The 144,179-nt window shown below is 38.3% G+C and overlaps 1 protein-coding gene across 1 annotated transcript; it reads right to left on the bottom strand.

Moving 5' to 3' along the window:
• Positions 1-34,807: 34,807 nt before the first annotated feature.
• On the bottom strand, positions 34,808-116,787 carry LOC149288909 (guanylate cyclase soluble subunit alpha-2-like). Its single transcript, XM_089491259.1, has 8 exons — positions 116,545-116,787; positions 97,647-97,708; positions 85,952-86,067; positions 83,080-83,804; positions 68,716-69,201; positions 47,625-47,768; positions 37,716-37,870; positions 34,808-35,015 (listed from the first exon to the last, which is right to left on the bottom strand). Exons 1-8 carry the CDS (start codon positions 116,785-116,787, stop codon positions 34,808-34,810), a joined length of 2,139 nt encoding a protein of 712 aa, XP_089347385.1.
• Positions 116,788-144,179: the final 27,392 nt, after the last annotated feature.

Raw genomic sequence — 144,179 nt, forward strand, 5'->3', positions numbered from 1 at the left:
CCCTCATGACTCCTACAAAATCTAAACCACAGGTTTCTGTCTTATTCTTCCTCTATCTCCTCTTGTTTCTGTAACCGTATGTCTTAATGTTTGTTAATGCTGATTCATTTTATAGCATCAGTTTTAACAATGTTAACAATTTAGCATTTTCCTCTTTTGGAATTGTACTTCAGCATATGCTGGCGCGCTATAAGTAAGATGGAATGTAATACGATTACTCCATATAAAAGAGAACATTCCATTGGTTTCTATGCTGATTGCGCCATATTAAGAACTTTATCCCATATTTTTTTATATGCCCCTTCTAGGTGAATTAAACAATTTTCTTCAGCAAATAATACATTTACAACCTTAGTAATCATCTGACATCCTGAACATTATAATAAATATTGCAGCCCCACCAAATTCATTTAAATAAAAATAAAACAGTTTAAATGGTAAATTAAAAGAATAATTCATGTGTTTCAGTATTACTTTAAAGTAGTAATATTTTTAATAGTTGGTTGGGATGCTTTGTTATTGCTGTCAGTTTGTTTTATTATTTCCAGAGATGATTATAGTTTCTAAATACTGATTTATTAATGTTGGCAAGTTAATATTCTGCATCCAGTCAACAAGATCAATGTTCTACAAAATATTAGACAACAAAGTGAATGCACCTGGGATTCTCGAATGCAAATGTATAACTCCATTTTTACATTTTAGACTTTGCAATGTGCTTTGAAACAAAAAGATTAACCACCAGCGACACATTGTTAATGGGGTAATCACTGCAACAGTTGTGCAAGTCACCAGAAACCGCAAAGCAATATAATTGGAAAAATTGAACTTTTAATGATATCTCATCAGTGGTAGGACTTCTCTGATTACTATAATATTCCCTGCAAGATGTGAAATATATTTTACATATTCAAATACGTTCTTATTTTTAACATTGAAACTATATGATTTTGTTATCTTTCAGAAAAAGAAAATGAGCCCAGCAAAGGTATGGTGTATTATATTTTTTTTATCAGAGGCAGAAATATATATATATATATATATAATTTTTTTTTACTGTTACATTCATATCATTGACATGTGATAAAATATCATTGACATGTGATGACATGTACTAGTCTGTGTACTTAATTGTTTACGTTGTTGAGTTTTTGGAACTTTATTTTTTTTAAAATAAAATTTCATATTAACCAGTTTATGACCATAGGACACATGTTTACGTCCTATAAAACATAGTCTATATGACCAAGGATGTAATAGTACATTCTATGACTTTGCAGTGGCATGGTGGTTTCTCTGCGTGTCGATGGGAAATCATTTGTTAGCCTCTGTGCTGACTTATCAGACATAAGATGTTGAGCACTAGTTATACCAAAATAACAGAGAATGCGCAAATGAAAGTACCTGAAACAAAGAAAAGAGTAAAAGGATCTATCCAATTATCACTCCACTCAGCTTACCACTGGTACTGTGATCAGCAATGTAAGGTTTCTGGCCTTTCAGATTACTCTGTGATCATCTGCAGTGGGCATCAGTGTGAAAAACGAATAAATATTCAAAAATATTTTTCAAATAATTAAAAATATTCTGAAAAAATAAATTAAAAATAATAATTAAACAGACTACAGTGATCACTGATGTCTTTAGAAATGTAAAAAAAAATGTTCCTTGCCTCCCAACCCAAAAGTTCATAAATAACAAACAACATTTATAAAATGTTAAATGAAGGGATGTTGCAGACTCCAAATTGTATTTGTTTTTTTTTTCCAGTGGCACATAACTTGTGGAAGAAATCCAAAGTATAATTAGTGATAATTATATATAATTATTAATTTTATAAATAGTACCGTATTTGCTCGATTATAAGACAAGGTTTTTTTCAGAGCAAATGCTCTGAAAAATACCCCTCGTCTTATTATCGAGGTCATCTTCTAATCAGACCACAAAAAAATGTCCGCTGGGGCCAGGCTGCTTACCGGGGTTTGGTCGCAAGCAGCGTCTCTTCTAGCAGCAGGAGAACAGGAAGCTAGCAGAGTGTCACATAATTCTGCCTCCCCCTCCTTCCTCTGGGGGCGGGGCCAGAGAAGTTGCTCGCACAGCCGGGCCCCTGCAGAAGTCTTCGAGTGAGAGATCTGCAGTTCAGGTAAGGGGGTGGGGGAGGGTTTTTGGGTAAGTATGTGTGATTAATGGAATGAATGAGTATTTAAATGTTTGTGAATGAGTGTGTGTGTGATAGCATGGATGTGTAAGGGGGGTGGTGGTGGTAGCATGGCATAGGGAGGCTGTAATCACACTACTATCATCCCCAGGTTCCAGCATGTACTGGCTGCCTTGGCTTGATAGGAGTGTGATTGCTGTTAGCAGTTATATATATATATATATATATATACCTCCAGAAATGCCTTTTAACCCCCTATATGCCACTCTGCCCCATGATATGCCTTTTAACCCCTATATGCTACTCTGGCATATAGGGGGTTAAAAGGCATATCATGGGGCAGAGTGGCATATAGGAGGGTATAAGACATTTCTGGAGGCAGAGTGGCATATAGAGGGTTAAAAGGCACATCATGGGGCAGAGTGGCAAATAGGGGGTATAAGGCATTTCTGGGGGCAGAGTGGCAACCCTGGGGGAAGATGTGCATAACTGGGGGGGCAGGTTGGCAAATAAAAGGAAATAAAAAAATATATATTTTTCTCAATCATAGCTTTTATTAAATATAAAAAAATTGTTTACATGAATTACCGTATTTGCTCGATTATAAGACGACCCTGATTATAAGACGACCCCCCAAAATCTGAATATTAACTTAGGAAAAAAAGAAAAAGCCTGAATATAAGACGACCCTAAAGGAAAAAAGTTTTACCAGTAAATGTTTATTCATGTAAACTATTTTTTTTAAATAAAAGCTATGATTGAGAAAAATATTTTTTTTGTTTTTATTTCCTTGTATTTTCCAACCTGTCCCCCAGTTATGCACATCTGCCCCCAGGCTTGCCACACCAATATGGCACTGTGGCCCATGATATGCCTTTTAACCCTCTATATGCCACTGTGCCCCATGGTATGCCTTTTGACCCCCTATGTGCCACTCTGCCTCCAGAAATGCCTTATACCCCTATATCCCATTCTGGCATTTAGGGGGTTAAAATGCATATTATGGGGCAGAGTGGCATATAGGGAGGTATAAGGCATTCCAGGAGGCAGAGTGGCATTAAGGGAGTTAAAAGGCATTGTATAGAGCACTCTGCCTCCAGAAATGCCTTATACCCCTATATGCCACTCTGGCATTTAGGGGGTTAAAAGGCATATTATGGGGCAGAGTGGCATTTAGGGAGGTATAATGCATTTCAGGAGGCAGAGTGCTCTATTAAATGCCCCTTTAACGCCACTCTGCCTCCTGAAATGCCTTATACCTCCCTATATGCCACTCTGCCCCATAATATGCCTTTTAACCCCCTAAGTGCCAGAGTGGCATATAGGGGTATAAGGCATTCCAGAAATGCCCTATGCCCCCATTTAACACACACACACACACACTTACCGGTGCTTCCAATTTCCTGCTGTATTGCCGGGGCAGCGGGTTGACATCTCCTTCCACTGCAGCCGGAAGGAGGTGGAGTTGGCAGCGGGGGTTTGTCTGCGTCCGTCGCGGATACCTTCCCCGGCTGTCAGAGATCAGAGTTCTCTGATCTCTGACAGTCGGGGAAGGTATCCGCGACGGACGCAGACAACCCCCGCTGCTAGCCACACCTCCTTCCGGCTGCAGCGGACGTTGTCTACGCGGATCGCGTAGAGGTCAACCCGCTGCCCCGGCAGTACAGCAGGAAGCACCGGTAAGTGTGTGTGTGTGGGGGGGGGAGACAGGAGGATCCAGGTCCGCAGCGGTGCGGGGGATCTGAATCATAGTCTCATAATCAGACCTCTATTTGAGGTCTGATTAGAAGACGACCCCGATTAGAAGACGAGGGGTATTTTTCAGAGCATTTGCTCTGAAAAAAACCTTGTCTTATAATCGAGCAAATACGGTAATATTTACTAGTAAAACTTTTTTTCCTACAGGGTAGTCTTATATTCGGGCTTTTTGTTTTTTTCCTAAATTAATATTTAGATTTTGGGGGGTCGTCTTATAATCAGGGTCGTCTTATAATCGAGCAAATACGGTAATATTTATAATGGAGGCTCGATTTGCCCTTGTAGATATATATATAGATATATATTTATATATATGAATAATACCCAACAATTGAAGTAACTACAAAACTCACAGTGTAGGATTGGTGGTAAATATATCACGTGCATGGGGATGGTTGGTCACATTTCTTCAGGAAAAATGTAACCGAGTATGAATCTGTAGTGCTGAATTACAGAAGGCGTAAAAAACACTTGTGCTGGAGAGGCTTGCGAACACATTAATATCTGAGGGTTCTTCAGTCCCCTGACTGTCCTTTGGCTTCTCAATTAACGGCTTCAGTGTCTGTGCAAAGTGGTATTGTATTTTTTTCCCATTCCTAAGTGTTACATTTGGTAAATAAAATGGAAAGCGCGGTCAATGTGAGGGGTAAAATAGAATCTGTCCTCCATTTGACATCTCATTGGAAGTTAAGGGTAAAGGAAATTATCTAGAATTGGAGAAGATCACTTCTGTGGACTAAAAAAAGTGTGTTTTAATTGTATCCATACAGGTCTAAGTGTATTTTTATTTTACTTTCTGTCCTTTTTCAATGTTTCTTGCTAAATACAAACCCAAGACATTTCTTCTTAGGTGCACTATTCCTTCTATCTAATGCTGTTCCTATGCATAACAACAAAACAATAAAGCCATCTATTCTTGTTCCTTAAGTAAAACTAGTTTACTGGAATACACAGATATAAGGAACAATATACCAAAAATATTTTTTGTGACAAAATAAATATGCAAATTGAGTTCTACTAAATATTGTCTACATTAAAGAACATTTTTATCCTAACCAACTGAATTTCAATTTGCACTAGGCAATTATAAATTAACAATTTGCCTGGCACTAGTGGTTTGAGCACAGAATTTGAAACAAAAAAAACTTATAATTAAATGCAGTACAGCTTGAATTTCTGTCTCTAAGGTATACATTGCTTAATATTGTATGCAGAACACTGAATAACAGCAGCAAATGACCAGAGGAATCAATACTACACACACTGTGTTTAGATGTTGCCTCCCTTGAGACTGAAGCCACTCTGAATGATGAGTAGCAGATGAAAAACTGTATAGAAAAACACTGGTAAAAGCAAACTTCAAACTCTGCCAGATCTTAGGATGCCTGTGCTTTGTAACATAAAATGTAACTAGAAATATATTTCACAGCCACGTTTAAAATTTAAACCAGTGAAAATTCCCCAAAAATGTTAGGCATGAAACACTGTATTGGTGTAATCTCAGGTTTAAAAAATCCAGGTTTCACCCTCCTAAATACCTACAAGCAGAACCTTCTTATTGTGACGCCTATTGCCATCCCTTCACATTTCTGTTTCTAAGAAGGGTAACCATGCCCATTTTAAAGTGCACATTTTGAGTCACCAATTAATCTCAACTGGGGCTTCAGGAGATCCACCATCAGAGCCAACCAAACAACTATTGCCTGTAGAGTATCTGTATTTGCTCCTGACCATCTTTTATTTCCTCTATCCTTCTACAGCATAGAAGAAGAAGAACTGTGGCTTGAGAGGCCACCCAGCCAAGATTCTTGTTTAGTAAACCGTATCAGGATCATCTACTTGCTGGCATTTCCAGAAGATGACTAACTCAGCTCTGGTCACATAAATATCCAAATACTCAACTAGTCTGATCATTAATATGTCCTAGAGGATATAGCCCACATGGCAAAACAGCCAGAGCAAAAACTGACTTATCTGCCCCAAGGAACAAATAGAAGATTCAAGAGGAAGTCTTGTGGAAGTCTTACAAATGGACTACTGCAGTAATGCATCCCATGCCTGTTACTTGAGTGAGCACTTAGAGAGTATTGGACTCCTAGTACCTAGTACAACCAACTTTTGAAAAAAAAAACCATGGCTGTAGCACAAAACACCCAAAAAAACATACCCACATGTCCTCGAAGTTCTTACAAGGTGGTACTTACACTACTTCCACAGTTCACATATTTAGCATTAAATTTAATATCAGATATATTTGAAATCAAAATTTTCCTGGCCTCGCTCGACGCGGAGAAAGCCTTCGACAGGGTGGCCTGGCCTTACCTCTTTCGTGTCCTGGAGCGACTGAGGCTTGGCCGTCACTTTCTAAATTTGGTTAGGGCCCTATATCATAACCCTACGGTGTTGATATAAGTTAACGGGCTCGTGTCTCGCCAGGTCACTCTGTCGAATGGCACTAGGCAGGGCTGCCCACTCTCACCTCTGCATTTCGTGCTGGGGATGGAGCCCTTGGCAAACGCTATCCGGGTGAACACTTTTATCTCTGGCGTTTCTGTAGCTGGTGTTCAACATAAACTGGCAGTATACGCAGATGATATGCTGTGTATTAATACTGACCCTATGGATTCCCTCTCCCACATGCTACAGGAGTTGCGAACCTTTGGGTCGCTCTCCAATTATAAAATCAATCTCGCTAAATCTGAGATGCTCTGTTGTAATGTTTCAGCGGAGATGCTGGCGGATTTGACGCACCATTTCCCGTTCAAGATTTGTGCTCGTGCCCTTACTTACCTGGGTTTGCGGATTCCCGGGGACCCTTCCCTTCTTTTTTCACTGAATTTTACCCCACTACTTACCACTGTCTCTTCCGATCTGCAGAGGTGGGATTACACCCACGTCTCTTGGTTCGGTAGGGTGGCCGTTGTTAAAATTAATATTCTCCCCAGATTCCTGTACCTCTTCCAGACCTTGCCCATTTTTCTCCCTTGTTCGTTTTTTAAGAACTGCCACCGGGTTTTTCGCTCCTATGTTTGGTGCTCTAGGTCCCCTAGGCTCTCCCATGCCCACTTAATTAGACCTAAACTCAAGGGGGGTCTGGGATTTTAGGGCCATTCTGGGTCAGTACCTTCCAGCTACTCCTCCCCCCGCTCTCCTCCCTAGTGACTGTTCCATTAAGTTCCCCTGTTGACAGGTAGGGATGGTTGACATTTTCTGTTTTGGGGTCCCGGGTTTATTTTCTGGTTTATTTATTTCTCTACGGAATATTTTCTTTAGGTCATTATATGTCCTAGGCAATGGCAGGTCACTTCCACATTGTTTTTGCCATCCCTATGTGTTATTGATTTGACGCCTCATCTCTATGGGCGCGTATACTTACCCGGAGCAACTGGTTGCGGAGCTGTTTGGTTTTGTTTGAATTTGTTTTTCTGTTTATTTTTCTTGGCTCCGTTTATTCGATGTAGCCATCTCTTATTGCCACCATTTCTTATGCCATATCTTACACATCTCTCTACCTATGGTTGCTGAGCTGGAAGTGCCGGGTGGAACCCCTGTTTTTCTTTCTTAAGAAACAGAGAATTAATGTCACGGTCTCGAACGTATCATGTACACCATTTCGTTGTCTTTACTGTGATCCTTTGTACCAGTGCTTGATGCGTTATTTATTGTCATTTATTTCATATACCTGTGTATCGTACATGTTCTCTGTATTTTACACTGTTCAATAAACGGAGAATGATTAAAAAAAAAAAAAAAAAAAGATAATTTTTGCTTCTACATCGAGAGCTTTGAACATGAGAGAATTTATTAAAGCTTTTTCTTACACAAGTATCTTCTCATCTGTTATCTCTCACTGATGGGCTGCCTCCTAGACGGAAGAATATGGTACCTGCTTCATAGGTGGACAAATGCATTATTTAGACTAGCATATAAAGAGTTAAGTATGCAGTATAAAATATATAATGTACCTAAGACACACAAAAACACCACATACGATTTGGGTCTGCTGTTGTACAGAAATCATGGAACATTTCATTATCCAGGATTGAAAACAATTGTGTGAAGGGCACCTACTGAACAAATAATCATTTGAAAGGTTGTAGTCGAGCTGTATGCTGCACTCATCTATTCTGTTTTCTTTGGAAGAGGAAAGACTAAAGAACACCACTAAACAAACAATTCCGTAATAGAAGCATTAACTCTTTCATGCATCCTTGTAACTGCCTCATAAAGTATTAGAGGAGTAGAAATTATTTTAGATATTGACTGAATTTTAGCTTATCTGACCTACTAAAGGTTTAAGGCCTGATACCTCTAGCAACAGTTCATAAATGTTCCTCGATAGACTTTGCCAAAAGATGTCCTGTACCATTTAATTGGCTGTTCATGGGGTAACACATCTCTGTTTTTAAGATTGATTGACTTAATATGTGTATCTTATTAATATTATTATTATTACTGTTATCTTTTATTTTTATAGCTTCAACAAGTTACAAAGCGCTTAATACAATACATATATTTAAGGGGTATGACAAGACTAAAATTGACAGACTAAGACAAACCAGTACATTAGCCCTGCACGTGAGTTTACAATCTTGAAGGAATGGGGTGAGGACAATCATAAGTCACAGAAAAAGAGTGAGAGGTAGTGTGGTGGTTGTATCAGTGACAAGGAGGTTCTAGCAGCTAAGATGGCACGGCTTCTCTGAAGAAGTGAGTTTTGAGATGTTTCTTGAATGTTGGGAGGGAGGGTGAATGCTGAAGGTTCCTTGGGGGTAGACTCCAGAGATATGGGGCAGCCGAGTGAAATCTTGTAGATGGGAAAAGGAAGAGGTGATAAGCCAGGAGGAGAACCTTAGCCCATGGGAAGAAAGTAAGGATCAAGTAGGGGAGTATTTGCTTATGAGGGCAGAAATGTATGGATAAACAGTGTTATGGAGGGCCTTATATGTTAGTACCAGGATTTTAAATTTAATTCTAAAGGTAATAGGGAGCCAGTGGAGGATTTCACAGAGTGGGGAAGCAGAAGAGGAGAGGCGTGCCAGGAAGATAAGCCTAGCAGCAGCATTTAGGACAGACTGTAGAGGAGAGACAGTGGAATGCCAACCAGAAGAGTATTTCAGTGGTCAAGATGGGAAATAAGTGAATGAACCATAGTTTTTGTGGATTCTAGGGTGAGGAATGGGCAGGTGTGAGAGATATTTTTAGGTGCAAGCAGCGCAATCTCTGAATCACTAAAGGTGGTTTGCACTAGGAAAATAAAATGTAAATTTAAGAATGGCAGCTATAACATGCCTTAAATTCCACATAACAGAATCAAAATCAAAAATGCCTGTTTTTTTCCACGCTTGTTGATTTATATTCAAATTTATGAATTTGTATTTCTAAGTAACTGAAGCAATAGCACTAATAATCAGCCTAAAGGAAAAAATGGTAGCTAAATATAAATAAAATTTGAACATTTTATAATCAGTTAAAACATCTGGTCTCTTTTACTATGAATATTTTACTATAGTATTACTGTTGTTTCCTTTCTATTTATATAATATGGTAAAGGCAAATATTGTTATGTGCATATATTTGTATAGAAAGCAGCTAATGAAGAAATACTTAAATATATTTCTATGTCATATATTATGTTATGAATTGTTGTGACCATAGCTCCCAAACAGGGCCAAGCTGGGAATATCAAGATAGCCCTGGCACTACTGATGTAACTGTGGCCGACGGTTGGATAGCCTGCCGAAGGCTGCACAATGCAACACACAATGTGCTGCTGGAGTGGCAGATCAGGTGTTCCTTTTGTGCCAGATTCTAAATGTCTCTGTTCAGAAGAGACAGTACCTTTTTGAAACCCTAATTCTCCTGTCCCTCCTTCCTGCCCTGATGTTCATTTTTTCTAGAAGCTCAGAATATTTGGTGGGTATGAGTGTTTCACAGGATTCTACAGCCCTATAATATTTTTTTTATAAAGACATGGGAATGCATTGACAATTACATGTAAATAAATTACTAAGTATCTTACCGATGTTAATAGTCACCAACAGGTGACAATGTAGGCTTCTAACCATACCCCTAAAACAAAAGTACCATGATGGATATAGCTGTGCTTGTAACGTGATGAACCACCAACCTCTCCAATATGTAATAATCACTTTGAATTACACACCAAATGCACAAGATACACATTTTGTAAATTAGATTGATCTCAATTAAAAATGATGTTAGAACCGTAATTGGTTTACGATCTTTGCCACTGACAGTAGACGTGCAGAGATTTCTGATTCAAATGTATTCACGTTTATTAGTCAGTTGCTGGTAGAAACGCACATTGAGAAACATTTATAATTTCGGTTAATAATATACAACAAACAGTATGACTGCAGGTACAAAATATTGCCACAAAACTTGTTACTGTAATAGTTTACAAAATGCCTTAAATAAACTGAAATCCTGTTTTAAAAAGAGATAAGGCCTAAAACATGAAGCATAAAGTGGAGGTTTTTATCAGGAACTTTTGCCAAGTACAGTCACGTGTTTCTAGCCGGTGTTTCCTCAATAAACGATCGCATGAGTGGCCTTAATGTTGAGTGGCTATTAGGCATTTCCCCACTGGGCTATTGCCAAGTGTGCCCAGCAGCCAGTTGTCTTGTAGTATAACAACTATTAACACCAATTCAGTATTTTGTTTATTGTTGTATTTTTTATCGGACTTAAGAGATCTTTATATGACAAAATCAAATATAAATGAATAAATGTAAAAATGCCAATTCCAAGTCGCACATCCACCACCAAAGAAGAAGGTACAGGCAAGGACTGGCCATCTGCCCAATAGGGCCCATTAATAACCTGATCTGTTGTGTGCATCTGCTGAATACATACATGTAGCTGTGCGATGCATGATAAAAACTCAGCCATGCGTATCTAGCCAGCAGCCACTGGCCTAAGAGTGTCATGGCTGCTTGGTCATCCCCACTAATCAGTTAACTCTAAAACCATTTTTAAGTTTTTTTCCAGCCCTGATAATGAGTTCTATTTACAGCAAGGGACTGGCAGCCTTTAGTCCAGTGGCAATGTCTAGTTCAATGGCCCATTAGCATTTTGGGGTATTTCAGGGACAACACAGGTCTGTCATTCAGAACACGCGTTCTCCAAATTAGTGTAGAAACCCCTCAAAAATAAGCGCAGAAAAGATACAGTTGGAGTATAAATACTACCTAAAGCCCTGGTAATACTAGAGAGCTCAGCAGCTACATGTGGGTTTACAAATGAAATACATAAAAAAAAATAAAAAAATCTTTAAATCAGAGCATGTGTGGAGAAACAGATAGTGGGAGAAGACTCCATCTGGTTTTTTTTCTTCAAATATAAGATATCAGATAATATAAACAAAAAACCTACACAACATATAAAAATATGTAATTTAAAAAGACTTTGCTTCTGTTGTTGTACAAAGCACTGTTCAGATTAAATTCCATGCACATAAACCATATAAAAACTCCTAGAAAATGGTAGGTTTCAAAGAAATTACTTTATAGACTTGATCGAACAGCAGCAAACATCAGCTCTTCATAAGTGACAGGTGACCCTTCTGTCGTGTATAAAAAAAGATAAATAGCATTATTAAAACTGCCCTCATAAACAGTTGGAAAATGTCAAATCTTAAGATTAGGAGTGCCAAATTGCAACTGACGTATAATTTAGGTGACCCACATAGACTGTTAATCATCTCTGACTTGTTTTTTTTTCTTTTTTCAAGTACTTGTTGATCCATTGTTTTTCAGAAAATTGTTTCCAAAATTATTATTTTTACATCAAAATTGTGAGACTTGTTCTTGTTCCATCAGAGCGTCAAAAAAAAAAGACTTTTGTAATATGATTCCAACATAACTGCTGTGGAGTTTATTATAGGTTTATTATAGGTATAAAAATAAAGTATAAAAACAGCTAAGACACCAAACTTTCCTGAACCGTATGTAAAAAAACCCAAAAACAAATAGAACAAAGAGAAGCCTGGAGCATTTTTGTAAAATGGTAAATAAAAAAAATCACCTATACCATAAAACCCAGTGCTATATACAGTAATGTAGGTTGGCATTGACAAAAAAAACTGCTTTTTTAACATTTTGCTCCAATAAAGTCCCCTTTATCTGCAGACCCGGAGGCTGCCATTGTTGTCAGTCATGTGATATTTTGGGTGTCCTTCCATGCTCAAACCACACTGAGCTGATGCTTTATGCCAGTGGTATTGGATTCAGTTCCTCTATAGACTTCTACTTGGCTGAGTGATCAAGACTGAGCAGTTTGATAAGGAGTCAGGGTGTTGGTCTAGTAGAACACATACAAATGACTACAGTCTGAAAAAACATTGTTCTATGGTTGTATTTATTTTATTAAACAAATGGCATTTTTTTCATAATACATTTTTTTCTTATTCCTGTTTTAATTGCATTTTTATATCTTTATTGATGACCTTTTTTTGCACTGTCTTCAGTGACTGGTAATGAATTGAGCTTAAACCGGATTGTTTAGATGTGCTATAAACATTGATTGTAACTGGGTTTTTTTTGTTAGATGCATAAATAAAAAATGAAGATGAGACTTGCAACGTAATGCTTTTGTCAGGTACTTCTTATCCACCCCATGCCTCACATATGCAACATTGCAGAATGTGCTTAATAGATAAATGAATTAGTAATAATAATTATTATGCAAATATTCAAAAAAATAATGAAACATTTAAAAAATACTAACACCAACTTTCTGATCGGATTTAAATACACGGTACATGAATCCAAAGGAAAGGATGATTTTAAGACAACCAAATATGAGAACCCCCTCCACTGTCCCATGGTTTATCAAGTTCCTATTTCATGACAATAAGGGCACAATAGGGAGTCACTTTTATGTTTCTTCTGAGAGACAGGACTAGTTTATTTGCTTATGTCTTTCCACTACCTGGATCATCGATCAACCACTCACAAATCAGTTATTTGTTCATTTAATGTCAATATTCATGGCCAACGGGTTAGTCTGCTAAAACAAACCACAAAAAGAACAAAGTGTATCACATTTTAGTTGGCAGTAATATTCCAATGCAGTCTTCATTGAGGGATTATGAGGAATGCAGTACGATTTGCACAGAATGCCTTTGATGGCATTGGATAGGATGCAAGCTGGGAAAATAAAAAATAAAATATACATACTAGAATTTTAAATGCTGGCTTCACTTATGGTTTTGTATTAGTTGTGACAGCTCCACTTTAATGTTCCATGAAATATTTTATCATAGCTCCCACTGAAGATTATTAAGTATTCCCTTTTGACTGTAATAGTAGAGGTTCCATATACTCCTAAATAAACACTTGAGCATGCATCCCATGTTTGCCTCATTGAGTAAATTATCTGCTTAGCTTGAAACTTGATGTTAAATTTTAAATGGTCCAATGAAGCACATAATTGTGCGGATGTCACTTTGCACAGGAAACTGACATATATTTAATTGTTGCCTTTAGAAAATGTCCTAGGACACTGGAAACCTTTTAAAAAAAATAATAATATTTCTGAAACCATCTAAACAATAATTGAAATCATGTAGGTTTACGTTATGCTCTGAGAAGTTCAAACCTTTTTCTTACTCCACCCTTGGTATGCCAGTCCCTTTGTACATTGAGAAAAAGAACTTCATCTTTTTGACTCAAAGTAAAATATAAATAAAACTGATATGTGATAATAATATAAGCATTTTAGGGCATTATGATTCCCAAAAGGAACAGAATTTGCCATCATGTATGGAATTCAGGATTTGCATACCATTTTCCACAAAGAGTGTTTGTTTCATCAAAGTTGAATAAACTTCCATTGAAACCTGCCACACTTTCTTCTACGTGAATTCTGTTGTGACTTGATAATTCTTAATGGTGGACTTGGTTCCCATGAAATGTATTTCCTTGGATTGCTGAGAACCTAACTTTTGTTGCATGTGCCCTCTAACATGTCGGTTTCTCCATTGTATGGCTTTGTCTTGGATCTGCCTACTTTTCATTTCAGTTTGATCTACACTTAATGGGAGATATAGATTCAAAGTTCAATGGCCATGCATACCTTGGGGCACTTCATCTGCTTAGTGTTGGTGAAGTGCTTCAATTTGGCATAATTAGGGATATTGAGCGTTGCTCATGAGTGCAGGGGGGAAAAGTAAAGTTGGTGAACAATCAGTTTTTACTAAAAAAAACAATATTTTTAGTTAGCATTTATGTAAATAATAGCTTGAAGGAATAGGTTTGTAACAACAAAAGACAGTTAGTCACTTGTGCTCAGTTTGTCAATGCTTATTCATTTACTGTTTATACCTCCAGTGGTGCTTGGTCCCAGTGCTTCACACGAAAATAAATTGTACATAAAAGGAGGGAACAGCACTCTGCCTTCACATCATCATTAACATGTTTTAACAATAATAATAATTAGCGTCCAAGAAAACACACCAAAGGTATAATATCTCCAGGTGTGTTTCAATCACCCAAGTGTTTAATCTGTAATGCCATGCACCCATCCTGAATTTGGCACATCGTTTCGCAGGTTTGCACTCCAGTATTAAATAGGTCAAATGCAGGGCCGGCCTTAGGGGTGTGCGACCTGTGCGGCCGCACAGGGCGCCATGGCAACAGGGGCGCCTGCCCGAGACTTAAATTAAAACATCGGGGTTTTTTTTGTTTGTTTGTTTTTTTACTTTATTTAACATCTTCCATGTTAAATAAAGTTTTTTTTTAACTTTAACATGGAGGATGTTAAATAAAGTTAAAACAAAAAAACGGTGTTTTAATTTATGTCCCGGGCAGGGGCGCCGAGCGGTCGCTCGTGAAGTTTTCAGCAACCACTCTGCGCCCCTCACTCTCTGTGACTCCGTTGCGGTGCCGGCGTTTCATGCTGAGCGCTGGAATTATTCTGGTGCTCAGCTGTGAAGCGCGCACCACAGCAGAGCGGGAAGACGGACGCCTCCCGCTCTCACCGCAGGACTCCGGCAACAAGGTAAGTAAGGATAGGGAGAGGGGGTAGATAGTGAGAAGGGGCAGGGGGGGGGGAGATTTTTTTTTCTTTCTTTTTTTAGGAATGGGGGCGCCTGCGGAATAGTCCGCACAGGGCGCCAGAACACTTAAGGCCAGCTCTGGTCAAATGCATATACATATGTTTTGCATTTAAACCTTTTGCACTCCAGTGCTGAAGAGACTGAATACACACCTATGAACGCTGTACTTCAGAACTAAACAAGGCTAACGACAAAAAAATGTAATTCTTCCAATCTAAATAAACTACATCAATTATACAAACAGGGAATGAAATACTCAGTCTAGTTTTTCATTCCGGCTGGTTTAAAAAGCCTTGGGTATTTAGAAGCACAGAATGCTTGCTGCATTTCCACCTTAAGCAGTATTTGAACAACACCACCATCAATATAAGCACCAGTAAAGATGACATCTTAAGAGGACAGCACAAAGAGCTATTGAGCATATAGAAAACATTAAATGTTGTTAAGTGAGTATGATAGGGGTTGAGGGATTATGTAATTGTACCCTGGTGAGATGTTATCCTTCTATTTTGTGGCACAGAATGGATAATTGGGTACTGCAACCACAAAGAATTCTAATTAGTACATTGTTTTCCCTATTAAATTGACCACTCTGGATAACCACACAGGTAATGTTGGCGTAAAAATTAATCCATGGATAAGTACGCTGCAATCAGTGCAATAGGTTTACATATTCTTATCCTACAAAACTTGAACTTCTTTGTTATTTCATTATTTTGTTATTTTATCGCGGAACCAGAACATATAGTTAAAACATTATTATTATTATCTTTTTTTTTATATTCCACCAACGGCACGTCTTACAGTACATGAACATTTATAGTTTTTTATCTGCAGCTATGGAAACAAAGTATATTGACCTATGGAATTCTCTTGTGTCTTATGACAAGCCAGGATGAATCAGTTCCTGGGAAAATTTGACTGATGCACGATCAACTCATTATTTGTACATTTAAATCTAGAAATATATATGATATACAATAATGCAAATATAATATTTCTAAAGCTCTTTTTTAAGGTGTCTGCTTGGTATATTAAATTGAGCAGTAAAGTGTCAAAGCTCTGAAAGCAATAGATATGTTTTAAACTGCGGGATCTAATTATATTATATTATAATATGCCAATAGTTGAGGCAAATTGGCAGGGCCAAAAGAAACCACTTGTTTGTTTTTACTAGTTTATTAAAGTTAACCGCCAACTCGATTACAGTTAACGTCAATTTTCAGCATATTTGTATGGAAAGCATGGCTGCTCTCTTCACAGAAAATTAAATTGGGGGAACTTGGCAGTTTAGTTCTCGATTTAACTGAAAAAGGCTTTAACGTGACCAAAACAACTTAAGCCATGAAGGTGAACCAGAAAAACTTTAATAAATGAGCTAGGGCCGCCCAACTTGACTACGAACCCTACAGCCAATATGACAGCTTCGTCTCACATAAACAAACCCATAGATCAACTTGACAGCTTTCCAGCACAACACATTAGAACTAAATCCTAATTAACAGCCAGTAATCTGAGTCAATAAATCTAGTGTCCAATAGGTTGGTAAATTCATCACAGTATATTAGTTATATTGACCAAATATTAATTATAAAATACCTAAAAAAAAAAACAACCCAGCTCTTACAGGTGCTATTTTGCAGTGCATTTGAAGGTACAAAATGTCGGCTCATTGCTTATGAGACTCCACTTAAACCTATTCTTTCATATTATTCCATAATTAACCACCTTATTTATCTTGTATATAAAACAATAAATAATAATAATCATTCAAGTTAAGTCAGGGACTAAACACTTCTCATTCTAAACATATACATAAATCCAAAACATTACTTTCCTATATTCCCGTTCAGCTTTCAGATCTTGGTTAAGGCTTTGGAATGATTTCACAAACACCGAAAATTAACTTTCAATCATTCATTACTGTACATTAGGGTCTTCTTGCATAAGCTTGTTATGTCATTCGCATGGGCAATGACATTTACCATCTGACATTTACTGGTGTATTTTTTTTTACTTAGTTGATGAAGTGTGGGGTTCACTTTAAGGCTTTTTACTGAGAAACAATATATTAGCACTTTTGTGCGTCTGTAGCATGTCAAACTTCCACTACAACTTAAAAACAATCACAAACTTTTTGCAGTTGGCATCCATAAATAATATTGTCTACTCGTAGTTGTGGTAAGAACACTAGCAGGTGGCCTTCCTGTCACTTCTTGCTGAAGCCATTAAGATTCGAGCTCCTCTAGGGTGCCAGATTTCTTTTGAAAGTAGGCAGTGGGTGTCCCCAATTATGCAGCAGCTGTTTTACATAGCTCAAAGATAACACTGTCAGAACTCGTCACATTTTTTGTCGGCTAGTGGCCTTAAAGCTGATCTGTCACTTTTCTCAACGCCTGCATTTTACAATTCAGTACACCGAATAAAACTATTTAATATTGTTGTCAGATTTCAATGACAAACATACGATGATAACTGAAAAAAAGTAATTTGCCTAAATATGCTAGTTTTGGCACCTTTTGTCACAGATCCCAACAGGTAAGAACTGGTACATTCTGGCCTGGGGGTATTTAAAGCCAAGTGGCCCTCCGCTCTAATTAACACACACAAACACTAGCACACATGCATACTTACCGGCGAACACTCATTCTAACGCACACTCATTCAAACGTTTTTACCATGGGGAGGAGTGGTCTTATTCATGGTGCATAAGCCATTGGGTAATATCCAGTTATGTTTAGCAATCTACCATGGAGTGATGCGGGTGGACCCAATAGCTATTCGGGTCAACATCTGAAGAGGTCGCTCTATTCTCCACTTCCAGTTTCAGGATCTTCCATTCAGACTTTCTTCTGCTCCAACAGTCTTCACAAGAGTCATTGTGGTTTTGGCAGTTTTGCTTCATTACCTATGCATTTATATTGTTCCATACCTAGATGATTGGCTTGTGAAAGCTTCTTCCACAACAGTTTTCAATCACCATAAATCCAGTCATTTCGACATTAACACTATTGAGAAGTACCCAATTGTTGGGTATGTGGATAGACTCCAAGGGAATTATATTTTTTCCTTTAAGGGACAAAAGGCATATAGTCGGCATAGAAGTCAAAAGCCTCATTCATTGTTCCAGATGCTCCAATCAGGAAAGCCATGAGGCTTATAGGTTTGGTGGTTGCTACTTTTTGAGGGATCCCTTGGGCAAAACCACGTATGAGAGCACTATAAAAGTGGATCCTAAAATCTGGATCCTAAAACCTGAACTGGTGGATGGTATGGGATCATTTGAGAAAAGGTATACAGTTCTGCTTGACCTTAGGTGCCCTATTACAACAGATGCTTTAAAAACAGGTTGGGGTACCCACATTTCAGGTCACGGTACAAGAGGGATATTGGGTCTAGAAGGAAAATCAAATGCCTGCAGCTGACAGCATGGGTGCTGAACTGGACATACTAAAAACCAGATGGAAACATCCACCAAAATGATGGCGTTTGTGGTGACGTCCTCTCACAAATCCTCCAATCTGGAGTCACAGAAAGCGCTGTCATTTTGCCCTCACTTTTGGCCTATTTGAACATGTCTAGTAATTAGTACAAGGTTCTTAACAAACTACTATTTGTAGATGGGGCAGTTTTCAGTTAGAAACATTTAATTTGTTATGATATAACATAAATATGTATTATAATTTATTATAAAGTACCATGCCTTACATTCAGATTTTGATTTCTTCATTCAGATTTCTGCCACAGTCATAGAAAGTAAAATATGCACTGTTTTATGGGTATAATATTTTTGTAATTTTTGTATTTCACAGGTAGTTAAAATATAATCAATTGATCTTATGGAAAAAAAAAAAAAATATTAATGAAAAAAGTTTATTAAGATCATTACAAGCAACATCCTGTGAAAAAACACTGCTTTGATTTCAACAATTTGCAATTCTATTTTGGGCATTTTTGGTTTCATGAATTTATTTATTATTTAATTGTCAGGATTCGGCCCCAGCCCTGCAAACTGCCAGGCGTGGCCGCCCCTTTAACCCCTTAAGGACCGGGCTCATTTTTCGTTTTGTACCCTGTGGGACCGAGGCTGTTTTAATACTTTTGTGGTGCTTGTGTTCAGCTGTAATTTTCTCCTCACCCATTTAGTGTACCCACATAAGTTATATATTGTTTTTTTCAGGACAAGATGGGCTTTCTTCAGATACCATTATTTTGATCGTATCATCTTATTTACTATAAAAAAAATAAAAAAAACATGGTGAAAAATTGAAAAAAAACACATTTTATGACTTTTATTTGAAAATTCTTTTACTCACCTAAAAAGCAAGTAAAAAAAACTAGCTAAATAGATTCTACTACTTGTCCTGAGTTTAGAAATACCCAATGTTTTTATGTTTTTTTGCTGTTTTTTGTAAGTTATAGGGCAATAATTACAAGCAGCGTTTTATGATTTCCAAATCTTTTTTAACAAATCTGGTCATTCTGCCTCCATCTCCTCTTTGGAATATCTTTGAAGCCGGTTAACTCAATTTAACCCATTCAAACCATATATTTTTGAAAACTAGACACCCCAGGGTATTCCAAATGCTGTTATTTTAACCCTTTCCATGCACCAATTATACAACTACACTTTGTCAAACTTTGTAATAGTAATTTTTTTTCACACAAATTGTACTTTAGTTATAGATATACAGGTCCTGGTATATGCCACTGTCAAACAACACCCCAATGTGTGTTCAGGAACATCTCCTGATTGCAGTGATACCCGACATGCATGGATTTGTCGTGTTCTTTGAGATTTAAAATGCCGCATTTGGGAAGTGCGCTTTTTTTGTCCATTTTGCAAAGTCTGTACCTATGCCCTATCTTTGAGCTCAGCCACTCCAATTTACCCCATCAGCCATTTTTTTTTATATTAGACACCCCTTGGGTATTTGAAGTGCTTTTATTTTAACTCTTTGTTGAGATTTTTGAGAAATTTTAGCACTTGCTCAAAATAATAAACTTTTTTTTTAAAATTAATTTTTTTAATACTTTTTTTTTTTTTATATTTTTTTTACACATTTTGCTGGATGGTTCATCTAGTGACATCACTGCATAATTATTTTTAAATGTTAGCACTTTTAATTTTTTCCATATTTTTTTTTTCCATATTTTTTTTTTTTTGAATATTTTACTAAAAGCTTGGGTTCCATTGACTTGCATGGTTGAATGCAGTACCTGTATTCAACCTGCAAGTGGAGCCAGAGTTCTCTAGACCATCTAGCAAACTTTAAAAACTTGTTTGTTTCTTTTACAGGGCGGCCGCCATCTTGTTGATGGCGAAGAACACCGGCAGCTGCGGCTGTGACCGCTCTCCGGAGCGGTCACAGCCCACCCAGAGGTAAGTGTTTGGTGTCGCTGGATGCCTCCTGATTGAGGCATTCCAGCGACACCATTTAAGTTTAGGAGGCGATCGTTGATCGCCTCCTAAACGCTTTTAAAACGGGCGTCCGCCGCCATACAATGTATGGCGGCTGTTGACGCCTCGGGGAGGGGCCAGGCATGGCCCCCGATGCCGATCTCGGCGTTACTGAATGCCTCGACATCGAGGCATTACAGTAATGCCGTTTAAGCGAAGAAAGTGATCGTTGATCACTTTCTAAGCTTATTTTACTTTTTGACGGTTCAGGACCGTCAAAGGTCATTTAGTGACCTTCATGTCATGACGGTCCTGAACCGGCAAAGGTCGCGAAGGGGTTAAGAGGTCTGCCTGGAGTTGAACTCCTCTCCACAGCTTGCTGTTTTGTTTACGTGTGTATCTGTATTTTATAAACCTTTGCCCTCTTTCCCTTATACATCTGAGGATCTCGGTTCCTCTCTCCTCTCCCCATGTCCCAGTTGAGATATCCTATCCTTGCTTAAAGGAGAAGCGTCTGGGGATCTCGGCTCCGCACTCCATCCCCTGTGTTCCTTGCCTTGTTCCCTGTCCTTTGTGGCGTCCTGAACCATGTATGTCTTGTCTGGTTATGTTTGGAATCCATGTTCAGCTGTGTTGGTTATGATATATCCATGCCTCCCTCACCTGAAGCCTGTGTCATTCCCACACCTGACCTTATCTACAGGCTTTATATCCCTGCCTCTCGGTAAGAGAGGTGAGTTCATTAAGATACTTTGTAGCTATAGTTCATGCCAGACTCTGGATTTGTCTCTTGGATTTACCATGTTGCCTGTCTGTTACCATTTTGACCTGGACTACCTGTTGGATTTACCCATCCCAGACCCTTTTGGATTCTTACCTGGACCAGTCTAACTTTGTACTCCCCAGAAGTCTGTATACTTGATATGCCTCCTACTCTGCTACTTATGGTGAGATGTATCTGCTTTGTTTAATATACATATATTCAAACATTCAGCTTTTGTGTCATTTGTGAAGTGTGTGTCTATCACCATGTACGTTCTTACACTCCTGCGCCCTGGACTCCAACATCCGGTAAGGGCTGAGATATGATGAGTCTGACATTAATTATCTATGGCATCCCTATTAATAAGGAAAACAGCATACAATATTTTGGGTAGCAACCGGTACCAGTCTTCAATTGTGTTGTTATATTCCACTTGTACATGCATTCTTACTTTTCTGAATAAGCGTTACTTACAAATGAGACACCTGTAATTTCTCCCTCGGATCTGAAATAATCACAACTCTCTGGAATTTTCACAGCACACTCGGTAATTATTGAAATTTGCTATGCATCTTCATATAAAATTAGTTGTCTCTGAACTAGAAATCTTAAGGTTCTCTTTGAATCTCATATCTGAATTTGCATAAATCAGATTATACATACAGCTGAACATGTTTTGAATTTGAATCATTTCTAGTCTATGTTAAATAGGGTCTCAACCACAGTATTATCTTGATGTGTGGGAAGAACTGACCTCTCTAGCAATACATAAAACAGATTTATGTTAAAGATGATATAATTACTGGAAAGTGCAAAATTTTTACTTTACTTTTTTATATTATTGTGTAGCTATAAAATAACTTCTTGCCTCAAATACATTAAACTAACCCAGGGAAGACATGTAATGATATGGTTTTGTTTTTCTTCTTGGAGTATGTGTAGGCTTTAAAAGAATTACTAAATATGCTGTTCCATTCAGTCAAAACAATAATCACACTCTGAAGTATGAAACTTTAACATTAGCCCAGCAGCACTAAGGCATCTTCTGGAGCTTTATCAATAAATGTAATGTAGGTAGAAATTTAGTTAATGCTAATAACTAGACTTGGGTGCCAGCCAACTCGTCTTAAAGAACGACTTTATTGGTCGCCGGCGGGGGCATCCTCTAGCATCAACCAATTGGTTGATGCCAGAGGAGGCCCCTGCAGGCGACCAATAGAGTCGCTCGCACGGCCCTGACGGCGAACCTACGAATTTCCGCTCCAGTTCACCCCTGTGGTGCTGCGTAGATAAGGTAGGCTAGATGGGGAAGGGACCAGGCAGATTAGTAGATGAAGACTAACACAAAGATTCTTTGTGTTGTGTGTCTTCGTATACATTTTGCCACCGTCATGTTCGTATGTTCGATATTCGGGCTGAACAACGTTTCGTTCATGTTTGCCCGAATATGAGTGCACAAGTCTACTAATAAACCATACCCATAAACCTGGCATATTTCATTTGGAGTCTCAAGGTGAAGCTCTGCTTTCCTAGGGCTCAGGATTAGTATTGAAAGAGAAAATCAGGGGACCTGTGTTTCCACCCACTCCCTGCCTATTCTCCATCTTCTGCCCTCCCTCTTTAAGCCTAACTGAGGCTAGCCCTAAGTTGAACTTGGCCCAGGGGAGCACTGTGCCTCCACTGCTGATTGGAGATAACTGGCCCATTGAGCAGCAGAACACCGGAGCGTCTGATCATTAAAGAGCCCAGAATGCATTGTTGCCTATCACTATGTATGGCTTTCTGCTTTCTGATATCCGTCACATCTCCAGGAGGTGGGAGATCTAGGTATCTAACCTTGAGAAATCTCCTACGTATGCTAATGGAAAATACATGCTACCAGCATTAGCCAGGTGTCTCTATTAAGAATCCAAATACATTGATACTGCAAGGGTTTTTGGAGATGAAACGGTAATAGTAATAATGCTTGGTTGTTCTTTTTCAGTTATTAGATAACAAATGCTTTGGATTTTCAGCTGAAGAGGCTGTCATATATAAATCTCTGTAAAAGTGGACAGCTTGCTTACGAAACCACATTATATATTATACATAGAATGTTTCATCTTTGCATAGTCTCCTCGTTGACACCTTGACGGTATCTTGTCAAGCACTGTATGTTTTTTTTCTTTTGGATTTCTTTATAGTTATTTTTTTATTCCCTGCAATGTCAGAGGTATATGACAATACTGAAAAAGCAATACAAAGAGAGGAGCACAAATGGAAAGTTCATAAAGATTCACAAAATATGTTTGCTCCAGAATGCTCAATGGTCACGGATTGAAGAGTATGGTCACTCTCGCTGAACACAAAAAATGTAAAATGATAATCCTTCAACTAGATGAAAAGACAATTCAATTATGATGTTTTTCTTGTTGCTCATTAGCAAAGAAGCGTAGCTCAGCTAATTAAACAAGTCAAGCATCACCAGTAAGAAAATCGAAAAACTATTACAGATATCACGCAGTCAAGGAAAAGAAAGCCTCACATGATAAAAATCACAGTGTAACTGACAATTTGACCTCTCAAGCACTGGATACGCATGATCAATGTATCTTTTAACGCCGAGCCCCGGGGTTCTAGAAACATCTTTCCCCTTGGGAGTCCTGGCTATATTTAATGGATTCTCTATGGTAATATTTAGGTGACAACCTTATAAACCTGCTTATACTTTATCAGGGAAAGCTGTTTTCTTTCTTCAGGACAAGTAAAGCTGTTTATAGTTACCTAGTTTAAGGCAAACCGCATCCTATTAAATCAATTAAACTTCATGCTTTCACAACTATTAAGTGACAAAAACTAAATATTTTTCTTAAAAGCCTCCACCCAAAGAGTTTTGAATATATGTGGTTGTGCAGAAATGTATAGTGCACAAAAAGCCTTCGTGGGTGACGCTACACAATATATCTCAAGGTATGCACAAATCATGTTTCATAAGACCCTCATTTGAGGGCTATCACTCCATCATTCTGCCTGAGATTAATAAAAACTGTAGTCTAGAAATACTCCTAATACAAGAGAGCTAAGGGAAGCTTACCTACTCTAAAAAAAAAAAGTTATTTTAATGATCATGATAGAGCTCCCTCATTGTTCATTGTATGTTCATTGTATGTATTTAGCATTCCAAGCCCATTTTAACAACTACATATGATAAACAATTATACATAGCTTGATCTCTTAGGGTTAATCCTGGTTGCAAGCCCAGATTAGTGGAGCAGTCATTAAAGTATGTACTACTCAATGGTCCACAATGCTCACTTAACTCAGAGATTGTACAGATTTACCTATAACAAAAATGAAATGGTTATGTGATGGACAAAGGCTGGTGGGGTGGGACCAACGTGACGGGATAGGGTCTAGGGGTTAAGAAAAAAAGGGTAGTGACCTTTTCTTTATTTGTAGGAGAGAAACCATGAAAGCGTGAGGTGGTGTGAAATGGAAAAGGTAGTCGAGAAGAGCCTTAGACAGTCAACAGTAGTTGTAACAGCAAAACTACACAAGAAAATCTACAGATACAACAGTAGAGTGGGTGACAGCTGCAGAGATCATACAGATACGTGGAAAGTGATCCTTCAAATGACTGTATGCGCGTAGGAGAAAAAGAAGACGGAAGATCATCGTTAAATTATACATTGGTGTTTGTCCTGTTCCTGTTCTCGAGATTTGTTGTCTGTTACATAATAGCATCAAGCACAAACCAAATAAACGTTCCATTTGCCCTTATTCTGAGAATTTAGATTTATGATTCAGTGGACTGAAATGAATTATATTTGTGTTGTTGTTCAGTGGAGAATTGGAGAGATAATGTTTGTAAAAGCCAGTAAAAAAATGCATGATTGTTTCTTCGGTACAGATGATATTCGCTGGGCTATTTTGAATTTTCCTATCTTGTTTGGGCAGTTTCTGTACAACTTACGCATTATGAACTGTCAGCAGTGATACGTATTCTGATGAGTTATACTCAACACCTTAATGTTTTTGTGATTGTCACGATATAGTTTATGAAACAGTCAATGTGACATACCGTTAAAGGTTGGTGCTATTTTAAAGAAAATAATTATTTTTAGAGAAAAAATACACATGAGTGGAATGGTAAAGCAGTATTTTATCTAATGAAAATGTATTATCATTTTTGGTATCTATTATGCAGTTAGTCAGTATAGGTTATATACAAAGAGTAATTTGGAAAGCCAATAGCCATTTTACGGTCATCCCGCTTATTTCATAATGCACCTTACTTATAGATACACCACTCTGCGCCCCAGATATGCTTTATAACCCCTGATTTGCCACTCTGCCCCCTAATATGCTTTATAACCCCTGATATGCCACTCTCCCCCCTCCCCCAGACTTATCAATGCATCCCCAGACTCCCCAATGCATCCCCGGACTCCATGGTGTGAAGCGGGGGCAGCCGGTGGACGTCTGCGCGACGCAGTCACTTGATGGGAGGCAGGCAGGCAGTGCAGGTGTCAGAAACAAGGATGGAGCGTAGCGCAGGTTTGATAAGCAAGGTGTTTTAATGAGAAACCAATAATAAACATACAGTCCCAACGAAAGAAACCCGGCAGTGTAGTTAATTAAACAGTGCCAAGGACAAAGGCAGTCAGTGTAGATTCATAAGCGAATTCACAGTTCCAGTACAAAGGGCAAAGGCAAGTAGCGTAGTCAAAAACAGTTCCAAGGTCAAAGGCAGGCAGCGTAGGTTCATAAACGAGGTCACAGTTCCAGTATAAAGGGCAAAGGCAAATAACGTAGTCAAAAACAGTTGCAAGGTCACAGGAAGGCAGCGTAGGTTCATAAATGAGGTATCAAAGCAGAGGTCAAAGTCCAGGAAATCAGGCATATAATCACAGCGTATCCAGAAGCAAAAACAAGAACCAGATGCTGGGCTGGAGGTGAAGTTGATTTTTTAAGGACCGGGCTCATTTTTTCTTTTTGTACCCTGTGGGACCGAGGCTGTTTTAATACTTTTGTGATGCTTGTGTTCAGCTGTAATTTTCTCCTCACCCATTTAGTATACCCACATAAGTTATATATTGCTTTTTTCAGGACAAGATGGGCTTTCTTCAGATACCATATGTTTTGATCATATCACCTTATTTACTATAAAAAAAACCCAAAAAACATGGTGAAAAATTGAAAAACAACACAACACAAAAAAAATCACCGGCAGTGGCGGCTGTGACCGCCTGTCTTGAGGTAAGTGTTTGGCATTGCTGGATGTGTCGTTGATCGCCTCCTAAACACTTTTAATACGGGCGTCCGCCGCCATACAATGTATGGCGGCTGTTGACGTCCCGGGGAGGGGCCAGGCATGGCCCCCGATGCCGATCTCGGCGTTACTGAATGCCTTGACATCGAGGCATTACAGCAACGCCGTTTAAGCTTAGAAAGTGATCGTTAATCACTTTCTAGGCTTATTTAATTTTTTGACGGTTCAGGACCGTCAAAGGTCGTTAAGTGACCGTTTTTCCGTGACGGTCCTGAACCGGAAAAGGTCGTTAAGGGGTTGACCCTGATGAGGCCAGGTGAAAGAGGCGGGGTTCAGTCCATAACAGAACTAGGTGATGACATAGTGAGTTTAAGTCCAGCCAGGCCTCTTAAAGGGGCGGCCACGCCTTGCGGTCTGTGGGACTCTAGGTGATGCCTGACAGCAGGCTGCAGCCGCGAGCTGCCGGCTGCAGCTCGATGTCACTATGGGGACGAGTGGGGTATACGTGGGTGTGGCAAAGGGGAGGGGTTTGTGGGGGTGGAGCCAGGGGGCAGCAAAATTATGTTTTGCCTAGGGTGGCAAAAATCTTTGCACCAGACCTGTGTGGGCTGCAGTATTAATTATTCAACTCTTGTCATATGTGATCATTGTTATCGGATATTAGCACAGCCTTCCAGGGGTGACACTACCTCCAGCTTTCCTGGTGGTGGGGCAAAATACTTTATCTCCTAATTGTTGTGACATGAACTGTCAAAAAAACATAGGACACGTGGTTATTATTGTTTGGAAGTTGAAACAATACTCATGATTTCTTCTTTAAGTTTGGAGAGAGGGAGAAAGGCACATACTGGCAGGAGAGGGCAGGGGGAGAGATTGATGAGACGCTAGTAGCAGCTGAATGGGGGAATTTATCAACATTCATCAACATCTCCCTACTTAAAAAGTTAAGTGATAAAACAATGGATTTATTTGATAGCTCTGATAGAATAAAGGACAACCAAATAACAATAGAGAATACACTTTATTGTTCACTGCAAAATTAGATACATGTGGTCTCTTTGCCTCGCTGATTTATTCATAAAAGACGTCACTGTTTCTATGGCAACATTAACTGTTATCTTTTGTCTTAGATTATAAATTACTTCAAACATGCCTAAAGGCTTAAACTAATGTTGTGCAGGTAATGGATCCATGAATTGCTCAGATTAACCTCTGTGGGTATGTTTTGTAGTGTCCTGCATCAGATGGAGTGGTGGAATGTTCAATTTTTTTTACACAAATATCAGTTTTGCTAATTTAATATTCTGCTGGAATCATTAACCTCATATTTCTGAAAAGCCGCACACTCGCTGCTGGTTCTATATATAGCAGCAGAAAATTGTTACTTAATTGACCACCGTCTGAAAAGAGGTATGCACAAATACTTAATCAGCCCTTACCAATTATCTGCTAATTATTGAACAGAATGTCATGGGCTGTCAGTAGGTTCTGCTGGGAAATCACTTTAACTCTATTAATTCCAGAGAGGTGCACAAAGTATTGGCATCTTGCCATAAGAATCCCTTCTACGCTTTTGGGGTCCTTGCCCCCCCCAAAAACTATTACATTGTAGGAGATATGTTTGGCTGAATTATGTGCACAGTAGTGCACATTCTCACCACCACCAAGCTGTAGCACTGGCACGCAAGACGAGAAGTGCCCTGAGTGCATTTAATGTCACTGCTGTCTTGACATTGATTGTCTCATGGAGAGGGGACATTATGAAACGAATTTAAAGCTGCAGCATTTTCATTCGGTCTTTTCTTTTGAACAGAAAATGGATCCGTCTTTGCGTAATTGCAAAGTACACCCAGCAAGATTTGTCAATCAAATGCTCAGTATTATTATGCCATCCACTGTATCCAGGATGCTGCGGACTTTATTATCTAGTGGCAAATATATGGAACATTACTAGATCGCTGTAGTTGGTTTGTTCCGTCCCAAGACATTAGTAACATGGTAGTAAGAGGCGCAAGCTCATCAATTCCTTGTGTCTACTATAAATGGCATAAACAGACTTTTTAAAATTTGACCTTCTTCCTTTTATTGCTTATTGGTTTTGTAATGAAAGCAGGACCCTCAATAAAGTGATGACCAAGCATGGTGACTTTTACTTACAATGATTAAGGCCCATTAATGGTGAGCTCTAAGTCTTTTCAGGGATTTTACTGGTATGCAAGGCACCATAGAGTAGTGAAGTTTGTGGTCGGTAGTAGTAGACATCTGTACTCCTGAAGTCAGGAAACATCATGGTTATCAAAGAACATTGTTGTCATACAGTCTGAGCTGAAGCGCACAGTGTTGCAAACTTGCAGGACAAATCACAGCATGGTGTCAACATTGAATTCTGCTCGTATTAGAACGCTATAAAAAACTAAGTACACCCTACCTGCTTCCATAGGTTTTAAGATGCTAAGTAACAGACAGGTGCTGCTAATCAAAAGCCCTTGATTAATTGAACATCAGCAAGTGTGACTACCTCTACACAAGTTTTAGCATTGGGTCATGCAACAGGACAATGATCCCAGCAAATTTACAACTGCAATGGCCCAATCAAATTCCAGACCTTAGGAGATCTGTGCAAATACCTGCATACCGCAATGAACTGAAGCAACTTTTTAAAAAAGACCAGGCCAAAATTATACCACAACGATGTAAAACACTCAAAGTCATACAGAAAATTATTGCTATAAGTTATTTCTGCAAAAGGTGGTCCCACAAGTTATTGAATCATAAGGTGTACTTAGTTTTTCCCACATGGCTTCTCCATTTTGGCTTTATTTTTGTTGAATAAATCATGACATGGTACAAAATGTCATGTGTTGTTGTTCATCTGAGGTTACCTAATGTTTAGAGCTGCTAAGGAACAGATGATTTGTGCCATATTTGCAAATATATCTGTGCTATCTTTGTCCTCAGTTTGTCTAGGCCATCTTCACCCCCAAACAGCCTACATCTCCCTTCTTTGCACCCAAAACAGCCTGCTTATGCCACATTTTCCACCAAACAGCCTGTCTGCTATCTTTGGCCCCAAACATGCTGCCTGTGCGCCTGCCCACCCAACTTACCTGCGGGAGTGGTGAGTCTCTCTTCCTCCGTGCAGTGTGCAGACTGATCCAGCATGCAAGAAGTGGATGTGATGCCACTTGCTGAGCACTGGATCACTTAGACACAGGGTGCAAGGAGCAAGTTTGAGATATCCCCCAACTATTGTCCACGCCTCCAGTAAGCTCCAGTGCTGGCTTGACGAACACTGCAGGCAGCGGTCTATTCAGACTCTTGTGCACATATGCAGAAAATGCTCAAATTTATTTTGTAAGGAGTACTCTCCTGCCGCTAATTAGCTGCTTTAAGTAGGGCTGCAGCTACTACCTCAGATATGTTTTGGTTTTTTTAAATTTTTAACATTTTTTTTAGTACTGAGTTTCTTTATTATTTGTGGTGGTTGCCCTGGTTTCTGTGGGCTTTGTGATGGATCTTACACTAAATGCCTCAGTTTACTATGGCTATGACCTCTTAAGACCGAAATGTTTAATAACTGTTTAATTGAACCAACACAAAACTCAAACAAATGTAAAATGAAGTAATGAACCAAAAATCTTAAATTTTATTTATATTCACAAATGATTACATTCATTCTGTATACCCCACACCTATGTATTTTACATATTGTTTAGTGCATTTTAGGACGTGTGGTCTTTACATTATAGACCAGAATAATAGTAATAAGAACTGACAGCTGTTGAATGGAAACAAATTTATAGAGCTACGTGTGCTATTGGGTTCATCAGTTAATTTATACCATTATATATTCACCAGATCATGGGGGTTATTTACTGAATTGTAAGTTGCTTTCAGTTGGAACATTTTATCTTGTTGATTTTCTTATACAGTAATAAGGAACAAATGCTAGTGAAGGTCTATTACACTTTCAATTCACAGATTAAAATGATTCAACAAAGTACAGGACGGAGGTTCATTTCAAAGAAGGAGAAATGTCAGGACAAGAGCTCGTCATCTAAAACTAGAGGGTCAGAGGTTTAGCTGTAATGTAAATGAGTTTTACTTTACCGAGAGGTTAGTAGGTAAATGGAAGTTTCCAAGTGGTAGATGCTAATACGGTTAGTGAATTTAATCATCCATGTGACAGATATATAACTACCCTGAACGTAACACAAGACCAAGGACTGAATAAGGTTGTTGTGGTTACAAAAAAAAAATTCAGAGGACTCAAATGGTTCTTATCTGCCATCAAATGCTACGATTCATTAATGTAAATGTACATTATGCTAAAGGTCTTAAATGTAAGATGTGTCTTTTGGCAGTTACCATTGTGCAAATGATACAATGGTCTCCAACAAGGAGATTCTTGGTAGAAAAAAAAACAAAGCAAGAATTTAACGCTTACAGAGCTAATACAATAACCCCCCCACACACACCTGTCTAAGGTATACATTTTAGGGATTTTGTCACACTATATGGCCATATATTGCTTAGCCTGCCACTAATATTAATAATAAATATTAAAAAGAAAAGTGTGTACTACTTCAAAATATATTTAATTCCCCAACAAAATGGCAATTACAACTGTCCATGTCCACTGTTGGATCCTCACTGTCCACATTGAGGATCCAATAGCGCATTATGGACTCCACCAGCACTCATACTCAAACGCTTATGATAACTATTGTGCAAACATTACTTTTTTGTAATGGCTCTTTGACTAAAGAAGGAATAAAGGTGATTCTTGTTATACAAGTTTATCATTTTGATAACATTTGTACATGCAATTGTTGGCATTTTTTTCCCATTTGCATAAATACATATATAGAATATTATTAAACTTTAAGACAATGAAATGACCAATATAGTGCACATACAAGTTAATCTAAAAAAAAAGAACCTCATTGTTTATTACAGAAATCATAGACCATTTTATACAGGGAAACAACTTGATACTCAAAATTAAAAATAAAATATTTATCAACATTTTAAAACAGCAAAGACATCCAGATTTACTTTAAAAGAAAAAAAGACTACATTATAATAACATATAAGAGGTTGCTTGGCTTATATCATGATCCTGGTCACCTAGATAATAATGATAATAGTTAATGTGCAAAGATTGTACTGATTTTGAGAAGAGTTTGTACTGATTTTGCAGTTTTGGTGAATCTTGTGACACAAAATGGCTGACCAGCTTCTGAAGAAAATTGGTTACGAGGAAGATGTTGGTATACTAAAAAAAAATATCTGTTTGGAGTGTTTCAATATTATCTTATACATGTATATATATATGCAAGCTTGAATATACAGTCAGGCGATGTAGAAATTCCTTGAACCATAATTTAGGATCACATGGTTACCAGTAGTCCCATGTAAAACTGAACATTTTTGCTGTGGAAATTATTTGAGAATTTCCATAGACCTACAGCACTGAAATATGTATATATTATTTTTTATTGGTTTACAGTTTACATTATAACAAAAAGAAGTACTATATTTGCAGTCATATAATAAGTACAGAAGACTACAGACATTTTGATCAAGACACAATAGGTATGAATACATTATTATTATTTATTGTTTTATATAGCGCCATCAAATTCCGTAGCGCTGTACAGTGGGTGAACAGGACATAACAAGTAGTATGTAACAGAACAATTTGACTTACAGAAACAACAGGTGAGGAGGGCCCTGCTCAAACGAGTTTACAATCTTGGGGGATTAAGGGTGTATTACACAATAGGTAAAAGTGCCATTGTTAGGGATGGACCAGCCACACTAGTAAAAGTATTGCAGGAGAGGGACTAGGAAAGCTGAGCTAAAGGAATATGGGAGTATGGGAGGGCGTTAATGTGCTATGTTGTAAGCGTCCTTAAAGAAGTTGGTCTTGAGGGGGAAAGGCGTATAGATCGGGGGAGGGCATTCCAGAGGATAGGGGCAGCCCTGGAGAAATCTTGTAAGTGGGCATGAGAGTGAGAAATCAGAGGAGAGGATAGAAGGAGATCATTGGATGAGCGGAGAGACCGGTGTGGAGTGTATTTAGAGATGAGTGAGAAGATGTAGGGAGGGGAACCGCTGTGAAGAGCTTTAAAGGTAAGAGTAAGGATTTTGAAATTAATCCTGAAGCGCACAGGCAGCCGGTGAAGAGACCGACAGAGGGGAGAGACGATAGTAAAGCGATGGGAGAGGAAGATGAGTCTGGCAGCAGCATTCATGGTGGATTGTAGAGGGGTGAGACAGTTGAGAGGGAGACCGGCTAAGACAGAATTACAATAATCAAGGCTGGAGATAATCAGGGCATGGACAAGAGCCTTAGTGGCATGCTGTATTAGGAAGTGACGGATGCGGGCAATGTTTTTAAGATGGAGACGGCAGTTTTTAGAGACAGACTGAATGTGGGGGTGAACGAAAGGTCGGAGTCAAGGGTGACACCAAGGCAGCGGGCATGAGAAGACGGGGAGATAATAGCGCCACTAACATTGAGGGAAATTGATGGGGGAATCTTAGAGTTGGAGGGAGGGAAGATGAGATGTTCGGTTTTGGAGAGATTGAGTTTCAGGAAACGTGCAGACATCCAGGTAGAGACAGAGGCGAGACAGTTAGTTACACAATCTAAGACAGAGGGAGAGAGATCAGGAGAGGATAGGTCTGGGTGTCATCAGCATACAGGTGGTATTGAAAGCAAAAGGATGATATTAGTTTGCCAAGGGAGGAAGTGTAAAGAGAGAACAGAAGGGGTCCTAGAACTGAGCCTTATGATCAGGTACGATCAGAGAGGTAGGAAGTGAACCAGGAGAGAAAAGTGTCACAGAGACCAAAAGCATGAAGAGTTTGAAGGAGAAGTGTCAAAAGCAGCAGAAAGGTCCAGTAGGATTAACATGGAGTAGTGGCCCTTGGATTTAGCAGTGAGTAGGTCATTTGTAACCTTAGTAAGTAAATTAGGAATGTAGGTCCCTGCCCCGTATAGCTTACAGTCTAGTGGTTTAAAGAAAAAGACCCTCAGTATATTCAAGGTCATAATATCAGGATTTTAAGGGGTACGAGGACTATGCCATCAATTATCAAATATTGAAACTAAAGGATACATTTTAGCAGTTTTGCACAGTTAATTTAATCAAGAACAATATTAATGTTTTTATTATTAAACTATGTTTATTCTGTAGGATCTCACGGTTAAGATGGCTGAGAAGATTTAACTAAATTAAAATTTCTGGCATTCAACTGCTAACTGGTAGACTATGTGAGACCTTGCATGTGTATGGCTGTGTCCTACAGTGTCTGTGTGCCATAAGAGATATTAAGAAAAATATGCCTCTGAAATTTGGTGTGGATACCGTGAAATCTATTATAATTAATATTAAAATTCTGCCAATTTCATTGCAGTTTTACAACTCCTGTACAAATATCTGTTGTATTAAATGTTCATTATTAAACGGTTGTGTGTGTTGATGATTGTGCGGATGCCTTGCCATGGCTTTTATTTGCTATGATTCAGAGTAACATGAAATAATGTAATGCGATAGTTATCTTAGATAGCAGGGAATTTTATTAAATCACAAACAACTTCATCAGGTATCTAAAATGTTAATACTGCTCGTTATGTACACTGATGCGATCAACAAGTGGTTATATATATATTTAAATATCAATATAAATGATTTAGAAATATGCCATTGTGAATATAACAATTATTAAATATTACATTCAAATGCTATGGTGGGAGTCAGGCAGTCATCTCTATCGTTTATGAGGTCACGTGAATAACTTATAAGCAGACATCATTAAAATATATATTTTTTGACACATGCTAACATAAATTCTGCTTTTAACGCTTAAAAATAAACATTAAAATAAATATATTTTTTTACGTCCATATTGAAAACAAATCCAAAGCCCCACACAGATGGATAACACATTATAATTGACACCAAACTATGATCATGTGATCATATTTATAATATGGATTGAAGCATTTTCTGTGGAATCAGGATCCTTGAGAAGGCTTTTGACGTTCACAGTTAGATGAGTAAACCAAGGGTACATAACAGACAATGATATATATTTTTTAAGATGATCTGTTCACTAACAAATGGTAACACCTGGAAATCAATTAGATTATTTTTCTGTGACGATGTGTTAACTATGAATTACATATTTCTATATTATGTTCATAACATTTATCACCCACCTTTGAAAAAAAAATATTATTATTATTGCCTGGCAATATGCAGAGCTCTTACTGTTGAATATTTTTTTTTACCAACACGATGGAACAGATTCTCTGCACTCTTGTCGTGACCCAGTTATGGGCTTGTGCTTTTTTGAAGAGTCTTTGATCTGCAGAAGGTTCATACGCTTGTCTCCCTAAGGTACATTGTTCCAATGTTGTAGGAAACCTTTCTCATCCTAACAGATGTTAAGGGGTGCTTTGGCTGTTTTTGACTGCTCTTGGCCTCTAAGAAATAGCAAATCCCAGTGATTTCCTTTGGAAAGTTGTCTGGAAGATCCTCATGTGAGCGGGGAATAAAATGAAAATTTTCTTCCCCCTTTAAAAGCCTGTAAAATAAAAAATTTACATATATTTGTAACAGTAACACTGTAAATTTGATATTGTGAACTTAAAAAAAAAAAAAAAAAAAAAAAAGGGAATATTTCAAAATTGTAAGTTGCGTTGAGCAGGGCCCTCCTTACCTATTGTTTCTGAAAGCTGTAATAGTTTTTTATATTTAGTCTGCTTAATAAAGTGTATTTTATACGCAGGCCTGCACGCTGCCATTTGAGGATATTTAGGAACATTAAATGTTCCCTTTTAGATACTGACATCACAGAACATATCATATAATGTTGTCACTCAGTGACTCAATCAACAGCAGACTATAAAATAGGGCCTACTGTGGCAGCATGGAAAATTATAATGCTGTATTAAAACAGTCCTGTATCCATGCCTAACACATTTTTAACTTGGAAGAATAATATATTCACACTAAACCGGTAAACTTAATTTTCTATGTTCTTCTAGGTTTTTTTGCATCTCATAATGGGTCGCAGCGACCGGGCCGCCTACTCTATGGGGCCCAGGCGACCCCTGTGACCACTTGTCCGCCCCCTGTCGACACATTCTATGTGTCTACGTATGTACGTATGTGGTAGTCTGTTTGTGTTAGCATGAGTGTGCATGTGTAAATGTGTTGGCATAAGTTTTACATGTAAGTGAGCTTGTTAGCGTGTGTGTTAACATGTGTGCAAACGTGTGTTTAAGCGTGTGTTAGTTTACCCATGTTTGTAAAATGAGTGAGTATGTATGTGTGTGTAAAATCTGTGCTAATGTATATGTTACCCAAGAGACAATGGGGCCACTTGGCTTTGCCTCCTTGGGCCAAAAAGGTGCCAACCCTCTCCACGCTCTCTGCCTGCACTCTGTGTCTGACTGATCCAGAGTGCAGGAAGTGACTTCACGTCCACTTTCTGCATGCTGGTTCATTTTGCACACAGCCCCGGAGCAAGAGAGACACAGCTCTCCTGCAGGTAAGTGGCGTGGTCAGGGGCACAGACAGGCTATTTGGGGGCAAATATGGCACAGACAAGCTGTTTTCGGTACTAACAATCTGTTTGGGAACAAAGATGGCACAGACAAGCTGTGTGAGGGCTAAGATGGCACTCACAAGCTGGGCCCTGTGAGTTTTATATAGGTTCTACACAAATTAAATCTTGTAACTGATATCACACTGTATGACTCAAAGGAACACTCCAGCCCTACATTTTAGAAAACTGTATATTGTATAGTGTATATATTATACTGACTCCAATTTATTTTTCTACATTCAAATGAATACATGCATTCTCTTTTTTATACAAAACAGGAAAGACTATGTCAGTCACATTTCCTCTCCTACTTATTTGTGCTAATGCAGGAAGAGTACTCAAATATGCTTTCTGCCTGTGTGCTATAGCTCTTCTGTTAAAATCAGTGGCAGTTTAACTTTCATACCTCTCGTTAAGTGTGATCCAGTCTCCACGTTTTCAGTTACCATTTTTGCAGTTAGCTGCGGCTCTATCCTATTGATTTCAATGGAAGCGCGTATGTGGGAAGTATACTTAAGTAGTTGGTATGAAACCTGCATAAAAATTTCCTGCCCTGAATTTACTTCTCTCTCTTCACTATGCCTTCTAATGCTTCCATCTAATTCTTAAATAAGGAAGACTGGTATAATCATGCAAATCCTGAGAACAGGACGTTCTGCTGACAAAGTGCAATTCTAGAATGATAATTATTAATGAATTATATATATATTTTTTTCTGTCTACATATTCTGTATATGTACAACAGTCTAATGATTTTGCAGGGATAGCGCTGTACATTTTCTTTGACCCTACCCCTATTTAAAATAAAAACTTAGAAAGGTGATGTCATTTTCATATTCTTAATTCTACTTCATATATTAACATTGTAAATTATCATTTCAAAAGTAAATGACCACACATAGCAAAAAAAAAAAAAAACTGGTTCACTGCATAATCTAAAATAAAAAGACATGTTAGAATCTCTGAATTTCCTACGAACAGGTTTTTCCCCCCCACAAATCAACAGAACACAGTGATTATCAACTACACATAGCCTGTGGGGAAGCCATTTTTTTAGAGACATATGAAAAACTGAAGGTAATTAGAGTGGCTCCCTGTGTTGTTTTCTCACCAAGAGAAATAGATGCACAAAAAAGAGCAATTAGCTCTGCGGAAAAAAACTCATCAGTATTCAAGTTTTTTAAAGAAGTGCTATAATTATCCATAATATGAGAGATTGTTGGAGTCTCGCAGCTGAAGGGCATGACGTTGAAAGCAAAGTCTTCTGGAAGCGTTATTCCTCTTTCAATAATAACAAAGAAAATAATTCACAAGCTTGTTTTTTTAGATAAAAAGATTATGTTTGTTGATTTTACATTTTTTAGCAGTGTGAATTTCACAGAATAGTTGGCAAAATAGGTGTTTACAATATATATATATATAGTGATATTTGAAAAAATGTTTGGACTTTTTTTAAAAAACATAGCATTGAGAAAAAAATCAATAAAACAAAACATTAAACATTAATTACCAAAATTAGCGTGAATACATTCTCGATTTGATTAAAATATTCCAAATACTGTATATGTTGTTACATATTGATATATATTGTGTTATAAAGCAGTTGTTTTTTTTAAAAATAAATTTTAAAAAATACATTTTAAATTTCCAATAGTAAATTAATTAAATGCTTACTGGTATGTTGTTGGACTGACGTTGATTCGACGGGGATGGCTTCCTGATTCAAACTTGCTAGCCAGAGTAACATTGTTCCCAAATAGACAATATCGAGGCATCCTTACACCCACCACACCAGTCAGGACTGAGCCAGAGTGAATGCCTATCCTCATCTACAAAACAAAGTCAATGACAAAAAAAATGCCAGAGCAGTTTTTACTGAAATAAGAATAAATTGGATACTGTCTTATTGAATGGACTTTGTACAGCCACATAAGTAATGCTGGGCTTATTACGATTGTTTAAATATTAATCGCTGACTTTGTACATTTGTTTTCATTGTATCGCTAACCCAAATAGCTGGAATTCAAAGTCATTTATATTTTACAGCCTAGGGCCATGTTTAACATCACTTCACTGAATCGAGACCATTGTATTTACTGTTCAAAAGTTGCCTGAAGGGAGACCATGTGAAAATAAATTTGAAATGTTTCCACCAAATTTTAAAGCACAGAATCCCTGCTATAACAGAGCTGAGAGAATAAATGAAGAGGGTTGGGAAAATCATTAAATGATAATACATGTGAAAAATACAAAACCAGTTTCAAAAACTGTCCTACATTTTTTTAAGTGTTTTTAAAAAATACAATGCTAAAAATGTATTACCGTATTTTCCGGCGTATACTTACTTACTTACCGAGCCGGACCGGAATCTCTGGGGGAGGGGCGAGCAGAGAAGCCGCCTCCCCTGGGCCGGTCTTCAGGGCCACGCCAAGGTAGCTGCAAGATCGTGATCTCCCCAACTAGCCCTGATCAGCGGGCGCCCGATGAGCAGTGCTGGTTGGGGAGATCACGACCTCCCTCTAACTAGCCCAACATTAGGGAGCTCGAGGTCTGGCACTTCAGACCTCGGCTTCCGTGCTCCCTAATCACTACGCGCTGGCTATTGATGCCGAGCGCGGGGATGACGTCATGTCCCGACGCTCAGCATCAATTGCCGGCGCGTAGTGATGAGGGAGCAGTAAAGCAGAGGTCTGAAATGACAGACCTCACGCTCCCACGACTGGATGGAAGATAGAAGATGAGAAAGGTAAGATATGGGGAGAAAGGGGCAGTGTATGTGTATCTATGTGTGTGTAAGTTCAGTGTATGTGTATGGTCAGGTGTGTGTAAGAGCAGAGTAGGTATTTATGTGTTTTTTGGAAGCTGGTGTGTGTGTTTATATATCCATACCGTATATATAATATATATATATATGTGTATGTAAAGGCAGGGGTGTGTGGTGAGGGCAGTGTATAAATGTGTATGTATGGACAGGCGTATGTTAGTATGTGTAGATATATATATATATATGTGTGTGTGTGTGTGTGTGTGTAAGGGCAGTGTATGTACGTATGTGTGTTTGTAAGCTGGTGTGTATGTGTATATGTGTGTAAAGGAAGGGGTGTGTGAGAGCAGTGTATGTCTATACATGTGTGTGGACAGGCATATGTTAGGGAGAGCTGACCCACCCAATCCAAGCAGGCTTTGTATACAACAACCGGCCAATCACCGGTAAGGTACATCACTTGCCGTGATTGGCTGGTTGTTGTATACTGGGTAGAGGGGTAGTCTTATACGGCGAGTATAGCCCAAACTCTATATTTTAACTGGAAAAGTTGGGGGTCGTCTTATACGCCCAGTCGTCTTATACGCCCAGTCGTCTTATACGCCGGAAAATACGGTATATGATAGTAAACATACAATCTGTATTTTATTGGTGGAAGATAATTTATGCAACTACTATGTACCAATGCAGCACGTATGATCTAGAATACAATGATATAATTCCCTTTTAGATTATTACTATGTTTTGTTTTTTAAGCAATAGTATTTTTGGCAGTAAAAATGAAATTTATTCTAAAACAAGAAGAAAACTAATTATTATCATATCTAAAGCTATTTGTTTCTATCCAAGAAAGAACAAAAAAAAACAATTTTACATTTAGAACAGTACTTCATTCAGTTTTAATGAATTCACAAATTTATACACTGGGGATTTGTACATTTTGTCTTCATTTTGTGTTTTTTGTGTGAACTTTTTTGTTGGTGGGTAAAATCTTATGTTTTATATATACGGACTTGTGTGAGCTTATATATTTGTGGCCGATCTCGACGGCGCTCCAAAGTGTGCGGCTCTGTCAGCCAGTGGCCTTTGCCCGGTGTGCAAGACGGTCAGTATGGTCCTGACAGTAGCCATTTTTATATAGATATTCAGGGTGTTCTAATGACTATTAGGCCTGCTGAGAAAAGCAAAGAGGAAGAGCATACTGTAAAAGGAAACACTATGCAGAAACATTGTGGGCTTGAACAGTTTTACTGTGTTAAAAAGTTAATCTTGTTCATTTTACATCATACACGATAAACGTGTATTCAAGCTGTACTTTTCCTCTAATGTAACGTTTAAATTGTATTTGCCTAGCACCTTTTTCAATTAAAAAAAATCTGCTTTCTAATTAAAACCAAATTAGAATCTGGTGAAAAGCTCTTTGCTAATTCCACCTTTGTTTAATGACTGCTCAAAGCGAAAGGTGTGAATAGCAGCTTCAACTGTTCACTATGTTCCTTGATCCTGGCTTAATTGTTTTCATTTAAAATGTTAAGCTTCAATTGAACTAAAGAATGTTGTATTTAATATTTTAACTACTGCAGAACCATGTCAGCACTTTGCCATGAAAAACATACCATTAGCATACCTGGAAACTTTCAAGGTTTTTGCCCCAATCTCAGGGTGAAGGGGCAGATTCTCTGGATCACACTGCTATGATTATATACATGACTCCCAGGTGGTGGCGTTTTCCACCAGTATGCCTTGGTTGATATCCCTGCTTGAGCGCAGGTGACTCAGTTAAGTGTATTTTTAAAAAATGACACGTTAAGGTTTCCATGGTAACTGGTTAGAGCCATACCTTTAGCGAGTCACTTCAGAGAATGTTCACAATAGGCTAATAAATGGTTAATATTTCAAGAGTCTTGGGGTCAGCTCATTTAGAATGTTCCAAAGTATGCTCATCAGCATAATGAATGCTTTCCATATAATGTATTTGTCACCTATTTATAGGATAACTGCTTATTTATTTCTGCCCTGATGTTTTCTCTGCTTTACTCACCCATCCACCATTAACAAAGGTACCTGAACCAATTAATAGTAATCATCTACTTCATAACAAGGGTGAGATAACTTAATGGGAGGAATAATCATACTGAGAACAGGAAGTTGCATTGGGTTATTAATGCATGTATATTGCTTATCTTAAATGGACACTTCAGCACCTTTAGGCATATGAAAGCTGAGTGATCCCTTTTTATTTCTGTGGGGACCATGCTGCAAATGCATGAAGGAATTCTGCAGATTTTGCTATTTCAAATCCATTTTTTTTAAATCTGGTAACCTAAGCCATGTCATATTTGGGACATCTTTGAAGCTGGTCAGGTCAATTTACCTTCATCAACCTCCAGATATTTCAGTTGCTGGTATTTACCACTTTCCATGCACTAATCTTACTACCAGCCTTTGTCAAACTTTGTGGTAGTAATTTATTTTGTGTTTTTTTCCCCACACAAATTGTACTTCAGGTATACATTTATAGCTCCTGGTTTATGTTACTTCAAAACAACATCCCAATATTTGTTCAGCAACATCTCCTAAGTACAGTGATGAATGGGCTTGTCAGGTTATTTGGGGGCTAAAAGGCCACATTTGGAGCAATTCAGTTTTTCAACGTGGAATTTTGACATCTGGTCCTTCTGCCCCAATGTCCTATTTGGGACATCTTTGAAGCTAGTCAATTCAATGTACCACCATCAAATCATATATTTTTAAAAACTAGACACCTAGAGGGATTTCAAATGATGGTAAATTAACTACCGTATTTGCTCGATTATAAGACGAGGTTTTTTTTCAGAGCAAATGCTCTGAAAAATACCCCTCGTCTTATAATCGGGGTCGTCTTATAATCAGACCTCAAATAGGTCTGACTATGAGACGACTAAGATCCAGATCCCCCGCAGCTGCAGGGGACCTGGATCCTCCTGTCTGTTTAGAATTCACATGAGTTCAGTGATTCCACCCATGCACAGGTTGTTGGGGGCTAAAGGAGCACATTTGGGTGGCGCACATTTTTTCTTCTTTATTTTGACATCTGCTCAGTCTGTGCCTATGTCCTATTTGGGACATCTTTGAACCCGGCCACTGCAGTGTCAAGATTTGTGGCCATCTTGTGTGTGGCATAATCTTCCATTATAAGTTGACCACTAAGAATCCTTCTGCAAGGTTGTTCCGGTGGAGGTGGCTAAGAGGTGGAGGGGGTCTCCCCCTTCTTTGTGGAGGCTGCTGCTCTGGCATTCATGAAGTGAAGGAGGATCTCCCTTTTCTCTGTACTGGCTGCTGCTGAAGCAATTGTGAGGTGGAGAAGGAGGGTCGTCCCCCTTCTTCGAGCAGAAGGCAGGGAACAGGAGAAGAGGTGGAGTGGTGTTTCTGCCCTCCTTTAAGCTTGTGATTTCTGGAGGTCTGAGACAAGCAAAACTTTGGGGTATTGCATCGTATCTTGGTGCACCACTTTACTCACATCTAGACTTGTGCACGGCGGCCAAAATTTTTGGGATGAAATGGTTGTTTCGTTTTTGCCGCATTCATTTTTTTTGGGCAGCGAATTAAGTTTCCTGCCCATTCGGCTCAGATGAAATTAGAAGGGTTTCTTTGGATATGGAACGACATTCAAGGGGCATTCTGACGGACACCTTCTGGACTCACCTTTCATTATAGAAATTAAAAAAAGGTTCCCCAAAAGAAGTGCAGAACACGTAGCAGGGCACTGGGCCTGGGGTGGTAGACATTGGCAGATGATAGGCACATGCAGCCCTGTGAAGCTGGACTGAATTTCCCCAATATTATATATTTTACATAAATTGTAATACCTAGTTTTGTCACCAATATTTATTTGTCATTGAAAAATGATAGATTATATGATAAAAAAAATAAAGATAATTAAAAAATAACTAAAAGCAAAAGCTAGAAGTACAAGGTGACTCTGATAGAGAAGTCTTATCAAGAGAGAATCATTCATAATAACATGTGATAATTGTGAGATTGTGATTATGAAAGCCAAATACATCAATACAATAAAATACATTTAATCACTGCAACATGAGGATATATCATATAAAAATTAAAAGAGTCTTAAGATTTCACAGGTTTCTCATTCTCACACATGGTGGTACATTGAGACTTAAACTAAGGAACCCAGGGAGTTAGATGAAGGCATAAGTAGACAAATACCTTGAATTAATTTATTAACCATTTAGAACCAGATGTGGGATTAAAAATGCACACAAATCACTGTTTATTAATTAACATTTTATACGAATGCCAGATTATCACATTAACATATAAAAAGCCTAATTATTTTAATGAAGATTTTGATAAAGTCATAATGAGATTATAATTCATAATTCATAAAGCTTCATACTACAGCAACCCCTTCATCTGTTTCAATTATTTCCCAAAACAGCTCTTCTAAATTGCCAATTCTGGACAAGAAAGCCCCCCAAACAGTTTTTTGAAGACAAGCAGAACCATGTCCTGTGGTCAGACGAGACCAAGATAAACTTATTTGGTTCAGATGGTGTCAAGCATGTGTGGTGGCAACCAGGTGAGGAGTACAAAGAGAAGTATGTCTTGCCTACAGTTAAGCATGGTGGTGGGAGTCTCATGGTCTGGGCCTGCAAGAGTGCTGCCGTCATTGGGGAGCTACAGTTGATTGAGGGAACCATAATGCCAACATGTACTGTGACATACTGAAGCAGAGCATGATACCCTCCATTCAGAGACTGGGCCGCAGGGCAGTATTCCAACATGATACCGACCCCAAACACACCTCCAAGACGACCACTGCCTTGCTAAAGAAGCTGAGGATAAAGGCGATGGACTGGCCAAGTATGTCTCCAGACCTAAACCCTATTGAGCATTTGTGGGCATCCTCAAACGGAAGGTGGGGGAGCGCAAGGTCTCTAACATCCACCAGCTACGTGATGTTGTCATGGAGGAGTGGAAGAGAACTCCAGTGGCAACCTGTAAAGCACTGGTGAACTCCATGCCCAAGAGGGTTAAGGCAGTGATGGAAAATAATGGTGGCCACACAAAATATTGATACTTTAGGTCCAATTTGGACATTTCCACTAAGGGGTGTACTCACTTTTGTTGCCCAGGTTTAGACATTAATGGCTGTGCGTTGAGTTATTTTGAGGGGACAGTAAATTTACACTCTTATACAGGATGTGCACTCACTACTTTACATTGTAGCAGAGTGTCCGAGTGTTGTCACATGAAAAGATATAAAAATATTTACAAAAATGTGAGGGGTGTACTCACTTTTTGTGAGATACTGTATAAGGGGGTGCGGAGTTTAAGTTAAAGCTATCAGTTAAAGTTAAAGGTTTGTGGGCTCCAGTACCTGCTGTAGAAAAAGTGTAGTTGAGGGCCAGGCTGCTGAGGGCAGCACCATGTTTGAAAATATTGCAGATTGCAACCTTCAAACTTAAATCTTAGCTTTTCAATTAAACTCTTTACCTCCTCTACTGCTAGCCTCCATCCGTCTATTTTTTTTTATTTTATTTTCTCTGCAACTTCTCACAAGGGGAATTGACAGCACATACAGTTCTTACCATTACATCTTTCACAAAAATGAAATAATTTGCTTAAAAGTGCTGAACTTAAGGATACATTGGAGTGTCCCAGTTACATATTAAATGCAGAGACGTATTCTGGTATAGACCAACTAGCCCTAGGGGACGCAACAGGCCCTCTACTGCAAAACTGGGATGTACATTGCACTCTTAGGTGATTAGGCTTCCTGGTGTGTTGCTGTTCGATAGGACAGTCACCAGGAAGCCTCTGACCTCCCCAACCAATCTATTAACACCATGGAGGACTGTGCTGAGAGGACACAGCCTCTCTAGCATACAGTAAAAGGTGCAGTTCACCTTTAATGAGAAAAATATGGGAGCCTCATCTCAGACCAAGAACAGACAGCACTGAAATAGCCTGCCCTGCAGGAAGATACCAGAACCACCATGGACCACCAGAATATGATGAGGTATCACGTCCTCAGCAATGAGGATGGAGGCTACGGAGGAGGCTCCTGGGTCTCCTTGGGTCAGGTCTAGGGAATTGTCCAAGGTTAAAAGACCACTGCCTAAATGTTTAACCATATAAGCCTCTGCCACTTTAAGAAGTCATTTAACTACAGCCTTAAGACAGCACAAAGCTTCAGACGTTCTGGAACGTTCTTTACTTTTACTTAATTAAATTGGCACAACATGAATGTGTCTCCTAGAAATCCTCTTACTGTCTCCTGGCCTGGCACCTCGTTTATTGGAATATAGCAATCTACTCGTCTGTAATAATCATTAAAAGCACATATGTCACAATTGATTCAATCATTCAAACCCCTCTTAATTTCTTTACAGCAATACCAATACACGCATTAATGATTTCTATCACACTTGATACAATATTTTACATTAAAATTATCTCATAGCCTATTATAAAAAAAAATGTTTGCACTGTTTAAAAATAAAGGGTGTTTCAAGGAGAATCTTTAAGCAGGTTGTGTACATTCATAATAAGTACTTGTCACTTTCTACTTGACAAATTGTATTGTGACGCCTAGAATATTGCAATACCCGAATAAATAGGTGTTGGCAGTTTAATTGTTTGGCGAATGCGTTTTCAGAATATTTAGAGCTGTTTTCCTGAAATAATACATGCAGACAATGATTGGCTTTCCTCTATTGATAACATGTCTAATGTGTTCAATTATTCTTCCATATTTTGCTGCAATGCATGCCATTGTGTTGAAATTAACCTATCTGTTAAGTGTGTTTATAGTGAGATGGCCTGTATTATGAGCCATTCACTAATATGCCTATCATCTGAAAGTGTCTACAACAAGCTCAGAAGACATCTTCTCACAGCATACCTTCAAATCTGTCCTGTTTTTTTGTTGGACAGTCCCGATTTTCAGGGGCTGTCCAGCTAAGCCACCACACTATCCCTCTTTTGTGGGGACTGGTCATTATGGACCCGCTGGAGGGATCAGATGAGACCAGGCCACTGAGTTGTACAAATAAGCTTTCAGGAGTCCATGGTCTCTTCTTATGCAGGCAAGATTATTTATCTATTTTTATGGAATATGTTTGTTATAGCTAAATCATGTTCATGTTATTAAAGACACCCCAGTTCCCCATGCAACCAATCAATGAAGAAGTCATGCTAAAATACTAAGTGGTTTCGTAATACTCTTTGGAACTTTCCAAGGAGCCAGTGCTGGAGCTGACCGACGATGAGTGTTTGGCCGACTACATCTACTGCAAACCAAGTAACAGGAGATGGGGAAAGGCATAAGAGAGGAGAAAACATTAATGTAAAGGGTACACTCAACTATCATGTTTTAAAGAGCAAATGATGGGGACACAGACGGGGGTTCTTTACAGTAAGAGCGGTGAGATTATGGAACTCTCTGCCAGAGGAAGTGGTGATGGTAAACTCAATAAAAGAGTTCAAAAGGAGCCTGGACGTGTTTCTTGAAAGCAATAATATTACAAGTTATGGATATTAGATTAATAGGGACAGAACGTTGATCCAGGGATTTATTCTGATTGCCATATTTGGAGTCGGGAAGGAATTTTCCCCCTGGTATGGGGCAATTGGCATCTGCTTCATAAGGGTTTTTTGCCTTCCTCTGGATCAACACAGTAGGGACACAATATGTATATAGGTTGAACTTGATGGACTTTGGTCTTTTTTCAACCTTATGAACTATGTTACTATGTTACTATGTTACTATGGCTGGAGTGTCCCTTTAAGTATATGCAGGGTTTGCGAGACGCAGGGGAAGGAGAATCTGCAGCTGCCCCACATCGCCCTACATTGTCTCTACTGGTCTAAAAAGCAGAGGCCTGGTAATGACATTATATCTCAGGGCTCTGCTTTACTTACTAAATGAAGTGCCTAGAGAAAGAGCCCCACTCATCTCTGCCTAAGGTCAGCCCTTGGTTTATATATGACAATACACAAAGCACTACTTTTCTGCTTTCCTTCAAAAATATCATTGCAGTTTGTGAGTTGACCATCCCTTTGTGTGAGTTATTTGCAGATTGCAGAATATTTAGCATTAAGAATAAATTAAATACTGAGTAACAGTTTAATAATATATAATAATATGTGCATTTATATTCTATGTGTTTGGTAGCAGCTTTGATGGAATGGATGTTCATTAATCTACAGACAAACTTCAGTTCTATTATAAATCAGAATTAAGGGATTTTGGATTTTATTTCTCCAATAATCAGATTTATGTAAATTAAGGTATGTGATACTGTGGGATTGAGGAAAAGATCTTTGTATAAAATGCTCAGTGACTTCAAACAGATTAATTAATCCTCTAACATCTTGCGTGAATCTTATTTTTAAAAACTATCATGTGACACTGAAAAAACATCTTTATTAAAGAATTTTGTGTCTAATCCTACTAAAGACGTGCAATATATATATATATATATATATATATATATATATATATACACACACATGTACATACTGTATATAATTTTTTGTAGAGTGTTTAATGTGTGAAATCAAAAATATTCTTGCCTTATTGTTCTTTCTTTCAGCAAAACATTTTTTTTTATATATTGAATTTGAATTAGCATATCTATTGATGTTGCAACAAACTCCATGTTTGTACCATGTACCATGTTGAATGCTGTTACAGTTTTTGCTTCAGTAATGGTATTATCAGTGCAAATGGACGCATTACCATGGACTCATCTATTAATTTTATTAATATAGATTTATTTATTTTTTTAAAAGCAAAAGACAAAATGTACCTGGATAGGTCTTCCATCTGGAGTGAGAACTTCTTCTGAAAGTTCCATCATCTTCAAAGCCATAAGAGCAATAGGCTTAGCATGGCTGCTGGTTTTCCTGAGAATTCCAGAGCACACACAGTACGCATCCCCGATCGTTTCCACCTGTGCCAAAAACAAACAAAAAACACATTGGCAAATTAGAGAAGACATCCACAACATTAAGGGACCAGTTATGTATTTTAATGCACCGGGCAGTAGCTGCAACCTCCTCTGATCAAAACAATAAGGGCATTACTGTTTCTTTAGTCATAGAATATGACATAGACACAGAATTGGACGGCATATGAGAACCATCTAGTCTGTCCATTTTTAATAGTGTAGAGAATCAAACCATAATAAGTCATTGGTCTGGTTTAATCTCAAGGATAAGTTTATACCTGCTCCATGTATATTTAAATTCACTGTATCTACTAGACTTGTGCATTCGTCTTCGGGCGAACATGAAAACGAACCCGAAGAGTACATTTTCGTGTTCGTTCCGAAGACACTCCGAAGAGAAGACAGTGCCGGTAAAACGTAGACGAAGACGAAGACACACACCACGAAGATCTTCGTGATCGTCTTCGTCTACCATTCCCCCCCCCTTCTAACTTACCTTGTCTTCGCGGCAGTTTCCGGAAGTGGAAATCTGCAGGTTCGCCGTCACGGGTTATAGGGCAGTGCGAATGAGCCTATTGGTCGTCTACAGGGACCTCCTCTGGCATCAACCAATTGGTTGATGCCAGAGGAGGTCCCTGCAGGTGACCAATAGGCTCATCCCACTGGTCTCCCTCCCTGTTCAATTAGTTAACTGTCCGTACGAGCGACCAATAAAGTCGCTCGTACGGACATTTAACTAATTGTTGAACAGGGAGGAAGACCAGTGGGATGTGCCGGGTAAGTTGCAGCATTGGGGTTTTAAAACCCCAATGCTGCGACTTACCCTGCAGATGCCACTGGTCTCCCTCCCTGTTCAATTAGTTAAATGTCCATACGAGCGACTTTATTGGTCGCTCGTACGGACATTTAACTAATTGAACAGGGAGGGAGACCAGTGGGATGTGCCGGGTAAGTTACAGCACCAGGAGTTAACAGTCTGTACGAGCGACCCTATTGGTCGCCAGCAGGGGGCTCGTCTGCCATCAACCAATAGAGTTGCCAATAGAGTGGCGACCAATAGAGTTGCTCATACGTACATTTAAACTCCTGGCGCCAGAGCTGCGTTAACCCCGTATTAACCCCTTAACCGGGGAAATGAAGAAAAACCGGACACGAAGAATGTCCACGAATATTCGCCCGAAGAGAAGACGGGAACGGGCGAATATTCACGGAATACGAAGATTTTTCCCCCCCCGAAGACGAGCACGAAGACGAACACGAAGAGCCCCCTGGTGCCCAAGTCTAGTATCTACTACCCTTTAGGTAAAGTAAAATTTCTGTACATTACTTAGTATTTTGGCATTAGTCCAAAAAAATAGCTTTTGACATCTGCACAATTTGCAATAATTTTACAATTTCAATTTGCATTTGGAATGCTACTGGAGCAATCCAGCAAGTTACGGGTTAAGGAAAACCCAAGATGTTTTTGTAACTTGACACAAACGGCACGTTGCTCCTACGCATTCGGTCAGTTCTTCTAATATCTCTAAACTGTCGGCTTGTTTGCACGGCAGAAGATACAGTATATTAACCTGGGTATCCCTTTCCCTTAATTGGCGACAGCACGGTGCACTTCATTATTTATTTTGTGCACAGTGAGTGATTTTACATTATAGCCTCATTAGGGGCAATTTGGATGCTCTGCTTATATCTGATGTTCTTTTTAAATCGAGTGCTTTATAAATAAAGCATCTGCTTCTCTTGCGAAAAAGAACAGCTGTGCAGCACCACATGAAAAATGATGTCTTGTAAAAAGCATCTCCCATGTGGTCTCGGGAGTACTTTGTAAATGTTCTTACTCCAAACCAGTTGGTCAACGATGGAAACATTTTATGGATTTTGCAGCATCTACTTTCCCAAATTCTCATTCTTATAACTTGTTAAATCAATGGAATTATATCCCTGACCTGAATATATATATTTCCTCTGTAATGTAATAAAATGTATAACCCCCACCAACGCGCTTGATGGAGAAGACAGCAGTGAGTAGCTGTGTTGACTGGTGTTGCAGCAAATAATGTATCGATGACACATTGTATCACGAGACCTTGAGCATCCATATGTACCCGGAGGACCTTCTGTATTGGTTTATATGACAGCTTCGAACACTGGAACCATTTAAAATTTATGACAAAGATGAAGGATTATATGGATAATCCGCAATCTTTTGTGACTATCCCTGTCTCTTCTTCTCTTATGCCTATGTCTTATATGTCTGAAAAAGAGACCTAGATAGTCTCAAGAGCTTGCAATTTATTATACTTCAGCTAGCCAAGAAAGGTATCATCTTTAGTACATTTGTTCTTTCTCTCTCTACAGCTAACAACGCTACACCTATATAGATACTTTGTTATTAAACGCCTCCATAGTTAGGTTTCTTGTTGCTTTCTGTGTAAACGATAAACCCCCAAACTCCCTACACACACGGTCATCATCCTTTAACAAACATTAACCCTTTTAATGCTAAAATGATTCACTTGCCTCTGAAACCTGAGCTACTGGACATCACAATACACTTTAATGTGACCTTTATTCTCTCTCCTGTCTTTAGTAAAGCATTTCGACACAGGCATTCTTTAATGTAAGCATTACTGAGGCCAGAACTTTAATTTGGACACATCCCAAAACCGATTTCATTCCTGTTTTTGGGAATGATTACGTCATTGCTTCATCAAGTGCGATGGAAACGCTTTAACATATGATATCTGTTCCCATGGCAAAATGCACTAAAATAACTCGAGCAACTATTATGAGTCATTTTTAGTTTTAAAAGATTTTTTTTTTAAATGTTAACGATTTGCTGTTTTAAAAAAAACTGATTAATGTGACTTCTGGTTTACCTAGTTTTAATCCCTTAATGAAAAATTGCATTGTTTTCAATGGGTTTTGGGACCGCCCATTGTCCTTAAGGGGTTAAATAATTCCATTTATCTGCATTATATCACAAGACTATGTGTATAGATTCTTAAAGTAAAAATATATTTGTATGTACAGTTTTAGCAGCAAAGTGTTAATGTTGTGTCATCTCCAGTGCATTCAATAAGCTGTGACATCTTTTAATTGGTCAATTTTTTCAAAGGGCAAACACTTGGGTAGGCCTCATAAGTCTCTTAATCAGATTCCGGGTACAATGAGATATATGACGAATAGATTCAACAAAGCATATGAATAAAATATTTGTCAAAAGAAAAGAAGGTAAATGGATACCATTGTCATGGAATAAAAAAGTAGTTTTTGTTTATATGTAGAATAATAATATAAATGATATGCTCTTACAGGTTTTAGAATATCTAATTATTATAGATGTACTTGGTGCACATTATCAATAAATCACCAGAAAGTTTTGCATATGTAATACAGAGAATAATATACATATAAAATAAAAAAGTATATATTTAGTAGCCATTTTTTAATGGTTTTCCATGAATAATCTACTGGATTCTATGGTGAATTTTATTTAGAGTATTTAGAGTGGAGTATATATATCCAACATACTATCAATAATCTTTGCACAATTTTTTCCTTTGTAAAAACATATGTGTTATTTAAAAATTGGAAACCTAGCTTCTAATACATCTTGAGTAGGACAATATTCCCCAAATTACAAGCAGACAGCCATCTTTTTTCTTTTTGTATTCTTATTATTTGAGCATTTTATATGAGCTCCTGGTTTTATTTGCAACAGTATTGCATTCTGGTAGTTTACTGATACCATCAAACAGTAGTCAATAAGGAAAAAACATAATTAGGTTTCAGTTTTTATTTATATAAAAAAAATCCTGCATACTCCTTAGTGTCAGTGGAGTAAAGGATAAAATAAAGGAAAACAATATTGATCAATTGTTGATCAAATGGTTACTCCACCCATAGGTGACTATAGAAGAAGAGTATGATCAGTGATGACTGACTCACCAAGGTCCCTCAAACTCTATGTGAGACAATAAATATTTGGCATTAAGGGAGCTGTGATGGAAGTCATGTCTTAATAAGTAGCTACATCCCAGATCTGCTGTGAACAAGGATAATACATTCTTAACAACAGATGTGCTTTAACTTTCTCCTGCCAAGTAATTAACTTGATGTAGGATTAAAGCTATAGTTTAAATGAATGACCACTTTCCATGCTTCCTGGGTTCGGGCACTAGCAAAGACATCAAATATATGCATGTTTTAAAAATGTACTAACTTCAACAGATAAAAACGCAATAAAAGTTGGAACATAACAATGTCTATGGATACATTTGAGTATTCAGTGTGAAGGCTCTTCATGCTTATAATCGGTTTTCATAAAGGTAGCTCTTGTCATTTTTCACAATTTTATATTCACTAGTTCTTGCTCTGATTAGGAGGAATGGAGGCCAATTTTCTTTATTTAAAAGTTGTCAGGGTACCGGGGGATATCACAAGAAGGTTTGTAACCCCTCCTTCAATACTGGGGACTTAACTCATTATCATGGTGAATGATAAATTATCATTGTTGCTTTGCATGGAGCGGACACCTTCATACTAATCTAAACTATTTCTGAGCATCTGGATATGCTATTTTCTCACTTCATAAATGTATACCTTCCAACTTCACCTCAACGGCACACACTCAACGCCCTCTCGCCTCGACACAGAATTCTGAATGGGTCCTTCCATGACGGGAATGAAAGCCATAGCAAGGGACTAAAATCAGAAGTGCCTCTTGTAAATTGGGACAGTTGAGAGAAATACAAATGAAACCCCTGAATGAATACAGATGACCTAATTCAGAATATCTCCTGACAAGTAATGGTTCTCAAATGGAGCTTTGTCACAACCAAATTGTTTACAGGTAGAATTATAAATTCTATAGACTATCAAAAGATTAATATTTGAATCGTTTCAAGCTCAGCTCACTTATTGATTCTCCAAGTATAAGACTGGGCAGAACCAGAAGCCACAAGAGGTGATCAAAGAATGCCATAGAGGCCCAAAAATCAGTTACCATTCAAAACCTAACATTACGAAAGCAACCAAAACATTCTTTATATTAAAAAAGCACAGACTTACTAATATCATTGGTCAGTTACTTCTATTTTGTGATTATTTAATCAAATATGATGGTTGTACATGGCGCTTTTAATCTGCACATGGCAGACTGGCTCCTGGCAATGTAACGGACTAGGTTGCATTGGATGCTCTATATTTATCTGTTACTTTAGTTGCCCCCATCGGAATCAGAGTGGATAATTCACAAATTATATAAACCAAATATCGTATTTGCTCGATTATAAGACGACCCTGATTATAAGACGACCCCCCAAAATCTGAATATTAATTTATGAAAAAAAGAAAAAGCCTGAATATAAGACGACCCTATAGGAAAAAAGTTTTACCAGTAAATGTTAATTCATGTAAACTATGTGAACAATTGTTTGTTAATAAAAGCTACGATTGAGAAAAATATTTTGTTTTTATTTCCTTTTTTTCAACCTGCCCCCCCCAGTTATGCACATCTGCCCCCAGGCTTGCCACTCTGCCCCAGAAATGCCTTATACCCCATATATGCCACTGTGCCCCATGATATGCCTTTTAACCCTCTAAATGCCACTGTGCCCAATGATACACCTTTTAACCCTCTATATGCCACTGTGCCCCATGATATGCCTTTTGACCCCCTATGTGCCACTCTGCCTCCAGAAATGCCTTATACCCCTATATGCCACTCTGGCATTTAGGGGGTTAAAAGGCATATTATGGGGCAGAGTGGCACATAGGGAGGTATAGGGCATTTCAGGAGGCATAGTGGCGTATAGAGGGTTAAAAGGCATTTCAGGCGGCAGAGTGGCATTAATGGGGGTTAAAAGGCATTTCACAGAGCACTCTGCCTCCGGAAATGCCTTATGCCCCCCATTTAACACTCTATCCCCCTCCCTCCTCCAAACTTACCGGTGCTTCTAAATCCCCCGGTGCTTAGTCCGGGCAGCGTGTAGAGTTCTATGCGATTCGCGTAGACAACTTCCGCTCTACGCGAATCGCGTAGAGCTCTACACGCTGCCTGGACTAAGCACCGGGGACTCAGAAGCACCGGTAAGTTGGTGGGGGCATAACACAGGATGATCCAGGTCCCCTGCATCTGAGTCCCCGGTGCTTAGTCCGGGCAGCATGTAGAACTCTACGCGAATCCAGAGCTCTACACGCTGCCCAGACTAAGCACCGGGGACTCAGAAGCACCGGTAACTTGTGGGGGGGCATACACAGCAGGATCCAGGTCCCCTGCATCGCTGCAGGGGATCTGGATCTTAGTCTCATAGTCAGACCTATTTGAGGTCTGATTATAAGACGACCCCGATTATAAAACGAGGGGTATTTTTCAGAGCATTTGCTCTGGTAAAAACCTCGTCTTATAATCGAGCAAATACGGTATAAAGCACAATTTGGGTGTCAAGGAATGTGGCTGTTTAGCAATACAACAGTCCTGCCCTGGGGACTTATAAAATTATAAAATAATTATATCTGATTTACTTCCACTACGAGATCTGCTTTGAAATATATTTTTATTAATCTCCCCTTAATATGTTTCCTTGAATCGTTTTTTCCATTCTGCGATTTGAAATAGTAATGAATAGGTAAATTTTTTCTTTTTCTTTCTTCACATAGTGTTTCAATTTTTTACAGCTTCCAATTCCTCCGGAGACCTATTAATGTGTTATTGTAGCACGCCTAAATGAATGTTAATCTGCCTACTAATCTTCAAATCATTCATCTCTCCATTGTATTTCTCAGTGGAATGTATTTTGCATTCTTGATAAATGATGACGATGAATGAGGATGAAAGTTGGTAACCATAACAATATCACATAGTAATGATGAACAAGCAAACACATGAGATCATCAGATTATTTACTTTGTATGTTGTTTGTGTGTTTTGCTGTTTTTATTTCTCCAGTAGTTAAGAGTCACTATTACGAGGACCTATGCACGTGTTGGTACCCTTATAAAAATCTAAAAAGGCCACCTCATTTACAACAGGTCACATTCTTTTAACCCCTTGAATGTTTTGTATAGGTGCATTTATTTTTAGATTATTGAAGTGGGCAGAATTGAGAATCTTACAATATTCAGAATGGAGAAAAATTCTAAAAAAAATAAAATTAATTTATATATTAAAAAAAACATTTTTTATACCAAATGACAGGTTTATACATATATGGGAATTGGGTGGGCAGTGGATATGGCCATAAACTGTTCTCCTACCTAGAGAAAAAAGAAACAGACTTGGAGTTACCCAGGTATATGTTAAGATGCAATAGCATTTACTGCATTTATGCTAAAAACAACAAATATAAATGCGTGTAAACCTCGGTACATTCCTACTTGATATTAGCAACACTCTAATGGGTTTTAACTTTTAATGCATTTATATTTTTATTGTCAAAATGACTTATAATGAATTGGGTTAAACATATTAACTATTTAGCTGACTACTATTATGATCTTTTATTTATATAGAGACAACAATTTCTGCAGAGCTTCTTACAATACACACATACAAAGGGTCTGACAGAACTAGAACTGACAGAATAAGGCAAAACGACACATTAGGTAAAAAGAATCTCTCTCACAAGCTTACAATTTAGAGGGCCAACTAAATAAATAATAATTTATAATTAATAATAAATAATAATGACTGTTTAGGGGGATAAAATGTTTCATGACAAAATAATGGGTTCTAACAATAGGTTTCATAGGTAAATCTTGTATTTTCTGCCTATGGGCATACCTGGGAACTCTTGGGCTCTGGCTACAGTCGACGTCGGAGGGATTCCCGCTGTCAGTGGGGAACACCCCCATTCAGGACCCCATTACACAGAGGATTCTGCACTTTTCCTGGAGAGTTCCCAAGTACGCCTATAGGCCTGAAACTTTATATGGTTGTAAACACTGTTTTCAGTGAGAATTACTCAAAATAAATGTTACTTTCTGTGTATACCCTTTATATTTGTTGTGTATGTTTAAAAAATATAATTAAAACAATAAGTCTAAAAATATTTTTTTCAATCCAGTTCTAGCTTGCAACAATAGAAATACCCATGTCAGCCGATGTCGCCACTTTGACAACTATTTTCATGGTGCAAGTGATTATAAATTGTTTTATATCCTCATTTTTTATGTCCTCTTGTAAACTTACACAAGATGTGCTGGGCCTGCCTATCCTTTAGAAAACCAAATACAATCATGTTATCTGAATAGAGAATAATTTATATCATATTAACTTATCACCGCTGTCATGTATTCCAGTGTGTATGACACTTGTAAGGCAAGTCAGAGAGCGTATATGATTTTACAGAGAATGCAATTTACATTTTTTCTAGCATAATGTATGAAACATCTTGGATGGGGATTAAACGACTTGTCAGTGACACTTGAGATAGTTACATAGTTATATAGGCTGAAAAAAGACATGCGTCCATCAAGTTCAGCCTTTCCTATATCTGTAAATTTTTTGCTGTTGATCCAAAAGAAGGCAAAAAACCCCAGTTTGGCTCTTTCCAATTTTGCACTAACCAGGGAAAAAATTTCTTCTTGACCCCAAAATGGCAGTCAGATTTCTCCTTGGATCAATAAACTGTTTCCCCATAATTAAAGATCATATCCCTGAGATAGATTTATGTTAAGATGTTAGGACAGAAAGATGATAGGTGACATTGATGACTTACCATAATATAATTCCAGGCACTTGCTCTCATCCGAAAAATCTATACCTCTCAATTAAAAGTTATGTAACATAAATCTAAGTATAAAAAAGCAGTGACAATTGGATTGACCCCCCCCAGGGTAAAAAAAAAATATCCCAACACTGAAAGGGCAAAACCGGAAAGTTGTACTTTGACCCAAGTTTCCACTGAGTCTGCTAAGTGCAAATACTAATTCCACCAGAGGTGAGTACACGTGTACTCAATTGTAACTTCTGGTGATGACCTAGCATTTCATAAACAGAATGTCGTTATTTCATATTTATGGGATCTGGTATTTTGGTGTGGTTTCCATGGAATGAATAAGCTGTTACTGTCCAAAAGAGGTAGGAAAAGTGCCTGTACAACAAAACCAGTTATTCAGTCAAATTTAGCTATACATTGTAAAGAAACCTCTGAGTTCTGAAACACATCCTTCTTGTGAGAATGAGCTAGTCTTCAGTCTGTTTTAATAAACATCAATAAAATATTTTTGTTATAGCTCCTCTTTATTATTCAATATTACTCAATGGTCTGATTAAACACATGCAATAATGTACTGTATATACATATATCTAGGATCTATTATGGATATATATATAATGGCAAGAAAAATTAACCCTTTGGAATTACTAGCATTTATGTATAAATTTGTCACAAAATATGTTCTGCTCTTAATCTAATTTACAATAAGGAACAAACACAATCTGTTAACACACAAACAATGGTAATATTTCAGGTCTTTATTGAACACACCCTGCTTAAGCTTAGCCTTCTTTGGATGTCTTGAGATCATTCCACAGCATCTTGGTTTAAGGCCTGGGCTCTGACTGGGCCACTCCAAAAAGCAGATTTTTTATTCATTCTATAATAGATTTACTTTGATGTTTGGGGTCATTGTCCTGTTGCATCACCCAACCTGACATCATTCTTTATGATACCTTGATAAACTTGGGAATTTATTGTCCCCTCGAAGATTGATCATGCCTGTTCAATGTTTTGCATATGGTAGACTCATGAACAGAGATGTTAACCAGTTCAAATGATTCCTTCAAGTGTTAAGCTGTTACTCTAGGGTTCTTTTTTACCTTATCGAGCAGTCTGTGTTGTGCCCTTAGAATTATCTTGGCTAGATGGCCACTTCTAGGGCCATAGTAGCCACAGTACTAAATTGTTTCCATTTATAACCAGTTTGTCTAACTGTTGACTGATGAATATGTAAACCCTTTCCAGCTTTATTCAAATCAACAATTCGTGATCGTAGGTCTTTTGAGTTTTTTTCTTGCAAGGCATAGTTCACATCAGCAGATGCTTCTTGTGAATGGCAAACGCGAAATGTTTAAGTATTGTTGTTTTTTAAAGCTCAAAGTAACTTTAAAGCACAGCTTCAATCATGTTTCATTAATTAGACTCCAAGTAGCTTTTGCTGAAGTAATTAGTATAGGGGGTTCACATACTTTTTCGAAACCCACACTGTAATTGGTTGAATATGGATCAGAGCAATACAATAATTTGTATGTTATTAGTTAAACCAGATTGTGTTTGTTCATTATTGAATTTAAATGATTTATTTTTTTACATAAATGCTGGTAATTCCAAAGTCCTCACTTACTTTCTCTTGCCACTGTATATACAGACAGTCAGGTAGAAAAAATGCGTACAAAGGTGCCATGTGTCAAAATAAACTGCTGGTCTATTTAAAAAAAAAAACACAAACAAAATTAAAATAAACCATGAGCACTAACTAAACTATTAGTGTTCTGTCTATTCAAGTTCTCTGCTTACTGACAAAAAAGGCCAGAGAGATGGCCGGTTATATGTAAACCCTGGACTATAATCCAGTAACAGGTTTGCCTTAGTCTGTCAATTCTCATCTTGTCGTACCCCTTGAATATATGTATTGTATTAAGCACTGCGTAAATTGTTAGCGCTATATAAATAAAATATAATAATAATAATGTGAAGCTCTTAGTAGTGATGGGATTGTTCCACACCCAGAAGGAGAGAAAAATATTTGAGGTCAAACCAATATGCTGGTTTAATGCCCTATTCACTGGCCTCAATAGCGAATTCATCTCTCTATACAACCTCACAAATTAATAACCCTCTCACAAACACTGCATTACTACAACCAACCTATTCCTGCTAACATTTGACACCTTCATGGGTCTGGCATGTGTCAAATGGTTTTTTGGCCTCTCTAACCAGGGAGTAAACCGATCTAAGATGTTCTGACTGAACTGTATCTATCTATTAGATCTCTGTTAGTCCGGCTAATTTACTGCTAAGGAAATTCTCCAATACCTCTGTGTTTATTTTACCTTTGTGTTAACTTGTGAACTGTGCTTTTGTATTTCAAAAATTCTGTTTTAGCTTCATTAATGCATGAGGAAGGGACCTAACAACTTGGTCTTGAAAGCTTGCAGTTAAACTCTTAGATATATGTTTTTTCCTTCAAATGGGATTAGGTGGGAATTAGGAAAACATCAGAGGATGGTAGCCACCCCTTTCTATTTAAGTCAGGGCAATGAAATTATTCATCGCACTGCAGCTGACCTGCACACACATGGTTTAGTGGAGAAACCCTTGAGTATTCACAATTGTACTCAGCACATTTACAGCTGTTATTGACATTTTAATGAACTTTTGCATGATTACACAGCTAGTGTGGCTGAAGAATAACACTTTTCACTTTTCCCCAGGTAAATTCTTTCTACAAAAGTGAAGTGAAAACTGAAAACATTAAAATTGACAATATAGAAAACGGACAATAATGTTAACACATGTTAAGACCTACTGGTACAGATAGAAAAGTAGGACCTGCCCTCACAATCTTACACGCTGCATCCGCCTGAATTTGCCCAGGGAGGAGTAAGTAGATGTCTGTTTACATCAAGCAGCTTTTATTTGATTTAGTTCAATCTTTATTAATTTTAAAGGAATTTAAGACTTCAATGTGTGTGTGTGTGTGTGGGGGGGGTTATCAGAGCTTTTTGCATTGACCACTACACAGTCCAAGTACTAGAGGGACTGCGGTAGGTTTCGCTCTGATTTTGACTGTGGAGCCATTAGAGAATAACCAGTACATTCTTTGTGTTTTATGATCAATTTTTTTCATCAAATGTAACCTTTTAAGCGATCTGGGTTTATATTGGCTGGAGCTAAGCAAACGCTCTCTTAAAGGGGACCTGTCATGAATGCTGCTTTCAGCATAATTAAACTAATTCATTAAACTACCTGTACTTGTACTGTTTGTCAATGAGTGGTTTTTTTTAAGATATTTTATTTTAATGTTACCCTCGTGGAAGCTGAGAAAAAATACCTTCTTAACACTAGGATGAACAGATCTTTCTCTCGATCACTAACACTAATCATAAAAATAAGCCATTGAATGCTCTTTCTTCCAAAAAATACATCTCCCCCTCAACCTATCATTTTCCCCCCCACAGGCATGGGCATGGAATATCTGAAATATAGAGTGCACGTGATTCAGGTAAGTGTGGATAGGACAAGAGGCTTGTGAGCTGGGATCATGTGAGACTTTCCTGCCTTTGGGCCAATTAAATTAATCTGCCACAAAAAATTTGCCCCTTTTTTTTTTTTTGGGTTACGATGATCAGCAAGCCCTGATGTGATCAGCATTGGTGCGGGGTACCCGAGGCCTGGCATCAGTGGGGAACTGGGGTGGCACTAGCACAAGAAGAAGTGCAGCACTCACAATAGGCAGGGTCAATCTGTCCGCCATGGATTGAGATGATCAGCATGGATTAAGATGTTACGCTGGTAGCTGTGATTAAGTCCGTACTCTCAGGGACCCCGGCCAGTCATCAAGATCTCATCACTTAGCAAGTTCAAGATTACAGGTTTGATATTACATTAGATTAACCATAAAATAAATTAGCACAATATCTAATGAGCACTGTGGCCTTTTATCTTGTAAGAATTAATGCTACATGATACCAATCTGAAAATATTGCCCTGCATAGTTGTCCTTGATTTGACTGGTGTGTTAAATATGTACAATAAAGAAGACTATGAAATTTAACTGGCTATAGGCTGGAATTATTTTAAGCATCAATGAAAGGAACTAGCCGAGTTAGTTCATCTGGTAGAGCTTTCCTTTAAAGACAGATGTGTTTCCGTTATACAGATCAGCTATTTCCCTAAGAGCCTAATTAAGTAGGAATTGCTCTCACAAGACTTAAGGGCATTTTTATACAATGTAATGATTTTGAATGCTATCAAGCTCTGGAGTATTCTGGGAAGTTTTAAGCCACAGGTCTCACTCACTCATAATAGTCATTCCAGTTAAAATATTTAAATTTAGAATTTTTTTTAGATACACAAAAATAAGGTTTTAAATATTTATGCACAGCAATCAGTTAATTAACATTGGTTAGTATTCATTCGTTTTGTAATGTTGCTGGTGAAAAGGATTGTTGTCAAAAGCCCATGATAAGGGTGACATCTATAATGTCTTGTTTATTTTATTTATAATAATACCTGGCTTAGCTTGTGGGTGAGCCATATGTAAAATGTAAAGGACCTCTTGGCTATCACATGCATTAAAGTTAATTTGGTAGCTGAAGTATTCCTTTAATCTGATATCTAATGCCAGTCGATTAAATTACATTTAATTTATAAAGTGCCAGAGATAAACATAAGAGCACCCACCTGCTCTTAAGAACTTATAATCTTTTAAAAGGTTGAGGACAAATAAAACCGAAAGAGTGAGGGTCATGAACACAACGGCATGAAAACCTCTAAGGTGAAAAAAAGCAGATGGTTTCTTACCAAATTCAGGTTGAAGTAATTAGAAGGGAAGATTGTATATCTTTCAATGTAGAATAAGTAGGTGGGAGTCTGACTTTGGGTGTAAGGTTGTTAAAGTCAGAAGTTTAAATTGTATTCTGGAGGGTGTTGAGATCCAGTGGACGGACTGCCACAGTGGAGCAGCAGAAGAAGGGCAAACAATGATTAGTCTGTCAGTGGTGTTCATAATTTTTGTATTTTAAGTATATTCTTAATGAAGTGAAGGGTAACATGATGCAACAGCTACTTTGGTATTGTCAGCAGAGTTCTAATAGAATACCCATACCATTTTAATTTATTTCTAAAAAAATATCAACATGTGAAGGCATTAATTACTTTGCAATTACTTCTTGGAGGCTGTTGGTAGCAAATGCAGTTCTCATAGAGGCAACAAAAAGTTATTTAATAAATTGGAGGGGCCACTGTAATTCTGTTACGCAGATCTTTAGTCCTATTCAGTGGAGACTCTAGAAACAATATATAGGGGGGGCACACAAGATACCACAGTCAAACTAGGGGGGCATTAATAATTTCCATCATTAAATCATACCACTGAAAACACACACACATATATATATATATATATATATATATATATATATATATATATATATATATTGCCAAAAGTAATGTGCTATGGAATGATACTTTTGTTATTGGACAATACAATACTTGATCATTCAACATGGGAAGCCTGAAGCCACAATTTAGTAAGACTAATCCTTGAAATCCTTTAAACAACACAATACCTTAACTTTTCCACTAAATGATTTCAGGGCCTAATATTAGATCCTGCTGCTGATATATATATATTAGCCCCTGCTGCCCAAATATATTAATATTAGCCCCAGTTGCCAATATATATATTAATATTAGTCCCTGCTGCCGATATATATATATAAATATATATATAAATATTAGACCCTGCTGCCGATAGCAGGTATAGATCAACACATTAACACACAAACCCAGCTTTGCATGTATAGATCAATTGAAATTCACTTGTGATCTCAGCACTGAATGTATATATCAAATAAACAGAATCAGACATACAAATCCTGTATTTGCAGGTATACAATAATAATATATGAAATGTAGCATTGCAGGTATAGATCAAATAAATACATGGAAACAGCATTGCAGGTATTAATCAACTGAACAAGACATACAAACCCTGTATTTGCAGGTATACATAGATATGGATCTACAGAAGAACACACAAACCAAGCTTTGCCGGTACAGATCAATTGGAATTCACATAAAAACACGGCATTAAAGGTATATTTAAAAACCCCTAAATTACAGGGATAGATCACAGGTTGCACACCCAGATAACACACAAGATTTGCCATCTTTGTCCCATATACACCCTGCCTGTGCCATCTTGGTCCCCAAGGCTCAAACATCCTGCTAGTGCCATCTTTGCCCTTCCACAATTATACATCTATGAAACACACAATCACATTAACTCATGCTCTCCCTCATTCAGACAAATCATCCACATATTAACTCATGCTCTCCCTCATTCAGACAAATCATCCACATATTAACTCATGCTCTCCCTCATTCAGACAATTCATCCACATATTAACTCATGCTCTCCCTCATTCAGACAATTCATCCACATATTAACTCATGCTCTCCCTCATTCAGACAATTCATCCATTTTAAGAAACTACACCCCTTGGAGCTTCAAATGAGGGGCTACATGTATTTCTAGGACAAAAGTTGGGTGCACAAATAATGATGGAATATGTCGCTTTGGCTTGAAAATATGTTTTTTCTAACCATAGCGACATGTTCATTTGTGTCTTGCGCACTCCAGGTTTGTACTAGAAACACATACAGCCCCTCATTTGATGCGCCAAGGGATGTAGTTTTTGCAAATGTGTACTTTTTGTGCCATAATTTAACTTCCTACGTGAGCAGTAATTCCACGTCAAGGCTTCAACCCTAATTACTGACCATTCACATGCCTTTCATATCTCCATTCACTCGCAGAAGCACACACACCATACTTTAAATACATTCACTCACAGAAGCACACACCATTCTTTCCCCTTACAATCCCAAAGAAATGATGGTAAAGGGAGAAAAAAAATCACTTTTACAGCAAAAATAAGTTTTGCAGTAAAAATGCAAGGCGCTCCAGGGATGATATGGTTACTCACGTACCGCACAGGCTAAATGGCTGATTTTAATAATATTTGCAGTTCATCAGGATTTCAAAAATTGCCTCCCTCTAACGTTGGCTAAATTTAACCCCATGATCAAAGGGATCATAGGATTCAAAATTAGTATCGGCCATTTTTAAAAAGGGAATGTGACTTTTTATAGCTATATGATCGTTGTGGTAACATTGGCTACCACAGTGATCATTTAGCTAGAATACTTTATGTTTAAATAATTTAATTTGGGGGTCTCTAGGCAATTTTGATCTTTTTTTATCTGCCTTTAGAGACCCCCAAATCATTTTTTTTTACATTTTTATTTTTTAAGGCGATTACCTTTCCAACGGTATATCTTGGGGGTATGTAGCTGCTTAGATGCCTGAGATACAGACATCTAAGCAGCATGCCCCCATACCTCTTTAACTGACAATTGTCAGTTGCTAATAAAGTTGAGCGGTGACGTCATCGCGTCAGACGTCACCGGGCAGATCGGGTGGCCCCTGTGATGCCCTTCAGTTTGAGGGGTAGATCGCCGGGGTAGGTGGTGATGGAGGTCCACAGACCTCCATCAAGGTAAGGTAGTGCTAGTGACGGCACGGTGCCGTCGTTAGCACCTGACTGGGACTGCTAGCGACGGCACCATGCCGTCGTTAGCAGTCAAGGGGTTAAAGTCCCATTGCGGGACTCTCCTGGGTGGTTACAAATTCGGCGGGGGGGCAACAGGGGGGGCAAGGAATAACTTGCCCCCCTGTAGCGACGCCACTGGTCCTATTCTGTAACGTTCCACCCTTCGCTGGCTGGACGTGTTCAAACTTTGAGTTGCTCATTTCCGTTTCCAACCACTAGTGGCCACCCTTGTCACCCTGAACCACTCAGTCTGATTATCACGTCCAACTGCACTCAGACCTGATTGCCATAACCAGGAAACAAGGTGCACCTGGACATCACAGCCTATATAAACCTGCCCAGCCCTTCAGTCTGGGCCTTGACATTAACGTTAGAGGACTGCCTGTTTTGATTCCTGATCTGTTCCTGTTTTGGTTGCTGATCTGTTCCAGTTTTGGTTCCTGTGTTGTTCCTGAGTTGCAGCCGGCACCCCACTAGTGGACTCCCAAGATGAGTGCCCTGCATCCGGACTCCCAAGATGAGTGCCCTGCATCTGGACTCCCAAGATGAGTGCCCTGCATCCGGACTCCCAAGATGAGTGCCCTGCATCCGGACTCCCAAGATGAGTGCCCTGTATCCGGACTCCCAAGATGAGTGCCCTGTATCCAGACTCCCAAGATGAGTGCCCTGCAGGTGGGCAACCTGCCGTGTGCCCTGCAGGTGGGCAACCTGCCGTGTGCCCTGCAGGTGGGCAACCTGCCGTGTGTCCTGCAAGTGGGCAACCTGCCGTTTGCCCTGCAAGTGGGCTTCTAGCCGAGTGTGCCCCATCCCGAGGGCTTCTAGCCGAGTGTGCCCCATCCCGAGGGCTTCTAGCCGAGTGTACCCCATCCGGAGGGCTTCTAGCCGTGTGTGCCCCATCCCGAGGGCTTCTATCCGTGTGTGCCCCCTCCCGAGGGCTTCTAGCCGTGTGTGCCCCATCCCGAGGGCTTCTAGCCGTGTGTGCCCCATCCCGAGGGCTTCTAGCCGTGTGTGCCCCATCCCGAGGGCTTCCTGCCGTGTGTGCCCCATCCCGAGGGCTTCCTGCCGTGTGTGCCCCATCCCGAGGGCTTCTAGCCGTGTGTGTCCCATCCCGAGGGCTTCTAGCCGTGTGTGCCCCATCCCGAGGGCTTCCTGCAGTGTGTGCCCCATCCCGAGGGCTTCCTGCCGTGTGTGCCCCATCCCGAGGGCTTCCTGCCGTGTGTGCCCCATCCCGAGGGCTTCCAGCCAAGAGGCTTTCCATGTTCATATGTTGTACCATCCTTTACAATACAAGTATTATCAGTATCATCAGTCTGTGGTTCGTTTCTTTCCGCTCGTCTGTAGTATCCCCTGCACCTGGGCTCCTTCTCTACCTGTGTACCCGGTTCCTGACATATTCATAATCTGCCATTGGCTACCAGAAAATCTGCCATTGGCTAACAGAAATTGAGGAGTCCCATGAAAAATATTTTACTGTGTCCTATCATTCCTTAGTGTACACATGGACCCCGATGGTGCACTGGACCTCTTCCTTGCATCCAGATGGTTAATCACGGTAAATCTACTTAATTACAGTGTGTAGGATCAAAATGACTCTCTCTCTAATCACAGCATGGTTGATTTGCTATTGATTCAACCTACCATATAGCGGTTTAAAGTCTTATAGATGCAAGATGTCATGAATACAAAATAAAGATACTTAACTCCTCACAGACAATGTAGAATGGAAGGTTTATAAGGACAGTAACAGAATTGCAAATATAATAAAAATATTAAAATCATGCATTCTACTGTGAACGGGACAATATTCTGCTGTTTGATATTTATATTTAGCATATGGGGAAAATATTAATATCCCGATCAATACATATACAGAATATACTAAGTACTACATTTATCAGATCATGCTGAGCAAAACAAGACTACACATTAAAAACTGTGAATAAAAATTACAAATAAATGATTTATGTAAGTTCTCCACAGTTTAACTTTTTTGTGTCAACTTTATGGAAACATTTTGTCTCATTTAATAATGTAGTGTAGCACATTGTTATAAACCACTTACAAAAAGATAAAAATGTCTTTGATGCAAACCATAATAATGGTTTAAAATATTAGACCCTGAAACGGTGGTGAATATTCTCCAAAGAATTTGGGTCTATTCAGTAAGAAGTTGAGTTGTTAGTTTAGTTAACCCTTCACTCGACTGACAAAACTCGACTCCTCCAGTCGTATTCCCTTGGGTGCTAACATTCGCAGACTCACTAATCTGAGAGTGGGTTGTATCTGTGACTTGAAATTTTGTGAGCTACAGGCGAGCACATGCAAGTACAATCTGAATTTGCATATCCTCACATGTAACTTGCAAAGTAATGACACTACATTCATTGATCCCCTTTGGTTAATAGTTTCAATTTCATTTTCAATTTTATTCTGAATTGGAGAAATATCCAATTATCCTATTGTATATTTTCCTTCTAAACTGGTACACACACCATACTCCTGTTTTATCTTTTGGATAAACATTTTATACAATTTAAATCAAAATCTTTTGAAAATAACACTTTAGTTCAACTCTTATTTATTCAAAATGACATTACTGTTTTGGAGTAGATCATTTATTTTTTTCTCTTGTCATGGTTTATTTCACCAAAGGAAGATTGAAACAAATGGAAATAAAGGATCATTATAACAAAGGAATTGATCAATCTCATAGCCACGTTGCATGGTAGAAATGTTTTAGCAATTTACTAATTATGTAAAAGATGAAATTCATGTATTGAGAAAATAAAGAGATGAAATCATAACTGATTCCAACAATGAAAAACCAACAATCCCTTGCATCAACACAATTATTTTTATGACTGTTTTTTTGGTATTCTGGTATTTATTTCCCATTGGCAACAAAAGGAACAACTAGAACATCTCTTCACAAATTTGTATGCATTTCCCATGATCCTTTAGTGAATACTCAGTTATAATACGCTGGACATAGAAGTACAGAATTAAGATTAGAAGTAAGAATTAAAATTCTGATAATCGTGAACATGGTAGTTCTTTCAAGGGACACTCCATCTATCATCCATCCAGCCCTACACAAATTTTATTTTTTTTCAGGACAAGCAGGGCTTTCTTTAGATATCATAAAATTTACTATAAAATATATATATATAAAATATGGTGATTTTTTTAAAGAAAATTCGTTTTTCTCACTTTTATTTGAAATTTTTTTTTCTCATCTGCAAAAACTAATGAAAAAACCTGTTAAATAGATTCTACTATTTGTCCTGAGTTTAGAAACACCCAATGGTTTTTTCCACGCACATTTTATTTCCAGTATATTTCCAGTATAAATGTACCGCTCTTTTGTGAGGTGTTGATTTTCTTTAGCATTTGCACATCTGGTCAGTCTGTGCCCTTGTCCCATATTTGGGACATCTTTGAAGCCGGCAAATTCAATTTACCCCATCAAATCATACATATGGGCATTTAAAATGTCAATATTTTAACTCTTTCCATGTAGCAATTTTTGTGAAGATATAGTGCTTATTGTAGGACTTGCTCATAAAAAAACATATGTATATATTTTACATGTTACCATTTTTTTTATTTTTTTTATTATTTTTAATTATTAGTTTTTTTATTTTGCTAATCACATTGTGATTAGTGAGCTGGGCTCCATTGACTTGCATGGTTGAATGCAGTATCTGTGCAGTACTATATCTGAATATACTCTCCTACTAAATGTTATATTTGGGAAAATATTTCAAATGTTTAGTTAGAATGATATAAAATTTGATTCTCAGCAATTTTACAAACCAAAGTCTAGTTCTTGCCTCCTTGCAGTTACTTTGAACATTTGTGAAAATGAATTTCCTGTATTCTTTTTCTGTCCAGCGGGGTTAACCTTTACTCCTGCATGTTTCACACTGAATACTTTCTTCAGTGGAATATATTCCTTGCTAAGGAAGATCTAGAGGGTAATCCTCAGCTCTGTGTGAACAAAAAACATCTTCTCCAGGACATAACTGGAAGAGCACAGTCAGAAAGACTAGAGGCTCATTCATCTGTACTGACAATGTATTTTACAATTTCTCCATTTCTCCACTGCAATTTACCAAACGAGAAATTGCAATAATCATAATTCACAAATTCAACAAGTTAAATAAATATTCTAGTCCCAAAATATGTATTAATTACATGCATGGACTCCTGTGCATCTTGGGACATGTATTTTTTTAAAGCTGTATAATTATTTTGAGCACACTGCCCTCTTATGCATCGTGACACGTCCTTTCCATGTCAGTGGGAGTTCAGCTCACATGTATGCAAGTTACAACACAGAAGTTATCTTTCCTCTTTGAATCTGAACAAAAGTAATTTCATGAATTATTTTTGAATTAATTATTATTTTGGTTTAGGGCAAGATATGAAAATTGCTCCCCCCCCAGAAATTTTCTGTTAATGACACCTAGTTGTAGCTATGTCCTGCCCCTAGAAAAGAGCTACCCCCCAATAAAAGTTTATATGTATTACCATGCAAATGCATGCATTATTTATTTGTAAACTATTGCTATGTAAAATAGTAATAATGGTAAATGGTACCTTGTAGATGTCCAGTATTCCACACTGATAATCAAATCTAGTGTATAATTCATTCAACATACTAATCACTTGCATTGGTGTGCACTGGGCGCAGACAGCTGTAAACCCAACAATGTCCGAAAAGAGCATGGTGACATCATCAAACTTTTTGGCTTGAACAGACTTCCCTTCCCACAACTGCTGAGCTACGTCTCCTGGAAAAATCGAACAAAGAAGGTCTACTGTCTTCTTCTTCTCTTCTTCCAAAGCCTGATGTGTTCTTTCTAAGGTTGCTTTCAATTTATCCATTCGTTTTTTTAGGCCATCTTGAGCCTTGGCTTGCTCACCAACTAAAATCACATCCCGAGTGGCATCATGAATAGGTATATCTGAAAGATGCAAACCTCGACCCATCAGTTCATCCAGCTTGTCAACACAAGGAGAACCCAAAAACAGAATAGAATTAGACTCAGGAACATGGATCATTTGTCCTTTAATATCCATTACCTGTGAATAAAAACAAAATATAAGGTTATCAAAATATTTTGTCAAGTACCACAACAATGACTTATGGCTAAACACTGGGCTTAATAATTGACAAGGGTATATTTATAAGAATAAACAATATTACGCATTCACTTTGGAAACCAAAGGAATGTTTATGACTCGCCCATATTTATCACTTTGTTAACTACTCAAAAAACTCAGGTTAAGGCAGCACATAAATCACAATTCTGCCACTTATCCATCTTCATCCTTCTACGTTCAGGTGACATCAACCCACCCTGGTTCCCCTATTCCTGCCTACTTCTGTATTCACATGCCTTCAACCTCATACCTATTCATTTGGGATCCCACCACCCCCTTATCTTATGCAGTCTGGAATGCACACTATGTTTGTAAGAAACGTGAATGCTGTTCACAAGCTCTTTCTTTCTAACTAGCTTAATCTTCTCACCAAAACAAACTGAAACCTGGCTCTTGTCTTCTGACACTACCTTCCTTGTCTCTCCTTGTTATGGCTGCCAACAGCCATGGTCAAAACTGTGACCAGGCAAGTCATTCTAGGGGGCCTGGGCGACCTCTCGGAACACTTGTCCGCCCCTTAAATGTTGCTAGATGTGGGTAATACCTGCAGCTAGTGGGATGGAAAATGTAGAAATCTCTCCCTGCATGCTGTGTCTGACTGATCAAGCAGAAGGCTGTTTGGGGCACTGACAAGCTATTGTGAGGTGAAGATGGCACAGGCATGCTGTTTGGGAGTAAAGATAACACAGGCATGCGGTTTGGGTCAAAGATGGCACAGACATGCTGTTTGAGTGCAATGACAAGCTGTTTGGGACACAGATTGCACAGGCAAGTTGTTTGGGACACTCACAATCTGTATGGTGGCAAAATAAGCCACAAGCAATTTGTTTGGAGACAAAGATGGTACAGGTAAGCTGTTTGGGGCAAAGATGGCACAGGCAAGCTGTTTTGTTGGCACTGACAAGCTTTTTTGGGGAAAAGATGGAACAGACAAGCTGATTTGGGGAATTGACAAGCTGTTTGGGCACAAATATGCGACAGACAAGCTGTTTGGGGCAAAATATTGCACAGGCAAGCTGTTTAGGGGCACAGATGGCACAGACAAGCTGTTTGGGAGGCAAAAATGGGACAGACAAGCTGTTTGGGAACAAATATGGCACAAGCAAGCTAGGGGCAATGACAAACTATTTGGGGACAAAAAATGGCACAGGCAAGCTGTTTGGGGGTACAGATCACACAGAAAAGCTGTTTGGGGTACAGACAAGGTTTGGAACGCGAAGGTTGTACAGACAAGCTGTGTTGGACAAACATTGCACAGACACGCTATTTGGGGACAAATATGGCACTAATAAGCTGTTTGAAGGCGAAGGTGGCACTGTGGGACATGTTGTTTGGAGAAGTAGAGGGACCCTGTGGTTTCTAGTTAAGCCTGTGACTTCAGCCATACCCACAGACCTAAGACAGATGAGGAAAGGGTGTTGGTATTCTCCTCCCTCCTCTTTTGACGTTTGCCACCAATTCTTTTATTTGCAGCATAGCTCTCTCACTTTCTCAACAATCCCTCTTGACCTGCCTGTCTAAAGTGTTACCCCTCATATATTCCTTTAATGTAGGTGATGACCACCAAATTTACCTAGTCTTCTCCCACTTCTGAGGGATAAACGTAACATTTAAGCAGAATGTAATGATGGCTAAATCTATGCGCATTTTAATTTTTTGTAGAGAATTTGTCATATTCTACATGTAACATTACATTGCATGGAGCAGTGGGAAAATGTAACAAATATATATGTTAAATTGTAAAGGCATTGTGTAAAAAAAAGTACAAATGAAAGATACCATACAGTCTTTTTTTCTAGTTGCTATATAATAGTTTCTATGGTAATGCAAATTTACAAGTACTGATTTAGATGCATTATTTCATTATATACCTAAAAACACATTGAAATCTTGGGAACATTGTATATGGACTATTTGTAGATATCAAACATTTAAGTGGGTTTGTGGTGCTTAAGTCTCTGAAAGTCATAGAAATTACCAAACTCTCGTGCTCTGAGGATCTTCATACAGCATTATTCATTACTTTATTAGCTGTTAGGGATACAGATTAGCTTTGCCATAGGAATTATTAATAATCTTTCTTCACAGCTATGTGATCATATCTGGAAAAATCATTAAAAATTAATATAAATCAATTAATAATGTGATCAATATAAATCTTTTTTAATCTGTTCAGCGATTTAACCTACCCATTGTAATTCTGGATTATAATATGGGTATTTGGGCATTCATCAAACATCATAGTTTCTGTTTTGTGCACCCGTAAAATGTGCCAAAGATAAGGTAAAATTAAGGAACATGAGCAACCAATAAGCAAAAAGGTGTTGGCATGGTCTTGGGAAATATTATGTTTTCAGTACATACAATGGCAAGAAAAGTGAACCCTTTGAAATTACCAGCATAAATTTGTCTTAGAATATGATATGAGTTAGTTACAATAATGAAGTGTGGGTTGAAAAAAGTGTGTCAACCCCTAGGCTATTCACTTCAACAAAAGCTAATTGGAATCAAGCATTAGCAAACATGGAGTCCAATCAATGAAACGTTATTGGAGGTGTGTTTTGGAGCTACTTCGACATAAAAAAACATCTAACCATTTTGAGTTTGCTATTCTCAAGAATCATTTGCTTTTGTGAGCCATGCCTCACAAAAAAAGTTTACATATTCATTAGTTCACAGTTAGACAAATGGTTTATAAATAGATACAATTTAGTACTGTGGCAACTCTCCCTAGAAGTGGGAGCCCAGCCAAGATTCCTTCAAGGGCACAATGAAGAATGCTCAACAAGGCTTGAAGGCATCATTGGAACTAGTTAACATCACTATTTATGAGTTTACCATATGCAACACATTGAACAGGCATGGAATCCATGCCAGGACACCACAGAGGAAGCCGCTGCTCTGCAATTTAACATTGCTGCACCTTAATGCTAATGGGAAAACATTTTGTGGACAGAAGAATCTAAAGTTGAGTTGATTGAAAGAACATGCAGAACTACACATGAAAACGTCACCCCAATTGTGAAATATGGTGGAGGGAGCATGATGATTTAGGGCTGTTTTGCTGCCTCAGGGCCTGGGCAGCTTGCCATCAAGGGAACAATGAATTCCTATTTATCCGAGTATTGTAATGTCAAGGTTGCTGTCTGCCAGCTGAGGCTCAGTAGAAGTTGTGTAATGCAGAAGGACCATAAACATCAAAGTAAATCAACTATAGATTGATTATTAAAAAAAAAGACAATCCGCCTTTTGAATTTCCGCTCCATAAGGAAGAACGGTCCAAAATTCCTCTTGAACATTGTGCAGGTCTGATCCACAATTACTGGAAGCACTTGTTTGCGTTTTTTGCTGACAAAGGAGGTTCAAGCAGTTCTTAAATCCAAGGGCTCACTTACTTTTTCCACCAGCACTGTGAACGTTTAACGAATGTGTTCAATAAAGACACAGAAGATTATCATTGTTTGTGTGTTATTAGCACATTGCGTTTGTCTATATTTGTGACTTAGATGTAGATCACATCATATTTTATGAACTATTAGTTCACCTACTTGCCACTGCATACTGTGTTGTGATTAAACTTATCATACAGGACATGTATGGATTTAAATCTTCACCATTTTAACAACTCCCAAAAATGACTTTTGCCACAAGCAGATAATCTCAATATGCTCTTACTAGCTCAGTGCATATTGATCACTACCACTCCTTGTGGCCATCTAAGGTACTGCATGTGAAAACCTAGGGGGTAGTACCATATTTTCAACATATTTTAAGCTGAAAGGTCTATAACTCCATCACCATGTGTTTAAAATATTTTATTTCCCAGCATTTACCAAGTCTCCACTACTAGCTGCTCATTTAGAATATTTTTTAATCTTTTTTACTATGTTTTTTAGTGAAAAGGAAAAGAGAATCAAGCTCCATATGAGTCATGGTAAAAATGTAATACCTTTTTCTAGAAATATATTAAGTTTTCTGTCTTTTACTAAAATTACCTCAATATTTTTTGTTTTATAGTTCATTACATTTTATACGTTGACTCTTATAGCTTTTATTATATTTGCACTAGATCAGCATTACAACATCCATATTTTAGGTGCTGCCTAGAAAGTCTTCCAGTTATACCTCATGCATTTATTCATGATACACCTGTCTGGCAGCAAAGATGCCAACACAATTATAGCCTTTTTTAATGTGTTTATATTGCTTGTCTTTTTGTGGCATAAGCCTGGATCAAGGTCTATGTAAGCCTTATAAGTTGGTCCATAGGCTTCAACAATAGGGTTTTAGGGTATCCTCACTCTACCATTTTAGAGCCTATTCTGGTCATGTTCCAACTATGAGTTATGTATAAGCACTATGGATTGTTTATAGCAAATTGTGAAAATATACAAGTTAGTCTAGAAAGAGCCATGTGTATTGTACATCTTTGCCATGTTTCCCATACAATCACCACGTAGTGGCCTTTTCACTGCCATACAGGTCCCTCTAGATACAAAGTGCCTCCTACAATTAATACAATCTTAGGAAAGATGTTAAAGTCCAGGTATTAAAATACTCATCTTAGATCAAAGACTGTTATTTAATTTGGTGAGTTTCCAGATTAGAAAGTATCATCAGATTTAACAACAAATAATTAAATCTCCATAATTCCATGTGTACCTAATTTTGTTTTGAGCCCTGATGTTCTATTAAACGTCATTAATTTATCTTAAAACTCAAACAAATCAACATACAAATGACTGGTACAATAAATGAATTCATACTGGAGTGTATTTTCCATGGGGCAAAAGGGGCAACTATAGCTGTTGATGGATTGAGACCAGCACCTAATGAGCTTGTGCAGGCTAGAGCAGTCTGATCTCCACTTGACCCAAGTGTTGTGCCATGAGTTGGCTTGTCCATCTCTGGAGAGGGACCAACAACACTCCAGGTCCAAAATAAAAATTGTACCGATTTGTGCGACACACACAGGTGTGCCTAATCTTTTTAGAAAATGCTCTGCCCCTCATTGTTCTCTACAATCAATCCATAGATTCCATATCCTATATCTCTCTACTGTTTTGATTTAAAATCCATTTTAAATTGGCCCGCCGACCATACTGCAAAACCCAAATGGTGAGTTTGTAAACTCAGTAAACAATACAAAAATATATAAATTAGGTGAAAATAATGAAATCTAAAAGCCATGTTTTTTTTCTGAAAATTACATTTGATACCCATGAGAAATAACCAATAAATGGCTTATTGTCTTAGAACCACATAAAAAAATGTCTCCAAATAACGTGTTTGCGTGTATAAAATCTAATCATATCACCTTGAGAAGGGACATAAAAAAACTTTTCAAACACAATGGAATACTCAGAGGGCTGCATATGTTCAAGATAAAAATGGGCAAAAGGGCAGGTATACTGAAATCTAATCAACTGCTACATTCTCTTCAATACATCGTGTATAACATACTTTGTACTTGCCACAACAATACATCTGACTTGTATAAAGTAAAAAAAAATTAAATATGTATAATGCCAGCGGTGCGATTAATATCTATGCATGGCAGCCTATTATTAAAGCAAGATAAACAGAGGTAATAATTAAATAGGATGGCAATAGAGACAAATGAACAATATCGGCTTAATTATTTCCTCCTCTGACTGCCGGATATATTTCAGTCAGTATGAAGATAATGAAGACATTACCGTGGGTCAAGTGAACTCGTAACTATCATGAAAGATATACGAGCATTTAAGTGGAAGTCTTTATATCCTTTGAATGTTCAATAATGTTCATCATTCAGAATGTGTGATATATATCGTAGGGGTATATCATCTAATTTCTGTAGTTAATGTTGGGGCAAGGCACTGTTTATAGTCTTTACCTTTCATTTATGATGAGCATATAATAGAAGCTTACTTATTAGAGGTGGATGAGCTGATTCGACTTGCTCTCAACATGAAGACACATCAAGAAAATACTATTTTATGTAAAATGGGACTGTCGTAGGAAGACTGAAAAGAGATGTATTTAGTATTTTAACCTCTTAAGGGCAGAATTGGTTTTTTTTTGTGGTGTTGCTGTTTAGCTGTAATTTTCAGAAAAACAAGGGCTTTATTTAGATACTATTATTTTCAACATATCTAATTTACCATAACAAAAATAATGAAATATGGTGAAACAAAAAATAGAAAAAAACACACTTTTTCTGACTTTAAAACAAAAAGTCTAAAAACCTAATGAAAAAAAACTGCTATAAAGATTTTAATATTTGTCCTGGGTTCAGCACTGGATCTCACAAGATTTGCATGAGATCTAACAAGGCCCACGTGCACATTTGGTGTTCCCTTTGAGTTAAATGGGGGGCTTCCTGCTGGTGGGAATCCCAGAGAGTGGAGGGGGCGCTGGTCTGGAGCTGCTGTGCTTTAAGAAAGTATTTGTTTTTAGGGGCAAGGCGGATAATTTTAAAGTACTTACTAAGTCCTTTAGCAAGCATTCATCATTGGTAAGCCTGTTTATGGTAGTCGACTGTCCCTTTAATATTACATCTATTTTCTTCAAGACATATGAGTTGATTTTATACAGTTTCTGTATCTATAGAAATAGTCAGGCACCTTTATTTATTTATCTTTCTATAATGTTCCTGTCCAGTGGCTTATTGTGATCTCGGGAAATTCTCTGGATTAGTTCATACTGATTCAATTTAAGATACCATCAGCTGCAGCGTAATTACATTTTCCAAGTTCAGGATGAGTAGACTCTATCATATTGAAAGTGCCACAACATGTTAAGCTAATGTAGTTCATAATATTTTTAGAGGCATTGACCCAAACCGAGGGACACTAATTGATCAACAGAGACAAGGTCACAGACATAGAGAAGCTGAGGAGAACTGAAATGTTGAACAGAACATATGAAAGGGGAAAAAAGGAAAAACACAAACAACAAAAAATAAAATGTGCATTTTCTGCACATCTTTTGAAATATCGCATATGCTATGCTTATAGTTTGACATGAAGGGGGTATAAGGAGTTTTTTTTTTGTACTGATCTATCAGTATAATGACATTATAGTGTTTCTTCAAATAGTTTTTTTCTTTCTTGTTAATTTTTCCACCTAGTGGTGGAAATATAAAAGCACCAATAGCCATAAAATATTCATGGCAGAAGAAAAAGGACAGTTTAAATTAACAAAATGTAATTTGGGCTTTACATTTTTTTTAATGTTTGCATTAGATTGGAATACTGGCCAGGATCCTAGGGCATCGAATAGCACATCATGTTACTCATTGGTATGCCAACAAAACATGGGCAATATTGTGAAGCCATGGCATGGATGATAGATCTATGATTAAGCCCAGTGGGCGAAACACGTAAGTTGAGGACTCAAGAGGAACAATAAAGCTTGTTTGAAATCTTATACCTGTGTACCGTGTACCATTACCTTCTGGTGTGCACTGCAACTATGTGCTCATGCAGCGTTTTTTTCTGCTTAATTTCTCATTATGTTTCTCTTTTTCTTTACCTCATCTCTTTACCTTATCTCTTCCCACTTCTCATTATCTCTCCACTTATCACTATGCCACCTCCTTCTCATTATCTCTCCCCTCTCTCCATATCACTCTCCTTTCTTATCTCTCATTATCTCTTATTTCCTCTTTATCTCAATCTCTCTCCTTTATCCTTATGTCCCCATCTCTCATCCTTCTCCCCTTATTCATTATTATATATTTTGCAGCCCCCCCAGCTTTCCCTTGCCTCTCCCCCAGTCACTCACATATTCCCTGGCACACATTTTTACCCACACTCTGACATTTGCACAGACTTAAACACTCACGCCAACACACATCCACACATACTTACTAACAGGCACTTACACATACACATCAATGCTCACTTATACACCCTTGCTCACAAACAACATTCAATGTGCATGGCTTCAGGTCAAAACCTGCAAGCCTGAGTCACATGAACAAACAGAGAGAGACAGAGAATACCTTGGTCCCATACCAGACCTTCTGATACAGGGGTTATAGGGGATGATGATCAGTCGGGTTTTCTGGAACACAAGAACTGGGTTACACCTGCACTCCAGATGCTGTAAATATGCCCATGATTTGTGACAAAACAAAAAGCGGGCCATATAATGTGGAAGTCAACAGGAGCTCTGGTGTTGCCTGTAATTTACTGAGGGGTATTTGAGACAATACAAGGCAAAACTTGAACAGATAAAAAATAAAAAAAATTTCTCTAAACATTTAATACAAATGAAGCTTTCATTTTCCCCTAAAATAACCTGTATTTTCCTAAATGTTTGGCCCATATGTTTTGTTTATAAACACAGCAAGTGGTAAAGGCAGTGAGCGAGTAGTGTAATTCCAAATTATCATTACTGATGTTTATATACATGCATAGCTAATTATGTTATGATGTTATGATTTTCCAATCAAATGCACGATTAGGAGTTTTCAGTTTTACAGGACCAGTCTGTCACTGTAATTATTGGGATAATTACTTGTTAGATAAACAGTATAATTGGAAATAGCTTGGATTGGGCTACTATATTATGTATATATGAAAGAAAGGCATTGATGCCAGGGGAAGGAATATTAAAATATTGAATTTAATTTGATTCAAAATGATATATCTAATTTTGATTTAATTATTTATCTCTATGAGCAGCTCCTCCACCCCAGCTTTTGCAAGAGATGCTAGGAGAAAATCTCCTGGGGAATAAAATAAAACCTTTCATGTCAATGAACAGCGTATATGAAAGTTGCTCCTTTAGATCTCATGGTTCTCAATTGCAGCCGCTTTAGCTTTTACTCTATAAATGTCAAGTTGAATCAGGTTGGCAGATAAGGTTTGGAGGCCAACTCAACTTAACTTGGATGCAAAGAAAGGCACCTTTCAAATCAACTTAACTATGATCTTGCTTCACATTTAACAATAAGTAAAGCAATTCAACTATTCATTAACAGTTGACTTGAGGACATTTGGTGAAAAAAAGGCTCCAACTTGACCACCTTAGTGAATGTAATATCAACAGAGGCTGGTAGGTTTGACAGCCAACCTGTTCATCTAAACAGTGCTTGTCAGCAACCCAACAGCTTTTGAGTCCAACTCAACAAAACATGATAGAAGATTTAAAATCTGAAGATTCACTTGGACAGCAAATTGCCTTTTAACGAACAGACGAGTTGCTGATCGAGTTGGGTTTTACTGAATGCTGATGAGAATAGTCGAGAGTGCAATTACTTCTATAACTAAACTGACAACTCGTATTTGAGTTTATGGACCGGTGGATATGTGACACAGGTACTGCTTTACATCAAAATATATATTATTGCCATTGGGGTCTGAGAAAAGTTTGTAATAAACATGAACAATAGTAGAACCAGATGTATAATGACCTCTAAGAAAGATAGTATCTAATGTAGTTACGAAAATGCTAATGTTTGTAGTGTAGTTAGGAATACCAGTGTTCCAAAGTAAAGCAATTGGTTGGGAACACCTTGTATTTCTATCTCTGTACATTTCTCTACAAAATCATAATGTATTTAAAAAAAAAAAAATAGAAATGTACATTTTGCTTCTCCTTCCAATGGTCCACCCCATAATATTTTTTTTCTTTCTGGCTGCAACAGAAGTCATTAGTGACAGAGGTGTCAATGTGCATAGAATTTTTAGGTTTCTGAAAGCAACATTTTTGCTGTAAAACACTCTATTAGGGAATGTGCTATTCTTAGCACCGTGGCTTCCTTTGGTAACAGTCTCCTTGGTTACTGTATCCAGTGGTGAAATGGGACATTGCCAATGAACATGTCTATAAGAAGGATAGACACATGGTCAGGCATAAGCCATGGTGAGCTGGGATCAGAGGCTCTCACGTATTTTAAACAGATTCAAAGCTCTCTTTTATTTAGGGTGGCAAATGTGTCACCAGCTTCTTTACTTCTCAGCGTGCAATAAATTGTTGGGGAAGAAAGGCAAATGCTGTCCCTGCCGATAATTCATGCAAAGTCATTTAAAATGCCTTTGTGTGCTAAATGTGATATCTCTTATGAATACAATGCGCCCTGAAAATTTTTATAGTATTTTGATTTAGTATTTAGGAGCTAGAACCTTGTACAGTGGTCATGCATATATATAGTTTTGTTACTTTAGAGAAAACCCTACAATATTACAAACCTTAAAAACAAGCCAACTAGGTATATTTCTCACCCAGTGGAAATTCACATAATATTATAACACCTGGGAACTGGGTTTGACCCTGGATAAAGTATGCCTTCCCTGGATCTCCGGGTCACTTTCCTGTCTCTCATGTGCACTCGCCTGCTTTATCTTCAGACAAGAAAGGGATAGAAATTAGGGTGCAGAATGAAGGGTGCAAACCTAAATCCCACTGTCCCTATTTCCTATATTCTATGAGCTCAGGTTTTTGCTAGGTATGTTCTATAGCAGTCACAATAATGCATCTAGAAACAGTAGAAAATTGATTTATATATTGTATTGGGTTAATAAAATACCTTATTCGGGTTCTAAATGCATTACCCACTTGTGTAAATAGTTATCAATAGTCACAAAGGTCCCCTAAAAAGCCCTGTCCCCTACTCACACCTCTTAAAACAAAAGTATCCCACTTACGCAATTTGGAGTGTATGATTTGGTGTTACATTATGGACCAGAAATTAAACAGATGCTAGATGTTCTTGTCCATTTCTCCTCTAAGTCATAGCCCCCAACACTTCTGGTGCCCAAATCAGACACCTGTGCTGGGAATGAGGCTAGAGGTGGGGAAGGGGTGTGACGGGTCCCAGGATGGGGCATGGCCAATGAAGGACAGCCACTGACTAAACCCAAAGAGCCACCTCGCAAACAGCCTCAGAACTTTGTGAGCTGGCCATGAAGAGGGTCTCCTCATCCAGCCCATGGACCCCACTGCCAGCAAAAGTGGAACAGTAAGGCTGCTACATGCTATAATGCCCAACATTTGTGATTATCTTGCAATAAAAAACATAATTCCTATTACTGTTGAACGCCCAAACCCTGGAAACCCTCAATCTATTATAGGATTTTTTGCATACCACACTGTTGGGTGCAATTAAATGTCTTGTTTAAATGGAACAGCACCTTTATATAATACAAAACAAATTTTGGCTGAAGTGAGTGTTAAAAATTCTTGGGAGCCACATGCAGGGTGAGGATAAAGCTCAATAAAGAGGATACGCAGGAGGAAAAAGAAAAAGAAGGGATGTGAACATTTAAATAAGTAAAGGGACTCAACAACAGAGAAGTATACTTTAAAGGAGGACAAATGTAAGGGTGGGAGATCATGATCATGAACTACAGGGTCAGAGGCTTAGATGTAACATATAGATGCTTTACTTTACTTCGAAGGCAGGGATAAATGGAACAGCCTCTCATTTGAAGTGTTAGAGATAAATTCAGAGACAGGATTTAAACATGCAAGATGGTTATAAAGCTATCCTAGACATAAGACAAGACCAAGGACTGAATAAGGTTTGAGGTTTCAACAGTAGGAAAAAACGGTCAGACTCGCTGAATGCTTGGTTGAATCTGCTGTCAAATCCTGTGTTTATCTGTTAATCTCTGAATACAGAGGGGGCTGCCAAATTTGCAACCATTAAAACATCCTTTTAACCCACAGAGCATGCATTTGGTTTGAGCAAAGACATTTTCTAAAGGTTAAACTGTTCTGTACTGGAACAATTTTCTCTCTAATTTGATACTATATTGAAGTCCATCTTCTCATTATATTCAGCTAGTGGCTTAAGTCATTAATGCACCCAAAGCTTCTATTCAGTCAAGGGAAGACTGATCTTTGTAATATAACAAAGGACCATTGAATGATAGGAAATTGTAAACCTTCCAAAGAATGATCAGCAGCACAGAGTCGATAACAATCTAACATCATTTTGGACATGATTTTTCTTCTAGTTTCAAATATACAAAATACAATAACTAAGAAACTGGCTTCTAGTTTATACTTTCATTCAATTAATTACTTAAAAATTACAGGAACATTAAAATATCATCATCACAACTGCAGGTGAAGGTTATTTCTGAATGTATCTTTTATCTCAAGATGTCTACCATCATACCAGAGGAAACTAAGCAATTAAGCAATCCATTAATAAGCAATTATATTTCCTCTTCTGAAATATCAATGTTGTAGATGTATTTAAAAAAACTCAAAAATTGAGGATCATTAGCCTTTAAAGGAACAAAAGATGATGAAGGTACATTAAGCGAGGAAATCTAATTATACATTTTTTGTTTGAAATGTAAAATTATTAATGTTAAGAAACAGAGAAAGCTTTCTTCTGCTACTATGGCAATAGAGTATATATTGGTGCTTTTAAAGAAGAGGAATGGCCAGAGCGGGCCATGGCCCCCTTACATAATCTTCTGCCCCCCACGTGCCCCCCCAACTAAAACATCCACAACTGCCTGCCTGTGCTGATCTCCCTCTAAGCAGCCCAAAAAAAAGGAGCACGAGACCCTCTGTCCCCCTGCTCCCCCATGAAGCACGCCAGCTATTGATACTGATTGCCTGGAAATGACATCATATCCTGGCACTCAGCACTGAAGCCAGAGCACTGAGACAGAGCAGTGATACAGAGGTCTGTATGAACTGACCTCCCACCGCACAACTTAAGAAAAGTAATTGAAGGGGAGAGATAGATAGTAAGAAAGAGGATAATGAGAAATATGAGAGATTGGAAAAAGGTGGAGCTATAACAAGGAAAAGTAGAGATAGGGAGAAAAGAGAAACGCAATGAGAAGAAGCAGAGATGGGGGCAAAGAAAAAAAGAGATATAAAAAAGAGGAGGAGGAGGAATATAGAGAAAGATGAGGAGAAAAGGAGAGAGATAATTTGAAAAGGGGGAGATAATGAAAAAGGGGAGGATTTTAAAAGAAGGAGAGATAAAGAGAAATGGAAGAGAAGAGGTGAAAGAGGAGGGAGATATAATGAGAAAGGGGTATCAAAGACAAGGGAGATAAAAAAAAGAAAAAGCAAGGGGGAAAGGGGGAGATAAAGAGAAAGCATGAGAGAAAGAGGAGAAACACAAGAGACATATAGAGAAGGGAGAGAGAGATGAAGAGAAAGGGTGGAGGATTAAAAGAACAAAGAGGTAAAAAGAAAGAGGACAGATAAAGAGAAAAGGGTGAGATTCAGAGACTTAGGATAGAGAGAAAAGAAAAGGGGAGGCATAAAAAGAAAAGAGAGAGCTAGTGAGGGGAATGAGAAAGGGAAAAGGAGTTTTCCAGTATCCCTTAAAACATATTTTTATAATTGTTGGCCCAACAAAAGGTATTAACTTAGACTTAAACTCCATTCTCTATTAGACTAGTTTCTCTCTATTTTCCTTGCTACTACTACTAACACATTTAAACCTTTATTTGGAAAAGGAATCAAAATGATCATAATATCATATTTGTATAAGCAACTCAGATGTAAATATATGCGTCTAGTAGAGGGTATAGTAGTTACCCCCAAATCTGGGTAGACCAGGAGGCACTTTTAACACTTTCCTACTAGCCACTCTTCTCCAGACCATGCCAAATACTCAGACAAAAATGCAAGCAAATCATTATTTTTACTTTATAATATGCATTCCATATGAATCATTGTCATATACTTGTTAGCGTTCTAAATTAAAACCCTGCTTAGGAAAGTAAGTGGGGCAAGATTTAATACATGTCAGCGTAAAGCTCCTTTCCCAATTGTGAATTGTTCAAATAAAATGACACGTTACTGTGCTTCAAAAACTCTTACCTTGTCTTTATTTTCAAGACTGGATGTATCAATTTTATTCCGAATGACAAAAGGAGTCGACTGTCTCAAGAGAACATGTTCAAAGGTACAGCTGATTTTCGGAGACACTATTTCAAAACTGTCATGGAACTTCATAGCTTTGTGAACTTCACACTTTATCAGCTTCCTAAGTCCTTCCCCAAGCTGGAGGATTAACATACTTGGGTCAAACATCAGATGAAAAGGGAATGCTCTACAGAACGTGCTGATGCTTATCCTCAAGTCTGATGGTATCTGGGATGATCTATGCTGAGGTACTTTTGTGATGTTTGTATTATCACTTTCTTTAATTTGAAATGTTAGGGAGTTGCAGTTACCTGTGCTTACTATTTCAGAACACAGCTTTTCGTTTGCGTTGTTTATTTGTTCTACTTCGACTTTTAGCTGGTAGATCTTCTTTCCTGCTGCTTTTATCATACCAAGCATAGCAAATCCTACTACAGGATGAAGGTGGAAGCAACTGAGCAGAAGACTCCCATCGGCAAGCTCTTTGCATAGGAAAGAGGGGGATTCAAGGGTCACCTGTCTTCCAATGGAAGTCCTAATGTGTTCCAGCAATGCATCAAAGCCATTGAAGAAGTCATGCAGGGTTCCACCCACAGCGCGAAGAACTCTTTCATTCTCCTCGAAACAAATACTGAAAAATTCCTCTCCAAATCGCTCTTGTAATTCTTCAAATTTCAACCCTGAAATGATTAAACGTTCCTCAATTTATCACTATAATGTATAAACAATAAAAAGGGTATCAAATTAAATTATATCATATTTAGCACCATGTCACTGAAAACAATAAACATAAATATTTATATATAAAATAATGTGTAAATAAATGTAGTATTTAGTATAAGGTCATGAATTATTTTACACTGGTCACATAGGACTATTCTTCTGTGGTTTATATCAGTGTTGTCACTATAACCCTTTAGTTGATGGTAGTCAAGATACAACGCATTTCCACATATTGTGACAACTTTTAGCTGAGGGTCATAAATGTCACGTTAAGGGATCTTAAGCCCAGTCTTCTAGGGAAAGACGGCTCATAAACAGAAAGCTAAAGCCAAACCATTCATCGTGTCACATTGTCTTATAGTACAAAAGCATAAAAGCTTGAAAAAACATATTTTTCACCATCATTTTATATGCCAAATGAAATAATAGTAAACAAATATTTTTTCATAAAAACTAACCCCACTACATACAAACAACGCACTGTATATTGGAGAGGTTGGTATCCACGATTGTTCTAATCAGATACAAATGATTATTGTATTGATTAAAAAGCATTTTTTTTTTCAAATTGTTATTCCTTTACCGTATACTAAAATATATCTTAGGTTATAGCAAAAGGTTTAAATGAAAAATGCATGCTACATTAAAATAAATTAAAAGAATCAAAAACTATTTTGAAAAACAAAATTATCCTTAATATAAGCGCAAACTTGTAAATACTGAATCCCTACAGAAAGGAATGAAAGGTGTCATGCTGATTTCCACCCTATGCATATTCAATATGCCATATGATATAATCAAAAGTCTCACTGGACCTTTTGCTTTTGAAGTGCCTTAAATTGCTATTTTAGATTCCAGCAGCTGAACAGGCAACCTGTTTCAAAGAGATTAACACTTTGTCGCTAAATTGGACAAAAACAGGCAAATCAGCCACGCTCCATCATCTGTACCTTATTCTATAGAGATAGTGCTTACATGTAGTATATGGAGCTAGTCGAAATATTATTATTATTATTTTTTTTTTCCATTTAGTTTTTATTATTATTATTATTCTATTAACATGTTTTTTCACTCTTGGGGAAAAAAATTAAAGGTTGCAGAGAGCAGAGTTCATTCAGTATCCATGTTTGTTGTAGATGAGAAAATGACCAAAACACTCTTAGAATCATATATGGATTGCTATTATGTTGGAGTGTTTTATCACTTATTTATAGTTGGGGTTTTTTTGCTGTGCATTGTGTTATTTACTATAACTATGAACTGTTATGTATGTGACTTTGCTAAAGTTCCAAGTTTTAAATCCCATATGCTTGATTTTCAGACTGTGATTTTACACAACCAGTCGTTCTTTTTGTTATAATAAAGCACCATCATATCTATAGGCTTAGTGAACCCAATCCACAGTCAGTTCTCCCGTGTTGAGCAACTGAGATGGGTCGTCACTGAAGTCAGTGTAGATTTTACATGGAATAAACCAAAGTCATTGGTAATGCCATTGCTTTATTGCCATATTTCTTACTGAATTAATGCTGAAGGTGTAACACTGTACTAAATGTAACACTTTTATAATTAAACGCCCCATTAGAAACATAATGGTAATAATAGTATAGTTGAATGGCCAAACATTTCCACAATAATTTTTTAATCGCATAAAAGACCTGCCATTTTATTATTTCCTCTGAAGAATCACATAAAATCAAAACAGAAACTTTTAAGAAGCTTTTTCAGTGTATATGGCATCATCCTATCAGTGACTGCTGCCTTTGTGTCGCATGGTAATTAAATGTTTCCAATAATAAATACGGACGAAGCAAATATTACATGATTAAAGAATGGTAAGAGTAGTTTAAGAATTATCTGCATTTAGTAGCAAGAAGTGTTAGATTAAGAAAAGTATATATCATGCTATGTTTTGTGTAAAACAACGTGGCTACATTGACAGAACTATTATAACAACCAACACAATGGTAATGGCGACCATAAATTTAAATGAGTATGTAGAAAATTGGACGTTCGTTTCTACTGTATTAGTTTATTTTAATATAGAAATAACATAGAAAGATAATTCTATAATAGCCACTTAAAAAGATATAAAAATACAAACCAAGGATATTAGCTGTACACTGCAAAATCCCTGAAACATCTTCGCCGTCTTCAGTATTATCACCATACGAACATCTGAGTGACGCATTGTGCAGATTCCTTTCTGCATCCCTGCACCTTAAAGAAAGAAAATATTACATGTAGGAAGGCATTAACATCCTACTATTTACAATAACATAGTATTTACCCTAACGTCCAATGAAACTGTGAGCAAATTTGATATATTTGTGAAGTGCATCAGAGATTAAGGATCCACCACTCAAGGTTCTGCCGAATATTTTTGTAATACTTACCTTAATTTGTAGGAATCTGTAGTCACCTAGAATGCCTTTCTAGTTTGTGAATAAGCAGAACTCATGTATTTTGCCTCTGCTATCCTTTTTTTCCTACTAAGCATTTGTAATTTATCACAAGGACAAGGGCTGAACTTACAATGCACAAATGGAGAGGGAGCATACAAGATTAGACTTTAAATGTATCTCTTGGAGCAGGGAGACCAATGGTCTTCCCAGCCCAAGTTCCACCGTCAGAAGTTAAACGTCTGTACAAGCTCGTACGTTTTGGCACCAGGATCTTAAAAGTCCTTACGAGCGACTCTATTGGTCGCCAGCACAGGGCTCGTCTGACATTAACCAATGAAGTGCAGCTGCACTTCATTGGTTGATGCAGAGGAGGCCCCTGCCAGTGACCAATGGAGTTGCTCGTACGGACCTTTAAAATCCTGGCGCCAAAGCTGCCATGTACTGCGTTAGCCCCATATTAACCCCTTCAAAAAAAACAAATCAACATGAAGAATGTACATGAATATTCACCCAAACCAAACACAGGAACAGGCGAATATTCGTGGAATACGAAGATTTTTTTGCTCCACGAAGAGTTGGCCAGTGCCCAAGTCTAATATATATAAGCACTGTGCTAGCACTTAGCCCTTATACACTTATGTAAAGCACAGGATTACATGCACAATACATTTACCTGTAGGAGCATGTTGCCTTATTTAGGTCTTTTTTCCCTTAAGTTTTAGTTTCATGGTTAATTGCAGTGCACACTTTCCACATGGTTTTGGCTTTCCGTAGTTTGTTAGGGGGCGATGACCTGGTAAGAGTATTTAAAGAAACTATTTTCTAAGAGGAAGGTTATCTTGATACAAGTTCTAATCCAGGACTGAAACATTGATTTTCCGTATCTGCATATCTTATTAAAGTAAGTCTTTTGGATTTGGAAGACCCGTGCCTGCCTACTGTGCAAAAGTTTGGGGTCACTTAGAAATGTTCTTGCTTTTGAAAGAAAAGGAAATTGTGTCCATTTAAAAGAACAAACAAACAGCAAATGGATCAGAAATACAGCGCAGATGTTGCTAATGTTGTAAATGATTATTGTAGCTGGAAACAGTTGATTTTAATGGAATATATTCATAGGCATACAGAGGCCCTTTATCAATCCTATCACTCCTGTGTGGCATGTTGTGTTAGCTAAGTTTAAGGTTAAAAGGTTATCTGGTCAATAGAAAAGCTCTTTGCAACTATATTAATTCTAGGAAAAACAGCTAATTAACACCATCATTTTGAATGGTAGTGTACATTTATATTTGAACAGAGTAACCTACAATTGTAGAATATTATTTATTATTATTATTATTATTATTATATTCATTTATTTTCCTTATTTTTGTATCAAGAAAAATGGTATGGTGCGGTTGATAGAGGTACCTTAACCCCTTCAATCCCAGGGGTTTTTGGTACCTCAAAGCCCAGAGCAATTTTGCCATTTTTGGGGTATGTCGGTTTAGCGATGATTCTCTTTTCCTGTGAGTAGTGCACCCATATATAAACTATATATTGTTTTTTCAAGGAGAGATAGAGCTTTTGTTTGATACCATAGTTGGATGATTAGCTGAAAATTTAGAATGAGAAATTTAGTAAAAACTAGCGAAGATTAGAAAAATAAACTAATTTTTTTTTTTACATTTTCCCTCTGAATCCTCACAAAATTAGGTAAAGTGATGAAAAATCCCCTCCAAGTTTATTAATTCAGGTGTCCTGATTTCAGAAATACCTAATTTATATAGATTTTCCAGACTTTCCTAGCACCAGGGAGCATACTATTAGGTATACAATTTTGTATAATTTTTATGCCTATGGCTTAACGGGTTTGGGGGTTGTGAACGGGGGCAGGAGGGTTATACTGGCTAGATGTTATGCTAGGGCAATGGGAAGTAAGGTTTTTTAATAATTTTTTAATAATCTTTTTTTATATATATATATTTTTAAATTTTTTTTAATTTTAATATTTTTACATTTTTTTTTTTATTTTTTATATATTATTTTTACACAGAAATGGTTAGAGGTCCTCCTAGGGACCTCCTGAACATGTCGATGATGTCACAATGACATCACAGCTCACATTATATATTTTTTTTTTTTATCATTTATATTATTATTTTAATGATTTTTTTAATATTATTTTTTAAACGGACTAACGTTTTTTTTTTTCTGCTTTTCTCTTTCAGGACGGGAGGGGGAGTGAGAGAGATGGTTTCTCACTCCCCTCCCCGCGATCCCCCTGCACCGATCACACTGTGATCTCTATGCAGGTCCTCACAGACCTGCATAGAGATCGCAGCGTCTCTGTGCCTCATCGGAGGGCAGGATATCCCCGCAGGGGATATCCTGCCCTCCGATGACCTTCCGGGTTACGTCAGCAGTGACGCAACCCGGAAGAGAATGCCCGATCACACGTTTGCAACTGCGCGATCGCGCAATCGGGCACTTTCAACTGTAACAGCTTACCGGCTTTCATGCCGGAAGCTGTTACGGGAGATCGGGCAGCAGAAAGCAGATGTGTCCCTGACGCTGCACGAAGGGCTGGACGTACCGGGACGTCCATAGGGGTTTCTTAGTGGGCGTTTTTTGGACGTCCCGGTACGTCTATAGGGGATTGAAGGGGTTAAAATAAAATGTTGTTTCCAAGAACTGTAAAAATAATTGTATACCGCATCAGTTTAACAAACACATACAACTGTATAATGATTCACAATTCAAAACACTGTTTCTAACGTAATGGCCCAATAATGATTATTTTTCATTGTCCATTCGGAAGGTATACATGTTTCAAGTAACAATATGATGTTAGTACACAATGTCATAGTCACAGAAGAAAACTTAGTCAAGCAGTTGACAGTCTGATTAAGATCTTTGCTATCCTAGAGATTGGAAAGACATCGTCAACCAATCTTTTTCTACTCAAGTTGATTGAATGTGAAAATTAATGTTTTCACTCTTCTGTGATCTTTTATTTTCCCACTCAAGTCTCTAAAATGATTTTTTTTTGTCTGATATGGTTTGTCAATTTACTTCTAGTAGGCTTTAACTCTCCATGTCTCTCCCTATGTAAAAAGATTATAGCTCAATGCAGTAAGTCGACTGTACAGATATAACTCAATTTTGTAGGTCATCGAATGTACAAATCGTTATAATCTTTCCATTTGTGATGATTTAATTACATTTGTAATAAAACACAGATGAGCCGTTCTTACCCTCCTGCTAGTGCATATTTGTGTGTAGAATTATATTATTTAACATAATATGTTTAGAGCAAGGAAACTTCTCAGTGAGTCACAGTTTACCTACATTCTGATTCATTTTGTTAACCACGAGGATTCATGTACAATTCCTGGCATACACAATGTGCATGAATCTCATAGGGTGAATAAATACTGTACATACATAGACAATGTATGTTTATAGTTAAATTATATTTGTAAATATATATGCTTGACTCTGAGTCTCAGGGTTTTTCTTCCAATCTCAGGGTCTCAGGGTGAAGGGACAAAACCTCAGGTTCACACAGTCTGACTCCTTCATACTATACATTGAGCTAATAATATCCAAGACTGTATGTAATGGTTAATATCCCTGCCTGAATGCAGGTGACTCAATTAAGTTTATTTTTAAATAATGACAAGTCACTTTTGCCATATGAACAGGTATTAGAGCCATTTGGATAACACGTGACATTTCACTACAAAGAATATGCATGATGGTTCATTAAAGGATTAATATTTAAAGTCTCAGGCCAGCTCATTTAAATATATATGAACTGAAGGGACAGCTGGGAGAGAAACTTGTTGATTATCAATGACCATTACACCTGGTATGCTTAGGCTAACCCAACCAAAGGTCCGAAAGCTGCTACCGTGGCCACTATGGCCTTCCTAATGTACTGATGTACACTATGGCCTTCCTAATGTACTGATGGAGTGAGTCCAGTTTTACGCTCTCCGCATGTGAAGAAATTGAGAGAAAGTATGAAGAGGGCCTATGAACTTGCGGAACTAGCCACAGCTAAACTCAACAAAAACAACAAAAGAAGATAAGAGAGCAAAGTGAGATTCAAAGAAAATTAGACAGAAAGTAATTCTCAGGAATTTAGGAGAACCTGGAAAATTCAAGTTAGCTGAACAGATGGCAATATGTTGTAAGTGGCTTCCAAAATTCCTGGAATACCAGGCCTGAGGGTCAGATCAAAGCTTGGCAAAGAAATCATACTTGTGGGCTACAGTGATGATAACGTTCTACAAGATTCTAGGATTCTGAATTATAATGGAAATGTTCCTTCAACCAATGTTCTGTATTCTGACTCTGGGGAAGGAACCAGTTTACCCCTCTTAGAGAAAATACTCTAGAGGAAGCTCCTCTTTGGGGGTCACTTGGCTGTTTTCAGGGAAAGCAAGGAAATTTGCAGCTGTAATAAAGTTATTTCAAAATGGTTTTCTAATGATCATTTGGACTTTTAAACTTGTGCCAAAGGAACACAGGGGTGATGGTTGCCAATAAAGAGCCTTTGTAGGCCTTGCACATATTCCATTAAAAGTCATCAGTTTCCGCTTACATTAGTCAATTACAACATTAACAATGTCTAAACTGTATTTCTGATCTATTTGATGTTATTTTAATGGACAAAATGTGTTTTTCTTTGAATAAGCTATCCATCAGATACTTCCACTGGATTGAAAAAAGAAGTACTCCACAAACTTATGGATACAGTTTCAGCAATTGTATGAGTTACCAAAGCATAGCCAAAGAAGTTCCTTTTCTGGTGAAAGCTGAAAAACAGTGGCTAATACATTACACATGTTTTTTTAACCATCTAATTTAATTATATATATATATATATATATATATATATATATATATATATATGATTTCATCTATCATCATTCTATCTGGTTTGATTTCTGCTTCAGTATCTGAAATGTCTGAGTCTGGTAAGCATATATTAATATACATTATTTAGATGGTGAGTGCTTTATTTTTTCTTTCTATAAAGGGAAGTACATCCATATAATGAGCTTCTCGGCCTCCCATCTTAATACGGAATTGGTAGCCTTCAGTTGATTAATCTTAAGGTACTTGGTCAGCTGGGTGTTCATTTTCTGTGTTACCTGTGGAGATTGAAGCAGTGCTTCATTAGTTTCCCACCTGGAAGGAAGATTAAAAATGATCAAACATCATAATTTATGTCTGACCATGGCATAATCCAGACAGGAACATAATTGTATCCTGGCTGAATCTGCAGGATATTGAAGGCTCATAGTTACTAAAGCTGATACTTAATACGTTTCTTCAAATGGCCAGTAATACATACAATTTAATGTTTATATGCAATATCCTTGGTTTTTTTTTCTCCAAGAACAGAAAGAATGTATAATTAGAATGAGGAAAATGTTTGGGTCTCTATAAAGCATATGTTAAAAGTAAAAAGCATACTGTCATATACAGTACCTGTTCTATAACAAAAATGTATACCTTCTCTGTTGATTCCTACGCCCTACTCAACAGCTCTCTAGCCGATGACATTAATAAGAAGCTAGAATATCAGATGTTGGAGTGCAAGCCATTACTAAATGTGTCTGGTGTCATATATATATATATATATATATATATATATATATATGTAATTTCAGATTATTCGCAATTATATGTTAAAGTTTTATGCACATGACATCATCATTTTTCTTTTTGTGTATACATTATCAGTATTGCCTTGTTTGTGAGAATTATGTCTCTGCCACCTACCTATAAAATATAGAAAAAAGTTGTGGTCAGTAATCTGTAATATGTACTTCAAAGTTGCCTTTTATGACAGACACTGTGTTAGTACTCAACTCTTGCATATACCGATAGGTCAAAATTGTCTAAGTGGACATCCAGGTCTCATCATGAGGCTTCATGCCTGTTTTTGCAATAAACCTGACTTGAATATACAGGTTTTTACATAAAAAATGACTACAGTTGATTTTAATTGCCCTGAAGTTTGTTCTTGACTGGATTTACAGCAGCCCAGCTAGGTGGTAACCCTAAGACTGGCTAAAGTTGTGGTAAACGTTGTGGTCTATTGACTAAAGATTGAGTTAAATAAAATTTGTCTCTGAGGCCAACTAAATTGGCTTAAAAGGAGCAACTCGAGGATTAACTAAAATCAACCTTACCAACAACTTGAAAACATTTCTATTCGGCTTATGAATGTGACTGGTACCTTCACAGCTTCTAGGTGCACATATACATCCTTCAAATTTAGAATTTCAAACCTAGCCTTTTGGTGTATAAATGAATTCCTCTACAAGCTGTAGAGTATTTTCATGTTAGGTAAAACCTTTTAGCCCTGAAACTTGACTGACAACCAAAAATATGTAATATACATCATAAAAAGTAATAGTAAGTAAACCTGCCCCATAATGGATTAGAATAATTATTATCATACTTAGTTCTGTTGGAACATTGTGTGTTGGCTCAGAAAAAAAAAAGTTTCTTTCAAAAATCAGGAGTTCTTTAGTTAACATTAAAATACCAGCTATTCCTTCGGCGGCACGATTCTCAAAGAATGTCACTACCAGTAGTGACATAATATTCTATGCGAAATCCTGGTGTCCGTATTAGTGGTTTTTACTGTCATTCACCGGCTCAAGAACTGGAAGGTCACCAAAAGCCTTCAGGCCAAAGATTAGGCCTGAAGGACTAATACTAAAAATAGATTAGTAGAGGAAATAAATTCTACTAAATGAGACATTCACATGCTGCAAGGTAGAGCACGACCCACGTTTTGTAAATTTCCAGATAAAATTGTAAATTTAGGACCACGACCACCAAACATCTCAGTCTGACACCTTTTGGCTTCTGTTTATTTGAAATATACAGCATAAACATATATATAGGTCTGCGTTAAGGTAGTGTTCCTGTACAAACACATTTCGTCCATACAAAGTTCTCATTATTATTTAGTAAAAGATTAATAAATGGTATTTCCATTCAGCTGCTAAGCGGTAAAGAGGAATTATGTAGAACTTTATTCTCTTCCCTCTGCCTTGATGAACAAAATGATATTTTGCAGAGAATGCATAAAATTGTTAAGTAACCTGGTGTTTACGTGATTTGTTCTTATCTCATTGTATCAGTGGGGAAGCCTTCTGCTGCATAGTGGTAGAACATCTGTTTAATATTAAACGTGTTTTGTATGTTTTGTAGCCAAAATAAAAAAGGGGAAAAAAATTACTCCTCTGTAATTGCAGTGGTAATAAGGCAATGGTTCAATTAAGAACTCTTGAATGGTATAACAGAACTTGTGGTAAATGCTGCAGCAGACACCCAACGCTCAAACAGATAACATTTATTTTAGATAATATTCGCCCACATCTCCGCAGACATAACTTAGCAGCAACTTCATGTGAAAGCAAAATGGCATCTCTTGTGGCGACGTCCTCTCCTCCGATTGGAGGATCGGGGAGATGACGTCACTGGAAGCACAGCCATATTGCCCTTAGTTCTCCTGGTTTTAAGCTCACAATATGTATTACTGTACTATTGAATAAAAATGTCTAGATTTTTACTCTGAGAGTTGAGTGTGTGGATGAAACTGGTGTTTGAAAGTAGCGGGGTCAGGCTGCTCACTTCTTACATGCAGTACAAGATGTTAACTGTTAGTGACTGACAACCACTGCTTAAAATGGAATAGCTTCCCTTTGGATTGGGTAAGGCAGGGGTCAGATCCTTTATGCCACATAACCCCTGCCTGTGCTACCTCTGCCCCCCTAATCAGCCTGCCTGTCCCATCTCTCCCCCCTAATCAGCTTGCCTGTGTCATTTCTGCCCCTAAACACTAACTTACTACTAACTTAGTAACTTTCTTCATTCACCCGCTAAGTAACATTCATTCACCCACTCAACCATTCACTCTCCCGCATCTCGATTGCTGATTTCCCTGGTCCGGGGGCCGGCCGTGCAGACATCTATGCAGCCCGACGCCCGCCTAATGTGCGCCCACGCCCTTTATGAGGAAACTCTTTTCCCGCACAGGTTCCCGCTCCCCTAGGTCACAGAAATTTAAGAGGTATTTTTTTTGACAATCTGGACTTTAAATTGGGCCTGACACTATTCCCAAGTTCTGCATTTTATGGTTCTATACAGCATATAAACCTATATTATGTCGTTTATATATGTATTAGAAATCCATCATTTTACTCTAATGGGACCAGCCATCTTAACTTCATGCACTCAGGATCTGGATGAAAAATGTTTTCCCATTAACTTATCCCTCCTCGGTTGTTACTGAATGTTGTTGATTGGTTCAGGTAGCCTTTGTAAGGATGGGTAATGAGAACGAAAAGATAGAGAATTTAACAGACCATGCTGTCCCAGTCACTCAAAATATCTCAAAATATCTAAAAAAAACAATTTAACTATTTGGTTAAAAATAGGCCAAATAGTTTTACCTCTGACAAAAGTCGTAGCAGTGACAGAAACCTTTTGTGACTCTTGAGACAACCTGGAAGATTGTAAATGTGACTTTTATTTTATTTTGTTTTATATTGGTCCCACGAAACCCCTGGGGCTTTCGGGTTTCATCAGAAAAAATGTTTCAGTTTTGTGAATTATTTTTTAAATTGAAAGTACCGGGGAACTCTGTTTCTGTTCTTTAATAAAGTTGGTCTTGGTCCAGCAATGCTTATTTACACAAACAGCTCATGCCACGGATAGCAAGCCTTTCAACTAATAAGTCCACCGAGCAGCAGGTGCAGGTGTCCTTGTCTGATCCGGGGGGTATTTGCTATGTCTCTCCTGTGATAAGCTGTTATTTGAAGGTCTCACACTGGGTGGGTAAAACTACAAATGTATTAATTCAATACCAGCTGGGCGCCTCATTATGTATTCTGTTTCAAATTGTAGAGTTATTTTTTGTGGATACAAAGCGATTAACAAGCGGCAACAGAAAAAAACCCGAAATATTGCATATAAGAATTTGACATTGACAGCACAATAATCATACCAGACACGCTTGTGGGTTTCGGTAGTAATACTTCAAAGCTGCGCGATAGGATGACATTGCCACAAGGGGATTTCTCACCTTTTTCCATTTAAAACAGAAAACATGATACCTTAAAAACCCGGTCCTGTTGTAAAGAGCTCAGCGTTTAGCTTTTTAAAAGCACTCTTCTTTGACGTTTAAATGTAAAGTTATTTTATTAGTAATTTTTATAGTTTGCACTTTTAACTGTTAAGAAAACAACAGTTTATTTCCATGTTTACAAAGGCAAAGCTCTGGCTGATTATTTTTTAATGTAATTAATATGTTTTGGCTGATAATGTTAGTTCCCATACATCAATATCCAGTATTAAATAATGAACAGCTAAGGCATACTGCAATGATATATGAGGGTAATTACATTCAAGAGTGCGCTGCTATGTGTGTACGTTGCATATCAATTTTAGCTGACCTTCATATTTATCTCACCGTCATGCACTCTCTGTTAAAGGGGCAGTCACACCAATATTTCTCTACAGATCAGTGAAGCAAATGAAGTTTGCTTTCTGTCTATTCATCTAGCTGAAATTCTAGTGGCCTTTTAGTGATAACTGCTAACCAGACCATTGCCGGCAATAACAACTAATGTTTTTTCTGTTTCCGCAGGGTTCACAATAAATATGGCACCAGCATACCCTCAGCAACATCGACATACCTGGGAGCTGCAGGTATCACCCATAGTCTCCAGGTGCTGTTAGTTTCTCGAGGCAAAATAATGACATTTGGCCAAAATTAGATAGGACTGGCCATATTTGGGGTACTTTGATGCTGTGACGGGCTAAGCGATTTATGGCTCTATAGTGTGACGGAATCCCCGATCTTTATGCCTTAGGTGTTTTTTGAATGGCATACACTGAATTCTTACTTTGTTTTGTATTTTACTTTTTTTTATAACCCAACAATAAAACGCATATGATCTTTAAAATGTAGGTTATGTAGGAAAGGATTTAAGTTTAAATAACTAAATAAATAAATGAACATATCTGTATATTTCACCGATTAAAGTAAATTCGTGAAGTGGTAAAGTCATCTAAGGCAACAAAGAAGGATGTAAGATTAGGATGTTTAAAGATTTTTCCATTCAGTTACCTGCCCTGCAATATCCAAGGGTATAATGTATGTTCTATAAACGTTTGCATTTTTGACCACTTAACTGCTATATTTTGTATAAGTCAAAGTTTTGTTTCTCAATGATGCTGAGAAAGTAGCATGTTATTTAGTTGTAACATGCTGCTTTCTCTGGACTTCACAGTCGTCTTGCCCTTTAAATGAATGGCATTATTTTCATCTATATCAGGGCCGTCTTTTTCTTGATCTCCTCTCTCATCATGTAGCCAAACCAATTGCTACTCTCTTCTGGCGCACGGAGAAAAAGTTGATCTCTCACCATCTTTTCTCAGTTCTCATGCTGACAGCTGCACCAATTGCATTATTTTGAGAATATCTCACAGGTATCCTTAAAGTTAAGGACCTAGCTTGGCTTCATCGACCATACGCTTGTTTTGGCCAATGGTTGCAAATATACTGGTACATAAAAACATTGCTGTTAATCTGAAATACAGCAGAGTCTTGGCAAGGGACAAACAATTACCATCATTCCAATGTCACTTTTGGACACCAGATTGTGTAAAGCCTTGTTCTTCTCTGCCTATAATATGTGGTTGATGCTATGATGTCATGCCCTGCTCTGCCCACAATAGATGGTGAGAGTTATAACATCATATAATATCATAAACCAAATGTCGCATTGTCTGCTTTTTTCCAGCATACACAATACCTGAAATGGCAATAAACAGGACATTTACCAGGACAATTGACAGCCAGGATATAAGCCAAGTTGTAAGGACTTTAATAGTAAAATTCAGGACTATTAGCGACCAAGATGGCCAAGATGGCCCACAATGCAACAAACGAGTCTGATTGGATACACAAAGCTATTTTTTCTTTTATTCGCCTGAATCTTCCATGACATTCATGGTTTATTAACACCTTAAAAAAGCATCTGCTTTGAACATCCTGATGCCTTAAAATAATCTACAGTTCTGAAAAGCATAACAATAGATATAATTTATACCTTTAAAACGGTTTAGACAGAATATAAAATATCTTCCATTGCTGTAATGTCTCACCAAAAAACTTCAGAATTATTGAAAGTATATTATTAAATCTTTCAATCATTGAATATATTTTTGCCTTGTTATTTTATTCTTTCATAGTATGAATTATAGTTTATAAATTATAGGTCCAGCCATTTTTGCTTGTGAAAGTTTTAAACCCGAACATTCCACAATATAACAAAATACAATTCACTTTTAGAATAATATTAAGTGTGGTCTTACCCAATTACTTGAGGCTCATAGCGCTGCAGTGTTCTCTGTAAGGTCTGCTTTATTGTCTGAGGCTGTGAAATAGAAAAAAAGAAATTGTCTAATACTAAAGATTTTTTTGCATAGGTGTTTCCAATTAACAAATAACTCTATCATGACAACAAAATAAAAACAGGCCATCTCTTTTATTATAAAACTTAAAGCTGCACCATAGAACCAACAATTCTACTTTAAAATAACACGTTTTGAACAATTAGCATAGCCGTACATTTTTGGTGCCCTGGACTATGCTACCAGAACTTCCCCGGTTTCCTTCATCCTCTGAGTTGGCAGTAGTGTAGCCTCCAAGGCCACCTGCACCACCACCAGTGAGTGGAACTTCTCTTGTGAAGCTTGGCACCAGACATCCCAAGCACTTGAATGATGGGGATGCAGGGAAGTGGTGTATTCCCCCTCTGGTCTGGAGTGATGGGCAGTTCTATTGGGGCCGAAATCACAATGCCATACTTTCTTTTCCTGATGTCCCTCCTAAGCGATTAGATTATTTTTAATGTAAAGACATAATGCTATCTGAAAAAGAAGCAAATTGGGCTGGGGGTCATCAAAGTATTTTTGCCTGGGTGCCATTCTGTATACATGCAGCTCTCTTGCTAATGGTCAGGGGCCCACCAGGTGATCAATCCCAGCAGCTCAGCCTCCTTGCTTGTTTTCATAGTGGAGCTGGCCCTTTTATTATTTGTGCATATTATATATATATATATATATATATATATATATATATATATAGATAAAGACGCAAACATTTGCTATTAAATGAAAAATGTTACTAAAAATAAGCATTCTATTAATACAACATACATTCAAGCAAGAGTGAAAAGATTGGCCACAATCCTTTTAGAAGAATGTACTCATCTCCCCTCTCAATTAAATGTTCTATACTGATACATGTCTCAAATGTGTTTGCTTTATCTCCCTGTGTTATATTGTTATATTGTTACTAATATACTTCCAAAGCATTCCTGTTAATGAGAGACAACCCTCATTAGTACCCTAATTCCTCGGGGGAGGGGTAACATTCAAAATGTTATTTATTTCTTTTGTTTTATTGATGGTACATGATGTAAATAATATTTGATAACTTTTTTATGGCTCATTGACTAGCCATGCTGGTAAAAAAAAATTAAGATGGCTCAGAGGGTAAACAGCAGATGGATGTTCTTCCTGTTAATAAAATATAATGTAACTGAAAGTTCAACAGCTAGCTACTTAAAGAAAAAGGGAAACGTTTTGCAACATATTATATTAAAATGCCTATCAAGAATCGTAGTCTCAAGAACTTAGCTGAAAAACAAGGGTTGGGGTTTACACAGCTCTCTGGCTCTCTGACCGTAACTTCAGCGTCTACATCAGTGGAACTTGCTCCTTCTCCCTACTGCTATCTGTAGGAGTTCCTCAAGGCTTTGAACGTTACTCTTCTCCATCTATACCTCTTCCCTCGGACAACTGGTATCTTCCTTTGGCTTACGATGCCACCCATATGCGGATAACACCCTAATTTAAGTTTCCTCTCTTGACCTTTCACCTTCTCTTCTAACGCGCCCCACAGTTTGTCTTTCTGGAATTGCATCATGGATGGTGTCCCACTACTTTAAGCTTAACATCTTAAAGACTGACCTCATGGTCATCCCGCCATCCTCACTGTCCACAATTCCAGAAATCTATTACTGTTGACAACTTCACTATCCAACCGACAAAGTTCGCTGCTCTTTCCTTTATTCCTCACATCCAATCCCTCACAAAATCATGCCACCTTCACCTGAAAGACATCTCCCAAATTCGACTATTCCTCACACAAGAAACAACCAAAATATTAATCCACTGTCTTGATTATAGCAGCTCTTTACCAACTGGTTTCTCCCTTTACTGCTTTCAATGCTCCAATCATCCTCAACAATGCAGCTAGTGTATATGTGTATCATAGCATGAGTATGTATGTGTAATTGTGTATGTGTTACTATGAGTGTATGTGTGTTACCATGAGTGTTTGTGTTAGTATGAATGTGTATGTGTTTGTTAGATGGAGTGTGTCTGTGTGTGTGTTAGGGCAAGTTTGTGTAATGGTTTAAAAATATGTGTGCTAACATTATGCACATTGTGATCCTTTGTTTTTACTTCCGTTGTTTGTTACTATTGTGCATATTCAATAAATGGAGATTTGAAACATAAATATGTGTGCTAGTGCATATGTTAGTTACTGGGGAGGGTGGCATAAAGAGCTGATGGGGCAACTTGGCATTACCTGTCCTCATGCCCAGAATGTTCCAGATTGCCCCTGTGGATCATCATTCATTGTTAGTTTGGAACACAGGAGCAGAAGAGTAAAAAACAATGGAATCCAAAGCCACGGTATGAAAGGGACAGGCAAAAATTTATAGTCAAAACAGCAATCCAGTGATCAGATCGGGTGGCCGGGGTTCGGGAATGGAGAGAAAAAGCAAACGGACAATATTCCAGGAGAAAAGTTAGCAAGAACAAAGACACTGGGCTGCTATGAAGCAAGCAGAACACCTGAGCCTTGGCCAGCAGGCTTGGACTTGTAAGTCATAGCAAATCATGCATTTTCAGCCACTGCTGGCATCGGTCACTGGATCAAGCCCATTGTTTTGCATTTTCAACCTGACAGCTTCTACTGAATATTCGAAATATCTCAAGCCACCCTTTATCTGCTTCTGTACATAGACCAAAACCGGAGCTCAAAAAGCTTTCTCATAATTAATTTCCAATCCCAAAAGCCATCCGCATACTTAATACACTTCAGAATTACAACCACATTGGGCTTTCGAGAAAAATGTGTCTCAGATAAATGTTCTAAGAATACCAAATTGCTTTGCATGACATTGATAAATAATTTAAAATGGACATTAATGAGTGAGTCATGATTTTTTTTTAAGGCGAGTTTAATTTATTTTTAATGAAAACACTTAAAACATTCGCTAGATTTTTTCACTATATAATATTCTAGTCACTTAATACAGGACAATAGGCTTGTGGGGGCCCATTTTCCCTATCAGCAACACGGCTCTATTTGCTAGCAGCTAGTCAGTTGTAATTGTCATTTTACCAATTTAAGAGATAATTAATTTAATATTGGAGCTCGCTGCGTATAAACAGTGTGAACGGATAATGGGTGCCAGTCTTTACCGAACGAGCAAAGTGGAAGTGTTTTCAATTACAGGTTAAACTTCGGAAATTGAGTGGAACATTGTTTAATTTTGAAAAGGACACCAGTACCCCACCTTCTGTTTTGGAGCGGGGACATCTATGAGCCCTGGGGGCAAACTCAATGAAACATTACCCAAAAAATGAATGCAGAGCATACATTTCACAACCTGTTTAATGTGTTCAAATTGTTCAGGCCCTGACACATACACTGTTTCATTATAGAAGTGCGTAAATGGTTCTGTATTGTAAGATTGGCTTCTTTTTGAGGAAATTTTAACATGCATGGGGGAGGCATAAGCATACCTGGGAACTTCTGAGATTCGTCTACCTGGAGCCTTCCCTTGCGGGACGCCGCCAGGACTGCACACTGACGTCAGCTGGCGGTCCTGCTGACGTCGGCAGGCAGTCCCATTGATGGGCGTTCCTGCTGACAATGGGGGCGTCCCCCCCATTTAAAGAGGAAATGGGCGGAGAGCGGGGCGTGTCCGGACCCTGCAGCCCGGCGAATCGGTTCCTAGGTAAGACAACATTAAGGCTGAATGGCTCTTGTCTGTTGTGTATGTTTGACTGACTCTTTTTATAAAAGCTGCCCGTGGCAATATATACATGGGAAATAAACCAAATTCTGGAAGCCCTTCTGTGGTCATATGTAAAAAAAAAAAAAAAGAGGAACTCTGCTGTAAGTGACTTATTCTATTCATCTTGCTAGTACTGTACGTAGAAATGTGTGATAAGTAGGCTTTTGTTACTTGAAGCAGAAGAGCAGGAATATTTACATTACGTTTTGCATTGGCATCCCTTAATTTCCCCAGTGTGGTTTACAAGCAATACTTTCAATGTTCCCAAGAATTGTGTTTGCCTTTTGTAGCCAGACACTACTTATATTAAGGGAAGGATTAGCCTTAGCCAGTGTCAGACCCACAATACTTGGATCCAGAATATTCATCAGAAGTACATAAGTATTTTGCAAATTTTTGTGAAAATACGTGGCTTGCAGGACTTTGCTGCCGCTTACTCCATAAATACTTGAATATTTAGCATGTTGTGACACATCAGATGCAATAGGTGCCATGTTCCGATCTCCAAGAGGCTTCTAGGTATTCAGAACCTTTTTAACTTATCACTGTTCGTTACTTGTATCACATGACTATATGCTTGAACAAATCTTGGTTGAGAAAAATACGAATTGGCACAACTGGTCTTTATTACAAATTTCTTTGGGTATTTGCAGGTAAATTGAATGATGATAGGTGGGATAGCTCCTTAATAATGTAAACATCTTCACTTGTTTTACTACCTAAACAGCATATGATAGGCTAAATTAATACAGAATAAAGTTAACATAAAAAAAATATGTTAACATGGCAACTAAGAACTTCATGGCAGATAAGATGGCCCACCTAGTCTGCTCATTTCTCCTGATGTAATTACTCAGACCTTAATCAGTCCTCGGTCTTGTCTTAGAATCTCAGATAACTTTATGCCTATGCCACTCATGCTTAAGTTTCCTCACTGGTTGTTCCATTTATCTATCACCTTCTTAGTAAAGTAAAACTTCCTAACATCACTTCTAAGCCTCTGACCCTCCAGTTTTAGAGTATAGCCTATTATTTTAGCTTGTCTTCTCCTTTGAAATACATGTTTCCCTTTTACTTTGTTAAATTTATTTTAAAAGTATTAAAAGGATTCTACTGGATCCCTCTCTCTCTTCCAAGCCATGCCTATTGAGATCCCTTAGTCTTAGCTGATTTTTGATCCTGTCGGGGCATTTACCATATTAGTAGTCCTCCATTAAACTCTCTCCAGAATGTATATCCAACTACAGAAGACTCACTGGAACAAAAAGTAGATATCAAGCAAAGAAGAAAATGCAAACCATGAATTTTATGGGAGGAATAGAATTGAATGTGTTCAATAGAGCTGCATTGATCACTTGTGAATGTAGTATTAGAATGTACAAGCTCTTGACAGAGAGGGATGAGTCTACAAAGGGTAAAGAGGTATAATTTAAACAATGAACAGTACAACTGGTTTTACATGAAAACACGAGTAGTCAAACTGAGGATAAAGTAATAAGAAATCCCTGTCAGAGATGATCAGTTTGGCAGCAGGATCCTTGAGTGACATTAATTTTTACAATAGTGCATAACTGCATTACCTAAGAATGATCAAAAGCTATATCCATACAAAATGTTCGGTTACTCTCAAAGGTGAAGTGTCATACAAATACAATCTCAGAATAGTCATGTCCTTGATGAATCTCTAGTAATATCAATAGGCATCATGTATTAGGATTAATGTGTACCTTACAAGATCTATACTTAAAAGAACCTACCGGCAACAGGTCAAGGAGAATACCACTTTTTAGAAGCTCCATTGGAAGAAATAGGCTTAAGGGTCACTCTGACCACCCCTAGCCATACCCTATTTTAACCAGATTTACAACCCAGGACTCCTAGGCGCAAAGCCAACTAGCATTCTCTAACCCACCTCATGTTCTGCAAAATATAAAAAAGACATTCTAGACATGGAGCTAGACAGATTATCAAAAGTGTGCAGAACCTCCTCGTAAATGCATAACGTATGGTTAACAGTGAGTAGGGTACTGGTGTGAGGAGGGGGGATACAATTAAGGTTCTCTTCTTTAGTGCCTTGGAACGCCCTTTAAAAAGCGATCTCCTGGACTCATTTACTTCACTCGTTAATCTATGTCCAGGACTCGCTGTAACATAGAGATGACTTCTGCTGCCTTGACCACCAAGCTGGTTAATGGCACAATCCCTAAAGGGTCTCCTACATTAAGAAGGAAGTCCATTTAGGAAGGCAGCTCTGCTGTTGGAAAACATTCAGAAGTTTTGAGATGTGAAATAAAATATGATAAAACCATAAAACGTAATCATTAAGGCATATTTTATTAAGTAGAAAATTTAGAGCATTTTTTTCTCGTATTTAATTTTCCATTGCCATCCTAAATCAGCAGGATAGCAGTCAAAAACTAATCAGGTAGGTAATATATCATTCCCAATTTTCTAATAGATTGCACAATTAATTAGATCTCAAATTAGTTTTACAATTGCATAAATAAACATAAAACTGCATTTACCAGCGGCAAAAATATGGCAGAACTCTATTACAGTACAGAATTCTGAATATAAATTGCAAATTAATTCAATATTAATGTTTAAAAATGAAAATACAGGTTTTATGGAGTTTTTTATTCGAATAGACATTTTTTCTGTGAGTTTGATAATCCTAGCCACAAAAGAAAGGAAACCCAGTAGTATGAACATGTCTGCGCATGTATAAAAGACATGTACATGTACGTAGACAGTCAGTACACCTCGTGATGACGGCGATAACAAGGTGGTACAAGAAAAGTAAAGCTAACTTATTTCACTGTGTCTATGGGCGGCAGTTAGAATACATTTAGTGGAAAATAATTAAAGGATTTAGTGTTAGGTATTGGGGTAAAAACATAATAATTTCTTGTTATATATATTACTTTTTTATATTTTCAATGAATGGTTTACAGGATAAAGTTTAGTTTCAAAAATGTGGGCGATAGTTTAGTGAATTTAGTCTCTGGTAGAAAAATAAAAATAAAAAAATCTGGTTATGCTTTAATTTTTAACCTGGAATGTTTCAATAGATTTTAGTGTTAGTTTAGTGTGGGAAGGGGAGAGGGGGGGGAATAGATTTTGCCAACACAGATCCTAAACAAATTAACAAAAAGTAAATTGATGTACTATGGTGTAATTGTCTTCACTTTCACTAGTTGGCAATAAACTACCCCAGATAGAACTATGGAGTGCATTTTACCCTTATTTCTATATTTATTAATACTAAATTATATATATATATATAAATATGTGTGTGTGTGTGTGGCCTTAAAGGGAAGCCCTTCATGTGTGAGTGCTTAATTAAAAATGGAACAATTGTGATTGAACGACCACCTACATCTTTTGGGTTCATAGGTGCAAATTATATTGTTCATGAAGGGGTTAAACGTGTGGCCCTCTGTTGCTTAGCTACCACCCTGCAAACTCGATTACATGCTGGCCCTTCATTCTATTAAACTGCAATATGCAGTGAAGTTATAGCATGAAATCTGGTGCTAAACTGTTAGTACGGTACTGAGAAATAATAGTGCACATGACAACATAATTAACAACATATATCTAACATATATATCAAATCTATATATATGATCAGTGATAAGTACATACTTTCATCAGAAGTAATAATAATTTCATCATTTAGCAATAATAACAAATATTGTGCTCAATCTTGAGATGCAGCTTAACAAGTTTGGCTGCATTTCTGTACCATACCACATAACCTGTGCAAAAAATCAAGTGGCCAAACGGCTTCGTAAAAAGTACCCAAATTTATTTTTGGCTTCTTTTTTTCAAAATTAGAGTTGCAAACCCAGCAAACCAAATGTAAAAAATCCACAGTTTTGAAAGCATAATGCACACCTAATAATATGTGCCCTATAACTGCTGGGGAAGTATGGAAATTCTATATAACTAACGTATTTCCAAAATCAAGACGTCTTAATTGTTACAGTTTAAGGGTATTTTCTGTCAATTTAACTCATTTTGTAAGGATTCAGAGAAGAAAATATATGAAAAAAGTTTATTTTTCAATGTTTTTCTAGTTTCTACTAAGTTACTCATACTAAATGGTTACATTATTCACAGGAAACGTAAATAATGGCTGAACCGTCATAAGGCAAAAATGACAAAATAGCTGCGGTACTTCAGGTATGAAAAACTCCTGGTACTGAAGGGGTTAAGTATGTACAAAATATCAAAGCACACATCTTAAATCATTTCATGGTACACTCCAGATTTCATCTGCTCTTTAATTAATATGATAGATTCCATGAAATGTTCATGGTGTGTCACTTGCAAATGCATTGAGGGATTCTATAGAATCCCCCAAATTGCATTTGTCATCCAGTAAATGTGTTCAGCAAAACACATGTTATGTGATATACTTAGTGCCAGCTCCCACGCTGACTCTGTGGGCACCCCCTCCCTGTGCATGTGCACAAAACATGCTCCTATTGATATTGATATTGAGCACTTCCCTGCCATTGATTAACTCCATCAAGCAGCCAATCAATAGCGCAAAACAAATCTCCTTAAAAGTAACTTTTTTTTGCTTGTTTAAAGAACTTAGTAATTACAAAGTACATTGATATGCATTCTTTTTTCCTGGCAGAAAGGTAAGTCAATCATCTCAGAATGACCAGGGTAACATTTAGTTGTCTAGCTACACCACTATTTCTTCAAAACACCCACTTCATGAGCTGAAGACATCTGACTCTATTTTAGATCTTGTCTGTTTCCACATGCCTCAAATCTTGTACTGTAGGGCCGATCAGCCATAACATTATGAGCACTGACAGGTGAAGTGAATAACACTGATAATCTCGTTATGGCACCTGTGGCCAGTGGGTGGGATACATTATGTAGCAAGTGAACATTTCGTCCTCAAAGTAAATGTGTTAGAAGCAGGAAAAATGGGCAAACGTAAGGATCTGAGCAACTTTGACAAGGGCCAAATTGTGATGGCTAGACGACTGGGTCAGAGCATCTCGAAAACTTCAGCTCTTGTGGAGTGTTCCCTGCCTGCAGTGGTCAGTACCTATCAAAAGTGGTCCAAGGAAAGAAAAACAGTGAGCCGGCAACTGGGTCATGGGGGCCAAGGCCCATTGATGCATATGGGGGGCAAAGGCTGACCCGTGTGGTCAAATCCAACAGACGAGGTACTGTAGCTCAAATTGATGAAAATGTTCATGCTGGTTCTAGTAGAAAGGTTTCAGAACACACAGTGCATCATAGTTTGTTGCGTATGAGGCTACGTAGCCTCAGACCAGTCAGGGTGCCCATGCTGACCCCCTTCAGCTGATGAAAAAGCCTACAATGGGCACGTGAGCATAAGAACTGGACCACGGAGCAATGAAAGAAGATGGCCTGGTCTGATGAATCATGTTTTCTTCTACATCACGTGGGTAGCCGAGTACGTGTGCGTTGCTTACCTGGAGAACAAATGGCACCAGGATACATCCATGGAAGCCCCACCTCCCAACTTACAGGATCTAAAGGATCTGCTGCTAATGTCTTGGTTCCAGATACCACAGCACACTTTTTAGAGGTCTAGTGGAGTCTGTTTTGGTGGCAAAAGTGTCATCGAACACAATATTAGGCAGGTGGCCATATTGTTGCGGCTGATCGGTGTCATGTCTAAGCAGTAGTACATCTGATAGACATAAGACTATCGTAAACATAACACAAGATTGACATTTTTACAGCCAGAAAAAATAGGCTGACTAGATGGGCTGAATGGTTCTTATCTGCTGTTCTATGTATGTTTTCCTTTGTAAGTAATTTTCAGATACTTTGGAATCATGTTTTTGCTTTTTTATAAAATATTCTGCCAATCGCATAGACCCCTCTCCTACCTTTGTTGGCTTAGGAGGGAGTAGTCCACTGGCCAGTGAGAGCTTTTCTGCTCCCTTGTGGTCCTCACATACTGCCTAGGTCCGCTCGCGAGAAAAACAACGTCATATCTAGGGGGTCAGACTCAACGTGTTGGGAATGAGGGAGTGCAGCCTGCACAGGGTGGTGAGGGGTTTGACGGTTCTGGACAGGGCCACCCCAGCAATGTAAAGGCTGTGAGGTCTTTACACCAGTGCAAGTCCTACCACAAGTACTAAAACTCAATTTTCTAATCCTCTGATCTAAGGATTAACACATTAAAAATGAATATTGTATATAGCTGGCATAATTATATACACGTTTTTTTAGTTTGGGTTTTATTCTTACACTTGTCCATACTGAGTGTATTTTATTTTGCTTGCCGTGTACTGGAAGGCCATTGTCACGCTTCACTCACCATAACAACATTTCAAACAGTAGTAGCTATATGAAAAAAAATATTATTCTGCCCCTCTTTGTTTCTTGTCATCCATTTTCAAATGTACTTTTGAGAAAATGATGACGTGTACCACCCATTTAGAAACACACATTTTAAGGTTACAGGTTGGACAATTCTGTTGTTTGTTATTCAGTTTTCTGCTATATTATTATTATAGATATATTATTATTACTGTTGTCTCAAGCCCATTTTTTATTGACCTTATAATAACATGGCACTGCTAAGACATTTTTGACTGTGACTTTATTTGTTGACCCCAGTTACAGAAGTGAATATTTCCACCTCAACATATAATTGTAACTTTAACACAGGTGTCTGGGGACTACAGTTAGCAGTATAATCTTAGTTTTAGAAAACAGAATGCACATAACAGACTGACATTTAATATCAATACCGATACTCCATACCATAATATACTTACACATTTATTACCCCTTCTGAGTGTCTCATTTTGCATGGGGCAGCCTCCATTTTCGGACACTATCTCACTGCCCCACAATTTTATCACTCCAGGCCTGGCTTTTGTAACACGACATTTAGAAGCCAAGTGCCGCAATATAACATCATATCCTCATGTTCATTGTCTGGTGGCTGGACAGGTATAGTAACTGGATGGCCTTCCCCAACTACACACCTGCCCTGTCTCTTACAACATCCCCAACAAAGGTGTCTAGCTGCGGACACCTAAAATGTTGGGGATATACTAATCATAATTATCTTTCCTTAAGCTTTAATTGAAAAATAACCTCAAGGACAAAATAATGAAAATAATGCCTATGGGAGTTACAAGGTAGAGCTGTTTTTTTCCTCCTTTCAAAATAATTCCTGCCAAAGCCAAATAGCGTTGATAGTGGAGAAGCCACCAGCCACTGATGGTACACGGCAGATCCTGAAACATTCCAACTATGGTGAAGTCAGGAGCTGGTTCTGGTGCTAGAGGCTTCCGCTTAGTCTTCTAAGCAAAGTAGGTATAGTCCTGGAAGTGTGTTCTGACTTTTTACTTGGACTAGTAGATGCATTCCAATTCAATTGGGGAGTATAGGAAGTGAGCAATACATAAAATGCCTTCCACGGAGCGATGAAAGAACTAAAAAACTACATTTAAATAACTACGTGGAACAAGGAAAAACATAATAATAGCCCAAGCTATATATGTTTTTCAGCAATAGATATATAGGAACATCGTACTGTCCCTACCCCTCAAATATGAGTACTTTAATATGCATTCTTCCGAAAATAAAAAATAATAATAAAAACACTTACCTGAAGTAGAATATCCAGCCCTGAAGCTGACCACCACGGATCACCATGGTCCAATGAATCTTAGCACTGATTGGATGCTTTAAGCAGCCAATCAGCGGGAGGAAAGTGCTGCCATTTAAATTGATGAATAGACATGTGCATGGAAAAGTGTGAGGCCAAACACATATCCTGCAGGAAAAATATCTGGGGGATGATGAAAAAGGGGCAACAAAAACAAAAATGTAATGGGGTCATGCAGCTATCATATGTATTAGATTGTTGGAGTCTCCCTTTAATATATATATATATATATATATATATATATATATATATATATAGCACATGTAACATTTTTGCTTTAATACATTTATTTCAAAGCCATTTCATACAGGACACGGAATGCAAATTTGTTATTTAATTAATTAATAGATAATACAAAGGGGGTAGGATTCAGGTATGTAGATGCGTTTACTGTTGATGTCACAGTAATACTCAGTTTAGAACTTAGTCTTCATTATGCAAGAGCTAAAACATTGCTTAGCAACAGTATTCCAGGACATCAGTTTATTTAATGCTCGCTGCACAGTTGCTGCTTCGTGACTATTTATATCTTGAGCTAATAATCTTCTAATATTATTTTGGTGAAATGTGCATTACTTATATGATTTCAACTGTCTCTGTTAGAAAAAAAAAAAAAAAAAAGAAAACAAATACAATGTGCTTGTCCTAAAGTTAATTTTACTTTAACTCTTTAAGGGTCATAGATATCATGGCAAAATAGGAGAACATTTCAAGGCAAAGTGATCAATTTGATACAAACAGCAGTAAACATTCCACTGGTTTCTATGGCAATATCTCCAAATGAGCAAAATATTGTTTGCCTATAAAGGGTTAAACCCAAGAAAGTAGATGAACATAAACGAAACTGGCAGTAGAATGGGGTTAACAGACTATATGATATTTTTGTTTGTGCGATTAAATCTGAACCTAATATTAATTGGAGAGGCAGCTGAAACCTTTTGAACTTTCTATGTTAGCTATGAGTCTTAGCTATGGGTATTAACCCTATAATGGTCCATCACACAGATTCTATTTTAGTGATTTACTCATAGTGTAATAATGGTCTTTAGGAAAATCACGATTCGTCGGGAGGTAAAGATATTCTAAATTCTCGTAATTCAGGATGGTATTTTAACAGTGTTATACTATACAGTGAGGGAAGGGGCAAATTTATATGGGGGGGGATTCAAGACTTGCAAAAGGGACATTACAAACATTTAAAGGGGCCAGCATATGATGTCTGATTTGTTCCTTGAAATCAGAGCCGAATATGAAAGAGGTCAGCTCCTCACTCTGAGATGCTGAGATATAACAAAGCCCAAGAATCCCATTGAAACCCTGAAAGTTCCCAAGATAAATCTTGGACATTACAGCTGTTAAACCATAGGCTTCAGATATGGACTGTTTTAAATAGGTATATCATCACACCCCTATTGCCTCATCCAATAGAAGAGGAAGCTGTATAAAAGGGGACGTGCCAAACTAGGCATCGTAGAGCAAGGGGTGTGGCTTGTATACCATAAAGACATTGGGAGTTTTTGGTCAAAACTTTTGACAACAGTGGTATGTTTTTGGACTTATTGTATTGACATTGAACCTTTTAGGACATATAAGTTATTAGAATTGCATGAAACGATTACTATATTTTGGTAGAAAAATGCTAATGTTGATGAACACAACACAATTAGATATTAAATATTGCATTATTCATGTTTCTGTGTAAACACATGTTTCAATAGTTTAGTTTCATTCTAGTTTCAAAATATGTTACATTTTATGCTCTTCATATGGCATTTAAACAACCGCCTCAAAACCCCCAAAATTTAGTGTTACTTTACAGTATTTATTTTACATCAACTTACAACCATTTGCACTCAGGTCTGATCTCAAGTTGCATCATGGCAGACCTGAACTAACATAATATTGTCTTCTTATGATTGTGGATTTGGGCCCCAAAAAATCAAAGCAGGTTCCCTACCATCTAAACAGCCTCCCTGCACTGGACGTGCATAGTAATACATCCAATTCTGACACTATATGGATATATATTTCCTAAAAAAAGTGAATATCAGGCCATAGGTCTAGAATATTCCCCGTTAAATAATAGTAAGACTCGGCTTACATCACTGCAGCTTCCATCCTCTTTCCTGGAATCTACCCCGATGTATGTGTGAGAACCTACTGTACTGTAAAATATAGGCTAACTTTAATGGTGATATATAGCATATATAACTCTAAGTGTGCTCATATGTATTAATGAGCAAATACTAATCGGTTTTACGGCTATGTTGTCATTGGAAATTGACTCAAGTGTCTGAGTCAAAACAATCAGATCTATACCAAGCAATAAAACTGAATTAAACCTCTTTATGCGTGGGAGAGAGTTCAGAGGAGGGTTACTCAAATAGTAAATGGTTTGAAGGATAAAAATCATCAGGAAAGACTAAGGGATCTCAATATGTATAACTAGGAGGAAAGACGAGAAAGATGAGATGCGATATAGATATTTAAATACTTAAAGGGATTTACCAAAGTACAGAAGAGAAGAATATTTCAAAGCAAGAGAGATGTAAGAGCAAGGGGTCATAGTCTTAAACTAGAGAGCCAGAGGCTTAGATGTAATGTAAGGACGTTTTACTTTAGAGAGAGGGCAGGAGATAAATAGAACAGCCTCCCTGCAGAAGTAGTTGATGTTAATACAGTAAGGAACTTCCCATGGCATGGAATAAGCATAAAGCTATCCTGAAACGAGACCAAGGATAAAGGTCTGGGTGTTTACATCAGGAAAATGGCCCGATGGGACAAATGGAATCTGCCGTCAAATTCTATGTTTTTTAAGTAAATTAATTAAATTAATAAATGAATGTAAGGACGTTTTACTTTACTGAGAGGGTGCTAGAGGCTAATACAGCGAGAGAATTTAAACATAGGCATAAAGCTATTCTGTAAACAAATGTGACGGCACTACAAAACAAAAAAAATTGGAAATCCCCTTTTCTGCACCTATAGTGAAAGACCAATAAAATTACTCTCAGTGAAATAATAAAGCAATATACTTAAATAAATAAGTTTCTTTATCTTTATCAGATTTCCAGGATGATGGGTTCCTCTTATGACATAATTCATAAAATTCCTATATAATTCATTATTTTTCTCTTTGCCTATATGAATTATGCTGTAACAGGAACCCATCACTCTGGATCTGATAAATATAATTTGTATTTAGGTTTATTCCTTTATTATTTAGTTATATTTTATTAAATATATATTACTTTGGGCAATCCAATATTCATTTTATTGATAAAGCTATTCTTCCGGCAGACTACATGGGATTAATGGTTCTTCTCTGCCGTCAAATTCCATGTTTCTCTTTTTAATATGAGAGGCCAAAAATCATTTATAAAGTAGTCTCAATACCCACATAATATATACCAATACAATTTCGATTGGAAACAAGCAAATCTAATTCTAGACAATATCTGTCATAAAAAATCCAATGTTGCAGTACGGATTCCTTCAGAATGAGTTTGTGATGCTTTACCCCACTATACATATCCATAGCATCAACTGTACAAAACCGAGCTCTAAATAAAACACATCACCAGCTTTGTAATAATAAATAATTATCAATCAGTCTAAATGTTTCTGAAACACTGAACATCATTATACAGCTAAAAGTGATATCATTCCGAAAAAAGTCTTCTTTTAGCATATTCTTCCAAATCTCTTCTTCAAAGGAATTCAAGGAGGCTGCAGTTTTGCACGAGTTAAAGTACAGAAATGCAGAAAAGAACCATATGGCACATCCCCTCTGGTCAGTATCTTCCTAACAAGTGCAGTCATAAATCTAAGATCTTGAGAGCTTCTCAATGCAACCTGATGCACGTAACTCAAAATCCCTAAATTCCTATATTCTTGTATTTTTGGGGAAGATCACCCTTAAACCTCCTAACAATTATCTGAAAATGTTGTGTTTAAAAGGGTATTTAAAAGTGATGTAAGATATAATTCACACCAGGGTCCAAGAGCCAGGTGAAGAACATTGGGTCTTCATTGAGTCCTAACCTACATTGGTAAAGTATGTTGTGTTCCATAATATCTTTTGTAGAGTCATTTTCAGGCAGGATTACAGATCTCAAAGCGGCATTTAACGCATTTGGTCTACGTTTTCAGTCTCCTATCATTATCATCTACTAGAAGGTTGTTCCAGCCATCACCACAGTTGCTGGTACAGTTGCTGCCTCCACATATCTGTTATGTCATAGATGGAATTATTAAATTAGGTCATCATTAATTATACAAAGCAGTCTCTAAAATGGAACAAGTATTTGGAGTTGAACCTCACCAGTTGCTCCAGGGGTCTGCGTAAAATATTCTCGTAAGTGTGTAAAAACATGTATTAAAAAAAATTCAAATCCAGTATTTAACCTTATGGGAATCAGTGACTTAATTTTCCAGTGAATTGAGCACATTTATGAGAAGAAACGAACTAATTACAACATAGGTATGAATCCAGAAATCTTCAGAATTATGTAAAATCACATTAACCTTAAGAAAGCTTTGGACTACATGGAAACTAAGCCTACGGGGGAAACGAGAAGTGATGACTGTCAAAGTGACATTATTAATGGACTGTTTTTCTTGATGGAGGGATCAGGAAGGCATATCAAAATAATATTATAATGTTATTCTAACCACTGAACGCAGCAAATATTGAACAAATACGGAATGCCTCTTTTAGTGTCAGAGTATGCATTGCATTACACATCGCTCTGGGATTTAAAGAGTTAAGTGCTCGGCTTCTACAGGGAAAATACATGAAAAATGATGCTGTGGCTTACGCTGTCTGGAGGCAATGAATACATGGTTTCGCTGGACTGAGTGACTTTGCCTGTTGGGTGATGACCCAGGCTTTGTAATAGACATTTCATTGAGTAGCCCGCATGCACCATAGACTTGGTCAAGCCATGTCACGTACAATGACGTCCAAGCAAAGCCGTTTTTGGCCAACAAGGACGGCTCATCCATTGCCCTAGGACTGGAAAAGACAGACGGCAAAAGTGGTAGCAAATTAAAAAATATATATATTAATCATATGCACCAAAGTGAGCAAGAATAATATTTTTTATTGATATTAGATATATGAGCATTTTTGCTAGAAATGGGCTGTGGGAATCACGAGCGGCAACAATTAATGCATTTGGTATTAACACATTCTTTATTAGCTTTTCTGTGTTAATGCATTGTTAATTAAGGCTACGTCCACCGGTATATTTTATCCCCACTAGTGGGTGCAAAAGATTTCATAGATTCCGCTGCGTTTTAAAGTTACAAATTCAGCTTTTTTTACATTACATAATATCATATGCACTGAATCCAGTGGTAGGGAAATAACGTCTACCTTCTGTGTTGTCTTAACAAGTAACCTGCCTCAAGGTTAAATTCAGAGGTTTTATATATTCTATAGTGTGCCTCTGTCATTAAAGTGTTCTAAACGGTATTTGCAAAAACACCCTATATAAAGGGAAGTAGTTTAATCATAATTATTTGTGGTCACTGATCAGGTACACTGTTAAAACCAAATACATATATGTGTGTATGTACATATATATATATATATATATATATATATATAGATATATATATCCTATGTTCAGTGAGTTTCCAACCAATAAATGTTGAATCGGCTTAATAATAATTCTTTGTGGTTTGGATGTTCTTTCAATCCGATTATTTATATATATATTAATATATATATATATATATATATATATATACACACTCACATATAAAAAAATATATATATACACATATAGATATATATATATATAAATGTTTCCTTCTGTATAGAAGAAAATAAAAGATATATATATATGTGTATCTTTTTTTTCAACATTTTGCACTAGAAGTTATGATTTAAAGCAAGCTGTTTTTGAACTACAATTCCCATCACCCCTCACCTTGTTCTGATTTATCGAGCTACACCATATTATTTATTCTAAGGGTCTCTATGGACTGACTCAGGGTCATGGGGGTTGTGGTTCTTAAACCGCATGAGAGCCTGTACCGTAACAGCACAGCTCAGGTAAATCACTCCAGTATTCAGCTTACAAGAAGCCAAGGTGCTTATCCTTTCTGTTCATCTCTATTCATTTCCTTGTGCTGTCAAGACAAGGGGGGTGCCAGTGACTGGCCTTCTATGATCAGCCTCCCTTGATTGCAATCTGTAGACCCACATTTGCTAGGCTTTTGTGTTAGTAATAGCAGCTCAGAGCTGGGACTCTTTTATTCTGCCGTCATGGTGTCATTTTGTTTCATTACATGGTGTTAGGAGAGAATACAGAATCTCTTGGCATTTTTGGGTTGTATTCAATGTGAACGTGACCTGTTTCAGAAAAATTTCAGATAAATCTGTTTAAATGTTGCTTTGCAATGTAATGATGTGTCTGATAGCCTGACTCCAGCGAGAGATGCTAACACACATCTTCTATACAGCCAACACTGCGCCTGCACACGCATCTTATAACATGCAATATACATGTGTCCATTCACTGTGTTTAACCTTTATTATAGATACATAGAATGTGACGGCAGATAAAAACCGCTCGGCCCATCTAGTCTGCCCATTTTTCCTGATGTAAGGAGTTTAATTAGACCTTGGTCTCTTCTTTACACTCAAGATAGCTTTATGCCTGTCCCATGAATGTTTAAATTCCCTCACTGTATTAGCCTCTACCACTTCTGCTGGAAGGCTGGTAATGGCAAAGAATTCTGTGGCTAGAATTGAGCTCAAGAATGCAATACTCACAAGCCACTTAGTAAACCCCAAGCGCCATTTAACCCCTTGAGAGATGAACAGGCATGCAAAATACTAAATGCATTAATATTTTGACTTAGTTTCATTATTACGCAGGGTCTCAAATACGTAGCTTGTGCGAATGGTTTGTCCCTGTAAATCTATACTGGATGTCTCCTTATGTTCATATACATCCCTACTCCTACACATTGCATGAATGGCAGTGGACATGCCTCCTACGCTGCAGAGCACTGCATACAGTTAAAATTCAATAGAGAACCAGGCACCCACAAGCATGATCATTAATGTATATACCATGACACTAATTCCCATACATCCTGCTGTGCATATAGAAATGGATGCCCCAAGGTTTAATTATAGGACCTTTAAGTAAACTTATGTTGGAAGACCAAGACTCCTGCAAGGCTAAGGGTCCTAAGGCACTTAATTAATGGAGGATCAGGCATCCTTATTCCCAGTAACTAAAGCCAAGAAACCCCCTTCACGTACCCAATTGCTGTTTCATCCCACATACAATAAGCAGAAGGTTGAACTTATTCTGCCCTAGATTTTGCCCCCCCCCCCCCCCCACACACACCTGTAAAGGTATGGGGTTTGCATGCAGCCCACCCTAGTATTTACCGTAGGAGAAGTCAGTTTCCTGATGCTCTCCCCCAAGGAGTCCAAATTCACCCTTCTCCTCCTAGTTGCTCTCCTGGGACCAATGACCGGTTCTGGGTGATGCTCTGGTGGCCCTGGGGGGCTCCTGCTCCCATTCCAGCACAGCCTAGCTAATGGGCATTCTGCTTCCTCCTCCGGGCTGGTTTCAAGGTAGTCAGATCCCAGGGAGCTGAAGGACTCTGATGAGATTTTCCTCCTGGACATAATGAGGATCTTGCAAACAGCATTAGATGTAATTATGTGTCAGGCTGGGGACATCGCACCTCACTGTGATCAGGATGAGGAGCTAAGCTATAGTGTCCTGCCAGGGTCCACCTTCTCATTTATATACAAGCACCTTCCCGTGGCTGTCCTCTGATGAGCCCCTTAGAACCCTCTGTGCATTCCTTTGTTCTTCTCCTTTCCTCCTTTTGTTCCCTTTATTTTCTGTGCAGCAATGACAATGCAGCCACTCTATGTGAGCGCAAGGCTGCTTCTCTTTCCCTCTGTGCTTTTAAAGCAGATACACTTCCCTCTCTCATCCTCTCTTCCTCTGTCTGCCTTCTCTCAGGCTGCTGCTGATGCATTTCTCTACTGCTCTCACCATCACGTGCTTTGTTTGGAGGCTTTCATCCCTATCTCTGTCACTAAATTGGTTGGGGAGGAATGACACACTTTCCCAAGACATGGAAAGGGAAAAAAATCCAATGATCTGCCAAGGAGACATGGAGGGGAAAAAAAAGCTTAAAGCTTAAAAATAAAATCACTGTGGCTTATGGGAAAATGCTCTTTATAACTGATGTACACAGCCATCTCTAGCCAATGCATGATTCACACACATGACTTAATGGCCTTTGGATTGCGCAACTTACGCAGTTTCATAAGGCAGCAAGACTGGGGCCATGCTGCCTCTTCTTAGATGTATATTAAAGCTGGAAAAAAACACATGTTTACCCAGCTCCCTCTTTCCAGGAGGTCATCAAGATGCTCTTCTTATCCCAAAACAGAGCAAATTACTTATATTAAGCATGCAAGAGTTGAAGAACACCAAGAACATCATAAAACACCACTTTGATGCTAACAGTGTTCATGCATATATCATTTGTATGAATGGATGGAGTTCATTACTCCACAGGACACCAGTAAATATACTGAAATTCTCAGAGACCCACACTGCACACACAAGATGATGAGATGCCTCAGTTGTGATGGTGCTCTGGTAAAGTGATGGTCCTCTGATTGGGATGCCAGCCCCTGTTATTATTTGTGCCCAACAGTGTCTGATGATCTTTCCGTAAGCGTGATGATTGTTTTACCTTCAATTAAACCCTTTGCATGATGTTTCAGTGATACTGAATGTGTAGCTATAAAAATAATAGAGCGTCCATCAACTTCATTTACAGATCTGGTCTACTCAGAAAATAGGGACACATGTAACTATTGTCTCGCCGCAGTTATGCTTGCAAAGATATACAGTTGCATTTAGAACATGAAACCTCATCAGTGCAGATAAACACAAAAAGAAACATTACACAAAACATAACACAGACATCCCCATACACAATAGAACACAGACACCACCCATCCACATAATAGACAACAAGAGGCATCATTGTGTACGCCTGCAGCAGTGGACTACAACTCCCAACATACTCAGACATAGGAAAAGCCTTTAATGACACATGTCCAACACAAAATACAATCCTTGTCAAACAAGCGGCTTGATTTTCCAGATGTAAGGATTTGGAACGTAATCAGTCCTTGGTCTTTTCTTAGATTTAGGACAGCTATATGTCTGTCCCATGTATGTTTAAATTCCCTCACTGTATTGACCTCTACCACCTCTGCTGAGAGGCGGTTGAACTACCAACCTCTCAGTAAAATGAAATATTCTTATAATACATCTAAGCCTCCAAACCCTAGTTTAAGAATATCTTGCCCTAATATTTCTCCTCCTGTTCTCACTAAATCACATTAAGTATTTAAATTTTGCTATCACATCTCACCTCTCATTTATTTTGTCCAAGCTATACGCCGTAAATAATGTAACATTGTTTCACAAGAAGTGAGAACTTGTTACAGCAGCAAATAAATCAATGTTGTTTTGTGTATAATCTTGCGTTAGGCAGAACGCCCAGATCCAGCGCTGTCAGTGGCATCCGATGAGTGACACATTGTGTAAATGAGTGACACTTGGCTGGTTTGTCATTAGACGCACTGTATGCTGGTTATTAGTTGGCATGCGACAGCACTAGCCATTCAAGCTGTTGGACCATGTAGTGTTCCACGCTAGTGTCGGCGAGGAGATTGGTGCACCCTAGTGGCCAAAACTAACATCTGCAAGGGAACTCCAGACAAATAACACCTGTTTAGTCAAAATCCTGCACACCCATCAGCAATATTTCACACAACAAAGGGTTCTCTAAGGACATTTCTAACACATAGACTGTATTCTGCCACAATGACAACCGGCAACTATAGCTGAGCTTGGGAAAATATAAATAGGTCAATCCAACCAGATCATTTTTGATACAGGAGGTTTACAAATCAGATCCTTATAGTAGCTAATAAAAATATTGTAATATTTAGCATATTTTCAGGGAGTCAAAGCCAGAAATCATAGGTTTTCCTTTCTTCCAATTTCAGAAAAACTGAGGTTTGTGTTTCTGTACTGAGGTATACAAAGCTATGAGAAAATTTATATTCCTCTCAGAGAAGACGAAGCCGTTAAAATGATGTGATATATTTTAGCGTTCAATATGCCTGGCCACATGCTACATGAGCATAAAAACCTTGAACTGTTTTTACCTAGTCATTGGACACACTAAAAAGTCTTGGGGGTCACCAAGATGGGTTTTTTTGGAAAATGTGAGACTAGCATTTGTGTTCTTTTTGATCAGCAGTAGTTTTGGCCTTGTAAATCTCTCATGGATTCCATCTCTGTGGAAACAGGAACACTGACCTTAACCGAGGCAAGTGAGGCCTGCAGTTCTTTACATGTTAGTCTGGGTTCTTTGTGGCCTCCTGGATGAGTAGTCGATGCGCTCTTGGAGGAACTCCACTCCAGGGAAGGTTCACCACTGTTCCAAGTTCTCTCCATTTCTAGATAAAGGCTCTCACTGTGGATGATGAAGCCTTAGAAATGGCTTTGTAACCCTTTCCAGGCCGATAGATGTCAATGACCTTGTTTCTAATCCGTTCTTAAATTTTTTTTAGAACGCGGCATCATGTGCTGCTTTTAGCCTAATTTGTTTAGCAAGCTGATTCTATTTCATTGATGTTTAGATTCAACAGGTGCGGCAGTAATCATGCCTGGGGGTGTCAAGTGAAACTGAATCCAATTATCAATTAAATTGGTTGATGGGCGCAATCACTTTTTGACACCAGGCCAGGTAGGGGTTAGATATCTTTTTTTCCTTCTATACCTGAAATTATCATTTTAAAACGTCATTTTGTGTTTGCTTGGGTTATTTTTGTCTTTTAAGTGTGAGAAATATTCAAAAATTTAAAAAAATCAGGAATGGGACAAATACTTTTTCACAGTCAGACAGAAGTCTCTTTTAATATGTCCCATAATAAGGAAATTCATGCACCAATTTGAATGTAGTCAAATATACTTGAATCAATACAACAATAACCAAGAGTCAATAAAGAGAAACGCTGGAGTATTATTTTATGAGAAGCAAATGGGCAACTAAGTTAGCACTTAATATGGAATTCATTTTCAAACATGGATTCCCTAGTACTAATCTCCATAAACTAGTAGACCTTTGCTCTTTGACACATTGTAATTCTCACAGGTCCAGCCTTGTTGGATAATAAGTATTATTTCTGCAGGTGATACGTGTGGAGTGGTCGGATAAAGGCAATCCTCGTTACAGATAAGCGTCTGCTGTCTAACCTATCGCAGGCCAGATATATTAGCTTACACTGAGACTCTCGCTTCTTCCTTAACCATTAATGGGTCTTCACCTTTTTTATGGACACTGCTTCTGAGCTTAAGCCTCAATCGCTTCAAATATAATTCAATGCTTTGGGCAAAGGGAGATAAAGTCCTTGGACAAGGACACAAAAGGACTTGGAGATGAAAATGGTGCTTCTTAGAATTATAAATAAAAAGGCTTGTAATGATATATAAACCACAGATTAGATTAGTGAGTTAAGATGAATTGTAAGTGAGCAATGTCAATAAAGTTTGATTAGAACATAATTATTAAAAAAAAGATACATATGTTGAATAAGGGTATAAGAAATACTATGAATTATGATAACCCCTTTTTATGGGACCATCATCAGGGAGGGCACATCCGATACTGGTTTTACTGGTCCCTGCTGGGCTCCCCTGATTGGATCTCTTCTGGGCATGGGATGGGCTGATGGGAGGTGCATGAGGGCACAGGCTTTTAATCTGTACTGGGCTCCAAGATTCCTGATGGCAGCCCTGGAGTTGGATATATACATTTAAGAAGAGAAGGGTCAAGTAAAATGAAAACTTTATGGCCAAAGGTCCACATCAACTTATCGACATTAACTTTTTTACTGGTTGCTTCACTGTCTTCTCTGTCCGTTTTCTGAGCATCACAGAAATACTTAATCTGTTCCGTCATTTACTATTTGGAAATAAATAATCCATTTGTATTTACCCGCACCAATAGGTGTTTGGAAATGATAAAACATGTTGGCCTGTCCTTGTACCACCATGACACAGGATTAGACCAACGACTACATTTTCAAGCCATAGTCATTGTGCACCGAGGCGTCCATCCATAAATTGTACTTCTTAAATCCATTTGAATTAAACAAAAATCTTGAACAGTTTCTTGCAACAGGGAAATGTTCAAAACAACATTAGAAAGGGAAATAAGGCAGTTCGAAACTTTAAATCACTGAAGGTTGGAAATGCATTCTCGTACTGGAATATTTCGTATTGGAAATGGCTTTAATATATGTAAAAAGCTCTACATGGGCCACTAACTTAGCACAGTCAATGAAACATTTATGACAATCGGAAAGACATAAGCCATAGTTTTCCAAAGAGACAGGTCTATTGATTTTCTTGAAATACTGGATTTTTGGTGGAATTTTATTCTCCATGGGTAATGCAAGCACAAAAGTAAACTAAACCACTGGTTACAGGACCCAGCGGTCAAGAGAAAATTTGTCATGAGGTTACTCTTCTAAAATATAAAAGGAAGACAAAACAGAAATCTAGGTATTTTGTTAAATTGTTTATGTGCCATTATAGACAAGTTGTTTGTTTGTTCTTTGTTTATCATAGCATTGTCCAAAATGTTTTGGAATGTCCCCTTCCAAGACATTTTGGATATTGTGGCACCAGTTTGGGGAAAACCCTTTTCTATTCCAGCATGACTGCGCCCCAGTGCACAAAGCGAGCTCCATAAAGACATGGCTGGATGAGTTTGGTGTGGAAGAACTTGACCGGCCACACAACCCCATCGAACATCTTTGGGATGAACTGGAACAGAGATTGCGAGCCGGGCTTCTCGTCCAACATCAGTGCCTGACCTCACAAATGCCCTACTGGATGAATGGGCAAAAATCCTTCGCAGAAGAGTTGAAGCTGTTTAAGCTGCATAGGGGGGGGGGGGGGTCAACTTTGTATTAATGTCTATGTATTTAGAATGCAATGTCATAAAAGTCTCTGTTGGTGTAATGGTCAGGTGTCCTAATACTTTTGTTCATATAGTGAAAGTCAAATGGGGAACTGCTATATATTAAGAAAGTATCTTAGTAAAGGTTGGTTGGCTAGGAGCTGAAATCTCATTGGGAAATATATAGTGCTGTCCCACTGATTCACCCCCTAGTTAAGCAAAATAGCAATGTAAAATTATATAGGACTTGCCAAAATTGGGGTACTTTGACATGGTGGTGGGCCAAGCAATATATATAGCCAGATAGTGTTTTGTATACAAGCTTTTGATCCAGTATGTTTCTTCAATCACTTTATAGTGTTTGTACTGTTCTCACTCTGAAGTATGATTGTATTTCTATTTTATAAAAAATACACAAAAAATCAATCGTCAAATTAGGTTCTGTCCCATTTTAAACAAACAAGCAACCACCTCCTTTGATGCACGTTAGATTGCTTTTCCATCCGCGAATCTTGTTCGGTACAATGTGTTTTAAGGCTAATAACCCAGACTTGGTGAATTTTGTATTCCCCCTATTATTCTATTGCTAAAACCCTCATATCTACAATAAAGGTATATTCATATATCTCGATACATTCATCCAATCCCAGCTTAATCTGGGAAAGCAAAAAATACAATGCCCTCAATTTCTTAGCTGTAGAAATGAAATGAAAGGGGGGAGGGGGTATCTGATAAGAGAACATACAACTTTCTTTTTCTGGCAAAATAAATCCATTTGTGTGCATTCTGGTCGTCTTTGATATTGTAATAAACATAGCCGTGATTTGCAAATGAAAAAAAAATCCATTTATTTTAGATGGTCTCTTCTACCTAAAGGCATGGTAAACAGAGAAGCAAAATCTGCCCAAAAAAAGCAATTAAAAGTAAAAACTTGCAATTTCTCATTCTAGATTTCCAGCGTGGATGGATTTATTTGATTACGCAGAATCAATTTTAAATGCCCATATTTGCTCGATTATAAGGCAAGGTTTTTTTCGGCAGTTTTGCTCTGAAAAATACCCCTCGTCTTATAATCGGGGTCATCTTATAATCAGACCTCAAATAGGTCTGACTATGAGACTAAGATCCAGATCCCCCAAGCCCCCCACCCCCAACTTACCGCTGCTTCTGACTCCCCGGTGTGTAGCCAGGGCAGCGTGTAGACGTCTACGCGATTCACGTAGACAACTTCTGCTGCATTTCATAGAGCACTCTGCCTACAGAAATGCCTTATGCCCCCGATTTAACACCCCCCCCACAAAAAAAAAACTTACCGGTGCTTCTGACTCCCGGTGTGTTGTCCGGGCAGCGTGTAGACTTCCGCTGCAGACGGAAGGAGGTGCGGCTAGCAGCGGGGGTTGTCTGCGTCCAGGCCCAGACTGGGACAAAAAATAGGCCCGGGCATTTAAGCCCGAGCAGCCCATATTTATTTATTTATTTATTTATTTATTTATTTATTTATTGTTAAAGCCCACCCTTCATGTATCATCTTTGCATTTACTCATTCACACAAATCATTAACACATTCATTAATGCAGTCTCACAAATCATTCAAGCAATTCATCCACACATGAATTCATTAATTGTCATACGCATTCACACAATTCATCCACACATTTATTCATTCATTCATTCTCATACGCATTCACACTACCCCCTCTCCCTATCTTATCTGCCCCTTCTCACTATGTTCCCCCTTTCCACTATGTACCCCTTTTCACTATGTACCCCCCTCTCACTATCTATCCCCTCTCACCATTTCTCACTATCTAACCCCCCTCTGCCCCTTCTCACTGCACCCCCCTCCCTCACCCTACTTACCTTGTTGCCGGAGCAAGCAGCAACTGCGGCCGGGCCCGCGGCAGGACCGGACTGACTGGGCCTATGCAGCCTCTACGGCCGCATTAACGCAGGGCGTAAGGGGCACCTGCCCCTTAGGCCCGCCACAACTGCGACCGGGTCCGCCACTCTAAGGGGCCGGGAAGCCCCCACCAGGGCCGGCCTTAGGGGTCTGCGGCCGCACAGGGCTTACATTAAAACATCGGGGGGGGGGGGTTAACTTTATTTAACATCCTCCATGTTAAATAAAGTTAACAAAAACTTTATTTAACATGGAGGATGTTAAACAAAGTAAAAAAAAAAAACCCTTATGTTTTAATTTAAACCCTGTGCGGCCGCACACCCGTAAGGCCGGCCCTGGTGGGGGCATCCCGACCCCTTAGAGTGGCAGACCCAGTCGCAGTTGCGGCGGGCTTAAGGGGCAGGTGCCCCTTATGCACTGCTTTAATGCGGCCGTAGAGGCCGCATAGGCCCAGTCAGTTCGGTCCTGACTGGGCCTATTTTAAGGTAGGGGCCTGGAGCTGCAGCTCCATCAGCACCTAAGTCAATCCGGCCCGGCCCACCGGGCAAACGCCCGGTTTGCCCGATGGCCAGTCCGGGCCTGTCTGCGTCCATCGCGCAGACCTTCCCCGGCTGTCAGAGTTCCCCTCACCGGAATTCTCTCTGACAGCCGGGGAATCCTCTCTGACATCCGTGACGCAGACAATCCCCGCTGCTAACCGCACCTCCTTCCGGCTGCAGCGGAAGTTGCCTATGCGAATCGCGTAGACATCTACACACTGCCCGGCAACACACCGGGAGTGCTCTATGAAATGCCTGTTAACCCCCTTAATGCCACTCTACCTCCAGAAATGCCTTTTAACCCTCCATACGTCACTCTGCCTCCTGAAATGCCTTATACCTCCCTATATGCCACTCTGCCCCATAATATGCCTTTTAACCCTCTAAATGCCAGAGTGGCATATAGGGGTATAAGGCAATTCTGGAGGCAGAGTGGCACATAGGGGGTCAAAAGGCATATCATGGGGCACAGTGGCATATAGAGGGTTAAAAGGCATATCATGGGGCACAGTGGCATTTATAGGGTTAAAAGGCATATCATGGGGCACAGTGGCATATATGGGGTATAAGGCATTTCTGGGGCAGAGTGGCAAGCCTCGGGGCAGATGTGCATAACTGGGGGGGTTGGAAAAAAAAAGGAAATAAAAACAAAATATTTTTCTCAATCATAGCTTTTATTAACAAACAGTTGTTCACATAGTTTACATGAATTAACATTTACTGGTAAAACTTTTTTCCTATAGGGTCGTCTTATATTCAGGCTTTTCCTTTTTTTCTTAAATTAATATTCAGATTTTGGGGGGTCGTCTTATAATCGAGCATAAATATATGATGTCATAATTAGCACACCAAGACAAATTAATGGCGTAAATTAATGACGCTATATAAATAAAAGATAATAATAATAAGTACGTTCCCTGATGCCTTAAAGAGAAAAAAAAACAATACAGTCCATCGTGACATTCACAGCTTGTTAAATTGTAGCCTAATGGGTTTTTTTCCCAAGTCCTTTCAGCTCCTGAAAGCAAAATTTCCATTTCAACAATCTCCATTTAGTTTAAATTGAAGTATTGTGTGTGAATTTTAACACATTGCGCTATGCTGGATCACTTACAAAAGTGCTAGTAAAAGGTACATGGCAGATGCGAGTGTACCTGAGGACCAGTCCAGACCTGTTAATTGCACTCTAGTAAATTAAGCAAATACACTTTGAACAGCCTCCCAGCAGAAGATGTAGAGGCCAATGCAGTGAAGGTATTTAAACATGCACGGAATAGGGATAAATATATCCTGAATCTAAGACTGAGGACTGATTACATCAGGAAAAATGGGCTATTAGATGGGCCGAATGGTTTATATGTGCTAAGTAAGCACATGGTAAATATATAGAAATCCATATGTACTCAGATATGTGCATTTCTATCCATGGGCGTAGGGACAGGGGGGACAGATCCCCCCAGTAACTCATACGGGGGGGACCGATAATGAAGAAATCCCCCCAGGGCCGTAGGAACACCCCCAATAGAAACACCGCAAATGCGGCCCGCGAGACCTCGAGGTGCGGCCCGCGGAACATCGGCAGCCAGGGCAACAGATCTTACGCGGTCCGCACCTCGAGCCCTGCTACTTACCTGTGGGAGGGTCTTCTGTACTGCACAGAGGAAGCAGAACCCAGCAGAGTTCACGTGACATCCCATCACATCCTGCTTCCTCTGTGCAGTACCAGAGAACGCAGAGGCAGGCCGCGCCCCCTGCTGAAGTCTGTGAGCGGCATCGAGGAGCTGCAGTGCAGGCAAGGGGGTGGGGAGGTTGTTTGAATGAGTATGTGTGATTGAGGGAATTAATCTGTGAATGAATGAGTATATGAATGAATGAGTGTGTGTGTGATAGCATGGATGTGTAAGTGCTGGAACCTAGGCATGATGGGACTATGATTGCTGTTAGCAATCACACTCCTATCCTGCCAAGTCAGCCACTACATGCTGAAACCTAGCTAGCTGCCCCCCTTGGGTATTGATGCTGCCAGCAATATGGGGTCTACACATCACTTACAGCCACCCTGTACCAGCATGTACTGGCTGCCTGGGTATGATAGGAGTGTTACTCCTAGTGTGAGAGATGGGGATAAAGTGGGGATCTGATGGGGGGAAATGCTGTCCCCCCCAGATTTTTAGGGGTTCCTACGCCCATGTTTCTATCCCCTTCTATAATCAGATGCACAGATAAAATGAAATACATAGCCTCACAATGTCTTTCATGATGCAGGACAGTTTTAAACAATATTAACAAATGTGCCCTTATATATAAGAAGCGATACTGGCGCACTATTTTAGAAACAGTTAACCCCTCAAATGTTCATGCTGATCGCATCACTTTTTTTCTGTTTCTCTTCTGATACAACTTATTTTAAATGTGGGCAACCAGGAGGAGTGTAGATAAATGAAGCAGCCTCCCAACAGATGTGGTATCGGCTAACACAATGAAAGAATGTGTTTGGAATAGTCATAAAGCTATCATGAATCTAAGCCAAGGACTGATGAGGGTCTGAGTCCCTATGTCAAGAAAAATGGGCAGACTAGACTGAATTGTTCTTATCTGCCGTCAAGTTCTATGCTTCCATATAGAAAATGCCCCATTTTGCCATAGGGGGTAGACTTCTGTGACTCCTATGATTTCAGCCATGCAACACAGAAGAGTCTTGTTTTTTTTCTCTCTTTATTGTTGGTTTTTGTTTACCGCTAAACAATGCAAGTTAATAGTTTGGTTTTCGTAATATAGAAAGTATTTCAGCCATATGATCTAATCTTTACCATTTCACTAAACTCCCATTTGTCAGATGCGCATCGAGCTGTTAAAGCGGTAAGAAGACCAACAAGAGGGGGAATAAATAATTGGTGAGATGCGAATATCGAATTATAGTAAATGATACAATATATAGAAAGTCATTTGAAAAGGTGCACTTATTGTTCTAAAAATAATTTGATGGGTTCTTAAAAAAAATAATATTAATAATAAAAAAATAAAAAAACAATGCAAAGAAAAACCAAAAATAATGTATATTTATTATTTTCCAGAAAACCCATTATTTTCTTATTAAAAGAAAATATGTAAAAAACATTGCTTTTACCTTAAGTTTTTTAAAAATGTCTTTTTTCTCTGTGTTTAATGCTAAAATGGATGACACAGAATCTTAATTACGGGATTAATAAATTCAACTGGACTGGGTAAGGGTGTATCCCAAGAGGAGGATGGAAAATGGTAAGGGGCAAACTGGGATCATAGGAGGAAAAGGGAAAAGAGTGAAATGAAAGAAGAAGAGAAAAAAACACATTGAGAAAAAAGTGTACATTCCTTCCTACTCTCCAAGTAAATATACAAGAATGAAGAATATACAAGAATGAAGAATATACAAAGATGACAATAGAGGGGCTTTGCTTATAGTAGAAACATGACCTGGTGGGTCCTTCACGATGCACAGTATGGTCGGTAATTGGAAATGCTGCTCAGCTTACTCTACTCCATAAGCACAGTTATGATTTAGTAGATTAATTCTTAAGTAACTCTCTGTATGTGATAGATTCACATGAAAGTCATGTTCAGAGACCTTGAGTTGTGATTATATTGACATTATGGAGGACATAAAGTGAAACTTAGTGAAACAGTAGAAACTTAGAGTAACTGTAACATTAAGTAGAACTTTGTAATAAATGAACAATCAAGAATTTTGTGCCCTTGGTTAGACTACACACCTTGACAAGCAACGACAGCTTTGACATAAAGCCCAAATCCTGAGTTAGCCAAAGGACTATTGGATAGTTAGTTTGGATTATACACCAAACCTACTTCTCAACAGAAGCTAACTGGTGTTGGTCTTTTATAATTAAGATGGTTACCACCGGCTCAGTGTAACTCATCCGCAAAGTACAAGTTTAAGAAACTAAATAGACCCCTTCCTGATTTTTCACTGGAAAAAAAAGACACTTTAGGAGCATTAGACGTTTTTCACTCTCAAGAAAACGATAAGGCAGCTGTATTTTGGTGAAGATCTGAGCATGCTTTTAGGACATAGCCAGGTCCTGGACTGTCGGAGACCGCCTTGTGCAGATAATTTCAGGGACCAGGCAGCCAGGAGATGTGTGCACCAACTGGTAAGTTAACAGAGGTTTTTAAATTATACTCTCAAGGAAACAATTCTGCAAATATTAACTTTAACATTCTTAATGCTTAAACATTTTTTGGGGAGTAAAAAGAAAACGGTTTAATGCCCCTTTAAAAAGCTCTGCTTTCATTTTGTACATTTTGTACTGTATCCTCCATAACCACAACTGTACAAATCCATGAATCCCAGCTAAGGCTGAGATTAACATTTTTTATATTGACAAATTTGATATATTTGTATAATGTGTGGGAACAAAGAACTTCATGGGAGATAAGAACCATTCAACTCATCTACTCTGCCTGTTTTTTCCTGCTAGACCTCAAGCCTTAATCAGTCCTTAGTCTCGTCTTAGATTCTTGATAGCCAAATGCCTATCCCATGCATGGCTTACTGTATTAACATTTACCACTTTTGCTGGGATGCTGTTCCACGTATCTATCACCCTCTTTTAACTGTAATAGCACACCAGCAGGCAATATGCTGCTTATAACATTATCTTCAGGTATATATATTTGGAACGTTGCTCAGAGATGGACCATATGTTTTTAATTAGATGTTACATTTTGGCAGTTCCTAAAACACAACCAGAATCCCCACAACAATACATCTAAATACTTGTATTATAAGAATTTTATTGTAAACAGTGCAGTCGCAATCACAAAACAATAGACAATCATGGAATTGAGAAAATTAGGGAAATCATGCTTTTACATTATATGTATATTTAGCCAAGGTTAAGGTTTTTTGTTTTTTTTGTGTTTGTGTCTTTTTGTTCCTGTTTTACAGTGTTAACCAACCATTTTTTCCTAATATTAATATTATCTAAAAAAAAGATTTTTTTTATAAAACAATAACATCTTATAGACAAAAGACAAAGCTATATGAAAATAAAAAATAGGTTGAAATATACTCTGAGATGTATATTATAGAGTGGTATGTTGAGTTGCCCACCCCTACTCAGTAAGGCATGTCAACTGTTTATGAGCTGAGCTCCAACTGAAGTCAACTTGTGCTGCTAACGTTTGTTCTTTGGTTTGACTGTTCATTTTTGTACAATTTTATCATGTGATAAAAAGGCACATGTACATAAGTTAACTTCTGGATGGGGTCCCATCTGACCTTGATCTGCCCTTGTAAGAGATGGATAACATAAGTACAAATGTGTTACTGAAACAACTTTAAAACATCTGAACATTTTTAGAAAGCATTTTAACCCAACATGCAGAAGATATTACTGTATTTAAAACATTGGAGTTGACGGCAGATAAGATCCATTTGCCCGTCTAGGCTGCCCTTTTTCTGATGTAAAGACTCGGCTATTAATCTGTCCTTGGACACTGTATTAGCCTCTGCCACTTGTGATGGGAGGCTGTTCCATTTATCTACCACCCTCTTGTTTTAAGGATTAATTTAAAGTTTCCCATCTCTATTTTTTTTTTAGAGCCACCCAGATCTTTATTTCTGTCATTGCTTCATATGGTCTAAGCATAAATAGACAAAAGATGCCATAGTCATGTCCAAAATATCATTACAATAAATTCTGATGTTTTGAATGGACTAAATGTTGCAGTCAGCGCGAGTCTCTGAAGATCAAATGATGCAATCAGAAATATATTTGGCGTAAAGCAATTACCGGTTGTTGCAAAAGAAAAAGTAAATTAAATGGAAATGATCTGAGTGAACTTGGACAATGGTTTACAATGTGGATAATGCAAAGTCGTCAGGGTTTGGACTATTTCCATTAACCAGCATGGGGTAAAAAAAAATCACCAGACTACTAAATGCAGAAACAGCAGTCTTAGTGTCAGTTTAATTGGGTTTGGGCAACTATACTAATTTGCAGCAACTGAACAGGGAAAAATAGTGATTGCTTTAATCTAGCCATGCATTTTTTAATGTCTTTATTTATCATGAGTCCATCGGCCAACATTATTTTTTTTTTGCTTTTATGCATTTTTGTCACAAAATGTCCAGGGCTGGCCTTACATTGCAGTCTAATGTACGCACCAGAAGGGCCCTATTTTTTCTAGCAGCCTATGTGAACTTTGGGACATTTCTTCTGTATGCACTTGTTTACCAACACTGGATGGAATGTGGTGGCCCCCAAACCTATATTATAAGACTTGATCAGCTTGCAGCAGGGCTCATGGAGAGCTATTGTACCCCACATGCTCAATATATTTTGATAAATTCCAAACGTTGATAGAAAATTGCCAAGTGTGCGTAAGCCACAACATTCTTGATGTCCTACAAAATGCCACCTTAACTAAATCCATGTAAGAACCTTCCTGGGCTGATGGGCACAGGGCCGGCCTTAGGGGTGTGCGACCTGTGCGACCGCACAGGGCGCCATGGTTGCAGGGGCGCCTGACCGGGACTTAGATTAAAGCATCGGGGGGTTTTTTGAGGGTTTTTTTTAAACTTTATTTAACATCATTCATGTTAAATAAAGTTTTAAAAAAAAACCGATGCTTAAATCTAAGTCCCGGTCAGGGGCGCCGAGCGGTTGCTCGTGAAGTTCTCGGCAACCGCTCGGCGCCCCTTACTCTCCATGACTCCGTCGCTGTGCCGGCATCTCATGTTGAGCGCCGGACTATTCCGGCTCTCAACATGAAATGCCGGCACCACGGCAGAGCGAGAAGACGGATGCCTCCCGCTCTCACCGCAGGACTCCGGCAACAAGGTAAGTGGGGGGGGGGGTGTAGTTTGAAGGGGCAGAGGGGGGGTGTAGTTTGAAGGGGCAGGGGGGGGGGGTGTAGTTTGAAGGGACAGGGGGAGGTAGTTTGAAGGGGCAGAGGGGATGGGTTGTTTGAAGGGGTAGTTTGAGGGGCGGTAGTTTGAAGGGGCATGGGGGGGTAGTTTGAAGGGGCAGAGAGGGCAGGTAGTTTGAAGGGGCAGAGAGGGGGGTAGTGAGGGGGGCGCCAGAGGAGTAGTCCGCACAGGGCACCACAAGGCCTAAGGCCGGCTCTGGATGGGCATACCTGGGAACTTGAGGGCTATGGCTACCCGGAGCCTACTCTTGCAGGACATGGAAAGGACTGCCTACTGATGTCAGTGGGCCCTCCTGCTGACATCAGGGGATGACATTATGGGAAACACCTCCATTTAAAAAGGGAAATGGCCGGGATTGGAGCGTGTCTGGACCCCGATCCCGTGACACAGGTGTTGACCTGGAGAACCGGCTCTCCTCCTGGAGTTCTCTGGCCCAAACCCAGAGAGATCCCAAGTGTGCTAAAGAGGTATCCAGACCTCAACATTCTTTTACTATTTATAAAAATGGACTTGTAAACTTTAACACTGCAACATCCCAAAAGTGGTGTTGATGAATCTTCCCATGACTGTTATGTGTGGTTATTATGAATTTTACCACACATTAAAGTGATTTGTGGAAATGTGGACTGACAAAGTTGTCCATCACCGAGCAAGTAACAAGAGTTATGATCATCATTAGTCATTTGGTATGATGGATTTTTATGTTATTGCTGCTGAAAAATAGCACTTATTTATTGTTTAACATCTCCAAGGTGTAGCTGCCTCTTGTGAGTTAAGTGCTTTTGTAATAGTTTTTTCTTTTGCTATTAAAAATGTGATATAAAAGTATACTCCTATGTTTAATATTATAAGTAATATATTGTATAAAATAAAAATAAAATATGTATTGTCCATTGAGTATAAAGAAATAAACATTTGTTCTTTTCTTCCCCAAAGTCCTTTGACATTTTGCTCTTTTTCTCAGACAGTACATATATTTTCCTTGGTGGGAAAAAAACCTGATTATATTGAAACCATCAATCTTATTGCATGAAATTCTTAACCAGGTGATGTCTTGACTCAACATCTAATGTGACTGGAAGAAAAATACACCAAACTGTAAGGAATTTTATTAGGTTGTTTATGTTTTGTTTTTTTTTACTGTATTCATGGTTGGAGTTTCTCCTAGGATGCCTTTTAATCAAGATAATCATATCAGTTTTAATAAATAATATTTTAGAGATGTTTTTTTTTCCACTTAGACAAAATATTAATTGAATTCTGTACTATGTTAACCAAATAAACACTAGCAGATCCAAGTCTGGGCAGGCCAAGCAAATGCCCAGTGGGTCACTAGCCACATACTCCCATGCTCCAGCCGACGACTGTGTGTCTATGTCATGAGGCGACTGCCAGCCTTAAAGTGCCAGAGCTGCCTTGTCATCCCCAGTCTGGCCCTGAGCAGATCTGTCATTTTGTTCGTTCCGCTGAAGGTTTAAAGGAGAACTTCAGTCCTATTTTTCTGTTAAATGCACACTGGAATTCACTAGAGTTGTACTGAATGCAAACTGGCACAGGCTTTCTATAGTCATATGAACAGGAAAATAAGCAGGTGCTATTCAAGAGTAGGTGTCTTACACAAGCTCGGGTGCACTCCCATTATAGTCAATTACATAATGTTACATGAGTTACATGCAAATTCCATAGTGCTATGACACTATGACAATGACATTTGACACCACTAAAATTGACAATACAAAATTTGACAGTAAGATTAACACATACCGCTACAGAAGAAGAGGAGGGCCCTGTTCTTGCAAGCTTAGAATCTGTAAGGCAGTCTAGATGAAATGAGACAGAAGGCGAGGGACTGCTTTGATGATAATTGTAGCAGGTGCTATCTTGTGGAAAGCCTTCGCAGAATATTGGAGGCTGTTATAGCCACAAAGACGGGACCAACTCCATATGAGTGCCCATGGTTTTGGAATGGGATGTCCAACAAGTTCATATAGGTATGATGGTCAGGTGTCCATATACATTTGAGTCAATCTACAAATATAAACCTTTTTTGTTTTGCACATTTTCAGGAGTGGCCCTAGTTTTTCTAGCAGTCTATGGGAACTTTGAGACGCTTCTCCAACACAAGAGAATGTGGTGACCCCTCCAAACCTATATTATAAGACTGGTGCACCAAGGCTCAGATACGTCTCTACTAACCCATGATAGGTGTACAAAGCAGGAGGACCAGTGAGCAAGGAGTTACTGTAGTCTAAAGAAAAAGAAAATAAATAAATGGGGAAAGAGAAAAAAGAGGGGGCTAAAAGGAATGAAGCGAGAGAGAGAAGAGAGACATAGAGAGGAATTAAGAGAAGGATGGAAAAGTGAGAGAGAGAGGAGAGAGAGAGAGAGAGAGAGAGAGAGGGAGGGGGAGATCAGAAAGAGAGTAGAGAGAAATGGGGCAAGAGAAAAAGGAGAAAAGGGAGAGAGGAGAAGAAAAAGAGATAGGAAAAAAGTGTATGGCAATTTTACTATGGGCATATACGCTAGCGTGTCAATATTTGCCATCTTTAAGCACCAAGAAAACACATCCACTGTGGCAGTATGATTTCCGAACAGAAGCATGTAAATAAGCTGGCAATTTTATTTATACATATCATTATGTTGCAAGCACCCACCATACATTTTAACCCCCCCCCCAAATGGTTAAGAAACCCATCATAGACACCTTTGAAAATGTGTGTGTAAAAATATTGTTATAAACACTGTGCATGCAAAAAATGGAATGATAAGCCAATTCATTTGACACAGCCATGTCTACATAATCCATTTTCTCTGGCAGTTCAGATGAAGCAAGCTTTCTGGCCAATTTTACAAGTCTCTGAGATTTGTTTACTTAGTTCTGCTTTCACACTTTTTTTTTTCTCAGAGCATCGAAGGATTTGCATTAGAATTTGTTGTCACAAAAATAGAATGTGACAAAGCCATTCGTGTGACCGGTTGCTGAGTCCAGTTACAAATTGCACCTCCTTTAAAGCTTGTTTCTTGATTTTTTCTCTCTTCTGTCTTGAATACCCTAGAGAATGTGTTGCCTTTCAGTGTTCTACTGTAATATCTTGGAAGATTTTTAGTTTGCATCAGACACTTATAAATATTGGAGTTTTATGTGTTGAACATAGTATTTTGCTTATGTCTATCATTACCTTATACTACACTCCCACTGACGCTTGCAGATAGACAACGGAAATGTAGAGGGTTAACTCCATGTTTCAAAATATGTTGTAGAAATGAGAACTTTGGGTTTTGGTTAACCAAGGATTTGGTACAATCCTTATGCTAGGGATCTTATGTGCCGAGGATGGTTAAGAGACCAGAGGAGACTTTTAAACTAGAAAAAGGGTGAGGACAAGGTGGAAGATTATTTATTTTATTTATTTATTATTTTATATAGCGCCATTAAACCCTTCAATCCCAGGGGTTTTTGGTACCTCAAAGCCCAGAGCAATTTTGCCATTTTTGGGGTATGTCGGTTTAGCGATGATTCTCTTTTCCTGTGAATAGTGTACCCATATAAACTATATATTGTTTTTTCAAGGAGAGATAGAGCTTTCGTTTGATACCATAGTTGGATGATTAGCTGAAAATTTAGAATGAGAAATTTAGTAAAAACTAGCGAAGATTAGAAAAATAAACACATTTTTTTTTACATTTTCCCTCTGAATCCTCACAAAATTAGGTAAAGTGATGGAAAATCCCCTCCAAGTTTATCAATTCAGGTGTCCTGATTTCAGAAATACCTAATTTATATAGATTTTCCAGACTTTCCTAGCACCAGGGAGCATACTATAAGGTGTACAATTTTGTATAATTTTTATGCCTATGGCTTAACGGGTTTGGGGGTTGTGAACGGGGGCAGGAGGGTTATACTGGCTAGATGTTATGCTAGGGCAATGGGAAGTAAGGTTTTTTAATAATTTTTTTATTATCTTTTTTTATATATTTTTTTTTTAACTTTTTTTTCATTTTAATTTTTTTACATTTTTTTTATTTTTTATGTATTATTTTTACACAGAAATGGTTAGAGGTCCTCCTAGGGACCTCCTGAACATGCCAGTGATGTCACAATGACATCACAGCTCACATTATAATTTTTTTTTTATATTATTTATATTATTATTTTAATGATTTATTTAATATAATTTTTTAAATGAATTAACTTTTTTCAGCTTTTCCGTTTCAGGGCGGGAGGGGGAGTGAGAGACATTAAAAAAAGCTTTAAAAAAGCACCAAAAAAACATGCTGCCACTCTGTCTCCCCCCCCCGAGATATGCTGCCACTCTGTCTCTCCCCCCCCGAGATATGCTGCCACTGTCCTCCTTCCTCCCCGAGATATGCTGCCACTGTCCTCCTTCCCCCCCGAGATATGCTGCCACTGTCCTCCCCCCCCCGAGATATGCTGCCACTGTCCTCCTTCCCCCCCCTCGAGATATGCTGCCAGTGTCCTCCTCCTCCTCAGCTGATGTGCCGGCACCGGAAGTTGTATACGCGTATTGCGTAGATGTCCCCCGCCGGCCCTGCAAGACACCTGGGAGTCTCCTCTGGTAAGTCTTGGGGGCAGAGGTAAAACGCATCGTGCGGACGGTCACCGGCTGCGGCGATGCGGGGTAAACAACCTCCGCAGCCGGTGACCATCCGCACTATGCGCTTAGACAACCTCTCGTGCCGGCACCCCCCCCGTGGAAAGTGCTGGCAGGGGAGGCTGTCTGAGTGTATCGGGGAGTAGGATGCAGGTCCCCTGCACCGATGCGGGGGATCTGTATCCTAACCCCGCTGCCTGCCCGGCGCCCGGGACATGCAGTGCGCTAGACCCCGAATATAGGCTGCACCCCCACTTTAAAGACTTAAAGTGGGGGGGAAAAGTGCGGCCTATATTCGAGCCAATACGGTAAAAAGCAAACTTACACGGATTCTACTAGTCTCTAATAAGTGTTAATTTTCTAAAACAAAAAGTTCCAAGTTTTTACATTTTGATCCGTCATTAAACCTATACATAGGCTTGGGTTCCTCAGCAGTATATCAATGTCCCATCTGCATGAAAGCCTGATGAGGAAACACAAAAAAACAGGTTTTCACAAATCTCTGGCTATGTATAGGATATATAGGATAGTAAATTCTAACATATGTGCTAATACTTGGTTTGTTAAAAAATAACAGATGTAAGTAGTACATTTTCATATTACACTTCATTAGCAATTCAGTGTAACGTATAAAATACACATGTGACTCCATGCATAATTGCACAAAGGCAATATATTTCTAATAGCGTTGGGTGGTTGCCTACAAGACACTCAGTGTGTTGTCTTTGATAGTTATGCCTCCTTATTTCATTTTCTTGGCATAATCAAGTGCAATCTGCAACTAAATACCAGAGTTAATGAACTCGTTAATGAGATGTCTCAGAATTATGTGAACTTTCTAAAATAGATCCAAGAATATGTTTGTTTTCCCAGTGCATCACACGTTGACTGCTGAGCTGGCTTTCTGCTAATGCTATCACATTACGTACCTGCTCGGCTCCCTCCAGCAATGAAATGGACTGAGATATCGCTGTAATGTGCTTTTGGAAATAAATAGACTATCTGGGGTAGAAGTTGCCCCAGGCTTTAGCGGAGATCAGAAGAAGGGAATTACCGAAGAGTTGTTTAAATGGCCATGTCGGCGAAAATCCAGCTTTTTTTTTGCTACATAGATTCGCTTGTTAGCAGAATTATGTGATGAAACACTGGTTATTTGGTAAACAGATATATTATTCATTTTATTATTTATTGACTTATATAGCGCCATCATATTCCGCATCTCTGTACAATCAGTAAATAGGGCATAACAAGTAGTACTTAAAGGGCTGTGCTCAAACGAACTTACATTCAGTAAAATATATGTAAGGAAATATTTTCAGAACTAGAAGTTGAACTAGAGTAGCTTAAAATGTTTTTTTTCTCGCTGCCTGTCATCCCATGTATATTTAATTATCTGATCCTAAGTATTACATATAGCCAAATCAGGCATTCTTGGTGAAATGCCCTACAGCCGGCCTTTTCTAATTACTTTTTACGCCTAGAAGGGAATCTGGTTGAAACAACTCTGCTGATAAAATGTGTATATACAATACCAAAACTGGTCCATCAGCAATGGGTAAGCTTAGGCTTTTTTGCTTCCATGCACGTTGTCGGCAGCAATGTATTTACCTCTTTCACTGCCTAGGGCTGACCTAGGGCAGCACCCCAATATACCCCCTCCTTAATGCAGCACACTGATCACTCAAGAGGGCATTTTTCCCCCTATGGTTGGGCAGCACTACTGCCCACTTGGACCTGCCACCGTAGTGCCCAGAAAGGCTTTGATGTCCTTTACCAGCATCTGTTACTAAGTTGACCCTAATAGGAACCAGACTGCCTGATGTGACCTTGCTTAGTTTTTTTCTGTTAGCATTATATCAAGCTCCATGTCTGAATTCAGATTTCAAAATCACAATAAATATTTCAGATCAAACTGTGTTTTTATGTTCTGCAGATACAGTGGTCGGTGTTCAAAGACAGCCACCAATGCTTAACCACATCAGTAGATTGGTATCTATTGGCTTCACGCCGGGCATTCACTTGTCATCTTTCTTCATTCTAAAGCTCTTAAGATCAGTTTTCAAATCATACATTATCAGCAGGCTTAACATTTACAGTGGGGGACCCTCCAATACATGCTAATGATAGAAGTGAAATGTTCTAAAATGGTAAAGTTGGATATTTGGTACAACAGGTGAGGGAGGAGAAAATTATTGGTGGTCTCTAAACATCTGCTTATTGTTAATATCACAATACAGATAATTATTTTTTCAATTGATATGTTAAACAATAATTGTAGTAATACTTGCATATTGGACTGTTTATATGTATATAAACCCCTCCTTCCTACACCAGCTTCTGAGCCACTTGTTTAGCTCCCTAATCTCCCGCTGCCTCTCTGGTGTGGCACGTGGTACAGGTAAAATTTCAGAAAATACTACCTTGGAGGTCCTTGCCTTAAGCTTGCTACCCAAGTCCCTGAAATCATTTTTAAGGACACTCTGCCTACCTCTTACTTTGTCATTGGTGCCAATGTGCACCATGACTGCTGGGTCTTCTCCAGCCCCTCCCAGTAATCTGTCAACCCGATCCGTGATGTGCCGAACTCGAGCGCCAGGCAGACAACACACTGTTCGGCGATCCCGGTCTTTGTGACAGATCGCCCTGTCTGTCCCCCTAATAATTGAGTCCCCCACTACCAGCACCTGTCTGGCCTGCCCTGCGCTCCTCCTTCTCTCCTTACTGGAGCAGACACCCCTCTGGTGGTCAGAGGCAGTGACTTGCTGCAGTACTGCTAACTCTGAACTAACATCCCCCTCATCTGCCAACCGGGCAAACTTGTTGGGGTGTGCTAGATCAGGACTAGCCTCCTTGGCGCTTTTCCCCCTACCCGGCCTTCTAACTGTAACCCAGCTAGCTGCCTGACTGTCCTGTACCTCCATCCCGCTATCCTCCCCCACCTCTACCCCCGAGAGAGCTTGCTCAGTGAGCAGCAGACTCCTCTCCAAGTTGTCAATAGATCTCAGTGTTACCAGTTGCTCCTCTAGACTCAGGATTTGTGCTTCCAAATGAGCAACCCGCACACATCTCGCACAGCAATATGCACCCTCGAAGCGCTGCTCAAGGATTGCATACATTGAGCAGGATGTACACCTGACCGCATTGTCAAACATGGAGGACATCTTAGCAAAAACAGACAGTAAGACGCAAAATATATATAAATATATTATATGGAATCACAAGGATTTATACTTTACCCTCCTTCTTGCTTTTTAACTCCTTTTTTGCTTGTAACTCCTCACTTAGAGATGTCACTTAGGAGATTTGCCCCAGCTCAGGATTCGCTTGTGTGTCCAAGCTAAATGCAACTGCAAAAGCCAAGCAGACAACCCCTGTTGACAGTTTCAGATACCTGTAGGCCAGCTGCCTCCCAAAGGGCTGTTGGGGGTTCAGCTACAACTGGTGCTGGGGAGGGGGGGGGGACTGATTTTTGCCTTTTATAATCCCCATAGGGCGGATTTTTTTTATAGTAGAATGGCGATGGTGACCATGGGTATTAGGACCTCCCAACACTTTATTAGATTGACTAAAGGATTAAAGGATGACCTAGTGGTATGGGATTTTTTCTTTCGTGAGTTTAATGGGAGATCAATATGATTGGAGGACGAGGTGCCGAACAATTAGATTGCGTTACTTAAGCGTGCGGCAGGGACCTTTGTAATAACGAGTAATATGTATTTCAGCTTTCTCTGATTATCATAGTTCTTGTTGAGTATACAGGCTATACCCTATGATATGCACCATGGCCGTTTTTGGGGGTTTTTTTGTTTCACACCTGCCCCTATTCTTTGTTGACTCTTCGGTTAAATTGTTATGTCTGTGTTACTTATAGTCTTGTCATTTGGAAAAGAGCCATTGCCCTGAATAATAATTATAATAATAAATAGTCTTCACATATTTCCATTGCCGACTTTATCTAGTATTACTTTTTTGGTGCCCCTCAGAAATTAACATGGCACTAAATAATGCAGAACTTGAGATTTCTCCGACTGCTTCTCTTACATTGTAAGAGGCAATTGTTAACAAGTGTGAAATAGGAGTTGGTGTTGGAAATCATGATATGAACACTTAGCACTTGAAAAGACATTAGCACTTTATTAGAGCTGTTAAATAAATAATGAAAGGGAGAAAAACAAGGGCACGACTGGATGATTTCGAGGAGAAAGTGCCATAGACACAGAAGGAACTGCTAACAGATGTTTCTAGTGAAATTTTCAATTGTATACGTTTAATGCCAAGGAGCTCCATGCGCATGTGTGTATCCTAGTAGAAAATGTCTGCGACAAAGATGTCCAGCCATTGGTAATGCATTGTTAAAATGACAATCCATCATATATATATATATATATATATATATATACTCCCTTTACCTAATGAATCGGTCAGTCTCGGCCTGTCAATTCTAGTCTTAAGCAAAAGGTGCTTCCATTTATTTCAATTGGAGCACTTTTTTGCCAGTGATTGACTGCTTTAAACGGCTAAAACTAGCACAAAAATCACACAATGGAGGAAGTAATATATAAACATCAGACACAGAATAACGGCAAATGTGTACATATTATATTTTTAAGAAGTAATACAAATTTGTAGGAGCGATTCATTTCTTGCAGAAATTAGACTCTTGCCAGGAAAACGTCTGGTTATTAATTATAGTAAAAACAGGGATTTTGGTGCAGAATTAACATTGCAGACCACGGTCGGAAACTCAAAAAATAAATCCTTATTTATGACTGAAATATAAAAGAAATGTCTGCCTATATCTGTATACGTTTTGGTTTCAGGAATTGAAATCCTAGGCAGTTTTGGTTCTCTGGTTCTACAGACTATGATTAGAATGGCAGGATTTATATATCAACTGTCTCGAAGAACAAATAATTTAGCTCCTTAAAGTGTCCAAAAACCTAGGGGCATTTTGAGGAGCTCATTGAAACAAAATAAATAGTGCGCAGAACAACAAAGGGCATAAGGGCAATTAGACCATAATCCAGGCAGTGCCGATATATTATGGCACTCAAATAAACCGTGAAAAATGCCATAAGGGAAGTCTAGCCCCAAAGAACTCGTACAAATAACTTTTAGATAGATTTTATCTGGTATTTCACCAGCGTCACAAGTGGGGAATTAAACCTTTCATGAAGAACTCTGCTTAAACTCCATTAGAATCAGCAGTAAGCACTACCTTGGCTCTCATGGTTTATGAGTTATTGAGTGCAGCAGATAAAGTACTGGCTATAATACACTGATTTGGTGCTCAGAAGTAATTGTCTTTACTTTAAAAAAAATATCCTTTAGTTTGCATATGGTAATCTTTAAACTAAATTACAGAAAAACACTGCTAACGGGATAGCCTTGTCTCTGAGGGCTTTATGAGTTACATGTCTCCTCTACCACCCAAATCTACTTTAGTTCTGCAAAGAACTACTTGTAAAAAGATTTTTATTGTTGGGTCCGAAATGGCCATCTGGCAAACCTGGGAAATGCCTGATGGGACAGTACCAGATGGAGCTGGCCACTCACCTTTGTTCTGACACTTTAAAAGGGGGCCATAGAGTGGATAACCAGGACTGTACTCTACTTGAGTGTATCGTGTGGCTGTGTATATCCAGCCAGTGGCTGCATAAGTCATTTAATGGCTACTGGCCTTAAGATGTCAGGGGCACTTTAGTTCCCCAGTCTGACCCTGCCTTTTGCGGTCAATAGACTGACCTCAATTACATGAGAAAATAATAACGGAATCCAATCTCCCTGTGACGGTTCGTCCTGTGCCCCACTCTCCCCTTAGAACCAAACTAATAACTGTGAGATCAAAACGTAATCTACTTGATCTCAGGCAAATACAATGGTGAATCCATAGCGCATGTATGCTGCTAGCATACAAAATAGGTTATACAGCTGCTTAGGGACCCTGTTGAACTAAGGCTGCCAGCAGGCCATGAAGAGGAGATATTTTATCCCGTGTGTCAAAAGAGGAACCCAGGTATTTTTAATCCATAGAGCGCCTAAAATACTAAAGCTGCTTCTTACCATAGCACATTATTCATCATAGTGAGAAAAAAATTCTCAGTTCGCAATAAAAACCCTTGTTCCTCATATTACTCTAGTGAGGTTAGTTGCTTCTTATTTAGTTTTGAATACATGCTTTTACCATTCTGTTGGAGTACTTAAATGAGAAGTTCCAGTTTCCCTACTATTTTTATCTAAAGATATTAAATCAAGGCCAGTAGGTCGATTGGTGTTCCATTACTGAGAAATGCTTATTTTAGGAAATTAATCCAGCCCATATGTGGTCTGCTACGTGAGAACCATTGCTGGACAAAATATTACTACAGGTAACCAGCATCCTTACTTAGGTGACATGATGTCATCACTTGATACCCTCCCGTCCCACACCATAACCACCATAGCAATTAAGAAAATATTGGTGATAACAGAGTCTGTTGAGTCCCCCCTCATTTACATTTAGGTATAATAGTTATTTGTCTTATTCCATATAAAATTGGGCTTGAGTAAACAAAGAAACCCATGTAACCTTAGCTAAGGAATCAACAAGTAAAATGTATTTCTTATTCTTAAACATGTCCATATTGAGATAAGTATTTTATTTCAATAATTAGGGTATATGTTGTGCTAGTCAGGTCTGCCCTCACCGTTTGTGAGACCCAATGCAAGGATAATTTTTTTGAGGCCCCTTTGTCCTAAAGTAAGGCCAAACTGGACTCCATTCATCCTCACAGTCTTGGTCTCTGCAGGTTAGGGATATGACATCATATGTCTGTGGCCTGCTTCATTGAGACATAGAGGGTCCATTAGCTTTGTATGTTCATGCCGCAGCACCAGGGTGAGTGTGTGTGGCGCTATTGGCCTGTGGTCCTTGGCCACTAACCCAGAATACCAGGAAAGCAGCACTTCACCCCATAACTCTGGGGGAAAGCATTCAAGTTCCTCCAGTATGGTGAAAAAAAAACACCTCCTCGGAAAAAAAATTGTGTTTTTGCCTTTTAAAGGACACCAACCATCTCCTTTTTATCTGTAAGTTATAGTTTATAATTGAATCTGTTGTAAATTATAAATACAATGATGAATCTTATTCGGTTCCATTATGCATTATTTAGTGTCATTTGTAGCCCAAAAACAAATAGATTCCGTGTAATCACATTTCTCTGTGAACGGTATTTTTGCATTGCAATAATGTATTATCCAGACCTTGAAACACTGATATGGCATGTATTTTCTTCAAAGGAATTGTGAGTCACATCTTCTTAGATTAGATTACATCATCATTATGTCTTGGGGAAAATATATGCAAAATGAACGCGACAAATAATGTACCTATTTACGGCTCTTCATCTCCGCATGTCCAAACCCTCAAGAGTAGGATACAGTCGAAATATCATTTTTCATTTCAAGGGCATACAATCAGACCAGGATAAGCTATTTCACTCTCAGCTAGCGAGATGCAAAAATAAATTAAGTGTAGTGCTAGTTCAGACGTGTTCAGGTTTAATATTTGAAGTGCAAATGCAAATATTGAACAGAATCTGACACCGGAGAAAGGTTATGATGAGTTATTTTATATTAAATTATTACGAGCGCATCGAGTTTCATGACTAGGACAAGTAGTTTCTTGAACATTATTGTATTATTATTATCTAATTACACAAGTTCTCCAAACCTTCATTCGTTAAAATTAACAGGAAAAGACAAAATGTACACGCGTTGGATTTAAAGCGTAAAAATGGATTTATCAGTTTTGATTCTGGGCAGGTGATTAACTCATTAAAAACTACTCTAGTACTCTGCTTGTGCCCCTGAGGCTAAAGCGAACAGACACATCATTTTTATACTACTGTTGCGTTATCTTAAACATTCAGGTCTCCCTAGCCTCCCCGACTCTGCCCCTTTTGGGGTTTATTTACTAAGAAGTTGAGTGGTCAGTCGAGTTAAGGGTTAACGCAACTGACCAGACTCAACTCCAGTCGCTTG

This window comes from Sceloporus occidentalis, unplaced genomic scaffold (genome assembly GCF_023333645.1).
Source record: "Sceloporus occidentalis isolate IW3139 unplaced genomic scaffold, rSceOcc1.0.p SCAF_49, whole genome shotgun sequence".
NCBI lineage: Eukaryota > Metazoa > Chordata > Lepidosauria > Squamata > Phrynosomatidae > Sceloporus > Sceloporus occidentalis.

Excerpts from the sequence above, each read along its gene's own strand:
- LOC149288909 (XM_089491259.1), bottom strand. The coding sequence starts at position 116,787 with ATGTCCAGGAGGAAAATCTCATCAGAGTCCTTCAGCTCCCTGGGATCT. Across the intron at positions 86,068-97,646 it reads TATGAGCCTCAAGTAATTGG|GTGCAGGGATGCAGAAAGGA; the intron begins GTAAGACCACAC and ends TCTTTCTTTAAG. Across the intron at positions 69,202-83,079 it reads GTCTTGAAAATAAAGACAAG|GTAATGGATATTAAAGGACA; the intron begins GTAAGAGTTTTT and ends TTTTATTCACAG.